At 44.1% G+C, this 121,896-nt stretch overlaps 1 protein-coding gene across 10 annotated transcripts; it reads right to left on the bottom strand.

The window, feature by feature from the left end:
* Positions 1–15,771: 15,771 nt before the first annotated feature.
* Positions 15,772–119,703, bottom strand: ypel1 (yippee-like 1). Of its 10 annotated transcripts, none has more exons than XR_010977293.1 (7): positions 116,403–117,149; positions 100,885–101,170; positions 95,325–95,368; positions 88,194–88,302; positions 76,969–77,057; positions 73,073–73,260; positions 15,772–17,129 (listed from the first exon to the last, which is right to left on the bottom strand). XR_010977293.1 is itself a non-coding variant. In XM_068055351.1 (5 exons), the coding sequence occupies exons 2-5, from the start codon at positions 97,364–97,366 to the stop codon at positions 80,432–80,434; spliced, it is 321 nt and encodes a 106-aa protein (XP_067911452.1). In that variant the 5' UTR covers positions 97,367–97,433; positions 100,885–100,969; the 3' UTR covers positions 77,869–80,431. The 10 variants fall into 10 exon arrangements, 8 of the variants coding, with proteins under 8 accessions (XP_067911452.1, XP_067911454.1, XP_067911453.1 ...); XR_010977294.1 differs by lacking the exon at positions 15,772–17,129 and adding an exon at positions 43,386–44,151; XM_068055351.1 differs by lacking the exons at positions 15,772–17,129; positions 73,073–73,260; positions 76,969–77,057; positions 116,403–117,149 and adding exons at positions 77,869–80,521; positions 97,289–97,433 and having other exon boundaries at positions 100,885–100,969.
* Positions 119,704–121,896: the final 2,193 nt, after the last annotated feature.

A 121,896-nucleotide genomic window follows, 5' to 3' on the forward strand; every position in this document is an offset into this window, starting at 1 on the left:
CTCTCCTAAGAGAATCAATTCTCGAAGGCTCTCATATGTGGTTTCTATCTTTAATGCCCGTATCCAATGGTCAAAATTAATTTGCTTCATCCTCTCCAATTCTAAATATGTCTGTCCAGCCAATCTCCATAAGTTCCTAAACTTCTGATGGTAAGCTTCAGGGACTAACTCATACTCAGTGAGAATAACCTTTTTTGCCATCTCATAATCAGCAGAAGCCACTTCAGAAAGCATGGCATAAGCTTCATGAGTTCTGCCTACCAGCCGACCCTGCATGAGCAATGTCCAGCTTTCTTTTGGCCATTTCATCTGTTTGGCTATTTTTTCAAAAGATATGAAAAATGCCTCGGCATCCCTTTCCTCGAACTTAGGAAGAGCCTGTATAAATTTAAACAACTTCTTGCTGGGTCCTGATCTAAATTCAGATTCATCCTGACCTTTTTGTCTTAGTTCCATCTCTTTTAACTTAAATTTCCTCTCTTTCACTTTCATTCCAAAATGCTCTCTCTTTCTCCCTTTCCTCCAATTCAAGTTCTCTTAATTCTTTTTCCACCTCAAGTTTTTCCTTTTCTAACTGAATCCTAGCCAATACCACTGCATCACTCTCGGGTCGACTACCTTCTTGTGTCTCTTATTCCCTTTCTTGTTCCTCATATTCCCCTTCAGCTTCATCATCATTATCATCTTCTACTAATTCCAGATATTCGGCTATTATGTCAATTATCTCTGCTTTTTTGGCACCTGATTTAAATTCCAACCCCAATTTCGCCACCAATTCTTTTAATTTGTTCTTAGTTTAAGTTATCAAGTCACCCAGGGAAACATTCTGCTTTCCCAAAAATTCTGCTACAACCACTAATGCCATTACAATGGTATATACTGCACCTTTTTATACAAGAAACCTGGTTCTTTTAATTTCTTTGTAATTGGTGTCAGATTTATATCCCAACAATCGAGTTTCCAATTGCTATGATGCAAGAGCTATTAAATATGATGTCAAACACAAGACCCCAATTTAAATATGTTATCCCAGAGACAGATAATTAATATGATTCCAAATGCGAGCCATCCAAATCAGTCTGATTCTGATCACAGATGTGAGCCACTGAATTAAATGATTCAACTGCAAGTGAGCCCCCAAATAAGATATGATTCAAATCCCGGGCGAGAAACCCAATTACTATATTACGACCGACCGCTCCAGTCAAAGCCCTCCAATCAAAATATACCATACTGATTGTGGTGGGAGTGGCGCAGTGGTTAGCACCGCAGCCTCACAGCTCCAGTGACCCGGGTTCAATTCCGGGTACTGCCTGTGTGGAGTTTGCAAGTTCTCCCTGTGTCTGCGTGGGTTTCCTCCGGGTGCTCCGGTTTCCTCCCACATGCCAAAGACTTGCAGGTTGATAGGTACATTGGCCATTATAAATTGTCCCTCGTATAGGTAGGTGATAGGGAAATATAGGGACAGGTGGGGATGTGGTAGAAATATGGAATTAGTGTAAGGATTAGTATAAACGGGTGGTTGATGGTCGGCACAGACTCGGTGGGCCGAAGGGCCTGTTTCAGTGCTGTATCTCTAAACTAAACTAAACTAAAAACTAAACTAAACGCACTGTTAATTCAATCCTGTCCCTCCACAGATCACCTAACATATCATTTTAAACTTTCCAAATTAAAGAAAGACCCAGCCAAATTGTGCCATCTATTAACCCCCGAATGAGGCTAACCAAACCAGGTGTCTTTAAATCAACAAATTAACTGTTTAATTAGAAAAAACTAAATTCTTAAACACTACTAAGATATAAACAATATTTAAAATAGAAAAAATTAGAGCCCGTGCAGATTTATGCTTCTGCCGGATGTGGAATAGTCCAAGGTTGCTTGAAGTCCTCACAGCCATCCGATGGGGGGAGAAAAGGTTCTTTAACAGTGTAACAGTCCGTAGTCTAATTCAGAAGTTGAAATTGTTGCTCTTCTCCAGCGATGAATTTCAACAATTAACAACTTGCAAACACTTTTTAATGAATCAATTTGGCTTTAGAATTTTTTGAGGGATAAAAGATTGTCACAGTCTAACCTCCCTTCAGTTTAAATTATCAGAGATCTCTGTTTTGGCTTGACATTTTAGAATTTTGAGAGAGAATAATAAATAAACAGACTAAATTCTCTTCCTTCAGTTTAAATGGTCTGAGAGCACTCCTTTCAGGTGTCTGTCTGTTTTTCTGAGTTAGAACAGTCTGTTTCCACTATAAGCCAGTTCAAAATTAAATTGTAACAATGTATCTCTGGTCCTGAATGGCTGTATCCCGGGCAGCGAGAATGCACTCTTTGAATCACAGTCTCCGAATGGCTGTATCCAGGGCAATGAGAATGCATTCTTTGACTCAGCTTCTGAAACCTGCTGCCTTAAAGCAGCATGGCTCCTTTTCCCAGCCTCAAAGGTACACTGCATTCTTCCTGGGAAAAAAACGAGAGGATCATAATAATATATATTAATGACCTAGACTTGGGCATACAGAGCACAATTTCAAAATTTGTCAATGACACAAAATGTGGAAGAATTGTGAACTGTGAGGTGGCAAGTGATAGATTTCAAAAGGATTTAGACAGGCTGGTGGAATGGGCGGACACGTGACAGATGAAATTTAATGCAAAGAAGTCTGAAGTGGAACATTTTGGTAGGATGAAGGAGGAGAGGCAATATAAAATAAATGGCACAATTCCAAAGTGTGCGCATGAACAGAGTGATGTAGAGGATTATGTGCACAAATCATTGAAGGTGGCAGGGCAGGTTGAGAAAGTGCTTAAAAAGATCCTGGACCTTATAGAGGCATAGAGTACAAAAACAAGGAAATTATGATGAACATTTTTAAAACTCTGGATTGGCCTCAATTGGAGTATGTGTCTGCACTTTAGGAAGGATGTGAAGACTATACAGAGGGTGAAGAAAAGATTTATGAGAATAGTTTCAGGGATGAGGGACCTCAGTTAAATGGATAGCTTGGAGAAGCTGGGGTGACGCACCTTAGAGAAGCAAAGGTTGAGAGTAGATTTGATAGAGCTGTTCAAAATTATGAGAGGTCCAGACAGAGTCAATAGAGAGAAACTGTTCCCATTGGCAGAAGGGTCAAAAACCAGAGGACATGATGTAAGGTGATTGGCAAAAGAACCAACAGCGGCATGAGGAAGAACTTTTGATGCAGTGAGGGGTTAGGATCCGGAATGCACTGTTTAAGAGTGTGGTGGAAGCTGATTCAATCGTGGCTTTCAAAAGGAAGTTGGATGAGCATCTAAAGAGAAAAAAAATTGCAGGGCTACAGGGAAAAGGCGGGATAGTGGGACTCGGTGAGTTGCTCTTGCAGAGAGCTGGTATGGACATGACGGGCCGAATGGCCTCCTCCTGTGCTGTAACCATTCTATGATTCTATGAGAGCAGACGTGCAGAAAATGGGATGGACACAGTAGAAGGCCCTTTCAACCACTGTGGGGGGGGGGGGGGGGGAGGGGGGGAACCTCAGTTAAGGAGAAAGGAAGACAGATCGGAAGCACTAGTGTGGAAGGAGGCATTGTCAGGACAGATGGAAAAGTAGGGAGAATAGAATATAGTCCTTACAGGAAGCAGAATAGGAGGAAGTGTAATCAAGTAAGCTGTGGAAATCTGTGGGTTAGACTCATTTTTGGTTGACAGCCTATCCCCAGTAATGGAGAAAGAGAAGTTGAGGAAAGGAAGTAAGAGTCACAGATAGATCATGTGAAGGTGACGGAAGGGTGGAAATTGAAAGCAAAGTTGATGAAATTTTCCAGTTCGGGCGAGAGCAGCAAGTGCCTCCGGAGAATCCTTGGCATCAGGTAGCAGGACCGTATCTCCAACACAGAACTCCTCGAGGCGGCCATCATCTCCAGCATATACACCCTACTGAGCCAGCAGCACTTGAGATGGCTTGGCCATGTGAGCCGTAAGGAAGATGGCAGGATCCCCAAGGACACATTGTACAGCGAGCTCGTCACTGGTATCAGACCCACCGGCCGTCCATGTCTCCGCTTTAAAAACGTCTGCAAACGCGAGTCTTATGTTGGGCACTGCAGCCAGTATTTTGTTTTAATTCATTATTTTCCTTCCTGTACTGGTAGTTGACATGCAAGTTGTTTTAGCCAGTCAGCCATGAATTGAAACAGCAACAATTTATATTTACATAGCGCCTTTAATGTAATAAAACATCCCAAGGTGCTTCACAGTTGCATTATAAAGCACAATATGACACTGAGCCACACAAGGAGAGATTCGATTGGACCAAATGGGTGTCCTGAGCCCACACTTGTCAGCAGCGAGAGTGGCTCAGCAATTGTCCAGGAGACAGCCTTCTAATTGGCCACTTCTACACTCACTGGTAGGTACACAGGGATGGAGGGGAAGCCCCTCAGCTAGATCGACCACTGGCTTCAATGGACCCCCAGCCTGCTGTAGGGAGGCCGCCTCCATTCAACTGGCGGCCACACCACCATTGGCAAAATGTCATTGAGGTTGCAAAATCACCCCTATTTGGGGTCTTAATTATGTTAACTGGCTGCCCACCCCCATGGAGCGGGCAGCCAATCCGCTTCCCGGGCTACCCATGGGAATGTTCCCCCGCGGTGGAAATGCATCATGGAGCCATCATGATGCAGCTTCCCATTATTTTCCCAGCACCCACCCACCAAGCTACCAAGGGCCGGAAAAATTCAGGCCATGAGGTTAGATGACCAAAAGCTTGGTCAAAGAGTTAGGTTTTAAGGAGTGTCTTAAATGAGGAAAGTGAGACAGAAAGGGTTAGGGAGGGAATTTCAGCGCTTAGGGCCAGGGCAACTGAAGGCACAGCCACCAGTGGTAAGAATTGTGGATGTTCAAGAGGCCAGAATTAGAGGAGCACAGATTTTTCGGAGGGTTGTGGGGCTGGAGGAGATTAGAGACAGGGAAGCATGAGGCCATGGAGAGATTTGAAAACAAGAGAATTGAGAATTTGACCGGGAGTCATTGTAGGTCAGCGAGCACAGGGCTGATAGGGGAACAGGACTTGATGTGTGTTAGGACATGGACAGCAGAGGTTTGGATGACCACAAGTTTATAGAGAGTAGAATGTGGGAGACCAGCCAGCAGTGCATTGGAGTAGTCAAGTCTGGAGGTAACAAAGGCATGAATGAGGGTTTCAGCAGCAGAAGAGTTGAGGCAGGGGTGAAATTGGGCGATGTTACAGAGGTGGAAATAGGCGGTCTTAATGATGACGCGAGTATGTGGGCGGAAGCTCATCTGGGGGTCAAATATGACACCAAGGTTGCAAACAGACTGGTTTAGTCTCAGACTGTTGCTCGGGAGAGGAATGGGGTCAGTAAGTTGGGGCCAGAGTTTGGAGTGAGGTTCGAAAACAATGGCTTCTGTCTTCCCTATATTTAATTAGAGGAAATTTCTGTCATCCAGTACTGGATGTCAGATAAGCAATCTGACAATTTAGCAACAGTGGAGGAACCAGGAGAGAGATGGTCATGAGGTAGAGCTGGGTGTCATCAGCATATGTGTGAAAACAAAAGCTGTGATTTTGGATGATGTTGCTGAGGTGCAGCATGTAGCTGAGAAATTGGAGGGGGCCAAGGATAGATCTTTGTGGACATCAGAGGTAGCAGTGTGGGAGCAGGAAGAGAAGCCATTGTAACTGATACTCTATGATTAGATAGGTAAGAATGGAACCAGGAGAGTGCAGACCCACCCAGCCAGATGACAGTGGAGAGACGTTGGAGCAGGATGGTGTGACCAACAGTATTAAAGGTTGCAGAGAGGTCAAGAAGGATGAGGAGGGAAAGTTTACCTTTGTCACAGTCACATAGGATGTCATTTGTGACTTTGATAAGAGCTTTTTTTGTACTGTGGCAGAGGCGGAAACCGGATGGGAGGGATTCAAACATCGAGTTCTCGGAAAGATGGGAATGGACTTGGAAGGCGACAACATGTTCAAGGACTTTGGTGAGGAAAGGGAGGTTGGAGTTGGGGCTGCAGTTTGTAAGGACGGTGGGGTCAAGGGTTTTATTTTTGAGGAGAGTGGTGATGACAGCAGATTTAAAGGAGAGAAGGACAGTGCCTGAAGAGAGAGAACCATTTACAATATTGGCTAATCTGGGGACTCGGAGGAGAAGTTGGATGGTCAATAGTTCAGTAGGAATAGGAGGTAGGTATTATAGACAGGATGAGCTCAGAGAGGACATGAGGGGAGATAGGAGAGAAACTAGAGAAAGATGCGGGTTCTGGGCTAGTTTTAGGGAAAGTATTATCCAGTGGGCTAGTGGAAAGGAGTGATGCAGCAGAGGCAGCTGATCAGATGATCTCGACCTTAGCGACAAGGAAGTCCATGAACTCCTCGCACTTATTGTTGGAGGTGAAGGTGGAGGAGACGGGGGCAGGGGTTTACGAAGACGGTTTGTAGCAGAGAAAAATGCTGGGGGTTATCTTTACATTCCAGGATGATCCTGGAATAGTGAGCAGTTTTAGCAGACCAGAGCCGGACGCGACAGGGCTTAATGTGGTCCAGCCAGATCTGGTGGTGGATGGCTAAACCAATTGTCCACCACATCCTTTCAAGTCTACTTCCCCTGGACATCGGGAGTGGAGTTGAGGGCCATATCGGGGGCAACAGCCAGGATGAGAGAGAGTGATGGTTTTATTAGGGACTAGGGCATCAAAGGTGGAGGAGAGGGTGCAGTTGAGCAAATCAGTAGCTGCAAAAATGTTGTGGTGAACGGGGGGGCCAAAGACTAGAGAGTTGGGTTTTTGAAAGTGCAATTGTAAATGAATTGGGGGATAGTTTTTTCCAGGGATGGATACAGTGGAGGTAGGGTTGGGGCGTGGAGAGTGATATAAAGGAAGTGATCAGAGATGGCCTTATCTGGAATTGATATGATGGGACTAGGAAGACCACATGAGATGGGAAGGTCCAGGGGGAGGCCGTGAATCTGGTTTGGGCAGTTTACATTTAGGGAGAGATTTAGGAAGGATAAGAGAACAGTGAACTCAGAGGAGAGAGAGCATGAGTTGAGATGGAGGGTAAAATCGCTGAGGATGAGAAGTTGGTCAGTGCAGAGGCTGAGGGAGAAAAACAGTGAGAAAGTTTTTATCGTACTTGGGAGGGTGGTAGTGAATGAGGATTTTGAAATACAGGTCAGAAGGGTGGAACAAGATGGGATGATCAAAGGAAGAGAAGCCGGGGTGGGGGGGGGGGGGGGGATGGTAGGGGGAGTCAGACCAAGGTGTGATCTGGTGATAAGGGCCACACTTCCACCACGACATTCTTGACGGGGCAAGTGGTGGAAGATATAGCCAAATGGAGAGGGTGCATGAAGTGGAAAGGTGTCATCACCCCTCAGCCAGGTTTCTGTCAAGGCCATACTGCCATGAAATAATGAAAAAAACCCACATAGGACAGATTGGATGGAGCCATATTTTAATTCAGATTTATCCTGTCTAATATCAGAGACATTATAAAGACAGAAGGCTTTACATTCATCACAAGACCATCCTCCTCTAGAACTCTAGTGATGCCATTTGCACTAAGACTAGCCATTGGGAGATGCACCATGATGGTCCAGGTTGATTGGTTGGTGTGGCATGCTGCTCCTGTCAGTGTTGGAATGCAGACAGTTGTGCAATGCATGTCTGTGGGGAACCTGGTGCTAAATCATTTATAGACAACATGATTTGGTCTGTTTTATCCTACTCATGATGTGTTGTTGTAATAGTAATGCTGCTCAGGACCAGACAAGCCACAGATTCAGAAATTTTGGTGTAGAGGTTTGGCTAAGGGGCCAATAGCACAAAGTTACCTTTGGTGGGATTCTGGCTTAATGCCACTTCCCTAGGAGAAATCGACTGCCTCTGCTGTGGTTGGCTGACATCTATGCTGGGCTAGTATTGTGTAAAGCCCAGCCACTTTATCACAGGGTGTGAGCAAGGGAAAGTAAAGAAGCAAAGCACCAGGAACAATGCCAAGGTTTGGAAACAGCAATGCCAGCAGCCTTCCAGGGGAAAATAAAGAAGCAAAACACAGCCGAAGGATTGGGTCAAGCAGAAGATCGATTTCACCAGTTGCATAGAAGAAACATCAATTGATTTCATAAGGTTATTTGAACTCTCAGTCACAAGTCCTGCCTAAAGAATAAGAATATTGTGTTTCTAGTACACGGAGCTCCAGGCTAAAATGCTTAGATAACTTCAGAAAACAAATCACCATGCCCCTTCCATGTGTCTCAATAGTAGTAGATCATTACAACATAAGCTGTATTGTCATTACAGAGCTCTGTTGTATAAATACATGGCATCTTGAGCATGATGGAATGTCTGAGATCTGTGTTGTCCGCAAATCAAAGCTCATCCAGTTGTTTGTTTTTCTCCTTGATGTCAGTGCAGAGTTGTGTAAAATGATAATCAGACTCCCATATTCTTTAACTGTGAGCTGATGAGATAAATATTCAGTGATCGCCCTGGCCTGGCCCAATGACAGACTATCTTGGGCCAACCTGACTCTGACAGAATACAAGGGCAAAATACTGCAGATGCTGGAAATCTGAAATATAATCAGGAAATGTTTCACAAGGTGTTTGATACAGTGCCACACAACAGACTTGTGAGCAAACTTGTAGCTCATGGAATAAAAGGGACGGTAGGAACATGGAAACAAAATTGGCTGAGCGACAGGAAATAAAAAGTAGTGGTTAATGGATGTTTTTCAGGCTGGAGGAAGGTTTGTAGTGGAGTTCCCCAGGGATCAGTGCTGGGACCCTTGCTTTTCCTGATATACATTAATGACCTAGACCTTGGGCACAATTTCAAAGTTTGCAGATGATACGAAACTTGGAAGCATTGTGAACTGTGAGGAGAATAGTGTAGAACTTCAAAAGGACACAGACAAGTTGGTGGAATGGGCAGACAGGTGGCAGATGAAGTTCAATGCAGAAAAATGTGAAGTGATTCATTTTGGTAGGAAGAACATGGAGAGACAATATAGAATAAAGGGTACAATTCTAAAGGGGGTGCAGGAGCAAAGGGACCTAGGTGTATATGCGCATAAGTCATTTGAAGGTGACGGGACAGGTTGAGAGATCTATACAGTATCCTGGGCTTTATTAATAGGGGCATAGAGTACAAGAGCAAGGAAGTTATGTTGAACTTGTATAGACATCAGTTTGGCCTCAGCTGGAGTATTGTGTCGCACTTGAAGAAAGTAGTGAGGCATTGGAAAGAGTACAGAGAAGATTCACGAGAATGGTTCCAGGGATGAGGAATTTCAGTCATGTAGATTGGAGAAGTTGGGACTGTTTTCCTTGGAGAAGAAAAGGCTGAGAGATGGTTTGATAGAGGTATTCAAAATCATGAGGGGTCCGGACAGAGTTGATAGACAGAAACTGTTCCCACTTGTGAAAGGATCGGGAATGGGAGGGCACAGATTTAATGTATTTGGTAAAGAGAAGCAAAAGTAACATAAGGAAAATTTTTTCACGCAGCGAGTGGTTAATATCTGGAATGCACTGCCTGAGAATGTGGTGGAGGCAGGTTCAATTGAAGTATTCAAAAGGGAATTAGACAGTTATATGAAAAGGAAGAATGTGCAGGGTTACGGGGAGAAGCAGGGGAGTGGAACTGAGGGAGTTGCTCTTTCAGAGAGTTGGTGCGGACACGATGAGCCGAATGGCCTCCTTCTGCACTATAATGATTCTGTCATTCTGTGATGTCGTAAATACTCAGCAGGTCAGGCAGCATCTGTGGAGACAGAAACAGAGCTAACGTTTCAGGTCTGTGACCGTTCATCAAAACTGGAAAAACTTAGAGATGTAACAGATTTTAAGTAAGTACAGAGACAAGGGAAGAGGGATACCAACAAAAGATAAGGTCTGCGATAGGGTGGAAGGCAGGAGTAATTACAATCCAAAAGGGATGATGGTGCAAGGCAAAAGGGATGGTATCACTCGTGCCTTCCACCCTATCACAGACCTGCCTTTTGTTCTTTCCTCCCATTCCCCCTTTCTTTATTTTTATTTCAGAGCAACTGTATAAAAGGCCTTACTGAAAACCAAGTACACAGGGTCCACTGCTTCACCCCTATGAAGCTACTTTGGCACACCCTCAGAGAAAATCAGTAAAGTAGATTGGCAATACCTCCCCTTCATGAACTCCTACTGACTATCTTTTATGATTTTATTTCCCTCCATGGATCACCACCCTGACGTATTGGAGAGACTTGTGTGTTCACACAATCCCTTCAGCGATGCCGTCGGGAGCTCCTTGCTCCTGGTGGAGCCAGCCATGGCAGCAAGATCGGGGGAAGGTGCCAGAAAAGTGCCGTTCAAAAAGTCATCGACGTCAGACCAGGCGAAGGAAGACTGTGCATCTCACCGGCTGCGAAGGCGGAAGAATGCGGCAGCGGCAAGGTGGTCCTGGTCATCATGGTTCGGCACATCACCAAAATCTGACCAGCAACCCGTCAAGATCATGTGGACTGCGACAGCGCCCCTAGGTCCCCATGTTAAACAAAGTCACGCGCAGGCTTCTCCCAGGGTCCGTTTGCCAAATCCTGTGGCGATGGAGAATTGGTGACAGGGACAGGGCTGTGAACCTCGGCATCCCTAATGAAGAATCTGCACACAGGCGACAGATGCATGAAGGTCATTGGACACCTATGTTGAGATAGAGATGAGCTGCACTTGGAATTCCTCTCTTTGGTCGGGCTGCTTTAGTGCTGAGACATTAATTTTCTTCCTCTTGAACTTTTGGGTCTTGCAATGTCTTGGTGCTAGGTAAATATTCATCACTGATTGAACACATCGATGATCTGTCCAGCAGGCATCAGTTCCCCATGTGGATCGAGTGATACAGACATCACTTAGATCTTTGACTCAAACAATGACATAATCCAGGAGGTGCCAGTGCTTTGATCTAGGATGCCTCCATGTGGCTTTGTATTTGTTCTTCTGGCAGAAGAGGGTGTTTGTTATAATGAGGCCATGCTGAGCACACTTTGTCCGCAGTAGGGCACCATTTGCATTGGCTTTTCCCACCCTGTTTTTCCCAATGGTTCCTCTCCAGACATCGGCGTCATGGCCAGTCCTGGCACTAGAGTCCCCCAGAAGGATGATCTTCTCTTCTTTTGGGATGGTAGTGAGGACTTCATCGTCAGAATAGAATTTTTCCTTAACATCTTCATCGGAGTCAAGGGTCAGGGCATAAGCGCTGATGATGGTGGTATATTGATTACAGCTGAGCTATAAGTGAAATGTCATGAGCCTTTCATTTATACAATTGGAGAGTTCTGGCAGTACATTCAAGATCCTATTCTGGATGGCAAAACCAACTCCATGAACACGAGGGTCACCTTGGGTTGTTCTGCCAGGCAACGAAGGCTGTTCGTTTTTATTCCAGGAGGTCACATATTTCAGCATCATTTTCGATGAACCAGTCCTGGTGATGACGATGCTCGAAATCAATGGTCTGGACACAGGAGCCTAGTACAGCTGACCTTATTAGTTCCCACTGATCTGAAATTGAATCGGGTATGAGGATTTTCCAGATTGGTTGTCAAGAAGGCAGCATTCTAACAACTCAAGGCTGACACCCAAAGACAAATCTGGAAGATAAAGGACAAGTGGTGGGAAGAGAAAGCCTGAGAGATCCAACAATATGCCAACCATCATGACATGCAAAGCTTTTTTGAAGCCACCAGGGCCATATATAGACCAAGGTTAAATGGACAAAATCCCCTTCGCTCACAGGATGGTGTCTCTCTTCTTAAGGATGACAATGCCACCCGTCAACGCTGGAAAGAAGATTTTCTACAACTCCTCAACCATGAATCCACAGTGGCAGCTGATACTGTTCAGGTCATCCCCCAGTATCCTGTGGTAGAATCCATGGATGAACCACCATCGATGGAAGAGCTGCAACAAGCAATCAAGTGGATGAAAAACAACAAAGCCTGCAGCCCCGATGGTATTCCAGCTGAGGGCTTCATAGCTGGTGGGCATTTGCTCACATCAGGATTACATGCACTCATCCTTTGGATTTAGGAGGAAAAATAACTCCCCCTGCACCCCTCCCCCTCTCCACCCCACCAAAATCAGGAATGTGACAATTGTAACTATCTTCCAGAGGGGAGATAACTCATGCTGTGGAAACTATCGAGGTATTTTCCTCTTATCCATAGCAGGGAAAATCCTGACATGCATTCTTCTGAATCACCTACTTCCTGCGGCTGGGGAAATCCTCCCAAAGACAGAATGTGGCTTTAGACCTTCCAGAGGAACCTCCGACATGGTCTTTGTTGCCAGACAAATCCAAGAAAAATGTTGAGTACAACACCAGGAACTTTTCATTGTATTCAGTGACCTGACCAAAGCATTTGACTCAGTAAATTGCGAGGCTCTGTGGATTGTTCTCCAAAGATTTGGATGTCCAAGAAACTTCTTCACAATCTTCAATTGCTCCATGATGATGTGACTGCAACTGCTGAGTGGGAGATCTGAAACAGATGCCTTCAAAATACAGACCAGGGTCAAGCAAGGCTGTGTGATAGCCCCCATACTATTTACAAAATACCTGACAGAGGCGATTCACCTCATCAGCTGCCCTCTGGTGTGAGTATTAAATACCACCAAGATGGAAAACACTTTAACCTCAGTTGCCTCTGTGCCAAAATGAAACTGACCATCATAGACATACAGGATCTACAGTTTGCAGATGACTGCAGTGGTCGTTGCCCACTCTGCACCAGATTTGCAAGCCACTCTCAATCTCTTCAATTCTGCATACAAGAGAATGTCGCCAAAACAAAACTCATATATTAGCCCTTACCTGGTCAGCCAAATATTCCACCTCCCATATATGTTGAAGGAGAGACTTTGGAATATGTTGAGCACTTCCCACACATTGGAAGCCATCTCTCTCAAAAGGCCACCACTGACGAGGAGATCCGACACCAGATCAGCTGCGCCAGCTCAGCCTTCTACAAATTACAGCAATAGGTGTTTGTCCTAGTGTACAGAGCAGTTGTTGTCACCACACTCCTGTTACTGCAGTGAGACCCGGACTGTGTATCAGCGACACATAAAAGAGTGCGAGAGAAATTCCATGAGCAATGCCTCTGCCGTATCCTACGGATTCAATGGGAGGACCTTCGAACAAACACTAGTGTCCTTCTTGAAGCCAGCTCTACAGCTGTTACAACCAAGGTGGGAGGAGTGCACTGTTTATTCTAGTCCCACTTCTCCACAGGACACAACATATATTTTAAATGTTTCCACTTACTGATACAATTAATCATATACTGTATTTTTCCCAAAATAGAACACCCTAAGTTTCTTTAATGAACAATAAAATTATCAGTTTGTTATAGACCAAGTCTTAACTAGTAATGAAGTAAAGCATAAACACACAGATTAAAATTTTAATGTTCCCTTTTTACCTTAGCCCCCTCAGACTCACACACACACAAACACATACACCGGTTAACCGGAAAAATAAAGGGATTTTTTAAAATTCAGGGGTCTGCTACAGACAAAAAAAAACACTTGGACTGCTTACTAGCTCATCTTTGAAGAAAACAGCAGATGAGATGTATTGGTCTTAAATTGGCATACAGTCTAGCCTCCGAGACACACCACTCGGATCTTTTAGAACAATTCTTTTCAGGCAGCATCGAGTATTATTTTTAGCAGGCTTTCTTCAAAGACAGGAGACAAGATGAATTGACACAGTGGACTTCTCAGGGTCTTTTAGAGATGCTGGAAAGTGAACTCGGTTGTGGTCTTCTCTTTCCTTGACACTTCTTCGGCAGCTGACTAACTTCATCAGCTTCTCACTCCAGAAGGTAAAACACACTGAGACAACAACCAAAAGCTTGTGAGTTTTCTGCCCTCTTGGGTGTGTGTTGCTGCTGCTGGGCTTGTCCAATCAAGGGGCGCTACTGACTTCTCTCCCTACATTTTTCCCTGTTACCAGGGTTTGTGTTCTATTTTTAACTTGAGTCATGTGACAACCAGTATACGTTGTTGCCAAACTAGTGCTTTCAGTTCCCTCTTGATTAAATACTGGTCCAACATTTATTCAGTTTGATTATCAATTCCTCAGAAAATATTTTCACAAAAAAAAGAATCACTTTCGTAACAAAGTTTTCAGGCAAAACTCCTGAAAAACCAACTTCGATGGACTGGACACTATGTTGGATGGCCAGGTCCTGTTTTCTCAACTGTCAAATGGCCAGCATTCCAGAGAGGAACAAGAAAATGCTTCAAAGACACTCTGAAGCTCTATTTGAAGTGTGGCAGCATTTACATTGATGATTGGGAGGAGCTTGCTACCAGTCATTCAAAATGCCGACAACTTGTCCATCAATCTGCATCATGATTTGAGTCCAAAAGCCTTAATGATGAGGCGGAGCGGCAGCAGAGAAGGAAAGAAAAGGAAGCAAATCCTGCATTCCGGATCCCATTACTTCGTGGGGTGTCCTGCCCCATGTGGCCAAAGATCTGCAGGTCAAGAATCGGCCTCTTCAGTCACATGAAGACCCATGACAGAAACTCGCGACCTTGAGTAGATGTCATCCATGAATCGAGGGACACTGAAGATTTTATTTCTATCCAGATGCTCCATGATATTACCTTTAATAAAGCTATCCTTAACTTTACCCAGAATGCACATCAAACTCGCTGCTCTGTATTTCTTGGACTACTTTTGCTACCTTCATTTTAAAAAATAGGAGTAACATCTGCCTTTCTCCAGTCCCCAGACACCTCTCCAGCACTCAATGATATCTGGAAGATAAAACATAGAAGCAGTTGTAGGCCATTTGGCCCCTTGAGCCTGGTCCTTCATTCAATAAGATCATGGCTGATCTTCTATCTCAATTCCACCTTCCCACACTATCCCTGTATCACTTGATTTCCCTTAGTGTCCAAAAATCTAGTGATATCAGTTTTGAATATACTCAATGACTGAGCATCCACAGCCTTCTGAGGTAGAAAATTCTAAACACTCACAACCCCCGAGTGAAGAAATTTCTCCTCATCTAAGTCCTATATGGCTGGCCTCTTATCCTGGGACTCTGACCCTTACTTCTAGACTCTCTAGCGAGGGGGAACAGCCTCCCAGTATCTCACATTTGTCAGCGTCTCATTTGTCCATGGGGGCTGACTTTTCTGTGGGCTCAGCACCTATGCTGTTGGCAGCTGGAGCGCACACAAAGCCCCCCCCCCCACCCCTCCAATAGCCTGAAACCACCTGTATCTACACTGCCTCGTGCCTGGCAATGATGAGGGTAGTTCAGTGCGGCTGCAGGCCTGAAAGAGTGACTGTAAGAGCAGCAAGGCTAATGAGCTGGGAGGCACTGTGCTTTAGATCTTCCAGTCCCTTTTCAAATATTTTTGGTGCTTCCATGTGTGCTGCCTACCCCTCACAAAGCATTTCCCTCCTCTTCTGGGTACCTCTCAAAATAGCACCCTGCTGGTGAACAAAGAAAGAGGAAATCGAGGTCAGAGGGCGGGAAACGGCCCCTGTCATCTCATTAACATAACTGCCTTTAGATAATAACTGTAGAACAATGCTGTCCAGTACTTATAGCTGACTAGACGCAGGTTTGGCTACAGCAACACCGTTATCGCTACGTGCACTAATTAGAATTGAAAATGCTTTAATACACTCACACAATACAGGTAAATGTACATCATGTGTATTTTTACTTAACAAACAGCCAGCATAATTCAGTAAGCAAGCAAGTAAAGCCATCACAATGATCAGAAAAAATTTGCTTTCTGCTTCACATCTTTCCATTTTACCAACACACAAGGTTAAAGTACACATGCTTACGCTATGCAAATTTTTTTTTATTCGTTCAAAGGAGGTGAGTGTTGCTGGCAAGATCAGCTTTTGTTGCTCATCCCTGTTTGCCTTGAGAAGGTGGTGGTGAGCTGCCTTCTTGAAGCACTGCAGTCCATCTGGTGTTGGTACACCCACAGTGCTGTTAGGAAGGGAGTTCCAAGATTTTGACCCAGCGGCAATGAAGGATGGAATTTGACTTGGAGAGGGAGTTGCAGGTGGTGGTATTCCCATCCATCTGCTGCTCGTGCCCTTCTAAGTGGAAGAGGTTGTGGGTTGGGAAGGTGCTGTCGAAGGAGCCTTAGCAAGTTGCCGCAGTGCATCTTGTAGATGGTACACCCTGCTGCCACTATGTGCCAGTGGTGGAGAGAGTGAATGTTTAAGGTTTGCCAATCAAGCAAACTGCTTTGTCCTGGATGGTGTCGAGCTTCTTGAGTGTTGTTGGAGCTGCACCCATCCAGGCAAGTGGAGAGTATTCCATCGCACTCCTGACTTGTGTCTTGTAGGTGGTGGACAGGCTCTGGGGAGTCAGGAGATGAGTTACTCACAACAGAATTCCCAGCCTCTGACCTGCTCTTGTAATCACAGTACTTATATGGCTGGTCCAATTAAGTCTCTGGTCAATGGTAACCCTCAGGATGTTCACGGTGGGAGATTCAATGATGGTAATGCCATTGAATGTCAAAGGAAGATGACTAAATTCCCTCTTGTTGGAAGTACAGGTATTGAAATCACAAGCCCAACGACTCAGTTTATTACACATTTATTATATATCAATCAAGATGCAATTAGTCACATCTGAATTCACTATTAGCCACTTGTAGCTTGTGGCTAATGCTAACACAGCTACAGGAGGTGTAGAATTACACCACCCACTGGGGGTAACCCCAGGAAACCTAGGGCAAGGTAAAGGGGATGGAGAGACAGTGTCAAAGATCTCTGCCCACTTTCCTGCACTTTGTGCTGGCGAATTAGCAAGGCGCATGAAAAGCAATCCTCTTCAAGCTGTCAAACTGGAAGGTATAACCAACAGCAGAAAATGCCATTGGAAACTTGTATTTAGCACTAAACAGATGACGAACTGATGTGATGCTTCTGTACCCCGATTGCCAGTCATTTTTGTCCAATTCACACCAATTCTTTGATCACAACAGATATGAAGTTCTAGACTAAAGTGTCTCTAATCTCTGATTCTCAGCTATTTTCGGCACAGCATCCTTCGGTATGTCCCAGATATTCTGCGTTATCTTTCCTTCAGGATGGGAAGGAAGAAAAGGAGAAAAGTAGGTGAGTGTCCAAATGCGTCAACTATTTGCAGTCAGAAATTTCCATAATTAACATCATCCTCCTAAGTCCACGATCTTCTCGACTGAAGACTGAGCGGCGACTGTAAAACTGTATTTTGTTTTATGATTTCTTTTAATTGTTTCTCCCCTGGCTGATCCTTCACAGCCTTCATTCAGCTCCTAGCTGGGACAGTGACTTAGTTTAGGCCTGCATCTGTAGCATTGGAAACATCAGAAAATTTGGGTGGCCCTGGAGCGTGTAGCATTTGTTCAATCAGCACAATGCAGTACGTGGAGTACAGTGCACAGTCTAGTCCCCAAATTACAAAAATGATATAAAGGCACCGGAGAAAGTGGGAAAAATATTTAAAAGGCTGGTACCGGAACTGAGAGGTTATAACTATCAGAAAAGACTGAACATGCTGGGACTATTTTCTCCAGAAAAATGAAGGCTGAGGGGCGCTCCAATAGTGCCGTTTAAAATTATGGAAGGGTTTGATAGGGTAGACATAGAGAAAATGTTTCCATTTGTGGGAGAGTCCAAAACTAGGGGCCATTAATGTAAGATAGTCACTAATACATCAAATAACTAATTCAGGAGAATGTGGAACTTGCTACCATATGGAATAATTGACCCAAATAGTATAAATGGATTTAAGGGGAATCTAGATAAGTATATGAGGGAGAAAGGAATAGAAAGATCGGCTGACAGAATGAAATGAAGTAGAATGGGAGGAGGTTCATGTGAGCATAAATACCAGCATAGAGTGAATGGCCTGTTGCCATACTACGTAATTCTATGTAATTTTATGTAGTGTTCAGCTGGTGAAGCGGCCTTTACTGAGTGTTGCCAGGGTCAAAGTTCAGAGGCACTGTGGCCAAATGATCCTGCACTATAATGTAAGGTCAGGTCAGTTGGTTATTTTTTGGCCAAAGGGCAGGAGTGGGGTTGGCAGGGGGAGGTGTGAGGGCAGAATATCGGGTCTCAGTAGCCGGTTTACTGAGGCACAAAGTTCCTGTTGAAGAACATAATAACATAAGAAATAGGAGCAGGAGTAGGCCATTCGGTCCCTCAAACCTACTCCACCATTCCATAAGAGCTTGGCTGATCTGTTCTTGACCTCAAGTACACTATCCTGCCTATTCCCCATAACCCATGACTCCCGTATAGTTCAAAACTCTGTCTATCTCAGCCTTGAATATATTCAATTACTCAGCCTCCAAAGTTAGAGAATTCTAAAGATTCATGACCCTCTGAGATAAGAAAATCCTCCTCAGCACTACGTTAAATGGGAGACCTTTAATTCTGAAACTATTCCTGCTAGTTCTAGATTCCCCCACGAGGGGAAACATCCTCTCAGCATCTACCCTGTGAAGCCCCCTCAGAACCTTATGTTTCAGTAAGAATCACCTCATTCTTCTAAATTCCAATAAATATAGGCCCAACCTGCTCAACCTTTCCTAATAAGATAACCCCTTCATCCCAGAAATGAAATGGTGAACCTTCTCTGAACTGCCTCCGATGCAAGCATATCCCTCCTTAAATGAGACCAAAACTGTACACAGTACTCTAGGTGTGGTCTCACCTACTCCCCATACAGTTGCAGCAAGACTTCCCCACTTTTATACTATATAATAAAGGCCAACATTCCATATTTCTTCCTAATTACTTGCTGTACCTGCATGCTCACATTTTGTGTTTCATGTACGAGGACACCCAGATCCCTCTGTACCGCAGCATTCTGTAGTCACTCTCCATTTAAATAATATTCTGCTTTTCTATTCTTCCTACCAAAGTGGATAACCTCACATTTTCCCACACTATACTCCATCTGCCAAATTGTTGCCCACTCACTTCTCTAACTGTACCTCTTTGCAGACTCCTTGGGGGAATTTTATGCAGTCCGCCTTGGCAGATTTGGTGGTGTGGGGAGAGATATAATTAGGCAGGAGGTGTTTTTTCGGATTTCCGACAGCGGGCTGTTATAGAGGAATGAACTCATTTGCGGTGTTCCAGGGCTCCCCCAGCGCAGTGGCAGATTGCAGCTTTGCATTCATTTTCATGCCATGATTACTCATTACCACACACATAGTTAGGATTTAGTCCTACCTGCCAGATTTACTGAACGGCAAGCGATATTCCCATACCACCTGGTTCACAAATGTTTCAACGTGGCATGCAACAGTCGTACTTGTGCAGTTGAGTCTCAGGACTGTGCTCTTCTCTGTTTAACTCAGCTGCTTAACTAACGGCAGCATTGGAATGGATGTTTGCCTCCAGGCTTGGCACCAGCAAGGGTGAATCATCTCAGGGGATGGCAGCAACAGCATGGGCGAGGACGACATGGAGGAGCAGGAGAGGGTAATCGGGGAGGACAGGGTGGGGTGCATGGAGGAACAGGGGAGGGAGGAAGGAAGAGTCCAGGATGTGTAATGGCTGATTTTGACGATGAGGCTAGCTGTGTGTGGTTGCAGGGGGTGGTGGGTTGATATGTTCCTGCCAGAAAACTGATGGGCATGAGAGGCCTAAAAGGAGGGAGGATTGCTGTCAACATCAGTGTCCTGTGTATCCACATCAAGGTCTGGCTGGCGAAGTCGTGGGGGGCAATTGTATATGGTAGGGGGGAGGTCGAGGCTTAGGGTTGGGTATTCAAGGTCATCATAGGGAGGGGATTGGGAATCTGTAACTATATCAACGTGGATTCTTGGAGATTCAAGGGTAAGAGTTGGCAATTGGACGGTGACGTGAGTAGGGACAGGTGGGAAGGAACGGGATTTATAAACTGATGATGAGCAGGTCCACACTAACGTTCTGTGGTAATAGGGGGTAGGGTGATGGTTAAGTTGGGTGGGTCAACGGTGATGGGTGCAGGCTAGATGGTGGCTGGAGGAGGTTGGAAGGTGGGCAAACGTGCCTGGTATCGCAAATGCAACATTTTCTGGAAGAAGAATGCAAACCATGTGTCCAGTCAAGGAATGTAAGTCGATTGAGAGGAGACAAATGATGATGGGTGGGGCCTCCTGCTGCATGCAAATGTAGGGCACATAACAGCGATCAGCTCTTGACTTTCATGATTCTGCTGAATGGCAGAAGGATGGTTGTACAACACTCTTCTCATCTCAACAATGGAAAAGATGCACAGACATGAGTCTTGTACACACAATTTGTCCTCTAACACATTAACAATTGCAGCAGGAGAGACTGAGGAGGGATCTTGGCGATAACGGATGATAACGGAGCAGTGGCAGCACAAGAGGGTGAGGCTGCTCAGAATGAGCCATCCAGGAAAGGCATTATTGAAGACGGGCGTTGGTGTGTTAACACATCCCCTGGACAAGGACACATGACCTTCAGATGTCAGAGAGGCAATGCCAGAAAAGCATGAGGATGTGATTTGCAATGGCGACAGAAATGTGTACGATCCTTCAGCATCACCTACAGCCACTTGTTTTCGTTGGGAACCCCATGCCACTTATTCTCAAGATTACTATTGTACTCAATTTCTTTGCCACCAGGGATCAACGGGCGACATATGTGACATCTCGCAGTCTGCGACCACAGGTGCGTCAAAGAGGCGACCAATGCCCTTTTTCAACGTGCCAGTGATTCTATCTCAATACCTGTAGGCAGGGATAGCCAGGCAGCAAGGTCTGTGGTCTTTGGCGCCATTGCTGGGTTCCCTAGAGTGCAAGGGGTGATTGACTGCACTCATGTGGCCATTAGAGCTCCTGGGACCAGCCACTCTTTAAACATACAGTTGGTTTGTGACCACAGGAGAAGAATCGTGCATGTTTGCACACGTTTCCCAGGGAGCTGTCATGACTCCTACATTTTGTGGAACTCCCAGCTGCCAGTTGTTTTCAAGGAGCCAGCTGAAGTGGACAGCTGGATTTTGGGTGACAAGGGTTATTCCCTTTTTACATGGTTGATGACACCAGAACATCATCCCCAAAGTGCTGCTGAAGAGAGGTACAAGGTTGCTCACGCATCCACCAGAGCCATCATTGAATATACCATCGGCATGCTGAAAATGAGATTTCATTGCCTTGACCGGTCTGGAGGGGCTCTTCAGTACACACCGCAGAGGGTGTCACAGATAATCGTCTGCTGTGCCTTGCACAACCTTGCAATTAGATGTGGCAACACACTGCAGGTGGAGGAACAGGAGGAACACCAGTCCTCCTCAGATGAGGATGACTATGAAGAAGATGAGGAGGAGGATAACAATGTTAACATTGCTGTCATCGATATGAGAGCCATGGAGAGACAGGGAAGAGACATCAGAGAGAACATCATTAATGCATGTTTCAGCCAACAATAAGCCCCATCATCAAGAAACGTTGGGAGGAGAAACATAACAATTCCCCACAGAAATTCCCTTGTGCATGAGATCGTATTCAAATCTGCAATCTTAACGAAGTGTGGTTGCACTCTCATGTGATTGGCGTTTTAAATCATCCATGGGCTACGATGAATGCAACTGCACACCACTGCAAGCAGTGTTAAGTTATGACTACAGAAAGCAAAAGTAGACAGTATTGGAAAAAGTTATTAATCATCAATAGGAAAGCAGCCACTATTGAAGAGTAAAAGCTAAAGTTCCAATGAGATATGGACACAGGACATTTCCTGAGATGCTTTGCAACATCATTACATTCCTGCTAATAGCTTCCAAAAAAACTTCTTTGTATCCATCTGTAACCAAGCAAAACATTACTGAGAGTGGATCAAATTTTGCAAGAAATAAAAATCTTTTAATACATCTTTGCATTTGTTAGCATTCCAACATCATCCGTGCCACCTTCGTGCTCAAAACAGTTTCAGTTTTCTTTCCTGCCACTACGTCAAGGTGCTACCCCGACATCAGCAGCTGAGGTGGAGGCAGTCTGTTCAGTGCGCTGCCCCATTACTGTGGATGACTGTGGCGGGTGTCCTCTGGAGGAACGGGTCCTTGATGGCGCCATCCTACTGGGGGTCTGCAGCCATGATACTTGAGTATCCCCCGTGTGATCGCCCGCTGGAGATAAGGGGGTCAATGTCGGGGGTGGGGGTGAGGGAATAGGATGAGACGCCGCTTACCCTAGGGGTGTCCTGAGAGGAAGGCCCTGGGGCAGCTGACATGTGCTCATCCTCCATCTGCGTGCACGATGGCACCTGCCTGTCTCCCTGGGGGAAAGATGCACCTGGAAGGAGGTCCGGGTTCCTCATCCCCCTCTCACTTAGTCTCTGCTGCATGGAGCCCACAGCAACAGCAATGGATTGCAGGTCAGATCGCATATAGCTTGAGTGCTCAACCACTCACCACGGAGCTCTCCAGACTCTCTACTGAGGAAGCCATACGCTCAAATGCCTGGGACATGGCAGACATCATGGCTTAGAGTTATAGAGTCATAGAGTTATACAGCACAGAAACAGGCCCTTCGGCCCATCGTGTCCGTGCCGGCCATCACGCACCTATCTATTCGAATCCCATTTTCCAGCACTTGGCCCGTAGCCTTGTGTGCTATGGCATTTCAAGTGCCCATCTAAATACTTCTTAAATATTGTGAGGACATGGATTCCTCCATGGCATGCGTTAAGCCACAAATATAGATCAAATAGGATATAGATCAACTGGGAAAGTGGGCAAGGGATTGGCAAATGGAATTTAACGCAGACAAGTGCGAAGTGATGCATTTTGGGAAGTTAAACCAGGGCATGATATATACAGTGAATGGCAGGGCCCTGGGGAGTGTTGTTGAGCAGAGAGACCTTGGGGTGCAAGTACATAGTTCCCTGAAAGTGGCAACACAGGTAGACAGGGTGGTGAAGAAGGCATATGGCATGCTTGCCTTCATCGGCCGAGGCATTGAGTACAAGAGTTGGGACGTCATGTTACAGTTGTACATAATGTTGGTTAGGCCGCACTTGAAGTACTGTGTGCAGTTCTGGTCGCCGCACTACAGGAAAGATGTGATTAAGCTAGAGAGGGTGCAGAAAAGATTCACAAGGATGTTGCCTGGTTTGGAGGGCTTGAGTTATAAAGAGAGATTGGATAGGCTGGGTCTGTTTTCCGTGGAGCGAAGGAGGCTGAGAGGGGACATGATAGAGGTATATAAAATTATGAGAGGTATAGATAGGGTAGATAGCCAGAGTCTGTTTCCCACGGTAGGGGTGACTAAAACTGGAAGGCATAGATTTAAGGTGAGAGGGAGGAGGTTTAAAGGGGATCAAAGGGGTAAATCTTTCACACAAAGAATAGTGGGTATCTGGAATGAGCTGCCAGAGGAGGTGGTAGAGGCAGGAACAGTAGCAACATTTAAGAGGCATCTGGACAGGTACTTGAATGAGCAAGGCATAGAGGGATATGGAATTCATGCAGGCAGGTGGGATTAGTATAGATAGGCATTATGGTCGGCATGGATGCGGTGGGCCGAAGGGCCTGTTTCTATGCTGTACGACTCTATGACTCTAAATGACCTCAGGCATCTCCGATATATTTTCCACATGACTTTACTGCACATCTAGCAGACTTCTCATAGCAACATCATCTTGAGCATAAGGCTGAGCAGGGGCCTGGTCCCCAGCAGTCCTCCAATTGTCAGGGGACCTGGCTGGCACAAGCTCCCTCAGTTGCTGGGACCTGTCTGTCTTGCGCACACCAGCTTGTGACCCAGATTCTAATCTTAAACCCCCCCGCAGACTGTGTGGATGTATCTGCACTGGCGGAGGTGGAAGAAGAGGCAGGGTGATGGTGCACCCTCTGGGGCATTGGCTTCTTCTTTCTCCCCAGAGGAGGATTCTTGGGCCACACGGTGTTATAATACTCGAGGGCAGGCACCTACAGTGGAGACACAAACAGAGGCACTTTAAGCATGTGCTTCACATGAATTCACACAATTTCTTTTAGTTTCCACATATGGCTGTAAGAGCAGAGATGACACTTCATCCTTATGCCTCACTATCTCCACTCGCCATGCCTCCCTCCCCTCTCGTGATAGCAGAGGCTGCCTCCACAGCTGTGGTCAGCAGCCTGATGTCAGGAACCCCTCCTCCTGTTCTCGCATGCTCACGCTGGTTGTAGCTGTGTTTATCCGGCAGCAGACAGTGAAGATTCAATGACTTGGCAAATGATGCATCACAACCATTGCGTATATGCATCAACATCACTCATTCTGCATTGGCTTCTAAGAGTTACCCCACGGTTCGAGACCTCCTCAGCTACTTCCATCCAGGCAGCCTTGGTGAGGTGGGAGGGTCTTCTGACTCCATCTGCAGGGAAGAGGTCCTCCTGCCTTTCCCTGACGGCCTGGAAGAGAACCTGCAGGGAGGCATCATTGAACCGTGGGGCGGAACGCTGCCTGCTGGCTGCCATGTCATTCACTTTGACTGTAGGGAAAATAAATGATAGGAAGTTGGTGGTGAGTTTCACACAATAAAGGAGACAAAAAAACATTTTGATTTAAGTGAAGCTTCAACTAAGTTATTCTGAAGATACTTACATGAAAGGAAGGCTGCTGCTTCATCCGGCTGCAAGCACCAGGTGAGGAATGGGTCTAGGACTCCCCTCTCGGTCTTTTCCTGGTTTGGCCGTAACAGGATATAATTTTTAAAACACAGTGTTTTTTTTAGCTTCCCTCAGTGAGTCCTTTCTCACTGCTCTTTAATTGTAATTGCAAAGGAATCAACCAGACAAGTTTTCTCAGGTTTAAGCAAGAAAGGTGTAAGTTTATTTACCTCAAAGTCTAACTCAGTTCTTCTTTGGCCTCCTTGTCTCGAGAGACAGTGGGTAAGCGCCTGGGGGTGGTCAGTGGTTTGTGGAGCAGCGCCTGGAGTGGCTATAAAGGTCGATTCTAGAGTGACAGACTCTTCCACAGGCGCTGCAGATAAAATTGGTTGTCAGGGCTGTTACACAGTTGGCTCTCCCCTTGCGCTTCTGTCTTTTTTCCTGCCAACTGCTAAGTCTCTTCGACCCGCCACTCTTTAGCCCCACCTTTATGGCTGCCCGCCGTAACTGGCAACTGACTCTCAAGACTTGTGGTCAATGTCACAGGACTTCATGTCGCGTTTGCAGACGGCCCGGTGGGTCTGATACCAGTGACGAGCTCGCTGTACAATGCGTCCTTGGGGATCCTGCCATCTTCCATGCGGCTCACATGGCCAAGCCATCTCAAGTGCCGTTGGCTCAGTAGGGTGTATATGCTGGGGATGTTGGCTGCCTCGAGGACTTCTGCGTTGGAGATACAGTCCTGCCACCTGATGCCAAGGATTCTCCGAAGGCAGCGAAGATGGAATGAATTGAGATGTCGCTCTTGGCTGACGTACATTGTCCAGGCCTCGCTGCTGCATTAACCTCATTAAAGGTGTAAGTTTATTAACCTCAAACTCTAACTCAGTTAAAACTACTAAAGATACGTGATGCAGCCACGCTAGCATGCACACCCGATAAACACACACACAAATAGATACCAAGGAGAAGAAAGATTTAAAGGGGGACGGTTTGAAGTAGTAGATAGAATTTAGTTACTGGTTTTGAGTTGGATGTAAAGTCTTTGATTGAAGTTATGTCTTTCAGTTCTCATTGGGGCCCAGTGCATACTTTCAAACTTGTTTTGCTGGTACGAGAAGGCTGCAGGGTCTTCTGTCTTGAGGCTTAAATTACTTCCAAAGTCCCTGGAGCTTTGCGTGAGAGAGAGACAGAGACAGAGAGAGAGAGGCCTTGCTTCTCTTTGGTATTCAAAAAGCAGTCTGCCTCAAAACTTTACTGTGAGCACAATTCAATCATTCCCCAGGTTGGCCAGCAGGTTAGTCATGTGACTAGCTCCTTGTTAGAAACAGCCACGCCTGTGAGGTTTGTGGATTCCTCAAAGTTTACTAGACACTCTCAGCTGGGGTGGGGTGGTGGAGTGCTGGCCCTTACACAGCTAATGACTGTCAATGTCTTTTGATCATCAATATTGACAAAACCCATCTGGCTAATTGAATCAGGCAGTACTCCCATTGTCTCTCAAAGTTATTTCAATGTCCAGTGAACATTCAAATAATGTTCCATATGATGAAATTAATATGTTTCCATTTAGCAGTTGTGGTTTCCGTCACAACAGAATATTTTATATCTGTGGCGATCATGGTGCTTGGGGCAGTGACGGCAAGTTCCATCAATGAAAGGCCCTCCCTGCCGCATAATCCCACGTGTTCCCATGCCTGTCAGCGCATGGCTAATTTAAATACAAAATTGTGTGGGAAATGGATTTGCAGCGGGAGTGGAAGTTACGACAAATTCCGGTCCCATTGTTGGGAACACCGTGGTACTCAGAAGATTCCACCCTTTTTGGCCTCCTCACAGCTTGCTTTCCCACCTATCTTTGTATTGTCAGAAAATTTGGCTACAATACACTCGATCCCTTATTCATATAGTTTGTAAATAGTTCAGGCTAAAGGCCTGCTCAAGTCACAAAAGAAAAACCCAACCCGAACGAACCGCATCGGACCCAAGCCTGACCCGACCCAAGTCCCTCCATTTTCCCCCCGCGCCCGACCCGACCACCACAATGTTCCCTTTACTTACCTTCCGACTCCCAATCTTCAGGAAGCTGCAGCATGACCGTGATGACGCCATAGAGACGCTCACTCACTCACCGCGCAGACTCAGAGTTTCCTTCTTTGACATCCCGGACTCCCAGCTCAGGTAAGTTTTTAACTTTTAACACTTACATACAATTCTTGCTGTGTGTGTCCAGCCCGACCTGGACCCAGCCTGACCAGGACCTGACCTGACCCGACCCGACCCGAGCCCAAAGGCCGGACCTGGAAGAGCGGCCCGATCCAACCCGAACCCGACACATGTTGTCGGGTCCTGTTGGGTTCGGGTCGGGTAGCAGGCCTTTAGTTCAGGCCCAGCATGGATCCCTGTGACACCCCACTAGTTACAGTTTGCCAACCTGAAAATGAACCAATTATCCAGACTATCTGTTTTCTGTTAGTTAGCCAATCCTCTATCCACGCATATATTACCCCCAACATCATGGGCTCTTATCTTGTACAATAACCTTTTATGTGGCACCATATCGAATGCCTTTTGGAAATCCAAATACACTGCATCTACATGTTCCCCTTTAGCCACCCTGCTTGTTACATTCTCAAAGGAGACTAATAATTTTGTTAAACACCATTTCCCTTCCATAAAACCATATTGACTCTTCTTGATTGTATTATGATTTTCTTAATGTGCTTTTACTACTTCCAACAGTTTCCCAATGACAGATATTAGGCTAAATGGTCTATAGTTTCCTGCTTTCTTTCTCCCTCCTTTCTTGAATAGAGGTGTTACATATGCATCTTTCCAATCCACTGGTACCTTTCTAGAATCTACAGAATGTTGGAAGATCACAACCCTTAAGACCCTAGGATACAGGCCATCAGCTCCAGGGGATTTGTCAACCTTTAGTTCCATTAGTTTGCCTAGTATTTTTTCTGTAGTGATAGTGATTGTTTTAAGTTCCTCACTCCCTTTTGCCCCCCGATTTTCTATTATTATTGGAATGCTTTTAGTGTCTTCTGTCACAGAACTATTTATTTTCTCCTCTGTTTAAAACAATGTGCCTTTAAGACTCTGTCAAAAAACAGTGTACCTTTAAGACAGAGTGAGAAGCTTTAAGACTGAACAGTGTGTACAGCAGCTGCACCTGCTACCTAGGCAACAGCAGCAGAGTAAGGAGGTCACATGGTGTACTGTAACTTTGAACTGTGTGTAAAAACCAGCTAAAAGCAGCTTTGAGTCCAGCGAAACATGCTGCAGGAAGAAGCTGTCTATTTCTCTTAGTAGAAAACTACATTGAGTTACAGGCTGTGTTTGCCTAAGTAGAGAGAAAAACCCTGCAAAAAGATCATTTACGTTATTGAAGGTAGTAAAATCCTTTTCACTTCAAAACTCTAAGAATTCTCTGCTTCAAGTGTGACTCTCTGTCGTCTGTTTGTGTTTGCTGGAGTTTTCAGTAAAATTTCTACTGAGAGACTGCCAGTTTTAAAATCTGAGTTGCTATACTCCTTGTTTAAGGAACTGTGTGACGCCTACTGCAACTGAAGTGCGTTGAACGTCTATCAAGTAAAGACTGTTCACCAAATCTGCCCGGAGACTTCAAGTGGCATCTGATTATTTTTTACACTAGGACACCTAACACATCAGGAACATAACCCACAAAGACTTACAACCCAGTTATTTATTTATTCTTAAGAAACAGCTAATTTTGAAAACATCATTTTAAAAAACCAGTTAACCATTAGTTTTTGAATGTATGTGTATGAACATGGAGGTTAGGTTAAAATAAGAAGTTATAAGGCCTTGAGACATAAATTTATCTTAATAGTATTAAGATTTAGTTTAGTAATAAATAGTTAATTTGTTGTTGTCTAAAGAAACTTGGTTTGGTGTATTTTATTTATTCTGGGGGTTAATAAAGTGTTTAATTTGGCTGTTTTCCAGTTGGGTGGGAAAACTTTATTCATATGCTGCAACCTGTGAAGTGATGGGACTCAATTGACAGTGCATTGCTCCTGCCTCGGTCATAACCGTTGCTTATGGGATCGCTTGGATCTATCCACTGCATGCTTCTTACGCAGTTTGGCACGCAAGTATTCCTGGGTTGTAGCTTCACCAGGTTGACACCTCATTTTGAGGTATGCCTGGTGCTGCTCCTGGCATGCCCTCCTGCACTCTTCATTGAACCAGGGTTGGTCTCCTGGCTTGATGGTAATGGTAGAGTGGGGGATATGCCGTGCCATGAGGTTACAGATTGTGGTTGAGTACAATTCTGCTGCTGCTGATGACTCACAGTGCCTCATGGATGCCCAGTTTTGGCATTGTTAGATCTTTTCAAAATCTATCCCATTTAGTACGGTGGTAGTGCCACACAACACAATGGAGAGTCTCCTCAATGTGAAGGCGGGACTTCGGCTCCACAAGGACTTTGCGGTGGTCACTCCTACCATTACAGTCATGGACAGATGCATCTGCAACAGGCAGATGGGTGAGGACAAGGTCAAGTATGTTTTTCCCTCTTGTTGGTTCCCTCACCACCTGCCACAGACCCAGTCTAGCAGGTATGTCCTTTAGGACTCGGCCAGCTCGGTCAGTAGTGGTGCTACTGACCCACTCTTGGTGATGGACATTGAAGTCCCCCACCCAGAGTACATTCTATGCCCTTGCCACCCTCAGTGCTTCCTCCAAGTGGTGTTCAACATGGAGGAGTGCTGATTCATCAGCTGAGGGTGGGCGGTAGGTGGTAATCAGCAGGAGGTTTCCTTCCCCATGTTTGACCCGATACTATGACACTTCATGGGATCTGGATTCAATGTTGAGGACTCCCAGGGCAATTCACTCCTGACTGTATACCACTGTGCCGCCACCTCTGCTGGGTCTGTCCTGTCGGTGGGACCTGGGGATGGTGATGGGGGTGTCTGGGACATTATCTGTAAGATATGATTCCGTGAGTATGACTATGTCAGGCTGTTGCTTGACTAGTCTGTGAGACAGCTCTCCCAGCTTTGACACAAGCCCCTAGATGTTAGTAAGGAGGACTTTGCAGGGTCGACAGGGCTGGGACTGCCATTGTCTTTTCCGGTGCCTATGTCGATGCCGGGTGGTTCGTCCGGTTTCATCCTTTATTGACTTCATAGGGGTTAGATACAACTGAGTAACTTGCTAGGCCATTTCAGAGGGCATTTAAGAGTCAACCACATTGCTGTAGGTCTGGAGTTACATGTAGGCCAGACCAGGTAAGGACGGCAGATTTCCTTCCCTAAAGGACATTAGTGAATCTGATGGGTTTTTACAACAATCAACAGTGGTTTCATGGCCATCATTAGACTAGCTTAGAAAAGAAACTCAATGTGAAAGGATGAATCCCCAAGCAAATGACAAATCAGCCTGTGGGATGGCTGCTGAACTGGAGAGCATGCTGCTTGAAACAGTGACAAGAAGATTCAATCTCTGTGGTACTCCATGATGCCACCCCATATGTCCACTGTCATGTTTTGAGATTTTAACACAATTTTTCTACAGAGTTCTTACATTCTTTCCTACAAATAATATTTGAAAATGAGTCACTGTTGTTCCAATGAAATCTACAATGAAATTTTACAGGAAATGAAGCATGGCCTAGCAAGGGAAAACTCAATCATCTTAAGCTCTGTGCCAGTTTGGACTAGGAGGCTGACCAGGATACATTATGTTAGTCCACCAATGTGGGATAATATGACATGGTATATTGTTATATTTCTTATTGATGATGAAAGGTTTAAAGTTAAGTGAAGTGAGTGAATTTTGATTATAATTTTGCTCTCTATGTTTACTTGCTCTTTGTAAACTAAAAAAGCTTAATGCTTCACATCTAGTCTTGTCTCACTAAAGTCAGTCCAGCTCCTGAAACATCAGAGAAGAGCACGAGGCACGTCACAGATATGTTAGGATCACAAAGGGGTTTGATTGTTATGTCTCCAAGTTATGCTATTGTATAATTAGATATCAAGCGATGTGGGGCACACTCCTGAATGTAAGATATGGAGGCCGCTTACAAGAGTGGCCACCATAGCGATACCCAACAGAATATCTAAGGAAGAGCCAAAATGTGTACTATTCATATTGAAGCATGGCTGGAGGAGGTAGAAGCAGGTTTGAGTTGCAGCTGGTATTTGCTCTGCCAGTTCTAATGTCCTTTAGGGAAATAAATCTGCCATCCTTACCTGGTCTGGCCTACATGTGACTCCAGAACCACAGCAATGTGGTTGATGCTTAAAAATGCCCTTTGAAAGCCACTCAGCTCAGGGACAATTAGGGATGGGCAATAAATGCTGGCCTAGCCAGCGACATCTACATCCCACAAAAACAAATAAAAATAAAGTTCTATGTTCCATGGTAGCTACAGATGCCCCAGCTGCAGATGAGACAGCTCTGCATCTGGCTCTCTGCTACCCCAAACTCAGCAAAGACAGGTCCCTGCCGTTTTTGCCAGGTAGATACGTCAATGCAAATATGGTTGGTGGAACCTTAATGGGTCTGACCAATCTTGCTTTGCTGGCTGATTATCACTCTGGGAATGGTTCTTTCCTATAGTACCACTGATAGAAGAACTACCCAACATCACGGTTAGTTAAATATTTACATACTTCTGTGGTTCCATTGGCTTTGTGATAACAGCCTTTCTTCTTTTGGGCCTCCTTATCTCGAGAGACAATGGATACGCGCCTGGAGGTGGTCAGTGGTTTGTGGAGCAGCGCCTGGAGTAGCCTATGCATGTGCTATTTGGGGAAATGGAAATTGCAATCAGCGAGATGTAAAACCAGCTGCTGATTTGCTAACACCCATTTTCCACTGTTGCAAAAAGTCAAATCTACCCCCAACTATGTAATTCTATGTAACTCTCAATACAATTGACTGGCTTAGATATATTTTTGTCATGTCTGGATATTATTGCACTTTCCCAGGATAATTTTCCAATCCAATGCACTGGGAGAGCAGGAGCACAGGCGGAGCAGAGGGAATGGGCAAGTGAGAGCACACAACCAACATTTTATCCCAAGACAGCAATTCCTTGTTTTTCGATCATTCGTCAGCTGATGTCCATTTCATCAATAAGTCTCGTTAAGGCCCCCAAGATTCCTTGCAAAAATATTTAAATGAACAACACTCACAATTCTCAGGGATCTGTACCCTCTTTTTCTCCTTTGCATGCAGGTCTGGTGGTGTTATGGTCATGTTCTTTCTTTTCTTCTTTCTTTTGGGCCTCCTTATCTCGAGAGACAATGGATACGCGCCTGGAGGTGGTCAGTGGTTTGTGAAGCAGCGCCTGGAGTGGCTATAAAGGCCAATTCTGGAGTGACAGGCTCTTCCACAGGTGCTGCAGAGAAATTTGTTTGTTGGGGCTGTTGCACAGTTGGCTCTCCCCTTGCGCCTCTGTCTTTTTTCCTGCCAACTACTAAGTCTCTTCGACTGGACCAATAATCCCGAGGCCTGGACTAATATTGCAGTAGAATTGCAGTAGGGCGGCACAGTGATGCGGTGGTTAGCACCGCAGCCTCACAGCTCCAGGGGCCCGGGTTCGATTCTGGGTACTGCCTGTGCGGAGTTCTCCGTGTGACCACGTGGGTTTTCGCCGGGTGCTCTGGTTTCCTCCCACAGCCGAAGACTTGCAGGTGATAGGTAAATTGGCTGTTGTAAATTGCCCCTAGTGTAGGTAGGTGGTAGGGAATATGGGATTACTGTAGGGTTAGTATAAATGGGTGGTTGTTGGTCGGCACAGACTCAGTGGGCCAAAGGGCCTGTTTCAGTGCTATATCTCTAAATAAATAAATGAGAGTTTAAATCCCACCATAGCAACTTGAGAATTTGAATTCACTTTAAAGAACCTGAAAATAAAAGGTGGTATCAGTAAAAGTGACCATGAAACTGTTGGATTGTCACAAAAGCCAATCTGTTCATGAATATTCCTTAGGGAAATAAACCTGCCATCCTTACCCAGTCTAGCCTGTGACTCCATCCCACATGAAAATGGTTGCCTGTTAATTGCTTTGTAATTGACTCAGCAAGGGACTTAGTTGTATCAAACTCAGGATGGGCAATAAATGCTGGCCTGGATACCCAGGTCCTGAGAATGATTTTTAAAATTTGGAATGAGATAAAGAGAAACTTAATATTGTAATCTTTATAGCACTTTTTAGTGAAATATGCCTTTTTATATAACCATATAATCATGTCCACTTACTCATTTAGGTAAGGTTGAATTGAAAGCATCTCAGTTTAATGGTAGAGATGTCACAAGATGAAACTAGTCGTACCGGTGGAATCAACAGGCCCCAAACCATTACGCAGCCTTTGGCACACATACTGGCCAACTGCCCAGCACAACTGCTTCATCTTGCTCCAGGGCAGCACAACAGGATTTTGTCATCTGCAGGGAGGGCACCACGGAAAGCTTGCAATATAAAGGACAGCACCAAAAGTGGTTGACGCAATCTTCATCGCTCTCAACTACTATGTCGATGGCTCTCTACGTGGTTAATGGATATTCCAGCCACAAACGCACCAACAAATTTACTTGGAACAGATTGACAGGGTGCACTTTGTGGCTGGTTCATGGTACTGTTGGTTAGTTTTACATTTAAGCTCCCTTAAAGCATGCCACCTTCTCCTGTATCTGTTTCCAGATACTGTCGATAGTATCCAGTGTGGTTGTCAGTTCCTGCCAAGCATGGTGCAGTGCTGTGCTCTGGGAACCCTGGAGTGCCAATAAAGGGCAATTCTCCTTGCCCCATGTCATGCAGTAGAATGTCCACTTTGCCATCCTTCAAACAAGGGGACCACAGATATCCTTTGGGGCTCCACGTCATACTGATGGTCCATTCGCTGGCCAATTATTCTCCAGCTATTTGCAAAGGCTGAAATCTGCAGATTCTGTTTATGAGCATTGGTCAAGGCTCCCACTATCTTTTCCCCATTCTCTGCACACATTTGCTTTTAAATGACATATGGCCTTAAATTTTAGCAGCAACTATTTAAGGGCTGTGTGCTTTTAGTTGATCTGGGCCCTCTCAACACGATGTGTGAGGGTCATAGGGAGCGTGTGCAGAATATTTAAATGATGCAACTCCATAGAATCCAACAGCCACTCCAGAAATGTGAGTTACTCCAAAGTGTGGAGACTGAGTTGGATAATCAGCGACAATCTCTCCCAGGATTAGAACAATTGTTGCAGTACCAACAGGAATATTGAAAGTCTGTTCAATTTTTGAATGTCATGCAACCAAATGTATTGCAACAATAATCCATTTAACCCCTATATGTAGGAGTCTCTTTCGAACAGGAGAATCTAACAAATCTTTTTTGAAAGTGACATGTATTCTAACAAAGTACATTGCATTAGATCTAGCATCACAAGAAAATGAAGAAACCTTTTTTTGCACTGAGTAATGGCAAGGGAATGAGAGTGGGTTCATGGAGACGAATCCAACTCCATGTCACAGGGATGAAGTTGTGACTGCTCGATGCCCTGACCACAGTGCTGTCAGGTCACTATGTCTCGCTGCTTAAGGAGATCTCTCGCTTGTGTTTGTCTTGGTGTTTTCAAAGGTTCCACAGACATTATCCCCAAACTTCACTAAATGGTTCAGGATGTGTACAATAATAGAGCATTCAGTTACACATTAACTGTCTTCATTGACTATATAATTTCCTTTCGGATATGCAGCTGGGAAAGAGCAAATAACCCTTTAACATTGCAAAGAAGCTGCACAGGCTTCTTGGGGAGGGTCAGATTCTAAGCTGACTGTTAACTCAAGAGGGAAGGATAATATGCCAGAAGGAGCATCAATTGAGGCTATATGGGTTGACCTGAGGAACAAAAAAGGGGAAATCACTCCACTGGGAGTGTACTTATAAACCTCCAAACAGTCAGAGGGGGATAGAAGAACAAACATATAGGCAAATTGATAAAAAGTGCAGAAACTAAAGGGCAGTTATAGTAGGGGATTTCAACTACCCTAATATTAACTGGGATAAATTCATTGTGAAAGGTACAGAAGGCACAGAATTCTTAAAATGTATTCTGGAGAACTTTATTTTAGCCAGTATGGAGGAAGCCCAACAAGTGAAGGGGCAGTTCTTGACTTAGTCTTCGTGAAAGAAGCTGGGCAGGTGGAAGCGGTATCAGTGGAAGAGCACTTAAGTGGTAGTGATCATAATTCAGTTAGATTTAGAGTAGTTACGGAGAAGGATAAAGATAGACCAAGAGTAAAGGTTTTAAATTGGGGAAAGGCCAATTTTACTAAGCCGAGATGTAATTTGGCAAAAGTGGATTGAAAACAGTTACTTGAAGGTAAATTAGTGTCACAGCAGTGGGAGGCATTCAAGGAGGAGATAGGGTTCAAAACAAATATGTTCCAACAAAGAAAAAGGGTGGGACTCAAATCTAGACACCGTCCCAATCCAGATGTCAAAGAGCATAGAGGGTCGGATAAGGTAAATGTCAGATGTCAAGAGCTCAATACTGCGGAACTGCAGCAGTTCAAAAGGGAAGCTCACCACCACCTTCTCAAGGGCAATTAGGGATGGGCAATAAATGCTGGCATAGCCAGTGATGCCCACATCCCATGAATGAATAAAACAAAAAGCCTGGAGGAATATGGAAAGTGCAGGGGTGAAATTAAAAAGGAAATTAGGATAGCAAAGAGAGGACATGAAAAAATATTTGCAAGTAAAATCAAGGAAAGCCCAAAGATGTTTTAAAAATCCATAAAGAGCAAGAGGATAACGAAGCCAACAGTAGGTCCAACTGGAGACCGAAAAGGAAACTTGTGTATGGAGGTGCATACGTAGGCATGGTTCTTAATGGATACGTTGCAGCTAATTTCACAGAAGAAAGTGACGAAGCAGACACTATAGTAAAGAAGGAGGAATGTGAAATATTGGATAGGATAAACATAGTGAGAGAGGAAATATTAAGGTATTTAGCATGTTTCAATGTGAATAGTGCACCAGCCCAAGAAGAAATGTGTATCAGCATCCCAGGTTGCTAAGGGAGACAAAGGATGAAACAGCAGAGGCTCTGACCATCATTTTCCAGTCCTCTCTGGCTACAAGTGTGGTGCCGGAGGACAGGAAGACTGCCAACATTGTACCATTGTTTAAAAAGGGAGGAAGGGTATCCTGAGTAATTATAGGCCAGTCAGCCTAACCTTGATGGTGAGAAAATTGTTGGAAAAAATTCTGAGGCAGGATATATCTTCATTTAGAGAGACACGGATTAATCAAGGACAGTGTGGGATGCGAGAGTCCCCTGTGGAGTCTCACTTAGGTTCGGAGCTGTACTCTGGACGTAACAGGAATGAGTGACTCAATACCAAATAATGTGTTAAAACAGCATTTTTTATTAAGCAATTATTACATAATTATTGATAAAAATAGAAAAGATAGATAACTTTATTAAAAACAGAAGGAAAAGAGTATAGAAAGACAGCAATCTTATAGCACAACTGCTATAATCCCATTCAGTCTGTTCAAGACAGCTCCCTAAAATGGTACAGTTCCCTTTGGTACATAGATCACAAAGTCTCCGGAGAAATTTGTAGAGAAAGGTTGTAGAGATAAGCCAGGGAACAACAGACCAGTGAGTCTCACGTCAGTGGTAGGGAAACTATTGGAGAAAATTCTGAAGGAGAGAATCTATCTCCACTTGGAGAGGCAAAATTTGATTAGTAATAGTCAGAATTTTTTTTTTTAGAATTAGAATATTACAGCGCAGTACAGGCCCTTCGGCCCTCGATGTTGCGCCGACCTGTGAAACCATCTGACCTACACTATTCCATTTTCATCCATATGTCTATCCAATGACCACTTAAATGCCCTTAAAGTTGGCAAGTCTACTACTGTTGCAGGCAGGGCATTCCACGCCCCTACTACTCTCTGAGTAAAGAAACTACCTCTGACATCTGTCCTATATCTATCACCCCTCAACTTAAAGCTATGTCCCCTCGTGTTTGCCATCACCATCCGAGGAAAATGACTCTCACTATCCACCCTATCTAACCCTCTGATTATCTTATATGTCTCTATTAAGTCACCTCTCCTCCTCCTTCTCTCCAACGAAAACAACCTCAAGTCCCTCAGCCTTTCCTCGTAAGACCTTCCCTCCATACCAGGCAACATCCTAGTAAATCTCCTCTGCACCCTTTCCATAGCTTCCACATCCTTCCTATAATGCGGTGACCAGAACTGCACGCAATACTCCAGGTGCGGTCTCACCAGAGTTTTGTACAGCTGCAGCATGACCTCGTGGCTCCGAAACTCGATCCCCCTACTAATAAAAGCTAACACACCATATGCCTTCTTAACAGCCCTATTAACCTGGGTAGCAACCTTCAGGGATTTATGCACCTGGACACCAAGATCTCTCTGTTCATCTACACTACCAAGAATCTTCCCATTAGCCCAGTACTCTGCATTCCTGTTACTCCTTCCAAAGTGAATCACCTCGCACTTTTCCGCATTAAACTCCATTTGCCATCTCTCAGCCCAGCTCTGCAGCCTATCGATGTCCCTCTGTACCCTACAACATCCTTCGGCAATATCCACAACTCCACCAACCTTCGTGTCATCCGCAAATTTACTAACCCACCCTTCTACACCCTCTTCCAGGTCATTTCTAAAAATGACAAACAGCAGTGGCCCCAAAACAGATCCTTGCGGTACACCACTAGTAACTAAACTCCAGGATGAACATTTGCCATCAATCACCACCCTCTGTCTTCTTTCAGCTATCCAATTTCTGATCCAAAGCTCTAAATCACCTTCAACCCCATACTTCCATATTTTCTGCAATAGCCTACCATGGGGAACCTTATCAAACGCCTTACTGAAATCCATATACACCACATCCACTGCTTTACCCTCATCCACCTGTTTGGTCACCTTCTCGAAAAACTCAATAGGTTTGTGAGGCACGACCTACCCGTCACAAAACCGTGCTGACTATCGCTAATGAACCTATTCTTTTCAAGATGATTATAAATCCTGTCTCTTATAACCTTTTCCAACATTTTACCCACAACCGAAGTAAGGCTCACAGGTCTATAATTACCAGGGCTGTCTCTACTCCCCTTCTTGAACAAGGGGACAACATTTGCTATCCTCCAGTCTTCCGGCACTATTCCTGTCGACAATGACGACATAAAGATCAAGGACAGAGGCTCTGCAATCTCCTCCCTTGCTTCCCAGAGAATCCTAGGATAAATCCCATCTGGCCCAGGGGACTTATCTATTTTCACACTTTCCAAAATTGCTAACACCTCCTCCTTGTGAACCTCAATCCCATCTAGCCTAGTAGCCTGAATCTCAGTATCCTCCTCGACAACATTTTCTTTCTCTACTGTAAATACTGATGCAAAATATTCATTTAACACTTCCCCTACCTCCTCTGATTCCACACACAACTTCCCATTACTATCCTTGATTGGCCCTAATCTAACTCAAGTCATTCTTTTATTCCTGATATACCTATAGAAAGCCTTAGGGTTTTCCCTGATCCTATCCGCCAATGACTTCTCGTGTCCTCTCCTTGCTCTTCTTAGCTCTCCCTTTAGATCCTTCCTGGCTAGCTTGTAACTCTCAAGCGCCCTAACTGAGCCTTCACCTCTCATCCTAACATAAGCCTTCTTCTTCCTCTTGACAAGCGCTTCAACTTCTTTAGTAAACCACGGCTCCCTCGCTCGACAACTTCCTCCCTGCCTGACAGGTACATACTTATCAAAGACACGCAGTAGCTGCTCCTTGAATAAGCTCCACATTTCGATTGTTCCCATCCCCTGCAGTTTCCTTCCCCATCCTACGCATCCTAAATCTTGCCTAATCGCATCATAATTTCCTTTCCCCCAGCTATAATTCCTGCCCATCGCTAAGGTAAACCTAACCGAATTGTGATCACTATCACCAAAGTGCTCACCTACATCTAAATCTAACACCTGGCCGGGTTCATTACCCAGTACCAAATCCAATGTGGCATCGCCCCTGGTTGGCCTGTCTACATACTGTGTCAGAAAACCCTCCTGCACACACTGGACAAAAACTGACCCATCTAAAGTACTCGAACTATAGTATTTCCAGTCAATATTTGGAAAGTTAAAGTCCCCCATAACAACTACCCTGTTACTCTCGCCCCTGTCGAGAATCATCTTCGCTATCCTTTCCTCTACATCTCTGGAACTATTCGGAGGTCTATAAAAGACTCCCAACAGGGTGACCTCTCCTCTCCTGTTTCTAACCTCGGTCCATACTACGTCAGTAGACGAGTCCTCAAATGTCCTTTCTGTCGCTGTAATACTCTCCTTGATTAACAATGCCACACCCCCCCCTCTTTTACCATCTTCTCTGTTCTTACTGAACCATCTAAATCCCAGAACCTGCAACATCCATTCCTGCCCCTGCTCTACCCATGTCTCCGAAACGGCCACTACATCGAGATCCCAGGTACCAACCCATGCTGCAAGCTCACCCACCTTATTCCGGATGCTCCTGGCGTTGAAGTAGACACACTTTAAACCAGGTTCTTGCTTGCCAGTGCCCTCTTGTGTCCTTGTAACCTTATCCCTGACCTCACTACTCTCAACATCCTGTACACTGGCACTACAATTTAGGTTCCCATTCCCCTGCTGAATGGCTTTGTCAGAGGGAGGTCATGCCGAACAAATTTGATTGAATTTTTTGAGCATGTGACCAGGTGTGTAGATGAGGGTAGTGCAGTTGATGTAGTTTACATGGATTTCAGCAAAGCCTACATGGGAGACTTATCAAGAAAGCAAATGCACATGGGATACAGGGTAACTTGATAAGGTGGATTCAAAATTGGTAGGAGACAGAGAGTGATGACAGACGGCTGTTTTAGTTACTGGAAGCCAGTGTCCAGTGGATTACCACAGGGATCTGTGCTGGATCCCCTATTGTTTGTTATTTATATAAAACGACATAGATGACTATGTGGGGGGTAGGATCAGTAAGTTCGCGGATGACACAAAGATTGGCCGAGTGGTTAACAGTGAGGTCGAGTGTCTTGGGTTACAGGAAGATATAGACGGGATGGTCAAATAGGCAGAAAAGTGGCAGATGGAATTTAACCCTGAAAAGTGTGAGGTGATACACTTTGGAAGGAGTAATGTGACACGGAAGTATTCAATGAATGGCCTGACACTGGGAAGTCCCTAGATCTCTGAAGGCAGAAGGGCAGGTTAATAGAGTGGTTAAAAAGGCATATGGGACACTTGCCTTTATCAATCGAGGCATAGATTACAAAAGCAGGGAGGTCATGTTGGAGTTGTACAGAACTTTGGTAAGGCCACAGCTGGAGTACTGTGTTCAATTCTGGTTGCCACATTATCGGAAGGATGTGATTGCATTGGAGGGGGTGCAGAGGCGATTCACCAGGATGTTGCCTGGGATGGAACATTTAAGCTATGAAGAGAGGTTGGATAGGCTTGGGTTGTTTTCACTGGAGCAGAGAAGACTGAGGGGTGACCTGATCGAGGTGTACAAGATTATGAGGGGCATGGACAGGGTGGGTAGGGAGCAGCTGTTCCCCTTAGTTGAAGGGTCAGTTATGAGGGGACACAAGTTTAAGGTGAGGGGCAGGAGGTTTAAGGGGGAATCTGAGGAAGGACCTTTTTACCCAGAGGGTGGTGACGGTCTGGAATGCACTGCCTGGGAGAGTGGTAGAAGGGAGTTGCCTCACATCCTTTAAAAAAGTACCTGGATGAGCACTTGACACGTCATAACATTCAAGGCGATGGGCCAAGTGCTGGCAAATGGGATTAGGTAAGGTCAAGTGTCTTTAATGCATCAGTGCAGACTCGATGGGCTGAAAGGCCTCTTCTGCACTATTATTCTGTGATTCTGTGGGAGAGGGCTCTCCGGTCAGTCACTTCATCGACGTCCCTTCATCTTGTAGTCTTCAGTGGTTGACTAGTCCACTCCGGTTGCAGCCCTGAATGTTGGATGCTGTGCCCCTTTAAGTCCAATTTCTGGCTCCATTCCAGCTTTCCGAGGTCTCCATCAAACTTTCTCAAAACAAGAGTCTGACAACCATGAGTCCTTATCAATTTCTTCTCACAGGCACTACACAGCTGCCAGGCTGTTTACACATTCTTTGATGGTGTCTCTCAGCTGCTGTCAATTAGGTTGATCAATTCAATTCCATCATCTGACTCTACACCATAGTGGACCACCCCATGTGCAAGGCTATCCATTGTCCTGGCTTGTAGTTCAAGGGTCACTAAAGACCATAAGAACTGACTGCTGTTTAAACTATAGAAAACAACTGTTATTTTTAAGAAGAAAAAAAAAGTACTTTAGACAAAACAACAGCTGCGAACATGGCCTGCTTTGACCAGCATGAAAACAAAAATGAAGGAGTTCTTAGGAAAACAAGTTCAGTCAATAATATGCCTACTAATTACCATTGATTACATCATTGATTAATAACCTGACTTAGTCAGAGCACAATCACACTTAGTTTTAAATCAATGTCTAAAAAGTAACCTTGAAAAATTCAATACAGGTTTAAAAAAAAATCAAGAGCAAAGCCAAAGTACAATGCAAGAATATAAAAGGTGCAAAAAGTAGTGGCTGCAGGCCTACAACAGTCAGCATGGATTTGTTAAGAGAAGGTTGTGTCTGACTAACTGGATATAATTTTTTGAGGAGGCAACAACAAGGTTCGATGAAGGGAGAGTGTTTAATGTAGTCAACATGGATTTTAGCAAGACTTTGGACAAGGTCCCACATAACAGACTGATCAGTAAATTAAAAGCTTAGGGGATCCAAAGGAAAGTGACAAGTTGGATCCAAAATTAGCTCAGTGACAGGAAGCAAAGAGTTATGGTGGATGGGTGTTTTTGTGACTGGAAGGCTGTTTCCAGTGAGGTTCCGCAGGGCTCAGCACTATGTCCCTTGTTGTTCGTGGTATATATTAATGATTTAGACTTAAATGTAGGGGACATGATTAAGAAGTTTGCAGATGGTATGAAAATTGGCCATGTGTGGGTAGCTGGGAAGAAGGCTGTAGAATACAGGAAGATATCAATGGACAGGTCAGGTGGGCAGAAAAGTGGAAAATGGAATTTAACCCAGGGAAGTGTGAAGTAATGCATTTGGGGAGAACAAACAAGGCATGGAAATACACAATATATGATAGAATTCTGGAAAGTGTAGAAGAACAGAGAGACCATGGAATGCACGTCCACAGATCCCTGAAGGTAGCAGGACAGGTAGATAAGGTAGTTAAGAAGGCATTTGGAACACTTTGAGGCCTAGCATATAAGAGTAGGGAGGTTATGCTGGAACTGTCGAAAACACTGGTTAGATCGCAGCTAGATGTCTGCGCACAGTTCTGGTCACCACATTACTGGAAGGATGTGATCACACTAGACAGGGTACAAAAAAGATTCACAAGGATGTTGCTAGGAATGGAGAATTTTGCTATGAGGAAAGATTGGATTTGTTTTCTTTGGAGCATTGGGGGCGGCCCTCAATCGGGGAAAGGGTGCCTGATCAGGAGCTCACCAACCCCCCCACCCTCCCCCCACAGGCAGTCAGAAAGCTCCCTCCTTTTCACAGGCGGCTTTTCTTGGGCCTGGGCCGTCCGCTTACCAATGGTAAAATCCCAGTGGTGGCGGGCTTTTATTAAGGGCCTTGTTTGGCCTGGGGTGTGCGGGCCGTTTTTTGACGCTGCCCCATGTAAAGTGGCAGCGGAGGCTGGAGCAGGTCGGGAAGGGCTCCCCGAGCCTCCCACTTCATTTTACGCACAACCATACGCAGCAAGAATAGCTTTCTTTGCCATCTCATAATATGCAGGAGCCTCCTCAAAAACCATGGCATAAACTTCAGGACCGCTGCCCAGCAACCTGCTTTGTATAAGCAGTGTCCAGCTTTCCTTTGGCCACTTCATCTGCCTGGCTATCTTTTCAAAAGAAATGAAAAATGCCTCTACATCCCTTTCCGCAAACCTCGGGAGGGCTTGTACAATTTTAAACAGCTCTCCACTGGGTCCTGGGCTGGAGTCAGATCTTTTCTCACCAGAACTTTCACTGGAGTCAAGGCCACCCCTTTGTCTTAATTCCATTCTTTTTAATTCAAATTCCGTTCTTTCTCTTGGTCTTCCTTTTTGACATTGTAGTTCAAGTTTGTTCATCTCTTTTTCCTGTTCAAGCTCAAGCTGCTTCATCTGTAACTGAATTTGAGCTAATTCAACTGCACTACCATCAGGTTCACCTTTTTCTTCTTCCTATTTCAAATGGTATGCCATTACTGCAATTATGTCTGCTTTCTTAGTTCCTTGTTTTAACTCGAACACCAACAATTCTGCCAAATCCTTTAGTATAGCATTCGTTAAGTTTCTCAAATCACTCAGGGATACATCCTCCTGTACCAGAAAGGTCATAGCAACTGAGACATTCCAGTCGTGTAAATTTTACTCTGATGCACGAGAAACCTGTTTTTTAAAAAACAAAACTTTTCCTCTTTTCAATTATCATCCCACTTAGAATTGCACATTGGTGTTGGGTTATCCCACCCAAAGATGTTATGACCAAGGAGGGAGGAGTACACTGTCTTTTCTAGTTCCACTTCTTCACAGATCACAACATATTTTTATTTCATTGACTACATCAGTAACTGGGTAATCATATACTCTACCCTTTATCCCAGAATAAAATACACCATCTAGGTTTCTATAATAAAAAAATTATCAGTTTATTATGAAACAAGACTTAACCAGCAATGAAGCAAAGCATTAACACAGATTGAAATATGAAAGTTCCCCTTTTTGAATTCCCCACACACAAACTAACACACACTGAAAAAATACAGAAATTCTCTCTGCAGTATTCTGTTACAAAAAAAAAGACAAAAAAGATTTTCTTTCTTCTTTTGGGCCTCCTTATCTCGAGAGACAATGGATACGCGCCTGGAGGTGGTCAGTGGTGTGTGAAGCAGCGCCTGAAAAAAGATACTTTGGCCAAATACTTGCTCATTCTTGAAGAAAAAAAAGAGACAATATGGAAAGAAGTCAGTTCTCCCTTTTTGGTCTGGCATCCCAAATACGCGTAGATGGCTGTCGCTGTGATCTTTGTCGAGCAGTTCTTTTCAGATGACATTGAGGATCAGTTTGGTAGCCATTCTAGGAGAAATGCAGCATCAGTTTCTCTATTTCTTACACTTGATTCTCAGGAAGCTCGCAAAGAGATGGAAGAGGGTGAGCTGATGGTGGCTGCTCTCTTGGCTGGTTTTCTCCAACTGTCTTCACACCCGAACACACCATCCAAAGTGAAACCACAAAAACTCAAAAGTCAAGTTATAAATCTTGACCTGTCACTTCTCTGTAAACATCTTTCCCAGGTCACAAAGGTTTCAGTTGTTTATCGCTTAAAGCACTTCGAGCAAGGATGTTTGTAAACAACATCTTCCTTTCAATGAACTGTCAACAACAAAGCAAAGTCAAGCTTGTATGAAATCTTCAGCCTTCCAATGAATCCATCTTCACAAATTAAATATAAATCCTCAAAAACATATACTTAACAAAAAGATATAGAAGCACTTTTGTAACATATTGATAATCAATCTCTCACCATGTGCCGATAATCAATCCATTACAATGCATCAGTAATCTCTAACATACAGAAAATCAATCCCTCACAATGTATTTGATAATCAATCCTTTACAATGTACCCATAATAAATCCCTCAGAATGCATGGATAGTAATCCCTCACAATGTAGCAATAATCAAGCCCTCAAAGTGTATTGAAAGTCACTCAATGTACCAATAATCAATTCCTCACAATGTGTTGATAATCAATCGCTCACAATGTGTTGATAATCAATCGCTCAGAATGTATTGATAATCAATCCCTCACAATGTACTGTCAATCAAACACTCAAAATGTCATAAAGTCAGAGTTATACTGCACAGAAACAGGCACTTCGACCCATCGTGTCTATGCCAGCTATCAAGCACCTATCTATTCTAATCCCATTTTCCAGCACTTGGCCCATAGCCTTGTATGCTATGGTGTTTCAAATGCTCATCTAAATACTTCTTAAATATTGTGAGGGTTCTTGCGGCTACCACCCCTTCAGGCAGTGTGTTCCAGATTCCAACCACCCTCTGGGTGAAAAAAATCTTTCCTCAAATCCCCTCTAAACCTCCTGAACCTTACCTTAAATCTATGCCCCCTGGTTATTGACACCTCTGCTGAGGGAAAAAGTTTCTTCCGATCTATGCCCTTTATATTTTGTATACCTCGTTCAGGTCCCCCCTCAGCCTTCTCTGCTCTGAAGAAAACAACCCGAGCCTATCCAGTCTCTCTTCATAGCTGAAATGCTCCAGCACAGGCAACAGCCTGGTGAATTTCCTCTGCACCCTCTCCAGTGCAATCACATCCTTCCTATAGTGTGATGACCAGTACTGTACACAGTACTCCGGCTGTGGCCTAACTAGCATTTTATACAGCTCCATCATAACCTCCCTGCTCTGACATTCTATGCCTCGGCTGATAAAGGCAAGTATCCCATATGCCTCCCTAACCACCTTATCTACCTGTGCTGCTGTCTTCAGTGATCTATGGACAAGTACACCAAGGTCCCTCTGACCCTCTGTACTTACTAGGGTCCTACCATCCATTGTATTTTCCCTTGCCTCGTTAGTCCTCCCAAAATGCACTTCTCAGGATGAAGTTCCATTTGCCACTGCTCTGCCCATCTTACCAGCCATTCTATATCATCCAGTAATCGAAGGCTTTCCCCCTCACTATTTACAACACCACCAATTTTCGTGTCATCTGCAAACTTACCTATAATACCTCCTATATTCACGTCTAAATCATTAATGTACACTACAAATAGCAAGTGTCCCAGCATCGAACCTTGCAGACCACCACTGGTCACAGGATTCCAATCGCAAAACAACCCTGGCACATCACCCTCTGCCTCCTGCCACTAAGCCAATTTTGGATCCAATTTTCCAAATTACCCTGGATCCCATGGACTCATACTTTTTAACCAATCTCCCATGCGGGACCTTAGCAAAAGCCTTACTGAAGTCCATGTAGACTACATAAACTGCTTTACCCTCATCTACACATCTAGTCATCTCCTCGAAATATTCAATCAAGTTTGTTAGACATGATCTCACGCTGACAAAGCTATGCTGACTATCCTTGATTAATGGACTGATAATCAATCCCTCACCCGGTGCAGATAATCAATCCCTCACCCGGTGCAGATAATCAATCCCTCACCCGGTGCAGATAATCAATCCCTCACCGTGTGCAGATCCAGCCAGCCACCTTAATCAACAGGGAGATCTTTAGTTCAATCAACATTCAATTGGTCTGCGGCCACCCTCACAGTTCCAGGGACCTGGATTCAATACTGGGTATTACCTGTGTGGAGTTTGCAAGTTCTCACTGTGATAGCGTGGGTTTTCGACTGGTGCTCCGGTTTCCTCCCACCGCAGGTGATAGGTAAATTGGCCATTGTAAATTGCCCCTAGTGTAGGTTGGTGGAAATTAATATGGGATTACTGTAGCGTTACTATAAAATGGGTGGTTGTTGCTCGGCACAGACTCGGTGGGCCGAAGGGCCTGTTTCAGTGCTGTATCTCTAAATAAAAATAAATAAATCCCTCACCCGGCGCAGATAATCAATCCCTCTAGCATGCTAGAATTTCAAATTCAGTTTTAGGGTGAGAAGCTGGAGTCCCACAGTAGCGTTCTGGAGTTAAACAAAGGTAATTACATAGGCATGAGGACAGATTTGGCCCTAGTGTACTGGGCAGGAAGACTAAATGTTGAGGAGCAGTGGCAGATGTTTAAGGAGATATTCAATTTCTCCCAACTAAAATATATTCCAGAGAGGAAGAAAGATTGTAAGAGGGGGAAAAAAACATCCATGGCTAAGCAAGGAAGTTAAGGATAACGTAAAGACAACAACTAAGGCATACCATATTGCAAAAGCCAGTGGCAGGCTGGAAGATTGGGAAACTTTTAAAGATCAACCAAAGGTTACTAAAACAGTAATAAAAAGAGCAAAGGTAAATTATGAAAGAAAACGAGAGCAAAATTTAAAAACAGATAGCAAAAGCTTCTATAAGTATATAAAAGTGAAGAGAGTAGCTAAAGTGAATGTTGGTCCCTTGGAGGATGTTAATAGTGGGGAACACAGAAATGCCAGAGACACTAAATCAGTATTTTGCCTCAGTTTTCACAGTGGAGGACACTCGTACCATCCCAATAGTAACAGTTAATGCAGAGGTTATAGAAAGGGAGGAACTTAGAACAATCATCATCACTAGGGAAAAAGTACTGAGAAAACTATTGGTATTGAAGGCAGACAAGTCCCCAGGGCCTGATGGCCTGCATCCTAGGATCTTAAAGGAAGTGGCAGCAGAGACAGTGGATCCATAGGTTATAATATTCCAAAATCCCTGGATGTGGGAAAGGTTCCAGTGGATTGGAAAAATGCTAATATAACGCCCTTATTCAAAAAGGGAGGGAGGCAGAGAGTAGGAAACTATAGACCAGTTAGTTTAACATCTGTCATTGGGAAATTGTTAGAATCCATTATTAAGGAAGTAATAACAGGATATTTAGAAAGTCAAAACACAATCCATCAGAGTCAGCATGGTTTTATGAAGGGTAAATCGTGTTTGACTAATTTGCTAGAGTTCTTTGAAGATGTAACAAGCAAAGTGGATAATGGGGATCCTGTAGATGTAGTATATCTGGACTTCCAGAAGGCATTTGATAAGGTGCCACACAAAAGGTTAATACACAAGGTATGATCAGATGGAGTTAGGGGCAATTTATTAGTTTGGATAGAGGATTGGCGAACCAACAGAAAATCGGGATAAATGGGTGCTTTTCTGGTTGGCAAGCTGGAACGAGTGGGGTGCCATAGGGTTTGGCCCTCGGGCCACAACTATTTACAATCTATATCAATGACTTGAATGCAGGGATAGAAGGTACTACAGACAAATTTGCGGATGACATTAAAATAGGTGGGATAGTGAGTTGCAATAAATAAATTTACAAATGGATATGGATAGGTTAGGTGAGTGGGCCAAAATTTGGAGATGGAGTTTAACATGGATAAGTGTGAGGTTATCCATTTTGATTGGAAGAATAGAAAGGCAAATTATCTAAATGGAAAGAAACTTCAGAGTGCTTCGGTGCAGAGGGATCTGGGTGTCCTCGTGCATGAATCGCAGAAAATTAGTATGCAGATGCAGCAGGTAAATAAGGAAGGCAAATGGAATTTTGGCACTAATTGTGAAAGGAAGAGAGTATAAAAGTAGGGAAGTGTTGCTGCAACTGTACAAGGCATTAGTGAGACCGCACCTAGAGTATTGCGTACAGTTTTGGACCACTTACTTGAGGAGGGGTGTAGTTGCATTGGAGACAGTTCAGAGAAGGTTCACTAGATTGATGGGGTTTGTCTTATGAAGAGAGATTAAGCAGTTTAGGCCTTTACTCTCTAAACTTTAGAATAATGAGAGGTATACAAGATGATTAAGGTGATTGACAAAGTAGACATAGAGTGGATGTTTCCTCTTGTGGGGCAATCTAGAATGAGAGGTCATAGTTTTAGGATAAGGGGTAGTAGATTTAAAACAGAGATGAGGAGAAATTATTTCTCTCAAAAGGGTCGTGAGTCTGTGGAATTCACTACCCCAGAGTGCGGTGGATGCCTGGATATTGAGTAACTTTGAGGAGACTAGACAGATTTTTAATTAGTAATGGGTTGAAGGGTTATGGAGAACGGGCAGAAAAGTGGAGTTGAGGCTGAGATGAGATCAACCATGATCGTATTGAATGGCGGAGCAGGCTCGAGGGGCTTAATTGCCTACTCCTGCTCTTAGTTCTTATGCTTAATGTACGGATAATCAACCCCTCACAATGTATTGATAATGAATCCCTCACAATGTATTTATTTTTATTTATTTAGAGATACAGCACTGAAACAGGCCCTTCGGCCCACCGAGTCTATGCCGACCATTAACCACCCATTTATACTAATCCTATACTAATCCCATGTTCCTACCACATCCTCACCTGTCCCTATATTCCCCTACCACCTACCTATACTAGGGGCAATTTATATTGGCCAATTTACCTATCAACCTGCAAGTCTTTGGCTGTGGGAGGAAACTGGAGCACCCGGAGGAAACCCACGCAGACACAGGGAGAACTTGCAAACTCCACACAGGCAGTACCCAGAATTGAACCCGGGTCGCTGGAGCGGTGAGGCTGCGGTGCTAACCACTGCGCCGCCCGTGTACTGATAAATGAACCCCTCACCGTGTACTGATAAATGAATCCCTCACCGTGTACTGATATCACACTTAATGTATTGATAATCAATCCCTCTGAACATATTGAAAATGAAACCATCACAATGCATCAAACTTCAGAACAAATTGATAATCAATCCATCAAAACATGTTGATAATCAATCCCTCAGAATGCATTGATAGTCAATCCATCAAAACATATGGATAATTAATCCCTCAATGTATTGATAATTCCTCACAATGTATTGCTAATTAATCCCTCACAATGTACCGACAATTAATCTCTTATAAAGTATTGATAATCACTCACAATGTGGCCAATCAATCTCTCACAATGTATTGATAATCAATCCTACACAATGTGCTGATAATCAATCCCTCACAATCTGTTGATTATCAATCCGTCACATTGTATTGTCTTGAAAACGCTACATGCCAAATGGGAAATATTAATTTAATCAGTTGGAAGTTTGCATTAGACTTTTTATTTTGCTTTAAAAGTAAACTGCCAGCCAAGATGGCCACTGCAATTTATATTTGAAGCACCAAAGGCCAGTCTGCAGACGATCTATCTGACTCAATCTAGCCAGGACAATGGGGTGCTCTCAATGATTAAATTACCTGGAATGGCCGCATCAGTATGGTAGTCAGGGGCCATCTACACCTATTGACTTTGAAAGAGCTAACCTCCTCCAAGCATGACGGGACAGTTTGAGGTGTAGCACCCTGAATCTCAGAGAAGATTCCAGAAAGACCTCATTAATGCAACAAAAGGGCTTGATAATGTCGTGTTAGCTTGCATAGCTCCAGAGTGACTAAGCTTTGTCACACAGAAAGCAGACAGGAGTAACTGAAAAGCCATCAACGAAGCAGGTCTCTCTCTCTCGCCCTAGTAAAGATCAAGACCCGGCTGCAACTGGAAACCACCCCGCCCCCCGTCAAGCCTACAGACCGCCACAGCCAGCAACTAGGGGACAAGGATCAAACCCCTCTTCTGTCTTCAGGAGCCCCGAGAAAAGCAAGCCCACCACCCTGCACGTGCACGGCCCAGAGGGGACTTCAGGAATACAAATTCAGCTGAGGATTTGAGACTCAAAACTATATTTAAATTCCATTTATTCCAGACTTTACTCCAATCACCAAATCTGTTTTCCCTCTGTAATCTACTTGTGTGTGTATATGACTCTCGTGTGAATGCGTGCATGAATGCGTAGCGTATTTTAGTAACTGGTTTTGAGTGTTAAGAGTAATAAACTTACATCTTCCTTGTTTAAACTCAAGAAAACCTGTCTGATTGGTTCTTTTGCAATTACATTAGAGGAACATAAGCAAGCGCTCACTGAGGTGGTAAATTCATCCAATGTGTTAGAAAAGGGATAAACCCTGTTGCGGTCAAACCAGAGAAGGGCGAAAGAGGAGCCTGAGACCCCTTCCTTACCTGGGTGTAGCAGTATTGATAATCAATCCCTCACAATGTATTGGTCATCAAAGCTTCACAATATATTTGTAATCAATCGATCACAGTGTGCAGATAATCTGTCTCTCTCAATATATTGATCAATCCCTCACAATATATTGAAATCAATCCCTCATTACGTATCCCTCTTAATGCCAAAGGGATCAAGGGATATGGGGAGAAAGCAGGAACAGGGTACTGAATTAGAGAATCAGCCATGATCTTTTTTGAAGGACCTACTCCTGCTCCTATTTTCTATGTTTCTATTGATAATCAATCCCACAGAATGTAAACCAACAAAGGAAAATGTGTCATGACTTTTCCCTACTCTTTTCAACTTTAATGATGCTATGATCCATCACCTGGGTAGTCTAATAACGAAAAGAAAGTATAAAATGCACTGTTGAGATGCGAGAGCAGAGGGGCCAGAGACTCCAACATATGGAGATCCACAGTTCTTGTCATTGCCTTTCTTTGGTTAAAGTGGTAGAAGACATGCTTGAGACAATTTGAGGATAATTTTCAATGTCACCATCTGACGGAGTGGATCACCCACCCCACCCCCATCCCTTTTATAGAACTGGCCCAACTTTCATTCCACTGATGATTTTCATTCCATTCTAATGCAACAAAAAAAAAATTAGGTAAGTTCTATAAAAGATGAGAAATCCCTTACTCCAAGATACTGCCCAGTCGGTGAAGTTCAAAAGTACCCTCCTTGTCTCCATCGCTTCCACAAGAGGCTGCAAGACTATTGGGCAACCTCACTCTCTGGGGATTTCAGTCAGGATGTTGGGATTGCACTTTGAATTGGTCAGTTGGGAATGAAGCTTCTTGTAATGAGCTACCCTGCTCCTCAGGCCAGGCCAATACTTTAAAAAAAAACTTGAATTCATGTCAGCAATGCCTTCCTCAGATGACGTAACCTGGCTTTGTGTGATAAGTGTCACTCTAAACACAGGAGTAAGACATCCAATTCCTCAAGCCTGCTCCACCATTCAATTAGACCATGGTTGATCTGAAGCTCAACTCTACCCAGTTTAGCTCCATATCCCTTACTCAACAACTATAATTTTATCAGTTGGTGCAGTGTGTTAGTCTTACTGGGAACAAGGGAGAGAGATTCAACTCAAGTTACCTGTGGGTCACATGAACAGCATTAACATTGGATATTAACATTGCATCTCCAGTAGTTTGTTATCAGTTGGTGTTATTGAGGGAAGAATGTTGGCTAGGACTCCAGGAGAGCTCCCTGTTGTTCTTTGAATAATGCTGTACGATCTTGAACATCCATCTCTGACCACTCAGATATGGCCTCAGTTTACTGTCCAGTCTGATGGATGGCTGGCAGTCAGGAAATAAAGCACACTGGCAGAGCAGCCAAAAAAAAGAGGAAGACCTTTTTTCAATATAAACAGTGTTAATGCTGATTTGATAGACCAACTGCAAGGCACGACCAAGCTGAAAATACTTGAATTGGCTGTAAACTCAACCATAAGGGTTCAATCTCTGATCATCTCACCTGAAGCAGCAATTGGGTTGCAACAACAACTGGCTTCAGATTCCGTGGGCTGGTAAGGGAAGGAGATTGACTAGAGTTCCGCTGTTGCTCACTTGCAGGGACTCCTGCAGGACTTTTACGCGTGGACATCAGATGAGGGCAGGGTGAGGCTTGACTGTGATGCTTCACACATTCAAATAGTCTCCAATGCCCCATCAAGACTCACACGTGATTAAAGGCTGTTTGGCCGATATACTGAGGAAGGGCTTGTGCTTGTGGAACTCAACCCAGAGAGAAGTCGCCACATTCAGGAATAGGAAAGGGCAACATTGGAGAGAAAAAAAACTTGTTAAAAATAAGTTATTTTGCTTTGTAGCCAACAAGGTAGTAATTCCCATGCCAACATGTTGGTACAGAAGTGAACTTTTCACAGCAGGTTCCTCTTGAATGCTCACGAGGAACTGAAGCTGCTGGAATACGCTGAGAATATCATCTTTCAGATGGGACGTTAAACTGAAGCTCCATTTGCCCTCTAAGGTGAAGGTAAAAGATCCCATTGCACTATTCAAAGAACAGCAGGTTCCTGTTGTCTTGGCCAATATTCATCCCTCAATCATGAAAACAGGTTATCTGGTCATTATCATATTGCTGATCGAGATCTTGCTGTGCGCAAATTATCTGCCGTGTTTCCTGCAATACAAGAGTGAAAGCACTTCAATAATTGTAAAAGGCCCTATAAATGCAAAGCTTTTTGTCTTTCTTTTCTCTTTATTTGAGAATAATTGCCTAGATTTCCATTGTTAACGTTGATCCCAAAATAGGTGAGGTTTGGATCAGTGGCTGTGTGATGCCACACAAGTTCCTGATCTCTGTGCTGAATGGAAACCAAACACCTGGGAGGGAGAATCATCAAGCAAATCAACAGCGAATTGGCAGTAGCCTGTGGGGGGAGCTACTAGGGAACAGCAATGTAATGGTTATGTTTCTGATACTAGTAATCTAGCAATGCAGAGGCCTGGATTGAATAATACAAAAAATGAAAGTTCAAACCCCACAATGGCATAAAAGCTGGTATCATTAACTGTGACCCATGAAGCTGTCGGAGTGTTGCTTAAAAAAAAAAAGGTTCACTCATATCCTTTAGGGAAGGAAACCTGCCGTCCTACCAAAGGTCTGGGCTATGTGTGACTCCAGTCCCGCATCAATGCGGTTGACTCATAACTATCCTCTAAAGTGGCCTAGCAAGCCACTCAGTTATATCAAAGCATTATCAGTTCTTCCGATAAAAGACCTACCAGCACCTAGGGATAGGCAATAAATGCTGGCTTTGCCAGCTATGCCCACATCCAAAAATGAATTTAGAAAGCTACTGGAGCGGTCTCAGCTGGTGAATAGTGCCTGACTTGAGGACAGGAGAAACAAATAAAGGGAGCTCACTAATCAAAAAATCATACATTGTTTAATTTTAAAAATAAGAGGAAGAACCATTCTATGCTATTGCAGATTTCTCTGAATCCACTTTGTGCATTCTGATCACAAGCATCCACCATAATCAAGGGATGAAAATAGAACAAGTCTGGGAAGGAGACTGAGTCACCACTCTCTGGGGCTTGCTTGTTCCAAACACTTTTTTCTCGCAATTTTAACTCCTGCCCCTACAGCCTGATTTATTGAAATGCGATCCAATGCTCCTCAGGCAGCAGGTTGCAGTGCAGTGTGGCAGCAGCTGCAGTCATTGCAAGAGCACCAGATCTTTACATGAACACCACTTTTAACTCAATAACAGTCTCCCAAATGTTAAAAGGCTGCTATTCATTGTGTTAGCTGTCTCTGCATCATTCCATTGTGCTTTGGAAACTGTGCAATAGAAAGTCAGAAGCTTACACCCAACTGCAAGCTCAGGTCTTAGCACTAAGACTAGTCATGACATTGTGGGACTATAAATATAACTTCGATGGGAGTTGTGCACAGCTGGGTGAATGTCCAAACACTCAGCTGCATATTCCTCCTGCAAATTTTGCAATGCTATTCTGCAAGGTTTCAGGGGAGGAAGGGATAGGAGGTTATGCAGTTATACAGTGCCCAAATTTCCACAGGAGTTCTGCCAAAGCTACAGCAGAATCCCAGGAGACAAGGGCTCAAAATTTCCTAAAAACTTGCATCGAAACAGCGTTACTGTGACATAATACAGATTTTCTGCTCCAAAGATCAAGGAAACTTGGGCGTAAGCATTTTACACGTTTTTACGCTAAGCCCAAATTTCCTTGAACTTGTATGCCGACTTCATAAAGCATCCATCGAAAACTTCTACTGCTCATTAAATCTCCCATCATGGGAAAAAGCAGCTCACATGAATTTCCTGAATATACTCCAGGAACAGGCTGCAAATTGATGGCTAAAATTTTAGGTGCAAGGTGGTCCAAAGTCATATTTCAGGGGATGGAATTTCCTGTGTATTTTTGTAAAGCAAATACTCAGCAGGAAAGATCAAGGAAACTTGGGTTCACACAATCCTGCTATGCCTGAATTTCCTTGCTCTTTTACATCTGTCTGTCTTTCCCTGCCTCATTATAGTGATCCTCCAGGCCAAACACACAAATATCCTGCAATTATACTGGTTTAAAACAGGTGCAAAGTTAAGTCCAGAATTTTAAGTGCAGCAAGAAACAAAGTCACTCTTTTGATGTTTGGCAATTTTTGAGCAACCTTTTCATTTATCCTGACTGAGATAAAAGCACTGTATCTTTTGTTGCTGTGAATGCATTTTTATGGTATCAGTATAATTCACATTAAAAACTGAAAAGCTTTCTTGATTGCATGTTTTTAAACATGTTGTGCATGAATGATAGATGGCTGGAAACTTCAATCTTCTTACTTGAAGGAGGACTATATAGTGTGGGCTCAGCCCTTTCCTACAGTCTCGATTGTTTACGCTGATTTCTGCCCATTTTACGTTCTGGTGTGTGCTAATGAGACTGGCTGGAAATTTGGGTGCAAATAGATAACAAAATGGGTGCGCAAATGGATGTAACTTTCACTAACTTATCAATTATGCCCCCACAGGAAACTGCACCCCCAGTGCTTTATGATATTTTAAATTTCTCATCCGAGGCCTAACTTTATCTGTTGACGTCAGAATGATTTACATTAAAAGTTTTCTCAAACATGCTGTCCTTAATTTGCATCAACGCTGGCTTGATGTCTTCAAACTTAAATTTTCAACAAGGAATTTGGTGCATTAGCCTTTATCTCAAGGAGGCTGAAATGTGAAATGGAAGTGGGTGATCAGTCAGTTGCGAAAAGCCTTAGTCAGACCCCGTCTGGAGTACTGCTTTCAGTTTTGGACACTGCACCTCAGGCAGAAGAAATTAGCCTTGGAATTCACCAGGACGCCAGGGCTTAAAGGGTTAAATTATGAGCATCAAGATGCATAAACACAGCTTGTTTAGAATTAAACAGCACTCAAAGAGGCCATTTGGCCTATTGTGCCAGTGCTAGCTCTTGGAAAGAACTATCCAAATTAGTTCCAAACCCCACCCCGCCCAACCCTCACCTCACTTTTTCCTCATGGTCATGAAAAGTTTTCCCCTTTTCCCCAATTCCCTTTTGAAAGTTGATATTGACTATGCTTCCACTGCCCCTTTTAGGAAGGCTGAGAAGTCATCGAATTGAGTATTTACAGTAATTAAAGAATTCAATAGAATAGCTAAACTATTTCCTATGACGGGGAATTCCTGGACAAGGGGGCACAATCTATAATCGGGAGAAAAATCAGGAGGCATTTGTTTTTCCACACAAATGCTAGTGGAAATCTATAGGATACAATTGACAGATTTTTTTTTTTTTTTTAAACATACATTATAGGTATCAAGGGACATAGGTCAAAAGCTGATAAATGGAGTTAAGGTACAGATCAGTCATGCTCTTAACAGAAAAGCAAAGCAAGCTCTAGAGGTTGAATGGATTATGCCCGTTCCAATGTCAACGGGAGATGAGGTATACAGCAGAATCTTGGGAAAATACAGGCTCACATGGTGTCTGTAATCCTTCAGAAGGTGTAGCACAGTTCATAAAACCTACCTCCGGGACTGACAAGAACGTATCCAAGAAAACAAAGACATTAGGATACGTGAATTCAAATCTATTAGGCACTTTCATGAAGAGGCAGCTAATGGATTTAGTCACCCATTAATAGATTTTGAATTGTGAGGCAGAGGTTTATTCACTAAACCGGCTAGTGAAAGGAAACTTCATCTACCGCCACCATAGATCAGAAAACAGAATCTAGTGTACCCACGCTTTTCCGATGTGTGGGAGAATGCATAGGTGGAAAATAACTCCCTTTACTTATACAGGGTAGAGCATTTTAAAGTGTAAGAAAGGAAGGAGAGAGGTGTAATGGAAAGTTGGTTCTTCTTTAAATGTTGTTTTTTCTTGAAAAAATAAAATAGAAAGGATGGAGTACTTAAGCTAAAGTTAACAGGTTGTTGGGACGTCACTAACATCTCATCTGAAGTTAGGCACCATTACCAATGCAGCACTCCCTCCCCATTGCATTGAAGCATCAGCTTAGATTGTGTGCTCAAGTTCTGGACCAGTGCTTGCACCGACAATGTTTTGATGAGACGGCCACTTGCTGGCACCTGAATAGAACGCATGTATTTCACTTTTGATAGGGACTGCAATGAATGGATTGTTAATATTGTATATTTGGCAGAGTGACAATAAAGATGCATGATGGACGTCATTATCTCTTCACTCAGCCATAAAACTGCCAGTACTCGTCAGATTTCTCCAGAAACTCATCAGTTTAGAAGAGAAGGTCGCTGTGTGTACTGGAGCATTGCTTTTAGCTTGGACGCAGTCCAATATCTTACTGGGTCTCAACCACAATATTTGGTTTGCAATTTTTTTTGGAGGCCTTTGTGCTCTTTGCATATCCCAAATGCCACAAGAAGAATGTCCTCTCCCGCTCAACATTTTAAGAGGCTTCCATTTCATCCATATTTAGGCTTATTCAGCCAGAACCCTCAGCACCTGCAGCTGCTCTGGAGTTGTTCCTCAGAAAGCTGAAGATCGGTCCATCATCAATGTTCTTTCCTCTTCCCACCCTATCTCGCCCACTTCTTTAGCTCTGCATTTGCTAAAAACTGTTAAATTTCCAACCTCTTCCAGTTCTAACGAAAGGTCATCGACCTGAAACATTAAATCTGTTTCTCTCACCAAAGATACTGCCAGACCTGCTGAGAATTTCCAGTATTTTCTATTTTTACCCCAAATAATGGTTGAATCAGCTAAATATGTTCTTATGAAGTCAGGAGCAAAAATGGGAATCAGGCAGAGCTTTTTACAGAAAAAGGACTAGTGGACATATTATCTCCTGAAGGCCTTATTAACTGAGTAGATAATGAGCCCCTGAAAATCCACTGCAGGGTGAGAATGCAGGATGTTCTCCTGCTGTACCTCCAGTGGAACCCCAGACAAATGGCCATTTACACCATTTGTCTAAGGGTCGTGTTGGTCTTCTAGAGTGATCGAGCAAGACCTCTACAGAATCTCCAGGCTGTATTTTTTTTTTTAAAACAAACACCAGTTGTATTCCTGCTGAGAAGGGATTAAATGCGATGAAGTAGACAGAGTTATTCTGTGCAAAAGGCATTGCGCAGGGGCTGTGGGTGATCCTGCATTTGAAGCAATGCCATGGGGCTAATTCAGGAATGATTGCCAGCAGACATTTAGAGCTCCCTATCCTGCATTTCTCATGGTAAATTTTCACTAATACATAGGTAATCCATAAAAGTTCAAGAATCAGGCCATATACAATAAGTTGAGGGGAGAGGGGAAAATACTGGCAAAGAAAACATAATAGAATGGCAATCAATATAAGAGGGAACCCAAAAAAAATCATCTGGCATGTAAATACTAAGCGAGTACATAGAACAGTACAGGCCCTTTAGCCCACGATGTTGTGCCGAACCATTAACCTACTCTAAGATCAAACTAACTACCTTCCCTTCATTCTACTATCATCCATGTACCTATCCAAGAGTAGTAAGAGGTAGAGCGGGAGTGTTGCCAGACAAATCCAGGAAAAATGTCAAATAGCACCAGGAACTCTTCATCGCCTTCAGTGACCTGACCAAACCATTTGACTCAGTAAACCACGAGGCTCTGTGGCAAATGCTCCAAACATTTGGATGCCCAAAAAAAAATTCATCACAATCCTGCAATTGCTCCACGATGATGTGACTGCAAGTGCTGAGTGGGAAATCTGAAACAGACACCTTCAAAATGCAGACTAGAGTCAAGCAAGGCTGGGTGATAGCCCCCATACTATTTACAATGCATCTGACAGTGGCAATTCATCTTGTGAAAGAAAAAGCAGCTGCCCTCTGGTGATTATTAAATACCACCTAAATGGAAAACTCTTCAACCTCAGTCACCTCCGTGCCAAAACTAAACTGACCACCATAGACATACATGATTTACAGTTTGCAGACGACTACAGTGCTGTTGCCCACTCTGCACCAGATTTGCAAGCCGCCGTCGATCTCTTCAATTCTGCATACAAGAGACTTGGCCTGGCCTTGAATGTTGCCAAAACAAAACTCATACCAACCCACAACTGGTCAGCTAAATATTCCACCTCCCATATATATTGGAGACTTTGGAGTATGTTGAGCACTTTCCATACTTTTGCAGCCACCTCTCTCAAAACGTCCTACAAACTACAGCAACAAGTGTTTGACAACAAAGACCTCCGCTAGTCAACAAATATCCTAGTGTACAGAGCAGTTGTTGTCACCACACTCCTGTACTGCAGCGAGACCTGGACTGTGCATCAGCGACACAAGAGCACTAGAGAAATTCCATGAGCAATGCCTCTGCCGCATTCTCCAGATTCAATGGGAGGAACGAACAAATGCTAGGGTCCTTCTTGAAGCCAGATGCACAAGCATTCAGGCAAAACTCCTGTAAAACCAACTTCGATGGACTGGACACTGTGTCTGGATGGCCAAAGACAGACAGTCACCCCTGCTAGGTCCTGTTTTCTCAACTCTCAAGTGACCAGCGTTCCAGGGGAGGAAAAAGAAACCGCTTCAAAGACACTGAAATTCTCTGAAGTATGGCAGCATTGACATTGATGACTGGAAGCTTGCTACCAATCGTCAAAATGGCGACAACTTGTCCATCAAGCTTCGAGTCCAAACACATTAATGATGAGGCAGAGAAGGAAAAAAAAAAAGGTCCTGCACTCTGAATCCCACAACCTCATGGCAGAGCATGGCTACCCGACCCGAACTAGACAGGACCCAACGACATGTGTTGGGGCCAGGTCAGGTTGGATGGGACACGCTCTACCACCACCTCAGGTACGTGGCTCCAGTATTAAAGGTACTTTTTGGACTTGAAAGGTTGTTTAGGTACAGTTTTTTTAAGCTTGTGCAGATAAGCAACAAAGTATGAAACAGAAGCTAGTTAACTGATGGTCAAGTCGGGCGGGAAAAAAAAATGAAAAGGACTCATGCCGGGTCGGATGTGGTTCTGTCAGGCTCGGGTTTGGTTTCGTTTGCATACCCCAGCCCGCCTTTACCTCATGGGACCTCCCGCCCCATGTGCCCAAAGATCAGCTGGTTGAGAATGGGCCTGTTCAGTTACATGAAGACCCATGGCCGAAACTAGCAACCTTGAGTAGATGTCATCCTCGAATCGAGGGACAGCCAATGGCAATGAGGTCTATTAGGAACAAAAAAAAGAGGTGCAGGGCATGGTAAAGGCCTGCTACCCAACCTGAACCAGACATGTGTCGAGTCAGGTCGGATCAGACACGCTCTACCACTACTTCAGATAAGTGACTAATGTTAATTTACTTTTTGGACATTAAAAGGTGGTTTTGTTAGTTATTTTAAGCTTGTGCTGGTAAGGAACAAAGGGAAAAACTGAAGGCAAGTTAACTGATGGTCGGGTCTGGTCAGGCACGGGAAAAACTGGAAGGACTCGGGTCGGGGTCGGATCTCATTTGCAGAGCCGAGCAGGCCTTTAGGGCAAGGCTAAAATACTTAACGAGAACTTTGTATCAATGTTTACTACAACTGGTAGACAGAGAGCGCGAGTAAAGGCAATGGATAGGGTAAAAATTAAGGGTGGTGGGTCAGGAGGAAAAAGGGAAGGTACTGAAAAGTCTGGCTATGCTTAAGGTAGATAAATCACCTGGTCTTCCCAGGTTACTAAAAGAAAGGGGGTCGGGGGTGTAATGGAGATGATTATGGTAAGCCCTTCCTCTTCCAATTTTCCCTGGATACAGGGGAGGTGCCAGAGGATTGGTGAATGGAAAATGTGACGCCCTTATTCAATTATTATTAGTCTTAGCAACTAGAAGCCAGTTAGTTTAAAAATCAGTGATGGGTAAGGTTTTAGCAATAATTAGGGGGGGGGAAATCCAAGACACTTGGGAGGGGTTTGAGCTAGTAAAAGGACAGCCAGCATGGATTTGTGAAAGGGAGATCATATTTGACTAACCTAATTGAAACTTTCTGATGAAGGGGACATGGTGGATGTTATCTATTGTCTCACACAAGAAGAAACTGCTATATAATGAAACAAGCCCAAACAGACTTTAGGTGTGCTAAAGTAGCTGGGATTCAAATTCTCCAATCAGGAGAAAGGAGCTGGGATTCAAACTCTCCAATCAGGAGAAAGGCTTGTGACCAGTGAAGTGGTAGTGCATTCTGGAACGATCAGAGTTGAATCAGTGAGTTTTAATTAGTTCAAAAGTGAGAATTCCATCTATTCCAATGAAGAGGAAGGACCCTGCCCAAGACCACCATCTTTAAACTGCATGTAGGCAGAGACTGGAGTTTGGCCTTGAACTCCCTACCTGAGAAATCGTACCAGGACTTTGGTTGGAATGTAACAAGAGCAGGCTGCAACAGTGCATCCGTCTTCCTGAACCTTCCAAGTCTTTCTTCAGTGAAGGAAAAATATTGCAGGTCTGTACCATTTCAAGTCCTCACGCCAGGGAAAAGCAAGTTTAACAGAGAACTCTATAATAGCTATCTTTTCTTGGTGTGGGGCGTATGTGTATGTTTTTTGGGTGTTGCATAACAAACATTTACCTTTTAAACTTACTTTAGGGGCCAAGAAAAAAAAAACTTTAAAAATGCTGTCTTTGGTTAGTTGAGAGGTGGAAAAGGGGGAACCATCCTGATCATTTGCCACCTGTCCATAACACTATAATGGATTTTTAGAAAGTGTTTGATAAAGTACCACAAAAAAGGCTGGTTAACAAAATTGAGGTTCATGGAATAGGAGGGTCAGTGCCCAATTGGATTCAAAAAAAAAAAAAAATTGGCTTAAATACAGAAAACAGTGAGTCATGGTAAACGGTTGTTTGTCCAGACTGGAGGATGATAGACAGTGGCGTTCCCCAATGGTCAATGCTCAGACCACTGCTTTTTCTGCTATATATAAAATGACTTGGATCTTGGAACACAGTAGAATCTCAAAACTTGCCAATGACACCAGTGAAGATATGAACTCCCTACAACAGGACATAGATAGGTTAGCAGAATGGGCAGACAAGTGGCAGATGGAATTTAATACTGACAGGTATGGGGTGCTTTATTTTGGCAGAAGGAACAAACGGAGAGGTAATACAGACTTAATGGCACAGTTCTAAAACATGTGTGCAGGAACAGAGATCTGGGGGTGCATGTGCATTGATCTTTGAAGGACATATTGAGAGACAGAGACAGATTAAAAAACATATGGGATCTTGGGCTTCATAAATAGGAGGTATTGCGTACAAAAGCAGCAAAGTTCTGCTGAACCTTTATAAAGCTCTGGTTAGGCCCCAATTAGAATATTGCATCCAGTTCTGGTCACCACACTTTTTTTAAAAAAAAGGACAGGAGGGTCCTTGAGGGTGCACAGGAGATTTACCAGAATGAATCCAGGGATGGGGGATTTTTAGCTACAAGGTTAGGTAGGAAAAGCTGGGATTGTTCTCCTTAGAGCAGAGGAGTTTGAAGGGAGATTTAATAGTGGTATACAAGATAACAAGCATTGATTAGTTAATGGGAACCGTTAAGGTCTAATTTATGGTGCAAGGACTAGGGGACACAGATTGAAGGTTTTGGGCAAGAGATGCAGTGGGAATGTGAGAGAATTTAAAAACAACAGCAGGTGGTAATGACCTGGAAAACATTGGCAAAGAGGGTGGTGGAAGTAGAGACAATCAAAATGATTTCAAAAAGGAAACTGGTCAGCACTGACAAATTTTCAAATCCTCTCTGGCCACAGGAGGGGTACCAGAGGACTGGAGGACAGCAAATGTGGTACCATTATTCAAGAAGGGTAGTAGGGATAAACCAGGTAATTACAGGCCAGTGAGTCCAACATTACTCACTATAAATGTAGAAAATGGAACAGCCAATTTGCACACAGCAAGGTCCCACAACCAGTAATGTGATGACCAAATCTGTTTTAGGGATGTTGGTTGAAGGATTAAATATTAGGCAAGATACTCTTTGAAATAGTGCTGATATTTACACCCACCTAAAAAGGAGCAGACCGAGCTTCAGTTTAACATCTCATCCAAAGGAGCATGTGCAGCTATCCTTCAGTAGTCTAGATTAGATTAGAGATACAGCACTGACACAGGCCCTTCGGCCCACCGAGTTTGTGCCGATCAACCACCCATTTATACTAATCCTACACTAATCCCATATTCATTTATCATTTAGATTAGATTAGAGATACAGCACTGAAACAGGCCCTTCGGCCCACCGAGTCTGTGCCGACCATCAACCACCCATTTATACTAATCCTACACTAATCCCATATTCCTACCAAACATCCCCACCTGTCCCTATATTTCCCTAACACCTACCTATACTAGTGACAATTTATAATAGCCAATTTACCTATCAACCTGCAAGTCTTTTGGCTTGTGGGAGGAAACCGGAGCACCCGGAGAAAACCCACGCAGACACAGGGAGAACTTGCAAACTCCACACAGGCAGTACCCGGAATCGTCTACTGGTGTGTTGGCCTAAATTTTATATTCCGTTCTCTGGAGTCAGACTTTAAACCCGTGACCTTCTGCTTTGTGAACCACAATGGCCCTTAATCTGGTGCAATCAGGTAACTGACCTGAGATATACAAAATCTTACATTTCTCACCTTGTAGGCAGAGTGCAGGTCAGGAAATCAGGTGTGCAGGCTAATACTCATCACACTGCATTTCACGGTGAACAAAACTGCCATGTTATTCCAGGTTGCACCAAAACTCCCCAAAACTATTTAAATTAATCCTACACACCAGTCATTTTTTCCTCTCTTTTCTGGGTAGCACTGCTCGCCCATGTGAAAAGCAGCATTGACCTAGTTTTCACCTCCCTGCTGGACCTACTGCTCTCCTCTCGAAGGTACCTTGGGAGTGCCAATTACAGCAACCTTGTTCATAATCATCAGTCAGCAGCACCTCAAACTTTTCCAACCATACAGAAGGAATTTGGGGCTTGTGCTGCACAGCAGAGGCAAAAGTACTAAGTGCAGGTCCCCGTCACACTGTCAATGTAAAAGTGCTTCGAGATGGGAAGCTTGTGAGTCGGAACACAGGAACTGGGCAATTCAGCCCCTCGGGTCTATTCTGCTGAACTCACCTGGTGCCCACCACCAGCCTTGGAGGTCTATTTGGAGATCTTCATGCTGCTCTCAATGCTCCATGCAAGCTTCTCTTCTAGGAGAGACAGGCAGCCCACTCTGTTCTATGTGGCAACTGCACTCCACTCTAGCCTCCTGGCTCACACCAAGCCCACCACCAGCTACCATTCATTCACATACTGCTCAACAATTTCACACAGCCCCTAGAAAGTCTCTACAGACCCCAGTTTGAGAAACACTATTAGGCCGCACACTCAGCCTTCTCTATTATAGATTTTCTATTACTTCATATTGAACTGGATGTCACCTATCTGCCCAGCCTGCTCGCGTATCTGTATCCCCATGCAGTCTTTTGCAATCTTCATCCCAATTTGCCATAACCACCCTCAAAAAATATTGCTCTTGCTGACAATTCCCAATTCTGCATTGTTTACACACATGGTAAATCCCCAGGGAGCACGAGTCTCCACAGCTTTCCAATTTGAGACACTTCCTTGACCCTCATTTTTCTGCCTCTGATATAGTCACCTACTCTGTGAGCTGCCAGATGAGGGATGATAGATCCTGAAGACGCACTGCAGGCAGAGGGCTTAGTACTGGGCTCATCTCCCATTCTCTGGCCCCAATCACTGCCCTGGCTCAGTCTGAAGCCTGTAATAAACTTTACCTGCAAATTTTTAAACACACCTTTGCCCCCTTCAATTTAGGCTGCTCCACTTCTGGGTTTCCCACTGCAGCACTGTTGATGCAGCCTTGCAGTATCAGGCTTCAGCACAGGGAAGGAGATCCTGTCAGGAGCCTGTCTACATTATCAGCTCCAACCCAGGAAAAAAAAAGTCAAGCTCACATTGGGCAAGGTGCTTCGCCATTTGCATGTGTTAGTGCTTCAATGGGTTCTACCCCACACAATGGACTCCATCACCTTACAGTGTCCACACCTAGATAAGACTCCTTCCCGAGAGAACCTTTTAAATTAGTTTCTAAAAAATTATGTAGCTTACACAGAGCTTTTTAATCTAGTGATTAAACACCCTTCCTCCAAAGCAAACATCTTCACCCTTGAGGCAGGGGAGGTCAGGAAGCAGCAGGGGTGACACTGTCCCAGTTGCAGTGCTCAAGTTTCACCTTTTATTGACCATTTTGGCCCCAGTGTACTTTTGACATGATTACCAAGCCAAGCAGTTGAATGTTTGTAATTGGGAGACAGAGAGCCTGATCCCCTGATAAGAGGAGGGGCAAACAAGTTGTTTGTTGAGATTGTTAATGACTTGGGACTTGCCTTCAGTCTAGGTTCCAAGCACTAGAATTCCCTCCCTAAACCTCTTGACTTTTCTCACCTCCTTTAAGCCAGTCCTTAAAACCAGACTCCTTCAACGAAACTTTGATCACCTGTCCCAATTCTCCTTATATGGAGAAGTGACAAGTTTTGCCTGAAAAGGTTCTGTGAAGCACCCTGGGACATTTTACTAATGATAAAGATATATAAATGAAAGTTGCTGTTTTTTTGTCTAACTGCCTATGGCAATTTAATCATAGTTATCTTCCAGATGGTGAGTTAACTAGTCCCTGGAGGGTGGTGTCTTCAACATAAACAGCAGCAGCATTACATTGATAGTATCCACCAGAGAGTTCCAGATTTCCACTGGCCTTTGTGAAGAAATATTTCCTGACATCACTAGTGAATGCCCAGCACTAAGTTAATGCCTCCTTGTTCTGGACTTCCTCTCTATAGGATATAGTTTCTCTCTGTCCTATTAAATCCTTTAAATCTTAATAACTCAATTAGATCATCCTTTAATCTTCTATATTCAAGGAAATAGAAGTCCAGTCTGTGCACCCTGCCCTCAATTTAACCAGTGCGCCCCTTCAGAGAGTAATAATGTCCTTCCTCTGGTGCGATGCCCAGAACTGAATGGTTAAATTCCATCTGGAATACTGCAAAGCGCTGTACAACATAACTTTCACCCAGTTGTATTCAGCTCCTAGAAATAAAAAGCCAACATTCCATTAGGACTTCATTTTTTTTGTCTATTTTCCCCACTAGCTGTTAGTAATTTCTGTACTTGCACCACCAAATCCTGCACATCTCCACTGTTCCTAGCTTTTTACCATTCTGATCTAGCTTTCTTGGGTCTAATGTAGATGACCTGCATTTCCCACATTGAACTCCATCTGCAGCAGTTTTGCCCATTCACTTCCCTCTATCAACATTCCTTTGCCATTTTCTGCTCCCACTTCCACTGTTTACTGTGCCACTCATCTAAAATTGCTGACATTAAGCTATGTCTCTCTATTCCTTCATTCAAGTGATTTATAAATATATAGTGAATGACTGAGGCCTTAGTACAAACCCCTGGGGGATACTAGTCACATCCTGCTAATTTGAGTATATCCAATTATCCCTACTCTGTAACCTGCCTTCTAGCCAATTCCCCACCCAAGCCAATAGGTTGCCTTCAATATCATGCACTCATTTTTGTTAATCTCTTATGTGGAACCTTGTCAAATATATTTTGGAATTTCATAACATCCACGTTAGCTACCTCCTCAGAAAATTCAACTAGATTTGTTAGACAGGACTTGCCCTTTGCCAATCCATGCTGGCTCTCTGATCAGCTGATACTTGTCCAAATGCTCAGGCACTTGCTTTCTATTCAGATCAGAGTGCCAATTGACAGGGACAAGGGACACTTTCCAAACCCGCAACCTTTAGTTTAGAGATACAGCACTGAAACAGGCCCTTCGGCCCACCGAGTCTGTGCCGACCATCAACCACCCATTTATACTAATCCTACACTAATTCCATATTCCTACCACATCCCCACCTTTCCCTACCACCTACCTATACTAGGGGCAATTGCTAATGGCCAATTTACCTATCAACCTGCAAGTCTTTGGCTTGTGGGAAGAAACCGGAGTACCGGGAGGAAACCCACGCAGACAGAGAACTAGCAAACTCCACACAGGCAGCACCCAGAATTGAACCCGGGTCGCTGGAGCTGTGAGGCTGCGGTGCTAACCACTGCGCCACCCTGGACACTGGGCAGAATTCCCCTCTTCACAATACTGCCATGGGATCATTTCGATCCACCTGAGGGGATAGACGGGGCTTCAGTTTAACATTACACTTGAAAGACAGCACCTGAACACGCACCATTCCCTCAGTACTACAGACGAGCGTCTGTCTGTATGATCCACTCAAGTCCTGTGAGTGGGACTTGAACCCACAACCTTCTGACTCAGGAGGACAGTGCTACCAACTGAGCCATAGTTGATACAGCAAACTAATGGAATTTACATTTTTGAACGAGTGGCGCAGTGGTTAGCACCGCAGCCTCACAGCTCCAGCGACCTGGGTTCAATGCTGGGTACTGCCTGTGTGGAGTTTGCAAGTTCTCCCTGTGTCTGCGTGGGTTTCCTCCGGGTACTCCGGTTTCCTCCCACAAGCCAAAGACTTACAGGTTGATAGGTAAATTGGCCATTAGCAATTGCCCCTAGTATAGGTAGGTGGTGGGGAAATATAGGGAAAGGTGGGGATGTGGTAGGAATATGGGATTAGTGTAGGATTAGTATAAATGGGTGGTTGATGGTCGGCACAGACTCGGTGGGCCAAAGGGCCTGTTTCAGTGCTGTATCTCTCTAAACATTCAGACCATGTAACGTGCCCTGTGGTAATGCCAGGCTGTGCAAATCTCACAAAGGGATACTTCTGAGCGTCAAATTCCAGGAATAGATTCAAATAGCAACTCAAAATCTAGGTCAGTATCCCATGAAGACACGACGAGACATCCATCTGCAACATGAACATTCTGACTGAATGAGTGAGCATCAGGACTGGCTGGCGCACTCTCTTGTCCAACAGGGCAGCAGATTGACAGAACAAAGTGTCTGTGGGCTGACGCTGAGAATCCATCATTTAACTGGACGACAGTGCAATTCTACATGGGCCCACATCAACAAAGCTGCCTGCCTGTCCTGGCCAATCAGCCCCGAGTAGGTTGTGTCAAATGACTGAACAGTAGCCGTGGGCCTCAGGTGGCGAGATGTGACTGCTAATTCTGCAGCAAAATCTCTCCTGGAAAAGGGTCAGTGTCCTTTAAAATTTCAATATATATTCTTCTTAGGCAGTCCCTCAGAATGAAGGAGGACACTTTCACTCCAGTTTAGTGCATTCTAACATGGCTAACAAGTATAATGCATAAACCATACACTACCTGCCCCACTCCATGTGGAAGTCTTTGAAGAGTTGGATAGCGAGTTACTTTGGGGGCTGTGCACTCCTTCTGCTGCCTAGGCCTGGCCTCTGCGTGTTCCCATCGAAATCGCACGAGGTGCTCGGTACCTTGGAGTACACCTCCTCAACTTTGAGCAGTTGAAGGACAGGAACTCCCAAGAGTCAGTGGATAAGAGATTTCTCTTCAGAGATGCTTTGAGAATATCCCAAAAGCAATTCCTCTATCCTCCTGGGAGTCTTTTACAGCAGCAAAGCAGTTGCTTCGGGAGCCTGGTGTCAGACATGCAAGTGATGTGGCCCACCCAGTAAAGCTGGTTTTGGGCGATTAGCATCTCAATGCTGGGAACGTTGGCAGGATAGGTGGTCTAATGTCAGCATCCTCTCCCAAGCCAACAAATGAGAAGGATTTTGCCGAGTCAGCATTGGGGGCATTTCTCCAGTGCCTTCAGGTCCCTGCTGTAGATTGAAGTCTCTGAAGTATATAGGAGTACATGGATCACTGCTGCCCAGTACACCATGAACTTAGTCCTGGGTTTGAGGTCCTGGTCGTCAAATACTCTTCCTCAGTCGGCTGAATGCAGAGCTGGCACAATGAAGGCAATGATAAAACCTATCATCTATATATGCCTTTGTTGACAGGAGATTCCCGAGATACTGAAACTGGTCTACAGTTTCCAGCGTCTCGCCACAGATCCTGTTATTATGCTTGGGAATGGTTTGGAAGAGGACCTTAGTTTTCAAGATGTTTAAAGTAAGGCCCATCCTCTCGTATGCTTCAGTGAAGGAGTCAATGACAATTTGGAGCTCAGTCTGAGTGAGCACATACACAAGGATTGTCTGCATACAGAAGCTCAATAACAGAGGTTGGAGTGACCATTGTTTTGGAGTGGAGGTGACTGAGGTTGAATGACTTACCATCTGTCCTATAGGTTATCACCACTCCATGGGGAGCTTGCTGGAGTTGAAGTGCAAAATTGCACCAGGAAGATGGAGACAAGGGTTGGTGCGATGATAGCCTTATTTGACAAGTCTTCACGGAGATGGGGGTCTGTGGTTGTCCCATTGGTAAGGATTACAGCATGCATGTAATCTTGTAGTAGGGAACAGAATGGTCACAAATTTCTGGGGGTAGCCAAACTTGGAGGACTCTCCATAAACCCTCATGATTGACTCAAAGGGGAAGAGATTAAATAACATTTAGAGTAGGGGCAGCCACAAGGGGCCCAGTCCCAGTGGCAATCTTTGCAACCTCAGCAGTGAGTGTGCAGTCCTGGCAGTGAAAGTGCAGCCTCCCTCATGAGAGAGGGTTTGGAAGAGGGAAGGAGGTTGTTAGAGCGAGAGCAAAGCAGGTACAGTTAAACAGGAGAGGGGTAATGTTGTAGAAGGAGCCTGAGGGAGAGGAGGTCAGGGAGGTTGGGGTGGAGAAGAGCAGTGGAGTGTGTCAGTTGTGTTAGCATTATACAGCAGAGCAGAGCCTGGTCTCCAATCATCTTGGACCTCCTTACCATTGGACCAAGATTTTGCTCTGGTTGCTGGTGTGCAATGGCCACCTGTCAAGATTTTCATGCACAGGCATCTGCCACTCTTTAAAATGAAGTTCAGGACCTGGAACATCAGGACCCTCATGGACAATACCAAATAGTGTATGATGTTCAGGTCTGTCACTAGCATAGCTCAGGAACTTGGGCGCTATGACATCAAAATCGCTGCCGAGCAAGACATGGCAGGCAGGAGGCCAACTCAAGGAACAACATGGTAGGTACATTTTTCTGGAAGGGCTAACCAGAAGAGGAACAAATCCTTCATAGGGCAAGCTTCGCCATCAAGAATGAACTTGTCTGGTGTCTGACTCCTCCTGTCAGATGAGTGAGCGCCTCATGACCCTCTGGCTCTCCCTAATGAGGAATCTGTATGCCACCTATCAGCACTTACGCTCCCACCCTAGATGCGAGGTCAAAGAGGGATTCTACTCCAATCTTGAGCATTCCCTTGCCTGAGTCCCAGTGGGGACAAGCCAATTCTCCTTGGTGACTTCAATTCTCCTCAGGAAGGACTCAAGGAAGGAGTAGGGGAAAGCCAACTCCAATGCAGTCCTTCTCTTGACAATGCTTAGAACGTGACCTTGTCACAACAAAGACCCAGTTGTCAAAAAAACAAGTTCAAAACCTCATGGCAACACCCACGATCCAAGCAGTGGCAGTTACTCGACTACATCATCGCCTGCATGAGAGATCGCAGAGATGCTTAACTTGCACAATGACAGGTGCTGGACTGATCATTGTCTTATCCGGTCTATTATGCCCATCAATCTGGCAACTAAACAGCAGCAGCTACAGAAACAGTGCTGCAAGAAAATTAACATTGAAGGTCTCCAGGATCCTGCAAAGGCAGCTCTCCTCAGCCAGCGCCTCACAAGCAACCTCTCAACCTCCAGCCAGTGTGTCCACAATGCCTGGTCCACTCTAAAGTCCACCATAATCAGCACCTGCAAAGAGGTTCTTGGTTTCTCTATCAGGAAACATAGGGACTGGCTCACCAGTAATGACCAAGAGATTCACAAAAGCATTCTTAGCCTGGAAGCACAATCCCATTTCAAGAGAAAAGCAACTGGCCTATTAGGGATCTGAAGGCAGTAGTACAACAAAAAACCTATGACAAAGAACAAATGATGGGTGGAAAGAGCACGAGACATTCAAAAGCCTGTGGACAACCACGTCATGCGCAGATTCTTTAACATGTTAAGACTGTCTATGGCCCAAACATGCAAGGGCTCACCCCGCTGAGAGCCAAGAATGGAGGAGAGATCATCAGGGACAGAGAGACATTCAGCATTTTGAAGTCTCAGTTTGGGGAGCTGTGTCTTTGACCTAAGCGTTCTTGACTCCATCCCTCAGTACACTACCAGGTTCAGCCTTGGTGCTACCCCGACCTTGAATGAAGTTGGAAAAGCCATCCACCAGCTGAAAACCAACAAGGCATCTGGAGTGAAAGGAATTCCTGCCAAAATCCTGAAACAAGGCAGTGATCTACTCCTGGTACGATTGCACAACATCATATCCCTTATCTGGAAAGAGAAGCACATGTCAGGGGATCTCAGGGACACAGATTCTGACTATATTTTCAGGAAAGGAGGAGACAAAATCAAATTGCGGTAATTACAGGGGAGTTTCCCTGTCCACCACAGGGAAGATCGTCACAAGGATTCTCCGCAATCACCTCCTCCTCCCAGTGACTGAAAAACTGCTCCAAGTTGCAATGTGGATTTTGTCCATTGAGAGGCACTACAGATGATATGATTTTCACTGTGCAGCAAATCCAAGAAAAATGTAGGTAACAGCTCCAAACGCTGTACATGGCCTTTTTAGATACTTAGGGACAGGATTAGGCCATTCAACCTGTTTCACCATTCATTTACATCAAGTCCAATCTGGATCTCAACTTCCTCCGCCCCTCTTGATTCCATAACCTTCAACATCCTTGCCCAACAAAAATCTACCAATCTTCGTTCTGAAATTTTCAATTGGCTTCTATGCTCAAAAACCTTTTCGGAAACAGAAAAAAGTTCCAGCCTTCCACTACCCTTTGTGTGAAGTATGCAAGTCCCTGACTGGAAAGACAATTGCATAGTAACTAGCAGTGTTGGAACAAAAGGGACCGAGTCGTTGCTTCCCCAATACACAGAAGTGGTCAGATCTGTTTGAGTGACTGACTAGCTGGTTGTTGGAATTTGGAAGTTCAAATCTCAACAAAGGATCTGGACAGAAAACACAGTCTGCTCCTGGAATTGAAGCAAGAGTTACAGCCTCTCCTGTCTGCTTGCTCCCATCTCCTTCCCACAGAACTGAATCTTGTGAAAACACATGAAACTCAAAAATCTGCTACGTGAACAAGGTTTGAGAACAATGGGCCCCGCCAAAAGCAAGACTACTTACAAAAGGACTAAACCGTGAGCTCAAAGCACTGTAACAAGATATTGCCTCAAAATGTTCCAGTTTCTTTTCTTCCCCTATCTGCATGTGTATATTGCGTGGACAGGTCGTATATCCATCGGCGTGATTTGTATTAGAATTTAAGTTTCATAAATTTCACTTTTTCTTTAAACCAAAGAAAGCCTGTTTGTGCTCATTCCTTTGCCTCATAATTCGAAAGCGGTGAACAAGAATTCACGAAGGGGGAGCTCAAAACACGTTGTTTAAAATTAAACCCTGTTACAAGATGACCAGGTAAAGACAGCAAAAGACCCCTAGCCACATTTCTCACCAGGTCTAAACATCTTAAACACCTCAATGAGATTCCCCCTTAATCCATTAAACTCAAGGGAATACAAGCCTAGTCTATATACAACCTGGCCTCAATTTAATGCTTTTAAGCCCTGGTATCATTCTGATGAATTGGCACTTCATCCCTTCCCGAGGCATGATGCCCAGAAGTAAACTCAGTACTCCAGAGTATTAAAACCAACACTTTATAAAAAAAAAGACATACTTTTATATTAGTATCTTACCATTTCACATGTAACAAATTGTGTTCACTACTGGAGTGCACATATACCTCAGTACAATAAACTGATTATATGAACATAACCACATACAAATATAGCCTCCTTTGTTCCAGATTTATACAGAGGCAACAATATCCCATAGTCACTGGAATGAGGCTGAGAGCATGAATATGTAATTTATTACCAATAAATATAAATCCTTTTTGGTGCATTAGAATAGATACAGACCAATGTAGACATACAACTACTAAAAAGTTTTGATGTGCCAAATTGGAAGTACACACATTTAAATGTATGCAGCTTCCACACTTGGAATAAAAATCAGAAACACTCCAGCAGCAGCGATTTACCACTGTAAACCATGGCGATTTGCATGGCATAATCTTGCTCTCCTTATTAAAAAAAAAGGAGTGTGTGCTGCAGAAGTACCATTCACCACACAGGTGCCCAACACCACCTTCAAGGGCAACTAGAGATGGGCAATAAATATTGGCCTTGCTGACAGTGGCCTCATCTTGAAATTTTTTTTAAATTTAAAAACCTAGCTAAAATCAGATTCCTAGAAGACAATTTGTGCACAGAGATTAAATACTAATGCTGAATCAGGAAGTCCTCATCTACAGGATCTTTGATATTACAGTAGTGTTATCAACTTCCAACAGGCAGACACTGACTAATGTAAACCTACCAGCAAGTCAGCCAGTTTTCCTGATGATCTTGCATCATAAGAGATGTGCAGTATGATGCGAGGGGTGCTGACAAACTGTACTTGGTCAGAATCAAATTGTTTCAACTTCAAAGCCATAAACACCATTTGCACATGCACAGTCCTCAAAGCCGATAATGCCTCAAAAGCAAAATACTGATACTGGAAGTCTGAAATTAAAAAGAAACAAACAGAAAATGCTGTAGGTACTCAGATCAGACAGCATCTATGGAGAAACCAGTCAATGTTTCAGGTCATTAGTGACCGTCTAGGGCACCTGCCCACGAAAAAAAACTTTGCTGCTGTCTCGAAGTGAGCATGCCCAAGATAGAGAAGCCCATGCAATCATCCTCACCCCACCCCTGCAAACAGGTGAAAAGCAGACCCTTCAAAAGAATCCCTTTAAGACGCTCTTACTCACATTGATTGCAATAGCAAGATGAGTCTACTCATTCTTCTTTGCAATGCTGCACTTACTTCTTAGAGGACTGGACAGTCTACCTTTGCATAAAGTCATCAGGAACAGGAACTGGCTCTGTGCTCACTTATCGAAACACCCTATGTTCTCAGGTCCCTCCACTAACCCCCCATCACAAACTCAACAACTCAGGAGGCCTCAAGAAATTGCGATGAAGCCAACAATAAGGCTGGTGTATGGCACAATCTTCACATTAATTTGAGGGGCTTGACAGGGAGATACATCAGTTTATGCAGAGAAGCAGGTTACAATCTTAAGCACCAGAAGGGAAGACTGGTTGGATTTATAAATGCCGTTCATAAACTAAGCTGAAGGCATAATATTTGCTCCAACCCTAATGGTTTGGGCTTTTGGATTTGTCTCATTAGTAGACAAGCAGCTCCCATAAACAGACCAAGTCTCCTATGAATTGGAAGCAGATAAATGTGGTCCAGGTCAGGGGGTGGACACTCCTGCCATGGCCAATTCATCTCCAGGCCTCCATTTTGAAGTTGAGCAAATTAGGTCAGCTGATGTCTCAACTGTTTCACCTTTATGTATTGGTGATTTGCTTGACCCTGAGACACAACAGGAACTGTTTTCACCTCTAGTTAATAAAAGCCAATTCTCAATTTTAAAATTACAATTAGCCTGTGCTTCAAGCCATAACAAACAAACAAACACATTCCACCGAAGAGCACAACTGACAAGTTATCAACCAAATTTGGGCACGTTGTGAAGTTTGTAAAATTCTCCAGGATCTTGGAATTGAGATACCTGGACATTTTCCCTCATCAGGAGGATCTGAAAGTTTTTTTTTTGTTTTACCAAAGACTTTGAAACAAACTGGAGGAGATTGAATTCTCAAAGCTATACTTCAGGCAAGTTTCACATTTAAAATTTACTGATTCTTTTCTACTAGGAGTTATTCAGTTTTTACATAGCAGTTAGATGACATCGGTGCTAACAACTGTGATTTATTTAATTCAGAAAACAAAATTGAGAGATTTTTTTAACAGTTATGAGAAAAAAAAACCCACGATCAATCTCAGTGGTAGCACTCTCACCCCATGTCAGAAGGCTGTGGGTTCAGACCTCCAATCAAGATTTGATGACAAAACCCTGCACAGGACTGAGGGAATACTGAACAGCCAGAGGTGCAATCCTTCAGATGAAACTTTAAACATGCCCCCTCAGATGGGAGTAAAAGATCCCATGTCACTATATATATTTTTTTAATATATAAAAAGAGTAGGGAAGTTCCCTCCAGTGTCCTGTTCAATATTTATCCCTCAACCAACATCACAAGCAGATTATCTGGTCATTATCACATTGCCATTTGCAAAACCTTGCTGCGTGCATATTGGCTGCCATGCTTTCTACAGTATGACAGTGACTACATTTGAGAAAGAACTTCATTGGTTGTGAAGAGCTTTGGGACATCCTGAGGTCAAAGGCCTACATATGGGCAAGTCTTTCTGATAGAAAGCCAATGTCCAGTTCTGTAATCACTGATGTAGTGTTAGGGCTGAATTTCAATTAGCCAGCTGAAGGAGGCTACTGAGGAGGTCAGTAATTCAGACATTGGAATATTGCAGAGACAAACACACAAGACGCAAGCTCACTTAATGGTAACAGGAATTGAAACGGATTTCAGTCTGATGCAGTTGAAGTTCATCACAATAGGCTTGAAGCAAATCTTGTAATTTCCACATTTTGATCATTTTCTCATATCACCATTATGCAACATAAACCACAGCCATTCAAAATGAAATTTGGTAACTTGATGCAGTTCCTCCCAGTGCTATTCTGACTTTTCCCCCTTGCCTAGTTCCCTGGGGTTCAGCTGGTCTTTAGAGGTTCCGCCTCAGGTTCACAGCAAGTGCCAGGCAGGACCACATATCTGCCTACAATTGTTTGGATCGGCATTCTTATAACACCAGTGTTAACCCATTTTAGAATGGTTTGAAGTCAGCATTGGAAAAATCTAGACAATAAAATTGAAGTCCAAACACCTATTGACTTGTATGTGTAGCAATTGCCGATACCAGCCTTTATGTTAGAATTAAAAATTCTGTGGGTAATTAGACAGTTATGTCAAAATAAAATAAAATCACCTCCAGGCCCACAATACTCAAAACAGGACAAACCACAAGCAAGAAATAAAGACTTGCATTTATACAGCACCTTTTATATCAGGATGTCTGAGCTTTGCAGCTAGTGCACTGCTGTGACATAGGAAGATGCTGCACCCAATTTGTGCACAGCAAGGTTCCACAGACAGCAGTGTGATAATGGCCAGATGCTGCTTTCAGTTATGTTGTGTTGCCTCAGGGATAAATTTTAGCCAGGACACCTGGGAGAATTCAAATGCTCTTCAAAACAGTGGCAAAGAATCTTTTACAGCCACACTGAGAGGGACCTCCGTTTACCCTTTCATCTTAAAAGGTAGACAAGCATGAAATAGAGGGGGGAAAAAAGCATTGCCTGGGAGTCTTGGGCCAAATTCCATGGTTCATAGGCTGCAGTTGACCCCCTATTATAAAAAACTATACTTAAATTAGAGCATTGCACCAAGGTTCTGCTTTTTTTTTTGCATATTGAACAAAAGAACAACAATCTGCACTCAGTCACAATCCCCGGCACCGGTCTGGATTTGACAAACGATGGAACTTCTAGTGCCAAGATGAGCTGGCCACATACGCTGGTTTTTGAAAACCTTTGCAGACCCTTTTCCCAGCAGCAAAGTGCTTCCTGCTGAGTAGCACACTCCGAATCTATAGGTCAACCACAAACAGCAGAATCCAGGACTAGGGAACACAAGACTAAAAGTTAGAGCCAGTCCTTTTAGAAGTGAACTTCTGCATGCAAAGGGATGATGATGATGATTGGAACTCTCTTCTGCAAATAGCCATTGATGCCAGGTTAATTGTTAAATCAATCCTTGATTTTTAAAATTAATAAAAATTCTAAGGTGTTATGAGGGAAAAAAGCAGGTAAATGGAGATAAGTCATAGATCAACCATGATCTCATTGAATAGCAGAACACGCTTAAAAGGGCTAAGTGGCCTACACCTGTTCCCATGAACCATATGCAGACAAATGTACATCAAGCAGAGTTTGCTCCATTGATACTACTGGATAGCAGTAAGGCTACCTGCATAGATAAAATTCATGATTTTGTCTGTGTATTAGATACATGTTGAGGACCATATGAAAACATCTGGTGATTACTTCAGTCTTTGGATCGCCTCAGCCTAGTGATCAGTGACTCATTGCACAAAATACAAATGCTATGATTGGTACTTACATTTTAGCACCAGACACCACATTATAATTTACTAGTGTTACTTGCATTTCATGCCCATGCATTATTTCCCTCCCTAAACTTTTCCACCTCTCTCCACTCCTTTAAACCTACCTCTTCAATCGAGCTTTTGGTCACCTGTCCCAATGTTGTCATCTTTGCTTCTTGAGAAGTACTTGGGATGTTTTGCTATGCTGAAGATGCTAAAGAAATGCAAGTTGTTAGTGAATAACTCTGCACTTGCACTGGGATTTTGACTGAGGTAGAGGCAGTCTGCAGAAGTAATCAGGACACAAAATCGACAGATATGAACAGGAACGTAAAACTAAAAAAAAAAAAGTGTGGGAATCTGGGTTACCCACAGCCAGTACTAATTGAGCCAAGCCAAGAGTGCATGCAACAGAAGGAAAATGTTGGAAATACAGAGGATGTGAGAGGAGAAAGGATAGGTTAATGTTTTAGGTATAACCATTTCATCTGTGAATGGCTGGCCTTTTGTTTTAAATAAAAATGGGTTGGCAGCAATTTTGCTGCAGAGACCGAAAAGTCTCAAGACTAACATGTCAGTACAGCAGCAAGTGCCATACTGTCAGCAGTCCCCCATTCAGATGAGATGCTTAAACAGGGAACCTTTCTGCCTGCACTAGTAGCTCCAGCAGACATCGAGCGCGCCCAGGGCATTATTTGAAGGGCACAGACTCCTTCACGCATCCTGGTCAAGTTAGTCATTATTTCAGTTTTTGACGAGGCATTGGAGCATACACAAAATGGTCAGCACATTCACCCACATAGCAGCAACTTCATTTCAAACCAATTAATTATGCGTGAAGCATTTGGGAAGTTTTAGATGTGATGAAGCTCCATCTCAAAAGTGAGGTCTTTCATTTTACTCAGCAGTTTTCTCAGGCCTTTATAATCTACACATCCCGCTCAGCATTCCCACTCGAGTACATTCTAGACTCCCTTGGGAGAAAAAAAAAAGAGGTAAATTTGGGAGCAGGGAAATTCACCAGGCAATGTTACAGGCTTCACCTAATTTCAGTGTGGTATATACTGGGGGCATGGGGATGGGGTAAAAAGAAAGCCAACAGCAAATAAAATCTTTGGGAGTGTTTTAGCTACACATCCATCTGTTACAGCACAGTAGGACAGAGTTGGCATAGCAACAATGCTCCAGGCCCCATCTGTATACTTCACACCCTCACTAATGCTTCAACTTCACACTCGAGTAGCTGCTCAACCATCACTGACAGACAGGTTGTGTCCTGGTGAAAGTCTTTTATTTGAACTCCAGTACAATACAGTGAGTTGCTGCACAAAGTTGATGTAGTTTCAAGACAGATCAGCAAAGCAATGTATAGTCCCAATAGCTATAGGGGAGGGGAGGAGAAAGCATTCAAAAGTTTATTTTTCAATTAACAAAAGAATTCAGGCACCAAAAAAAATACATTACTTTTCTATGTAGAACAAGCTTTAGAACTTGCAATATTATCAACCGTTCTTGTAGAAAAGCACATGACTTGGACTCTCGCTTTGCCCTTACACCAATCGGCCGCTGCTCTTTAGAGCAATACTCACTTATACTGGATGTATATTTACAACTCTAAAGCCTCAATAAAATCAAAAGTTCAAAATAAAAAGGAAAAAAAAAAAATCAGAAAGTCTATCTTTTTGATTGAGAGGAAAGAAAGCTTTTTTAAAAAAAAAAGTGTTAACCATTCTCCGAAGGTTAAACCAAACACCTGTGATTGGCCAACTCATAGGTTTGCTCGATTGGTCCAAGAAGAGCTGCCTCGACACCCACCACCACATTCCAACCCCACAATCACATTTAAAAAAAAAGTTAAAATGAAAAATTCCCAAAAAGTAAAAGAAAAAAAACTTTTAAAATCAGCTTACAAATGAGACAGTAAATGTTATAGCAACAAAAGACAAAAGTTCCAGAGAATAAAAGTGCTCAGGTAGGGGAAGCAAATCAACTTACCCAGTAAAAATATGTATAAAACCTTAAATATGTTTTTTTTCTTCTAAATGTACAAAAAAAGTTCTTTTTTTTTTTAATATATAGGGAAACTGGTTTAACAAGATTTTCGATCTGTAGTCTACTTCAAGTATATAATTTCTGTAGTGTGACCCTGCTGAAATCGGCTCAGTAACCAGACTGGCCCCTTTCTCTTTCCCCCCCCCACCCCCCCCACCCACTCCTTCAGTGGCACTCATGTGACCAGGACCCATCCCCAAAAGAATTCCAAATCATTGCACACCAGGGAATGAGAATTCTGACAGCAAGAGCGCAGGCAAAACAAAAAAGTTACGTATAAGCAGTGATAGGAGCACAGAATAAAAGGAAATGAGAGTGATCACAATTGTAGCATCACACTTTTTTTTTAAAAAGGGGAAAAACAGCATGGAAAAGTGGAATCTCTACTGGACCTTCCTGTTAACACTGCATGAGAGACTTTTAGCAGCAGAGTGCACCATTGCATGTAGTGAGCGCACCCACACGACAAAAAGAAAAATGATTTAACCAGCAAACCATTGCACCCGAAAACTGTCCATACTCGAACAGGGAATGGCCGTCCGCAAAAAAAAAAGGCGCCTAGGTGGCAGGAAGCAGAGCCCAGAACAGGAGAATGCTAAGATAAAAATATATAATTCTTTTAAAGGAACAAAAACAAAGTTCTGGGTGCATGTCTGTTTCGAATCCCCGTTTCCCAGGCATGCACAAAAGGAACTTCCTGCGTTCCGTTAAATCTTAACGGTCCACAGACCGGGAGCCCAGCTCAACAAGTAGAAAATGGATATCACATCCAGAAGACCTCTCTTTTTACGCCCGGTTTTGTCCAGTGCATTAGTGTATTGCTACATGGAACCAGCCACATGTCTTTTTTTTCCCCCACCTTCAGTGGCTCCTCTTTCTCCCCTAACCATTCCCATCAATGTTGCAGTTGCTGGATGCCAGATTGATGCCTACTGGACATCTAGCCACAGTTTGGAAGTAACAGAAGAGTCAATCGCAACCAATGGGATTCAACTGTATCTCAAATGTCATATTATCCCCGGTCCCAAAATAACTCAAAATAAAAATGCTACATTTAGATGTAAATGTATAATATATACATATGTATATACATATACATATATAAACTCCCTTCTCAACCCTCTCTATGCTGCCAGTGTCTAATGTAAAAGCATGCACAGCAACAGGAGAGAGATACATGGTGGAGTTTAAAGGAGGGGAGAACAGCTAAGTTCAGAACAGTCATTTGTAAAGCCACACTCCCCAAAAATAAAACTATCAATCTTTTCCCTCCTCACTCAAACTGTAAAGGGCTTAGGAAAAAAAAACAATTCATCTATAGATGTTTACAGTGTTTCACACGAGAGAACACCAAACCTAGAGTGAAAAAAAAAAAGCAAAGGGCTGACAAGAAGGCGACATCAATGGTTCAGCTGTAAGGTTTTTTTTAAAAAAGTCAGCAAGTGTTCTTAGAGCCGTCCCATAGCAGAGCATTTTCTGTCCATTAGATCAGCCTCAGTCTTAAAACAGCAGCAGGGTCTGTCTGTAGCACGTTGGTCACTCCCACCCATTGTCTTTAATCATGTGTGCCAGTTCAATAATGAACTTTCCTTCTTTGTACTTCTGACTGCTCTCAAAGGCATGTTCCTGCAAAGAAAAAAAGAGAAAGGGGGGGGGGGGGGGGGGGGGGGGAAAACGGTCAGTGGGGAGATGGTAAAAAAAAGGGTGCAAAGCAATTTAACACCCAAACACCAGCAATGACCAAAAGAGACATAACTATAAAATGCCAACAGGTTAGGCAATCTATGTTCCCAAAGGGAACTGACCATTATGGTGAGACGGATGTCTCAGCACAACAATGTCGTTGACGGGAAGATTAATGAATCAAACCTTAGAGGGATCCAGTCCATGCAACACACAGTCACTGCATGCATGTTGTGTCATTTTCTCAGTCTTCCTCATTCTATGAGCACAGATTCCCTGCCCCCACATGCAAATGAGCAGGGTATCAGCCAAAGAACAAGCTGCTGCTCACTGGGACAGTCTGGTATCATTCTAGACCCATGATTTGTCAAATGGTCCTCTCCCAGCCCCCTTTACTGAGTCTGTGCCTCTCACATGGTCCCTAACACAGGAGGAGGCCATCTGGCACATCGAGTCCATGCTGGCTCCCCACAGAGCAATCCAGTCAGTCCTGCTCGATCCCCCATAACCCTGCAAGTAAGTTTATTTCCTTCAAGTGGCCATCCAATTTCCTTTTGAATCATTGATAGTCTCTGCTTCCACCACCCTTGTGGGCAACAAATACCATGTCATTACAACTCAATGTAAAAAAAAAGTTCTTCCTCACATTCCCCCTACATCTCTTGCCCAAAACTTTCAATCTGCGTCCTAATTCTTGTATCATTAGGTAGTAGGAACAGTTCTTTCTTGTTTAACTTATCTAAGCCTGTCAATATTGTACTTCTATTAAATCCCCCCCCTCAATCTCCTTTGCTTCAATACCAACCCCAGCAGGTGAAACAAAGGCAAGCATCAAGTAGGTTTAGAATGCAGAATAACATCAAGGCAACAAAGTTAAGGGCACTCTCCCTGAATGCACACAGTATTTGCAACAAGGTGATTTAAAAAGGCACAAATAGAAGTAAATGGGTATGATTTAATTGCCATTAAAGGAAACCTAGCTACAGGGTGACCAAGACTGGGAACTGAATACTCAACGATATCAGACATTTAGGAAGGACAGGAAAAAAAAAGGAAAAAGGGGGTGGAGTTGTGCTGATAAAAGGATAGGATCAGTACATTAGTAAGGGAGGATCTCAGATCATGAGAGCAAAATGTGGAATCTATTTGGGTGGAGCTAAGAAATAGCATGGGGCAGCAAACATTGGTAGTTGTTTATAGGCCAAACAGTAGTGGTAGTGTGGGGCATGTTATTAATCAGGAGATTAGACAAGCAGGTAGCATGGGTAATACAGTAATTATGAGAGTGTAAGCGAGAGTGAGAAAAAAAAACAGGGAATTAGACTGGTTAGCCTTACATTAGTAGTAGGGAAAATGTTAGAATCTATTCTAAAAGGATGTGATAAATGGACACAGATAACAATGATCTGATTGGACATAGTCGCCATGGATTGATGAATGGAAAAATCATGTTTGATGAACCGGCTGGATTTATTTATTTATTTTTTGAGGATTTTACTGACAGAATTGATGAAGGGGAGTCGGTGGACGTGGTATACTTGGATTTTCAGAAGGCTTTTGATAAAGTCCCCCACAGGAGGTTGGCTAGCAAAATTAAAGCACATGGGATAGGATGTAATATACTGGAAGGAATTAAGGATTGGTCAACAGGCAGAAAACAGTAGAAATTAAAAATGAGCCATTCTCATGTTGGCAGGCTGTGACCAGTGGGGTACTGCAAGGATCAGTACTTGGGCCCCAGCTGTTCACAATATATAATCAATGATTTAGATGTGGGGGCCAAATGTGATATTTCCAAGATTGTAGATGACAAAATAGGTGGGAAGATGCAAAGTGGCTTCAAGGGGATTTGGACAGACTTAGTAAGTAGGCAAGAATGTGGCAGATGGAATACAATGTGGAAAAATGTAAGGTTATCCACTTTGATAGGAGGAACAGATGTGCAGAGCATTTCTTAAATGGTAGATTAGAAAGTATAGATGTACAAAGTGACCTGGGTGCCCTCGTCAATAAGTCACTGAAGGCTAACATGCAGGTACAGCAAGCAATTAGGAAGACTAATGGTATGTTAGCCTTTAATCGCAAGAGGATTTGAGTACAAGAGTAGAGAAGGCTTGCTTCAATTGTATAGAACCTTGGTTAGACTGCACCGGAAGTACGGTGTGCAGTTTTGGTCCCCTTACCTTAGGAAGGATATTATTGCCAAAAGGGAATGCAAAGGTAAACTGGGCCTGTATTCTCGAGTTTCGAAGAATGAGAGGTGATCTCATTGAAATGTACAAAATACTTGAAGGGATAGACAGGGTAGATGCAGCCAAGAGGTTTATCCTGGTTGGGGAGTTTAGAACCAGGGGGCAGAATTTCATAATAAGGGGGAAGCCACTTTGGAGAAATTTCTTTACTCAGAGGGTTGAGAATCTTTGGAATTCTCAACCCCAGAGGGCTGTGGAAGCTCAGTCATCGAGTATGTCTAAAGCAGAATTTGACAGATTTCTAAATACCAATGACATAGGGATATGGGGATAGTGTGGGGAAGGCGGCATTGAACTGGATAATCAACCATGATCGTATTGAATGGTGGAGCAGGCTCGATGAGCTGAATGGCCTACTCCTGCTCATATGTTCTTATGTTTTCCAACCTAACCTTTTAATTAAAATCTGTCATCCCTGGAACCATTCTGGTAAATCTCATCTGCACCCTCTCAAAAGGCCCTCACATCCTTCCTAAAGTGTGAGGACGCGTCAAAAATCAATTCTTACAAAGCTGAAGACTTGAGGGCAAAAAACAAATGTATTTTTTTTTGACACCTGCCTCAGACTGGAGTGTCTATTCGGTAATCTATAAACATGTGGTTTTAGGACTCTAATTTCAAAATCAATCACATGAATGTTTCCTCTTGTGGGAGAATCTAGAACTAGGGGATTACTGCCAAAAAATAAAAGGGGTTGCCCATTTAAGACAGATGAGAAATTTTCTGAGGGTCATGAGGTTTTTTTCAATTCATTCATGGGATGTGGGCATCGCTGGTTAGGACAGTATTTATTGCCCATCCCTTAATTACTCGCGAAGGTGGTGGTGGGTTGCCTTCTGGAAATGCTGCAGTCCATGTGGGGGGGTAGGGACACCCAGTGTTGTTAGGAAGGGAGTTCCAGGATTTTGACCCAGTGACAGTGAAGGAACAGAGATATAGTTCCAAGTCAGGATGGTGTGTGGCTTGGAGGAGAACTTGCAGGTGGTGTTCCCATGCATCTGCTGCCCTTGTCCTTCTAGGTGGTAGAGTGTTTGGAAGGTGTTGTCTAATGAGCCTTGGTGCGTTGCTGCAGTGCATCTTGTAGATGGTACACACTGCTGCCACTGTGTGTCAGTGGTGGAGGCAGTGAATGTTTGTGGATGGGGTGCCAGTCAAGCGGACTGCTTTGTCCTGGATAGTAGAGCTTTTTGAATGTTGGAGCTGCACCCAGCCAGGCAGGTGGGGAGTATTCCATCACATTCCTGACTTGTGCCTTGTAGATGGTGGACAGGCATTGGGGAGTCAGGTGGTGAATTACTTGCCACAGGATTAGTCACTTTTGACCTCTTGTAGCCATGGTATTTATAATGGTTACTCCAGTTCAGTTTCTGGTCAATGGTAACACCCACTATGTTGATAATGGGGGACTCAGCGATTGTAATGCCATCGAATGTCATGGGGAGATGGTTAGATTCTCTCCTGTTTGAGATAGTCATTGCCTGGCACAAATGTTTTGCCACTTATCTGCCCAAGTCTGAATATTGCCCAGGTCTTGCTACAGTTCTACACAGACTGCTTCAGTACCTGAGGAGTTACGAATGGTGCTGAACATTGTGAATTCAGCAGCAACATCCCCACTTCTGACCTTCTGACTGAAGGAAGGTCATTGATGAAGCAGTTGAAGATGGTTGGGCCGAGGACACTACCCTGAGGAATTCCTGCAGTGATGACCCAGAGCAGAGATGATGGACCTCCAACAACCATAACCATCTTCCTTTGCACGAGGTTATGACTCCAACCAGTGGGAGAGTTTCCCCCCCCCCCCCCGATTCCCATTGACCAGTTTTGCTAGGGCTCTTTGATGCCATACTCAGTCAAATGCTGCCTTGATGTCAAGGGCAGTCACTGAGTTGCCAGGTAGGTGCCAGTGTTGTAGCTATACTGGAACAGCTTGGCTAGGGGCGCAAATAGTTCTGGACACGGGTAGTTCTGGAGCACAAGTCCTCAGTACTATTGCCGCAATGTTGTCAGGGCCCATAGCCTTTGCAGTATCCAGTGCCTTCAGTCGTTTCTTGATATCACCTGGAGTGAATTAGATTGGCTGAAGTCTGGCATGTGAGATCCTGAGGACTTCAGGAGGAGGCCAAGATGGATGAACAACTTGGCAATTCTAGCTGAAGATTTTTGCAAATGCTTCAGCCTCATCTTTTGCACTGATGTGCTGGGCTTCCCCCATCATTGAGGATGGGGATATTTGTGGAGCCACCTCCGCCAGTTAATTGGTTAATGGTCCACCACCATTCACAACTGGATGTGGCAGGACTGCAGAGCTTAGATCTGATCAGTTGGTTATGGGATCACTTAGCTCTGTCTATCGCATGCTGCTTATGCAGTTTGGCATGCATGCAGTCCTGTGTTGTAGCTTCACCAGGTTGACACCTCATTGAGGTGTGCCTGGTGCTGCTCCTGGCCTGCCCTCCTCCTGCACTATTCATTGAATCAGGGTTGGTCTCCTGGCTGGATGGTAATGATGGAGGATAGAGGGGATATGCCAGGCCATAAGGTTACAGATAGTGGTTGAATACAATTCTGCTGCTGCTGATGGCCCACAGCACCTCACGGATGCCCAATTTTGCATTGGGAGATCTGTTCGAAATCTATCCCATTTAGCACAGTGGTAGTGCCACACAACACGATGCAGGGTATCCTCAATGTCAAGATGGGACTTTGTCTCCACAAGAACTGTGTGGTGGTCACTCCTACCAATATGGTCATGGACAGATGCATCTGCAACAGGCAGATTGGTGAGGACGAGGTAAAGTATGTTTTTCCCCTCACCACCTGCTGCAGATCCAGTCTAGCAGCTATGACCTTTAGGACTCGGCCAGCACGGTCAGTAGTGGTGCTATTGAGCCACTCTTGGTGATGGATCTTGACATCCCCACCCGGAGTACATTCTGCGCCCTTGTCACCCTCAGTGCTTCTGCAAGTGGTGTTCAATATGGAGGAGTACTGATTCATCAGAAAAGTGGGGGTGGTAGGTGATAATCAGCAGGAGGTTTCCTTGTCCACGTTTGACCTGATGCCATGAGGCTTCATGGGGTCCGGAGTCAAGGTTGAGGACTCTCAGGGTCAACTCCCACCTGACTGCACAGCACTGTGCCGCCATCTCTGGTGGGTCTTTCCTGGCAGTGGGACAGGATATACCCAGCGATGGTGATGTTTGGGACATTGCCTGGAAGGTATGATTCTGTGAGTATGACTATCTCAGGCTGCTGCTTGACTAGTCTGTGGTATAGCTCTCCCAACTTTGGCACAAGACCCCAGATGTTAGCAAGGAGGATTTTGCAAGGTCGACAGGGCTGGGTTTGCCCTTGTCATTTCTGGTGCCTCGGTTGATGCCGGGGACTTTGTAGCAGTTAGATACAAGTGAGTGGCTTGCTAGGCCATTTCAGTTTAAGAGTCAAATCACATTTTGCTGTGGGTCTGCAGTCACATGTAGGCCAGACCAGGTAAGGAGGGCAGATTTCCTTCCCTAAAAAAAGACATTAGTGAACCTGTTGGGTTTTTAACGACAATGGTTTCATGGCCATCATTAGACTAGCTTTCAATTCCAGATTTATTAATTGAATTTAAATTCCACCTTCTGCCATGGTGGGATTTGAACCCATGTCGCCAGAGCGATACCAGAGTCTGAGTTACTAGATTAGATTAGATTAGATTAGAGATACAGCACTGAAACAGGCCCTTCGGCCCACCGAGTCTGTGCCGAACATCAACCACCCATTTATACTAATCCTACACTAATCCCATATTCCTGCCAAACATCCCCACCTGTCCCTATATTTCCCTACCACCTACCTATACTAGTGACAATTTATAATGGCCAATTTACCTATCAACCTGCAAGTCTTTTGGCTTGTGGGAGGAAACCGGAGCACCCGGAGAAAACCCACGCAGACACAGGGAGAACTTGCAAACTCCACACAGGCAGTACCCAGAATTGAACCCGGGTCCCTGGAGCTGTGAGGCTGCGTTGCTAACCACTGCGCCAGCCGATGGGGGTGGGGGACAGAAAAGGGACACCTGATGGCAAATCCCTGTCACTCAACTCCATTACAAAATAATCTTCAGGTGATTTGATAGAATCACTTCCCTGGGTTAAGGCACTAAAAAAGGTGTAAAGAAATCTTATTCACAGATAGTCCACAATACCTCCTCCATTCCTGATTTGAAGCGTTCATAATATGAAGGCCTCACAACAGCTATCAAGACTACTACCTCATTGACGCAGTAAAGGTGGACCCCAGCTGATCCATTATTGCTGTTTTGAGGATTCAAAAATTCTCTCCTCCTCTCGAAGGCAACAGCTCAGCCTGGGCACAGTTACAACAGCTGCAAGATGCATTATGGAATGTTGCCCAATTGGTCACTTTTCAGAGAATCCTAGACAGACAGTGACAATAAAATGCTGGAAATACTCAGCAGGTCTGGCAACATCTGTGGAGAGAGAAAGAGAGTTAATGTTAATTAATATCCTGATGAAATAATAACTATTTCTCTCTATAGATCTTGCCAGACCTGCTGAGTATTTCCAGCACTTGTTAATTTCAGATTTCCAGCATCCACAATATTTTGCTTTTGTCTAGACAGGGAATGTCAGCAGTCAGCGTAGTTTTCACTGGTGAACCAGAGTTTTGGGGGTGGGGGGGACTGGATCCTGATGTTGCCTTTACTCAGCAGTCACTGGAAGGTCAGCTGGATTCAGGACAGGTGGAGCCCCCCACCCCCAAAACAGGTCTGGAGAGGGTGGTGGATGGGAGAACCCAATTCAAATCCTTTTTACAGATAAAATTGTTTCATTTGTTTTGCCCCTGCAGCCAAGTTACAGGCTCCATTTTATTTAGGTTCCATCTGGTCTCCCTCAAAACCTACGCCATTCTACGACCAAGGGGTGGGGCCAGACACCATTTGTTCCTACAGTCCAGCCGAGACCACTTCTGAAGGAGTCACTGGGAATTCTGACGGTCAGTACTCCCCCATGGTGGCACTGCAGTTAGGGAGACTGCTCGGCACATTTAGATGCCTAGTGACAAAGTTTTTTTTTAAAACCCAGTGGCATTCTACTCAGCTTTATCTCAACACAAGAGTTTCACTGCATTGTGCAACTCCTATGTCAGCATCCTTTCAGGAATAGCAATCTGTGCATTTATTGCTGTGCTGTCAATCAGGACATGGACAAAGAGAAAACAAAAAAAGTTTGTATAGAAAAAAAGAGCAGACCCCCTCCTTTTCACTCCTGCCCCCTTCCCTACATTCACCACAAGCACTAGAAATGAGCAACACTTTGAAAAATGTAATAAGAGCAACAAGGAGACACATACGTATTTCCATCCCAGAGTGGTTTTGCAGTTTTCACAGTAGATGTCTGCGACAGCGTGCAATCCAGTCAGCAGCACCCTCTCCTCAGCAGGGCCGCAGCCCACATTCACCCTACACAGGGAAAGATCAGAGTCTTCAGTCTGCTGCTCATCGCACTACATACGTACTGCAGAGCCCACAACACATATACAAACCAGTGACTTCAAAGCCTACAGAGCCACAACACACACACAGACTTCACAGCCTGTGTCACATTATACTGCAGAGTCCAGTATGAACCCTACATGCCTACTCCATATGACACTGTGTAGAATGCAGTGTGTGTAATGGATAGGGTGCAGGGTTTATATCCCATGTATGTAGATGTGCTGGTGAAATACAAACAGTTACATTTACAGACATGTCAAAGTACTTCATGGACAATGGGCACAGAGCTGCAGGAGAGAGATGAGAAAGGTTGTGTTATGCCGAGAGGGCGGTAATGGTTAGAACAATTAAGACAAGACTCATTAGTATGGATTTCAAATCAGAGATTGAAGAAAAAGATAATGGGGTGACTTGGAGAACGAGGAGTAATAATCATAAAACCTAAATAAAAGATGGGGGAAACCGGTGAAGTTTGGTGCGGACCAGTGTGGTACAAATTCACCCGGATAAATTTAACTGGTGGACCGTAGATGACAGAGCATTGGAGGAATTAAAAAAAAACTTGTAGTTTAAGCATTAATGGAGGAAGAAATGGGACAAAGAGAAACGATACTTGTGTCCCCTAACAATCCAACAGAAGAAATGGATTCTGCAACCTTACTTCATATTACATGGAATACACACACACACCCCTCAAAACACAGTGGAGCAACATTTGGGGGAGGGACAATAGCAAATCACATGACACATTTGCACCAAATATACATCAAGGGAGATCTACCTCAATTCAGTTGCCCTGTAAATTTTCAGTTCACACCCATCTTGGTCAACTTAAGTCATTATACACAGTCAAATCAGAGAGGCACCCTGCATTTCCAGTCACCCCCATACTACGTGGTTCTCCTAGAATCTAAATGTCCAGTTAATTATGCATCCCAATGCACTAAAGTTACCATGGAAAATCCCACAACTTTCTCCCAACCTTTTAAAGAAAATGCACAAATCTTCAGTAGTTTAATTGCAAAGCAGCATGCAACTGTCCTGTGAATCCTGACCAGTGTTCTTTGCAATGAATTCTGGGTAGTGTGCAAAATGGTTTTTTTTCACCTCTGCTACTGCTCCCCCTCAAACAAATATATACTGTCCTTGAAACCTGCTGCCCATTTCCAATCTCCCTTTCCTCTCAAGTTGAACATGTCACCTCACAAATCAATGCCCATCTTTCCTGCAACTCCATGTTTAAAATGTCTAATCAGGTTTCTGCCCCTCAGAGCACTGAAACGGCCCCAATCAAAAGTCACAGATGACATCCTAGGGATGGGCTGGCCAGCGATGCTCACATCCCATGAAACAACTAATAAAAAAATCCTGTTACCAACTATGGCGACTGCTATAGAAGGATGAGGGGAGAACAAACTACTCATACATCAGCAACTTTATACAGATTACAGACAATTTGTTTCAACTGATGTACAATTATGACATGCTAGAAAACAACTTGCAATTATCTAGCATCCAGTAAAAATGTCCCATGGTGAGAGTCAGAGGAGCATTATCAAACATTTGACACCAAGCCACACAAATAGATATTAGAATGGAGAAAAGAGGCAAGTTTAATAGTGCAACTTAAAAGGAGAGAGAGAGAGAATCAGGATATGCATTAAACTCAAGACAATGAAAACTGCTGTCAAAGGTGGTAAAAGGATACACTATCCTGTTCTCCAGGAAGAGCAATGTATTTCTACTTATATTAGGAATCAGGTCATTAGGGCTCTTCTACAGGGCAGAACATGGCAGAAGTTTTAATTGGCTATTGTGTATCAGTCTTTACTACTGATAATGCTGGGTTATCAATGACAGCATAGGGTCAATGATAAAATAGAACATGTTAAAGTGTACACAGATATAGTTGTTGCTAGAATAAATGCCCTTAGAACAGATCAGACTACTGACCCTGTTAGCAGAGTGCACTCAAACACTGGAATTTAACCACTCTCCTTCCAGCGGGTAGGGTGGCAAACAGCTCACCCACCCCAGGCCAATTGAGGCCCTTAAGTGGCCAGTTAAGTGCCACTCCCTGCCATCACTGGTATTTTACCAGTAGCGGATATGCACTCTAGCACCTAAATAATATAAGGCAACCTCCTTGCGGGCTTGGGCACACTGTGCCCAGAGGGCCCCCCAGGAGCATGGGCTGTCCCACTAAAATAACACACCCCAGCCCTGCTCTCTGACCCGCCCCCATCTCGCTGGGGAGGCCTGACCCCTACTTACCTTTTTGGGGGCCAACATCCATCATCCTCCTCTTGCTGGGTGCAGTCCTAACAGTGGCTACTGCTCCCAGCTCGGACTGGTCAGCAGCCCTTGGAGGCAGGACCTCCTGCCTCACTGGGACAGATGCCCCAGCCCAAGCCAATTAAGGATCTGGGCCATGTAGAATAGCAGCATGGCTTCCAGGCTCAGCAGAGGCGGGCTTTCACCCAACATTTCAGCCAGTGGGCAGGGCCACCGTCTCAACCTTAAATTCTGGTTGAAGAAACAGGGAACTGTGGTCGGAGAGCCAGTTCCTCATTTATTTAACAGCGCACTGGGTCTGGGATAGCTCCCATGGACTGGAAAGAGGGTCACATGGCACCAATATTGAAAAAAGGACAGGAAGTCAGGACTGGAAAACTGTAGGTCCATTAGTCTGACTTCAGTTATAGGTAAATTTCTAGAAGGGATCACTGGAGAAACATTTATAACCACCTTGAAAGCGAAGGATTTTTTTTTTTAAGGGAATCTCAGCATGACTTCTGGAAAAGATCCCACCTCACCAATGTAGTTGAATATTTTGGAGTTACTTGGTGGATGTTGGAAGTCCAGTCTACAGGGTCAAATATTTTGGGAAGTCTTGATCCACACATGGTTACTTTTTTTTTTAAAATTTGCATTCATGGGATGTGGGCGACGCTGGCCAGGCCAGCATTTGTCGTCCATCCCCAATTGCCCTTGGGAAGGTGGTGGTGAGCTGCCTTCTTGAACCGCTGCAGTCTATGTGAGGTAGGTACACCCACAGTGCTGTTAGGAAGGGAGTTGCAGGATTTTTGACACAGCGACAGTGAAGGAACAGCGATATAGTTCCAAGTCAGGATGGTGTGACTTGGAGGGGAGCTTGCTGCCCTTGTCCTTCTAGTTGGTAGAGGTCACAGGTTTGGAAGGTGCTGTCCAAGGAGCCATGGTGCGTTGCTGCAGTGCGTCTTGTAGATGGTACACACTGCTGCCACTGTGCGTCAGTGGTGGAGGGAATGAATGTTTGTGGATGGGGTGCCAATCATGCAGACTGCTTTGTCCTGGATGGTGTTGAGCTTCTTGTGTGGTTGGAGCTGCACCCATCCAGGCAAGTGGAGAGTATTCCATCACACTCCCGACTTGTGCCTTGCAGATGGTGGATAGGCTTTGGGGAGTCAGGAGGCGAGTTACTCGCCGCAGGATTCCTAGCCTCTGACCTGCTCTTGTAGCCATGGTATTTATATGGCTATTCCAGTTCAGTTTCTGGTCAATGGTAGCCCCTAGGATGTTGATAGTAGGGGGATTCAGCAATAGTAATGCCATTGAATGTCAAGGGGAGATGGTTAGATTCTCTCTTGTTGGAGATGGTCATTGCCTGGCACTTGTGTGGCACAAATGTATGTTTGTATCTTTTAATAGATAATTTAGTGTGATGCACTTGGGTAGAAGCAATTCCATGTATGTGCACAACATGCAGGGTAGTATGCTCAAGGCTGCAGAGAAGGATCTGGGAGTTATAGTGCAGGAGTCATTGAAGGTCCATGACCACTGCCCTGAGGCTACTGTGAAAGCAAATAGGACACCAGGACTATCAAATATGAAAGAAACTAGCTTTTCTGTATAGAGCCTTGATCGGGCCACAACAGTGTCCAGTTTTGGTCCCTTCACAAAGTCGGACATTTAGAGGCCTTCAAAAAGGAGGGTCCCTAAATTTAAAAAAAAGGGTCCTTAGTGACTAAGGCAGGTCAGATTTTTCAATCCATCTAAGTGGATAGGATATTTGATATAGATATGCTAGGGACAGTCAGGGGACACAAGCTTAAGTTGCAAAAGCCACAAGGTACTTTTCAGACTCATTGAGCCCTGGAATAAGTTGCCAGCATGTGCAAGTGAGAAATTGCTGCAAGTATTCAAAAGTGAACTAATGCACTCGAGCATGGCTGACATCTGCACATAGATGAGTGGGTCATTGGGGGGTTGTCATGCAGTCACAGCAGTTGCCATGAGCTTGTTTGATCGCCGTTGGGAAATTCCTATCAGAGACCTGGAGCTCTCTCCTAAACTAGCCCAAGGTTATCCAATTTTGTTTTTGCCTGTCTAGGAGATTACCTAACTGTGCGTGGGGCTGGGGAGGAAAGAAAAAAAAAAAAAAGAGGATGATGAAATTTACATCCAGGAAAACCAGGACAGGTTCAACATATCTTTCCCTCTCTTTTTTTGTATGCCTGTATCTGCTAAAGTGCATTATAGCTGAGCTCAAAATCTCACTAGGTCTCCATACACATCACAGTTTGATCACTAGACAGCAGAGGGAAATCCTGGCCCATCTCCTGACCCTCCTCCCCTCAGATCCCCAGCCCACAGGCACAGGGCCAGTTGCAGAGCACTCCCTTCCACCCAGTGAAAAATCAGCCAGCTCAGTACTTGAAACCTCCCTGGTCTAAGAGTACTACACTCAGTTATGCATCAGTCTTCTGAACCAAAGCCAGAGTGTATTGTAGAGCCTCAAAACCATTCACCACTGCACAAGTGGATGAGCAAACTAATGCAAGCTAGCACCAAACACAGATCGTTGTTATTCCATTCAAAGAGGCAGGACAGGAAAGTCATACCTCCATTTAAGTTCCTTTTTTCAATTTTCCAAGAGGAAGTAACTGCTCCATGCTTAGTCTTCAATTTTATTATACATAACTACAATAATCAAGTGTTGGACATTTAAATGACAGGCTTGAGATGGAAACACCTGGTGTAGAAGAGTTACAAGAGCAAAAAAGGGGCAGGGTTTGATGAGTTAGCCAATTACAGCATGGGCTAACTGCCCTAAAGCCTGCAGCTAAGGACAGGGACACGGTGAGCCAGGATTCCAGCTCCTAATTACTACCCAGTGACTCCTGTCAGAAAGTGTTTGCATATGGGGGCAGAATTGAGCTAACGGTGATACCTTCCACAGTCAAACAGCTTGCTGACACAAGCCAAACTCTGAACAAAGCACATTCCACTGAGATAGTGGAGGGGAGCCAATACCGTGGACCTTCAAAACGAGGAGAAAGACTGGAGATTTTGTGGGGGGGGGGGGGGGGGGGGGTGTCACACCCATATATTAAAAAAAGGTATTTAAAAAATAGTTGATAGACTGGCAAAATGGAAGCTGCCTTATGGAGTCACAGGGAGCACTTATTGCAGTCCCAAAGAAAGATCAGCACCAACTCTGTTTGCAATTACATTTTTTTTTATTGATTCTAAATTAAAGAGGAGAAAAGGTTATTAAACCCAGCAAGCCTGCTCAGAAGTCATGGAAGATTATTCTACCATACATGCTTCTTTCTTCCCCTCCCAACTGTTAATCCTCTGTTAACACCAATTTCCTTCTTTGCTCTCCTTGCAAAAAATATCAAGCAATGCTATTAATAGCTCCACAGTTCCTTTATGGGGATCAACATAGCTGTTTTCCACATACTGTGTAACTTCTACTTTAACCATAGACATTAACAGCTGGCGTACACAATGTTAAGACTTCAACACTTTGGCTGTTCACATGATATAAAACCGCTCACATACTGTACAGAAAAAAAACATTTCTTTGCTGGCAGCTGTTTTAAACCAGAGCCCCAATATCTGACTCCAACAGACTGCTTCCCAACAATATAGTATTCAAGCCAATGGAATGTGTTCTCCTCTTGGAATACCTATTCCTTTCTCCAAGTCTCAGTATTTGGAACTGGAAAAAACTGCTTTAAATCGGATACCTTGAAGACTTTGCAAATTGCAAGAGAGCAGGCCCAGGGAAGAAATACCAAAGTTACCTTGCCAACACCCACAATTAAATACTTTTCCAGAGACCCACAATCACCTATATCCCTAACCCAAAGACTAGCTTGCTATCATACAACTCCAAAAATTTCTCCACTCAGTGACATAGCCACTGTTTGATGTTTGAAGCAAAAAAAGAAAAAAAAAAAAAATCACAGGAGGATTTTCAAAGTACTAAGCCAAGGAAATCTCAAACAGCCATAACATAGCACTGGAGGGACACCATTCCATACCCATAGACCATTACTTTAGCACAAGAGGAACTCCAACACCCAAACTCAACAGGAGCAAACCCCAAACATTACATAGCAGCAACTTCTTGATCCTGAAGAAACCCTGCTCCCACTTGATACCCAAGTCCATAACCTAGAAGGAGACTATCCTATACTATCAATCTGCTTAATCCCATCGGGTCTCACCCCCACCCCAACTTCTTGTCTCAACCCCAAATCCAGTGAAACCCCTACCCATTGGATATGCAACACCAAATTTAAAGAATCAAAAGCAATGAATTGATCTCTAGCACAAAGATTTAAATATTTCTAGTGGGACCACCATGAAGCAATTTATCCAATGGATATATGAAACGCTGCACATTTTCAAACCATTTACACTTAGCCAGGTGTCATTTTATGTTCTGGGTCATTGATATGAGTAAAAGCAACATCCTCTGCTTAAAATCTGGTTCAATTAGCCAACCAAGACCACAATTGCAAAACATTTCAAAGATGGTATTCGAGCCAGCACAGTACCCCATTACTCACCATTCTGACTTAAAATCCAACCCCAAAAAGCCATAATAGCAGGTTTGTGAGCACAAAGATACCTAGAGGAAAAATAAACCCATGGGTGCTAGGGCACACAGGCACCTCAAAATAGCAAACAGCAAAGAGCCACATACTTACACAGAGTTGAACAGGTATGCACGTCCCTGGCTGCCCTGGAACGACTAAGAGAAAGAGAAAGAGAGGTAAAGATTAACATGTTTGGGATGAAAGGAACCAGAGACTTCAGTCCAAAAGTTCACCCTGTATAAAAATAACTGAGCTATGTTTTCATACAAACAAGGGTGTGGATTCCACGACAAACACACAACTGGGTAGCAAGGGAGAAAAACCACTTGTTTGTTACAAAAATATACTCTAATGGCACTTAGTTTCTTAGTTTTATATTTTTAAAAATCCTCTCCATATTTAAACAATGTCCTGGTCAGCTTTGCACTACATATTTAAGACACCATTGGGACAAATGGAAGGGCAACTTATGCAGAGTCCTACAATTAAGTTACCTGAAACCAGTCAATCCTAGAAATACACAGCATCTTAAAGAGAAGGCAGATTACACCAGACATGTTAACACATCTCTTCCACATGCTAGCGAACACAAGTATCCTTTGCAATCTGTAGAATGGGGTGCCCAAACACACTCCCTGCACCAGTCCCAGATTGGCAGGGCTGTTTGACAGAGGCCAAGTGAAAGCTCAGTAAAATGTTATCCACAATGTGGAGAGCTATTGCCAACCTCAACTAAAAATCAGATTCAAATAAATTGCAGAAATCTAGATCAGAACATCTCATTGTTTGCAAAGAATTTGCAGTTGTTGATAGCAAGAGTTCTTACCCTGGGTGACCAACTAATCCACAGGGAACAGTTTCAATTAAAAAGATGCATCTCAATTCAAATCAACAGGCTTGCTTCCAAATCAAACACATGGTGTGATGAAGATTCCAGAGTCAGACATTAAAGGGCCTACACGGAAATCCACAGGCACAAAATAATTGATTACCAAGAGAAGTAGTAAGGTGTAATTACAGTTTAGGGGAAGGGTAGAGTTTTTTTTTTTATAAATGGTTCCCACTGACTACTTGGCCACCAGATTATGTGCAGATCTTCCAAAGCGAGGCCAGTAAGATCTTGCAATATTAAACAATTCTAATAAATACCAAGCAGTCTGAAGTATAGTGCTTGTACCAAGTGAGCATTTCCAGTTATTGGACATTCAACTCTGTTTATGGGCTGCACACTGCCAATTTTATAACTACATCTTCCATTAACAGGCTGGCACAAGTTGTCTTTTTGTTGCTGAAAATCTGCCAAAGCTGATTAGAGTGAGGCAGGCTTCAGCCAGAAACAAATCAGCTCACACATATGCAGCAAGCTATTCTGATTGGTCCCAGATTACATCATATTTCCATTACCAACAGGAAACTCACACCTCTCCTGGCAGTGCAAGGTTACAGTTGGGAGCGTATAGAACTTCTCCAGTGTACCATCTCAGTCAGCAAATCTGCTGGGAGGGGGAAGCTGGTCATCAAATCAATGCCAGGTTTTGATACTCCATTTCCAATATCCAGAACAGAGGCTGATGGAGCAATGTGAAGGCAGAGAACTATTTCATTGCATGCTAATTATTTGAGAAGCAACAGAAAATTAAAATCAGCCCCATTTTCAAAGTTATGGTGACTACTATTCTTGGGGCCCACAGTTACACAGGTCAGCCCAAGACCCAATTACTAAAACCACCTGCCATCCATGCCCACAAGTTACACTGCAGAATATCCGAGAGCAGTCCCAATTTCTGCAGGTCATTCAGGTACCCAGTCTTTTTCCTCCATAATCTGTAGGGTAGGATAGGGTTAGTTGTGCCAGGGAAGATGATCAATGGTGGGAGAAGTGAAGGTGCAGAGTAGCATATAACCCGTTGAAATTCATTTTTGTTATAGCCCAACAAAAACTAGATTGGAATCACCCATCGCTTAAGCTTATGTCAATTGTTGGTGTCCGCGGAATTTAAATTTCCATTCTACTTGTCTAGTCGCAGTGTATCCAGGCACTATACAGATGCGAAGGTGCAGCCTCGGCCTCATACCCATTTTAGTGGCAAGCACGTAGACCATATCGCAGGTACTGGGCAATGTAAATAGATGTTGGAAAGGTACAGGTGCATGGGTTGAATCTGTTCCCCTGAAGCATGGCAGTCTGAATATACCCAATATGGGTGCAGTAACTTTCGCCTGAGAAAAAAAAAAGTGCCCAGGCTAGTGCAATCAGCTCAATAATCAGATTTGAGCAGCCCAACAGCTCACTGTCTGAGTCACTCCAAAGAAACATCACAGCAACTGATGACATAGGCTCCCAGAAACTCAACCCACCCAAATACAGAAAAGACTGTAAACATTTCACCTGGTCACCACACATTCAGGGGAAAAGTGTTGTGTGGTGTATATCCTGAGGTGCTCCAGTTACCATTTCCACAATTCTTTCATTTACCCCATGTCATTAACTCCCTTATACATTGAGTAGATAAACAAATTCTGAAGATAAAGTGCTTGGTGCCACATCCTTCATGCAACAGCATGCTAGAGTGCTTTTCAAAAAGAGTAGGTGGTCATGGAACAGGAGACACGGGGAAAAACATTTAATATAGGGAGAACCAAAAGCATGGCTGAGGAAATTGGCTTTTTTTTTTAAAAAAAGAAGTTTTTGAAGGAAGAGGCAGAGATCGGCGAGAGAAAAAGGTGAGGCAGCAAGTTCTAAAAACAGTAAGGGAGGAGTGACTGAAGGATTGGCTTCCAATGGTGGAGCAGAGGCAAGTGGTGACACAAAATTGGAGAAGTGGGGGTGCTGCATAAACACAGCCAGAGTGGCATACAGAAACAAGTTAAAAGGTAACACTTAACATGTATCCAAAGCACAGCTCACATTCACAAGGTGGGTGGGGAGAAACAATATCAGGTGGTGTGGGAAACAAAACAGCCCAGTAGGTCTGCTACATGAATTGCCAGTATTGACTCCTGCTCCCCATGCCAAGCAATGCCCACTCGGATCCCCACCATCCCCACACCAAAACAGGGGTTGAGACAAACCTTCAAAATTCCCAGTCGTGTTTCACTCATACTGGTCATGGTGAGTTCTGCCCCATGTCTGAAGTCCGATTTCATTAATGAACAGTCCACAGCAACATTTCACGCCAACATCCTGTTAAACTGCAACAATGCTCACTCCTTCAGTGTATATATCTACACAAGTGACAGAAAAAACACCAGCTGCTGCAAACTGTGAAAGTCAGGCAACAAACACCCAGTTGGAACATATAGTCCCTTAGTTGGTTCATCTATAGCAAAGGAAATAGTGACCAGTAAGCACAGATACAGCAACAAGTTGCCATGCTCCTGTAGTACAGTAAAAATGAGCCAAAAAGCTCATGGACAGTTGTACTGGCTAATGCATTTTGCTACTCTGAAGGCCCAGGTGACTCCACTCAGGGCAAATGGGTTCATTAACACTCCCCATGGCAACATGATAGAGGGATACTAAATACATCTTTTTAGAGAAAAAAAAAGTTTAAAAAATTTGAGTTCGCTGCCAATGCCATCGCACTCTACAACATTGAGAGGTCTCAGAGCCACAGCTGAAAAACCTGGCTTTCCAAGGAGCAACAGGCATCCACATCACTAACAGTTCTATAGGATCAATACCAAAGGAAAAGAGAAAGAGGATAAATCAGACAAAGAAAGACACGCACCCCCACACAGAGGCACACAGGAATGTTAGAGTAGATGTCCATGGCAACTTGAACCCCAATAAACTTTTGAAATGAGGAAATAAAAAAAAAAGACAAAACAGACAAAAAAAATTGCGGAAAATGGCCCATTGTAACATTCCCAACTACTACACATGCCATGGAGAAAGAATGGGAATAGAAGCAGGGGTCAAGAACAGGAGCACAGATTCAGTGTCAGTCTGCAGTTTAGAGAATTTTGCCAACTACACCGAATCAGAGTTGACCAGACACCAAGGAACAGCATAGGTCTAGATCACCCATGTAAAAAGGCAAGGAACAGCTCACACTAAAGCACCAATTAGCTCCTAATCACCTTTCTCTCCCCTCCCCAATGTGAGGGGAGAAGGAAGAGTCGTACCCAGACAAAAATTTCAATTTGTAACTGAAGGCAGCACACAGCCCATCACTGTCAAGCACTGGGATAAAAATAGAAGCATTTCTGGGCAGTGAGGCTATTTGTATTGGCCACAAAATCAGAGGGAGCGGCATAGCAGGAAAGGCTGCAGCTGAATGGAAAGAGCCTTCCCTTCCTGGTACCACCTAAGCCCAACTCCCTGTTGCAACACTAAAATAAAAAAAGTAAAATACTGTAGATGCTGGAAACCTGAAATAAAAAAAGTGCTGGAAATACTCAACAGGTCTGGCAGAATCTGTGACCTTTCATCAGAACCCTGCTTCTCTCTCCACAGATGCTGCCTGACCGGAGTATTTCCAGCACTTTATCTTTATACCCCCTCTCCAGGACATCACACCCTCCTCCCCAGGAAGCCATAACAGTTGCAAAGTTCCCTCATTGCTCCATATGTAGTTTACACCATCTAAATGCTACCCAGAGACAGGTCCCTAGACACTCGCTCAGTCTCCTGTGGGGCTGCACTGAGCTCCAGCTATCCTGAGTGCTCGTCTTTCAAATTTTGAAATGATCGGCCATGGTTTTCACAGAACAGGAGACTGGAGTGCACTGGTAATCAGGAGACTCACATTCAGGCACAGAGCGAATGAAAAACCCAGCAGTATACAAATGGAGAAACACCCACCATCAGGCAGTAATGTCACAAATGTTAGGAACAAAAAAAAAAGTAAAGCTCTTGCTTTTATGATTCTCTTTCCCCAGTCCGCCCTCAACAACTGCCACAAGATGCTGACTCTTGCTGAGGTGCATTCGTGCAGCTTGTCTGACCTTTGATGCAACATCCAAGTTCATGTTTTGAGCATTAGCAGGCTGTTCAACTACAGGAGACACAGCAGCTGAGTCAGATTGAATCATACAGCACAGGAGGCAGCCATTGGGCCCCTTCGTTCCTGTACTGGCTCTTTGAAAGAATGATCCCATTAGTCCCATTTCCCCACAAAGGCCCACAGTTTTTAAAAAAACTTTTCAATTCTCCTTTTAAAAAGTTTTTATTGACCTGCTTCCACCACCCTTTTGAACAGGGAATTCCAGATCACAAAAAAAAAAAAATTCGCATCTCACTTCAGGTGTCAATTATCTTAAATCAATCAGTGTCCTCTGGTTACTGAACCCACCCACCCCCTTCTGCTAGTCGCAACAGTATCTCCCTATCTATCCCATCAAAATTTTAAAAAGGTCCGACAATTTCAGTTCTCACCCAACATTTTAACACCTGCCACTCACTGAACAGTGATCAGGAACCCCCAGCAACTAGTTCTCCTACTCCAAATCCTGCCCAGGAATGTTACAGTGCCACTGTTGCTAGCTCGAGCTAAGGCAGCTAACTCAACACAAACTGAGGCTACTTACCAACTGGGACAGCAGAGATTGAATACGGTCTCTGCTCGTTAACAGTGCAACACCCAAATTGCTGGCCTTCAACAAACTATTTTGAACTAAGAGTAATACAAGTACCCCAACCCCTCCCCCCCCACCAGTGTGGTCTTACCTTGGAAATTAGCTCGTCGTGATTCGCTAGGTGAGCTCGACAATGGATGCAGCTGTATGTCCGGTGGCAGTTTGGCAGGTAAGCCTGAAACGTTTTTGACTTTGTCATCTTCACCATTTCCAACGGGTGTTCTTCGCTGCTGAGCTCAGGGCTGGCAGTCGAAGAGTTACAGGCCTGGTGCACTCTCTGACAGAAGAAACACTGGAAAACGCAAGCAAAAGCCGTCGTTGTACTGGAGTGTGTGTGGCCTTCTCCACACAGACACCACAAGGGAAACTGTCAGAACCTGCAATAGGAAATAAAGCATTGCATTAGCACAGGTGAAAAGACACCCAACTTGCACCCAAGGATAACTATGTACCCAGTTTTCAGTTTATCAGTGCAGGGAGAGATATTTTTGTTAGGTAATGCTGTTAAGGATTACAGAACCAAGGCAAATAGATGGAGCTGAGATACAAACAAGCCATGATCTAACTAAATGGCAGAACAAACCTGAGTGATTAAGTGGACTACACTTGTTACTATGCTTGGTGGACTCTGCTTTTTCTCCAGATGGTTCCAACTTTAAACTCTTGTTTAAAAAAAAGCCCTAAAGTTAGCATTGCCACACTATCCTCCTCAGTTGTGATTTCCCTAACATTACACACGTTCACCCAGGAATTACTTACATTTGGTTTGTTGTGCGGCAGCCCCATTGCAACATGTGAGCACTCTCACCACTCCCTCCCCTAACAAGAGTAGGGTTTTTACAGATTAAGTGTTAAAAACAGGAGCAAAAATGCTTCTTTGAATCTAGGCAGTCGACTGTAGACTGTGTTGCCTCAGCTATCGTTTCTCAAAGTTACTCAAAAAAAGTTATAGGTTCTTTGAAAGGTCAAGCAGAATTCAACCGTCACTACATTTCAAACCAACCAGGTTCAAACACCTGTCGCTAGGTATCAAAAACAGACTATTTGAAATAAAAAATGCACACGGAGACCAGAGCAGATGGGTTTAAAAAAAGTAAGCGCCAATATGAAGACAGTAGCATCCAAAAAAAAAAGGTAGGTAACCTGTTCTACTCCCAGTTTGCTAAACTTCAAAAACAAATTTCTACGACATTAATCGTGTTGCTAATGTCTTCAGTTGCTTTTAGAACATTCCTTTAATTCAGATTCCAAGAGCCCAGCAGCGAGTCAACTCCAGCTCCACTTATTCATTTACTGTTTGCAGAGCCTTGCTGTGCTCAAATTGGCTGTAGTGTTTACCTACACAACAGTCGATACACTTCAAAAATTAATTCATTGGCTGAAGTGCTGTCAGATGCCCCGAGGGTGCCACAAATCACTATATAATTGCAAGTTCTACCCCCCCCCCCCCCCAACCACCTTCCATTTCAAGATTTTCAGCTGTTCAGCTTCCTTTCAACACCTACTGCTTTTAGGGGCTGCCATTCAGCCCATCATGTCTGTGCTAGCTCTTTCCCCAGAGCAATCCAATACCAAATTTGACTGTCATGTTCTCTCCTCGTAGGCCTGTACCCTCCTCCGCTTAAAAATATTTATTTGATTTACTCTTAATATGCAACAAGTCTCTGCTTCAACCTGCCCCCAAATACACGGGGGTGAAATTGGTCTGGCCAGTTGTATAAACAGGTGATATCCAACCGGCTGCCAGGTTACACCCTGCCCAAAATTTTCTTTTCCATTAACTTCAAGTCCAATTTCACTTGCACTCCCCACCCCCATATTCTAAGAAACCCCTGTGGGAAGAAATTTCCAACTCTTCAGAATCTTAAACTGTTAACACCTTGTCGATAACTCCTCAACCAGAGGAGAGTCTTTTCCTATTTACCTGATCAAAATTCTTCATATAGTTCTAAAAACCTCAAATTTCTCAGCCTTCTCGGCTGTGTTTAATCCCAGTATCTCCAGTCTCTCCTCATTACTATAGTTGCCTACCGCTGGCCTTATTCTAGCGAGTCCATGCTGTACAGTCTGTGGCATTACTGTCCTTTCCACAAAGCAGCACCAAAATTGTAGTCTGTGGCCCAGCCAGTGACTCGAATAAACTACTTCAAAAGCTGCAATTAAACCAAAATGCTGATGGTTTTAATAATTTCCTACAGGCACAGGTAGAAAATGAACTTAAATTCTAGATCTCCTGGTGTATTCATGCCCTTTACCAGCATGGTCCCATTTTCCTTCCAAAATGCATTTGCTCGCACATCTCCACATTAGAGCAAATATACATCTGTCCATTCCACAAGGTCCTCCCTGATGATAGAGTGTCATTTAGAGTATAGGAGGCAGCCATTTGGCCCAGAGTCCATACTGCCTCTTTGCACAGCAATCCAGTCAGTCCCACGTTCCCGCTCAATCCCCACGGCCCTGCAAGTGCCCATCCAATTTCCTTTTGAAATCATTGTCTCTGCTTTCCACCACCCTCATGGGCAGAAAGTTCCAGGTCAACAATATTCAGTGGGCCAAACACTGACCTTCTGGGGCACATCACTTCCAACCCTTCTCCAATCTGAGAAGCACTCAACCATTACTGGTTTGCTATCTGGCCAGCTTTCTATCCTCTTCTACGATAAATGTGCTTTTTCTGAATAAAAAGATTCCTGTAAAGATACCTTCTCAAAATCTACAGACACCACATCTATTCCCTTTAAAGAAGTCTATTAAAATTTGTCAAACGTGACTTGCCTTTAACAAATCCCCAACGGCTGTTTTTAATTATCCTGTGCTTCACTAGACACTTATAAATTTTAATTCATATGATGGACAATGGCCATTAGACGAATTCATTTGTAGTTACAGGTTTATCCTCCTCTGCCTTCTTGAAGGTAGGTGCCATGTTAGCCACGATCCAGTCCCCAGCATGGTCACAGCCTCCACCTCCCCCTTCAACAGATGAGGACACTTGCTGTCACAGCTCCACAACATCCATCTCTAGTTCCGATCAGTTTTTCATAACTAATTCCTTTGCTACAGTTCTTGATTCCCCTGTTGGACATTTGTATTTTTACTTCCATTGCTTAGTAAAAGATAACGAATGATGATATTTATCATGGTGCTATGCCAAGGCTGTAATGCTCTAGATCTTTACTGCAGAAATAGCCTCTCTAAGCATAGCTACAACACTGGCATCCAACCTGTAATGTAGAAGGTTACCCAGGTAAGCCCTTGCCCACAAGGTCAAATCCATCCCAGCCAATTACTATCCTATCGGCCTATTCTCAATCATCTGCAAAGTGATGGAACGGAAGTCAACGATATTCCTCAGTAACCAGTTCACCAATGTGCAGTTTAGGTTCAATCAAGACCACTCAAGTCCAGACTTCATTACAGTCTTGGTCCAAACAAACATGGTCAAGAGTTGACTTTGAGGAGAAACGGGTGCCCTTGACCCAGCATTTGACTCTTTAAATAATATAATTTTAAATCTTTTTAACTGCAGAACCCCCATCATTGGAGGCATGCCCTATTTGCTGTAGGTTTCTTTTACTCTGTGTTGTCATATGAACTGTTATAAGCTAGCTGTAGTATTTTGCAGTCAAGATTCTTCTCAATTACATATAGCAGCAGAAACCAAATTTCTGCCCTTTGAGGGTACAGAAATGTTTTGTGCAGCCTCAGCCAGTGCTTAAATTCTGTGCTGTAACAATTCTGACACTATGATAGATCTTTAGTTGCTGATGCTAATCAATATTTCCATCCTGACCTCAGAATCTACTCACCAAGAAGGCAACAGGGCAAAGAACAGCTTTTTCTAAACCTCCAGGCCTACAAATTTCAAACCAGGACATACCACTAAGAAACACAAGCTGACCGAGTTGCCCAAGCTATTTGTAACCCATGCTACAACTTGGACTGTCCTGATTTGAAGGAACTCAATGGCATCAAATGAAGCAAGAAATCACATCACAAGAGACTAGAGAAACACAACGTGTCAAATAAAAGGTTAAAAGCTAGAAAGAACAGGCTGAAACACAACTGAAGGGAGAAAATTGCTATAGAAACTAACTTTACAAATCTAAATGGTCATTAAAACTCTTGCATTACAGCCCAAAGTACACTTCCCAATCAGAAAGCTCAAGCCAGAATAAATCACAAGTCGAAATAAAACCAAAAAAGTCAATAAGGTGCTTTGCAAATGCACACGTTGGACCCAGGCCATATAACATCACTAAGCATTTGGATCAATTCCATTGGGCCATTATGCTACTGAATCTGCCACACAAAAAAAGGGTTTATACTGCAGTTTGAGAAAAAAAAACTGTTGATCAGGTGGATTTTGCTTATATGGCACAGAGTTCAACTCTCATTCACGGCATTTTCTGCACACGTCCACCTAGTGCCTAGCCTCCAAGATTACACTGAGGAGTTCATTAAAGCATTCAGTAGAATAGCAAACCTCAAAAAAAAAAAGGTGGAACAGGAAAAAGGGAGTTTGAGAAGTCAGAACCTGCAACTCACCATTGAGGGAGAGGCCTTGATTTCTGACTAGACTTTATCCAATTAGTTTATTAAAATCTGAAGCAAAGCACAACTTGCCCAAAGTAATTAACTCAGAAGGACCAAAAGAATCAGTATCCATTCCATTACCCTCTTGAGCTAGTTACCCTGAAATGGAGTGTTCAATGTAGGCCAGAATTTCATTTAAAAAACCCTCTCTAGCTACCTGAAACATGATTGTAAATTAACTGAGGAACTCAGAACATGCTTACATTTAGGTTTGGATTGTTTTGCATGTTATGTAGAAGTACTAAAGTGTTCACAACGCCTGGATGCAGGGTCTTTTCCCTACTTCAGACCCATTCGCAAATTATTAATGGCGGTTGGGAGCAAGCAAGCATCAATATAGTCTGAGAGAGACTTTACAGGCCCCTCCATTATCAGCCATGTAGGTGCAACATTCACTGCCGTCTAGGACCCAAACTCGAATTCCCACACTGCACCTCTCTTCTGCTTCAAGATGCTGCTTATTGTACTGTGCTCAGGATGCTCTTCACCATCCGAATCACATTGTTTTTGGGACTTTGCCATGCACAAATTCATCATCAAGTTTCCTACATTACAACAGTGACTAACTACACAGGCTATAAAACACTTTGGGACATACCAAGGTCACGAAATTGCAAGTCTTTCAAACCTCTCTTTGGCCCTAGCTTTTTTGGTCACCTGTCCCAATATCCCCTTTGGCTGTCAATTTTTGTTTGATCACATTTGTGTACGAGTGTTTTACTACATTAAAAGGAGTCGTGTAAATACCATTGTTGTTTGGTGGAGGACATAAAGGAAGTGGGGGGTGGGGAAGAGAATGTTTACAAGAGTAGAATAGGCTTTAAGCGATTAGTTTGATCCATTGAAAAAGCAGTTTAATGCCACATGTCCAAAAACAATGGTTCTATGGTGCCTCTTTGGCCTTCTTATCTCGAGAGACAATGGGTAAGCGCCTGGAGGTGGTCAGTGGTCGGGATTGTTCACAGTTGGCTCTCCCCTTGCGCTTTTGTCTTTTTTCCTGCCAACTGCTAAGTCTCTTCGACTCGCCACACTTTAGCCCCGCCTTTATGGCTGCTCACCAGCTCTGGCGATCGCTGGCAACTGACTTCTATGGTGTACATCTGCATAAAGTGGATACAAACTGGAATTGGAGAATAGAAATGTGGAACAAGCTATAGATTACAAACTGGTGGGGGCGAAAAAATGGCAGATTCAGATTAGCTGAAATTCGTTGTGAAATAACAGACACTGTTCTGCAGAGTTCCTGTGGTGAAGGAGAAACAGAATGGAACATAAAAGAGACAAGAAAATGAGAGTGTACAAGCAAGAGTTAAATACAATAGAGTGGAGCCTTACAATCGTGCTAGAATTTGCCCCTCTGCCCAGTGAGCCATAATAAAAAAGCACAACTCATTCATTACAGTTTGTGAATACATCCCATGTCTCAATCTGGATGGCCTGCACAGAAAGACAACGTGGACTGAAATAATGAGGACACCACCTTCAAAAATGCAACAAACACATCATGAGGCACTTCAGGAGACACAAGGAAAACTTGTGCCGAGCCAAAGGAGGGGTATCCAACAACATGGTCTTAAAAAAAGGAAGGACGGACAGGCAGTGGGCTTTAAAATACAAATTTCAGAGAAATGGATGTAGAGAAGCTGAAGGCACAGCCACCAACAGTGGAAGCAGAGGGAGGAAGGGATGCATAAGAGAGACAATCAGAGCAGCTAAGAGGAGTTCAAGGAGGTGAAGCACTCTGACACCAAGAGATTAACCATAAAGTGCCAAAACCAACACAGCCTCACCACTGTCTGGTGGCTTCCAGCATAAAGTGAATGTAAAGACATGATTCTGTTTTTCTCCCTCAGAATATGTAAACAGGAAACAGGGTTGGGGGCACAGGAGAAACAGGTTAGTTCCCAAAAACACGAGATTCCACAAAATAGCTAACCATGCATATGAATGGCGACCATGAAATGCAACATTCCTATAACCCAGGGTCCAGAAGGCCTCAGCATGTAATTAAATTCTGGATGGTAGTTCCTCCTTTAATGCAGCAATGGCACCAGTTTAAACAACTTGTTTTCACAATACTATACCATGCCTATACAAACCATCTCCATGATGAGGTAAATCAATTACAGCACTAGCATGAGCCAGACATAACAAGCCAGCACTACATGACCCACGATAGATATACACAGACTGCACTATTTGCCAAGTTCTGTCACAGCACAAAGCCACATTATGACAGGACATTGCATCATAATTCATGCCATGCCCGTAGTTAGAGGCACAATTGCATAACAGTAGGGGAATGACTTGCTAAAAGTGCCGACTAGATTTTTTAAAATCTGCAAGATCTTAAAATGTGGAACTCGCTACCACAGAGCAGTTGAAAAGAGAGATCCATTTAAGGGCAGGCTGGACAGGTACAAGTGGGAAGTACGGAATAGAAGGAAATGCTGATGGGGGGGTGTGGGGAAGATAAAGTAGGATGAAAGGAGGGAGACTCAGACTCATATGGAGCATAAATATCAGCATAGATCAGATCAGTTGGGCCAGACAGAATTTACAGCATAGGTGACAGACTATGAAAATCCCCAGCTGGCACCAAAGGGGAGGAAGAATGACCATGAAAGCTGCTGGACTGTCAGAAGAACCAAAAGTTTCACTAATGCACTTGAGGAAAGGGACCTGTCCAGTCTGGCCTGCAATCTCACATTAAGTGGTTAAGAGCATGCAAACATGACAGGTAAAGAAAGATCAGCTGGTGAAATTAAGTCTGCTCCACATAGGCCATTTAGCCCTCTGTTTGTTCCACCATTCATGGGAGATCATGGCTGATTTGTGACCCAACTCAACATACCAACCTTTGCCCCATATCCCTGAATACCTTTTGCTAACAAAACAAAAACACGATCAGATTTAAAATTAACAACTGATCTAGCATCAATTGCCATTTACAGAAGAGTTCTAAATGTCTACCACCCTTAGATTACTGAAGCATCACAACTAGACAATTCCCTCCCCACGCTGCCACACCTTGCCCCTCCCTTTTTACCCCCCACCAAAAAAAAAAGGAAGCCCCACACATCTATGTTATTTCCCTGGGGGAAACTGGAAAATTCCTTGCTGACACCTTCAGACAAAATCAACTCAATGTGGTCTGAAATGGCCTTGTAAAAGCATTCAGTTGTCAAACAAAGAATGCCCACTATCTTCAAGATAGATGGACAATAAATGCTACCTTACCAGCAACACCCAGATCCCCAGAACAAAAACAAGTCATCACTCATTATTTGCGCCACTTAGCACTCAATTGTTTTCAAAAAACAAGCTTTTCTATACTGTTTATTTTGTAACCACAACTTGCATTTATATAGTACTTTTAACACAATAAAAACAGTCCCAAGGCATTAAACAAAATTTGACACTAGGCCATGTAAGCACCTTTTAGGATTGGTGACCAAAACTTTGAACAAAGGCATAGGTTTTAAAGGTGCACCTTAAAAAACAGACAAAACATGGAGTGTTAGGGATGGAATTACAGAATTATGAGTTTAGGGCCTAGGCAGCCAAAAACCATCAAAAAGTTTAAACTAACCCATGTGAACAAATCAGGATAGTAGTGGCACATCATTCATTGCTTTTATTTTCATGCCCAGTAAAGACACATCATATTCCCACTTTTAAGATACATAAATTATTCAAAATTGACTTTTCCTTTAAAAAGTGGACAATGTGTGGAAAAATGGCTACCGGTCAGCTGACTTGGCTTGTATATTCAAACTGTCTCAGTCCATTATGGACAAGATACATTCCAGGCTATAGTGTCAATTACATCCATCCTGAAACCATCAAAAGACATTCCTGAATTGAAATCAGTTCTTCTGAGACAAAGGCACAGTGGCCTCACAGCTCCAGTGACCCGGGTTCAATTCTGGGTACTGCCTGTGTGGAGTTTGCAAGTTCTCCCTGTGTCTGTGTGGGTTTTTGCCGGGTACTCCGGTTTCCTCCCACAAGCCAAGAGACTTGCAGGTTGATAGGTAAATTGGCCATTATAAATTGCCCCTAGTGTAGGTAGGTGGTAGGGGAATATAGGGACAGGTGGGGATGTGGTAGGAATATGGGATTAGTGTCGGATTAGTATAAATGGGTGGTTGATGGTCGGCACAGACTCGGTGGGCTGAAGGGCCTGTTTCAGTGCTGTATCTCTAAACTAAAACGGTGGTGGGAAGTAGCCACATCCTGGTCCATTGTGTGGTTGCAACAGAAGAGACAGCCTTGTGTCTAACAGAAGCCAAATGAGATTTTTTACCTCAAAAAAAGGTAGCTCTCGAGACAGACGAGCATGTGAAAGAGCAAAATGAGAAAAAAAAGAGAAAGGTCACAGACCAGAAATGTTAACTGTTTCTCTCTCCACAGATACAGCCAGACCTGAGTATTTTCAGCACTTTGCTTTTAATTGTAGGATTGTGCTTGGTTGCAATTGAAGGGCTTGGTGAGTCTGCAAATGACCATGAATAAACTATTTTAGGTAAAAGGCGCAGGGCAGGAGAGGTTGCCAGTTTGTTGAAAAAAAGTCAATGCCTTTGATAGGAGGAAAAAGGTATAACATGTACCAGTAACAAGACCACACACAGTGTCCAACCAACTGTACAGCCCACATCCTGCACAGAGAATACATCACTGACCAAGAGCCCGTTCTTCCAGCCAACATATTACAGCTTGTATTAACTGTGCAGTATTCAATTTGGTTGCACTAATTTTCAGAGTACTGGTGTAACCTGGAATATGCTGAAAACTAGTTTTTTAAAAAATGTAAAACATTTGATTTTTATCATTGTAACCTAGTGGCCCTAGGCATCATTCATTGCCTTCAAGAAAAAAAACCCAAGATTCCTAGAAAATTAACTATAAACAAGTGAACCTTGATCATTAGAACCTCAAGCACCAAACTCCTAATGTATCAAAGTAGAATGGATATCAATCCTCCCCGTTTGTAAAATTTTGCATTACCTACTTAAGTTGATAAAGATTGGGAACTTTCCATGGAGTACTACACATCAGTTAGAACTTTAGAAACATTCTGCTGTCCCAACAGTAGGCACTCAGGACTTGGGCTTCAAGAAACTGGTAGTAGTACTGTGCGCAGTGGTTAGCACCGCAGCCTCACAGCTCCAGGGACCCAGGTTCGATTCCGGGTACTGCCTGTGTGGAGTTTGCAAGTTCTCCCTGTGTCTGCGTGGGTTTCCTCCAGGTGCTCCGGTTTCCTCCCACAAGCCAAAAGACTTGCAGGTTGATAGGTAAATTGGCCATTATAAATTGCCCCTAGTGTAGGTAGGTGGTAGGGGAATATAGGGACAGGTGGGGATGTGGTAGGAATATGGGATTAGTATAAATGGGTGGTTGATGGTCGGCACAGACTCAGTGGGCCGAAGGGCCTGTTTCAGTGCTGTATCTCTAAACTAAAAAAAAAACTAAACAGTGATGCACAAATATGCAAGAATCATCTACTCTCAAATTGCTAGTTAGGCCACAGCTGGAGTACTGTGTACAGTTCTGGTCGCCACACGATAGGAAGGATGTGATTGCACTGGAGAAGGTGCAGAGGAGATTCACCAGGATGTTGCCTGGGCTGGAGCATTTCAGCTATGAAGAGAGGCTGAAAAGGCTGGGGTTATTTTCTTTACAGCAGAGAAGGCTGAGGGGGACATGATTGAGGTATACAAAATTATGAGGGGCATTGATAGGGTAGATAGGAAGAAACTTTTTCCCTTCAGGGAGGAGTCAATAACCAGGCAGCATAGATTTAGGGTAAGGGGCAGGAGGTTTAGAGGGGATGAGGGGAAAATGTTTTTCACCCAGCGGGTGGTTGGAATCTGGAATGCACTGCCTCAAGGAGGTGGTAGAGGCAGGAACCCCTCACAGTTAAGTATTTAGATGAGCACTTGAAACGCCATAGCATACAAGGCTCTGGGCCAAGTGCTGGAAAATGGGATTAGAATAGATAGATGTTTAATGGCCAGCACAGGCATGATGGGCCGAAGGGCCTGTTTCTGTGCTGTATGACTATGACAAACCCACTCGAGCACTGCCATCTCATGCCCCCCCTCCCCCAATCACTAAACTGGTACCTTCAGAGGCAGAATAAATTACACATTGGAGAATGGGATCAAGAGACACTATAGGGTGAAAACACCTTTATAGCTGTAGCAGCTGGGTTTGTTTCACACTTGGTTGGAAGTGGCAAAAGCCTCCATCTCCAAGGCCCACACAAGTGCACAGCATAAAGCTGCCCCACAATAGAGCACAAACTGCTAGTCTCCCCAGGAGACTGATGTGAGAAAAGAAAATGGAACCACATGAAACTGAACTGAATACTTGTTGCCATCAGGTAACTGGATAATTCCACTCCCTGGCAAGGTGCGCTTCTCATTGATTGGAATAAAAGGGCAGGAATGACAAGTGGCTCAGTCTTCATCCAGTACCGGGACTGCACAGATGTTTTAGTTCCTCCGACGAAGCGCCAAAAGGAATGTCAAGCGCAAAAAAATTATTCTTGCCATTGCAGGACTTCATAGCGCACAGCTTGTCAACTGGTTAAAGTATATCCCATCTCTAAAATACTATAAACACATTACAAGGACATTAACTGTTGCTGCTCTGTTGATCTAGTGACAGGGTCAGCAACTGGCTTAAATTTAAGAGGCGAGCTTCTCCATTTTTGATTTTTCTCCCCCTGACTAAATTATTTTAAAACTCCCAGGTTTTCATTTTAAAAATCAAAGTTACTAACTAGATGCATATGAAATTTGGTTCAGAGTTAGAGCATAAAAAAAAAGACAGCTTCAATATCTGGGTCACTCCCCTGTCTAACAAACCATAAAAAAAACCAAGTCAGTTTTTTTTTTTAATTTACAATTCTGCTGCTCAGTTAGATTTCTTAACCCATCCTCTGTCTCTAAACCACTTTCCCTTCCCATCCTTTGCATTCTCATGCAAAAGAAATCCAGAGCAGTTGACATCTGAAAGGAAATTTTGGGCAACTTTCCAGCATTTTAGATTTCCAGTAGTTATTTTTAATCATTTTACATTTACATTCTTAGCTGCATAGCTTCACTGAACCAGCCTCCAATACCAACTCAACATTAAATTCAAATCAGCTGTTCCTCACTACCTGGATTTTTCACACTCAGCTACCAGTTCCAGAATTGTTTTCTTAAAAAAAGAACAAGTGTACAAATATTTGTATTAAGTATAACAGTGAATTCCCTTGTCTGATTATTTTCATCCAACAGTCTTGATACTGTTCTTGGAAAATGGTCCAAGGAAAAAAAAAAAATCACAAAGCAACTGACTACTCAGAATTTGGATTAGTCTATGTGGCAGAGGAACTAAAGTGGGCCATTCAGCCCCTTGAACCTATCCGCCATTCAATTAGATAATGACTGATCTGTACCTTAACTCAATTTATATGCCCTTGTTTCATATTCTTCAATACCCTTACCCAACACAAACCTATTAAATCTCAGTTTTGATCATTTCAATTCATCTAGCATCACAGCTTTTTAGGGACACAAATGCCACATTTCACTACCCTGGAGAAAAACTGCTGCCCAATTTCATTCATTGTCTAGTATCTAGTTCAAATTTTAAGATTCTGCATTTCCTCCATCATATCAGACCACTATAATTTTAAACAGGAGTACTTAACCAGGGGTCCTCAGCACCCTAGGGTGTCCAAGGTGTGGTGTCAAGGGGCCTACCAAAAATAAACCAGAGAAGGTGCAGAATGCTGGCCTTGTGCAATCTGCCTACAGCTCTCATTTTTAAACCCACACTCAGCACCACAACCAGAAAGTGAGTTTCACCACTCTCGCAGGCACAAGAGGCTTGCAGCTACAACACATCACTATAACCCTCACCTAAGCCTCAACCCAGTACCATTCCCTTCATCCAAGCCTTGCAAAAGCAACAATTTTCATATAGTGGGGAAAAAAAACATTTAAATTGGGTAACTATTTTTCCTATAAAAAAAATACTGGCGTTGGGAGGGTTCATGGAATGTAGTACACGGGTGGGGGAGGGGCAGGGTAGAAGTAAAAAAAAAAATAGGGAACCCCTAATTAGACCACTCTTCAATTTGCTAAACACAAAAAAAAATTACAAGCCAGGTTTATGCAGCTCGTCTATATAGTTTAAAAACTTTTTAGACCAGATATTCTGGTCTGATCTGTGCCCACTCCAAGATGTGCCCATCTTTCCTGAGATTCAGTGTCCAAACTGACCACACCTCTGTACAATTGAACTAATCACTTCATTTTTCAATTTCCTTGTGGTTAAAAGGCCAGCATTCCATTAACATTTTGTTCCTTTATGTATCTGTGGATTAGCTTTTAGTGATGTATACATGGAGACCCAAATCCTTTTACTCCCCCACAGCTCCTAGTCTATTACCATTAATATTTTTATTCATCATTCTCAGATCCAAAAGCAAATGACCTCACACTTCCCCTACACTGAACTCCAGCCATCAGATAGTTTTCCACCCCCCACTTAGTTTATGTCCCTTTGTCCCAGTGCAGTATGAAGGGAGTGCTGCACTCTCAGGAGGTGCCATCTTTCAGATAAGACATTAAATTGGGACCCCGTCTGCCCCCTCAGGTGGAGGTAAAAGCTTCCATGGCACGATTTCAAAAACAGCAGGGGAGAGTTATCCCAGTGTCCTAGCCACTGTTTAATCCTCAAATCAGCATCAGTAAACAGGTTCTGGTCATCAACATATTGCTGTTTGTGGGAACATGCTGCTGCATTTCCTATAAACACAGTAAATACACTTCAAAAGTACTTAATTCGCTGTAAAGTGCTTTGTGACGTCCAGTGGTCATGTAAAGCATTATATAAATGCAAACTTTCCTTTAAGCATCTCTGCCCATCCACACAACTTACTGCACCTAACAATGTCATCTGTAAATGCCATTCAAGTCATTAACATGGGGTAGAATGCTGAGGCCCTTGTATAGATCCTTGGGGAACACACCAGTCACATTCCACCTAATTAGGGAGTTAAACTTTTCATCCTTGCTCTTCTACTTCACAATCATTTACCAATTCATGTCAGGAGGTTACCTCCAATTCCTTTCACTTTAATTGGTTTCCCCAAATGAGATCAAGCATTTTAATCAAATGTGTCTGGATGCTCAGACTTTATAGATAATGCCTTATCCAACATGCTAGTGACCTCAAATTCAACTAGATTAGACATGACATTACCCTTTGCTGATCATGTCATATGGTTCAAATACTCAGTCTAGTAACTTCCAAATAATTGTCACAAATGTCATCCTATGTGACTGTGACAAAGGTAAACTATCCCTCCCTCATCCTTCCCAACTTGTCTGCAGCCTTTTACAGGGTTCACCACACCACCCTCCAACACCTCACTGCTCTCATCCAGCTGGGTGGAAATGCACTTGCCTGGTTCCATTCTTATTTATCCAGCCAGAGTGGCTTCTCTTCCCGCTTCTGCAGCTTATCTCTGGTGTCTTGGCAAGGATCTATCCTTGGTCCCCTATTTCTAATCTGCATGCCCTACATAGCTCCCAAACATTAAGGCTACTTATCCATTCAGTACTAGATGAACTGATATTTCCTCCAATATTGGGAAGACCAAAACCATTGTCTTAGGACACCACCATAAATGCTGTTCCCTAGGCACCAAATCATCCCTCTCCCTGGCAACTGTCGAGGCTGAATCAGACTGTTTGCAACCTTATCGTATCTGCTCCGGAGAGAAGCTTCCAAACACAACCACAGTAAGACCACCCAACTCCATAAAATTGCTTAACTCCGCCTTTGACTTAATTCATCCGCTGCTGAAACTCTCAACGCCTTGTTAACTCCAGACTTGACTATCCCAATACACTCTTGGTCAGCCTCCCATTTTCTACCCTCTGCAAACTTCAGGCCATCCAGAAACTCTACTCCCCATGTCCTAACTTGCATTAAGTCCCACTCACCCATCATCCCTGTGCTTGCTGACTTAAATTGGCTCCTGGTTAAGCAATGCCTCGATTTTAAAAATCCTAGTTTTCAAACCCCTCCATGGTTGCCTTCCCCCACCCCCCACAAACAACCATCTCTAAATCGTCGAGAACTACACCCTCATTTGTGCTCACCCAATTCTGGCCTCTTGAGCAGCCCCAATTGCAGATGTGCCTTCGGCTGCAAAGGCCCCAAGCACCAGAATTTACTCCCTAAACCTGTATCTTTTTCTTGTAAGCACTTTGGCACATTTTACTACATGAAAGATGCTATGTAAAAAAAAAAATTGTTTTTGATGTTAAACTGACAGGTCTATCGTTACCTCGTTGCTCTCCCTCAAACAATAGTGATATTTTCTATTTTCCAAACTAAAGGCACACTTTCTGAATCTGAATTTGGAAAATGACTAATGCACCTGCAATTTATTTTAATACCCTGGGGTGGAAACCATCAGGCCCTGCCTGACGATACGTCAATCTGAAATCCTATGGGGGAAGTTTTTTTTGGTGTCAAAACAAAAAAAAAAATCTATTAACTACCTGAAGCTCCAGGACAAAAAAAAAATGCTGCTGGGTACTTCTATCTTTTATAGTCCTCTTCAGCTAGAATACATGTGCTATATAATTTTTTTTAAAAAATATATGCATATTTAAAGGTAGGGCAAATTGACTTATCCACAATGATTCTTCCAAATATTATTCCTACTAGATGTTACACGAATTATATAAATGCTGTGGCCCATCTGTTTGGCAGTAATGTAGGCCTTTACAATGCCAAACAAACCCTGCTGGGGGTAATGAATAGGAAACAGCTTACATGACTACAGTCCTTGTCAAATAAACAAGGCAATGTTTTAAAAAGGTTTTTTTTAATAACTTCATGTAAATTTGTGCAATGTTAAATTTCACATACTGGAATCTGAAACGTGTTCCCAAAAGCACTAGTTAAAAAGATTGAATAAATCAAATCAGTCACCATAAAATTCATTCCCCATCTTTCTCAGTGAAAACGAAAAAATTTTTTTGCCAATAAAAGCATAAAAACACTGAACTTCCACTTGTACCCAGGTTTATATGTCACCAATCAGCAAGATCCGACTTGGCATCTGCAGAGTAATTCAATGTTACAGAATCAAACAAATCAGACCGAGCAAGGCAAGTCGAGGGAAAAGTCTTCCGAGGAGCCCTTGTCCTCCTAATGCAAAGGCAGCATGGATACAACGTAGATTGCAAACAAAGGGATCTTCGATAAGCTTGAAATTCCACCGACACTCTCCGCAGTGGAATAAACGATCACTTGAGTAGATATAATTGCAGCAACGTTCACTGTGCAAAATAAGACGCAGATGGCACAGATAACGACTGTCACAAGCTGTGTTTGGGTTCCTTGGTACATTCCCAATCAAGATGCAGTTTCCCAACGTTGAACAAGTAAATTCACGTCTTCCTCCCACCGCAAATCCAAGATAAAATAGTTTACATAAAAATGCTAAAATACACACACATCAACGGTATGCAAACTGAAGTGCCCAGCTGGCTGGTACGGACTTTCACGCAGCCTCCTCTAAATTTGGATTGTCCAACCAGGAAGCCAATGACATCAGGCTGCAGAGTGATGGACAGGCGGGAAGCCCGGACACTCGAGCTCTGGGAAGCAGCATTAAAGCGGCGGCTCAGCGCTCCGCAGCACTGGGGCTACGCACCTCCCTTCGCAAAGACGCGCAAGCCCTATGAACTGCCCGCTCCAGCCGCGAGCAGCCTCTTTAACAACGCGCCTCGGGGAGGCGACCGCCAGCAGCCAATCACCGCACAGCGACACCCAACTTCCCACGTCAATTAAAGCAGAGCGGCCAATCAGCGCACGGAGCGCGCCGTCAATCACTACAGCTGTTGTCCCAGGGCCGAACATCACTTCCGTGTAAACAGCGCGGGGGGAGCGGCGAAACCATTGCACACCTCAATATGCAACCAACAGAATATCCCAGTTGGTACCCATTCTGCACAGGTATATACCCACTTCGCGTTGCGTTATATTAGGCCTCCTGCAGACATAGGTCAACCATACCCATGTACTGACGTGCCCCGATATATATATACTACATTACACCTCCTGCAACTGTAGACGATCCATTTCATTCCTTCATGGTACTTACTAGCGACGCGATATGCAAACCAATGCACCCTTTGCCCCAATGTGCACCTTGTTGTACATACCAAATGTGCAATTATATCGCCCTGCGACATTTTGCCCGCATAAATGCCATGCGCAACCCACCCCATCATACGCACCCTGGCTATACCAACCACTCGACATTTATTTCTTTAATAGGAAGCACATGCGAAATTAATGCATTGTATATACGCCTCCAGATATACCCCCAACATGCCGACTTAGCCACAATAGAAACGTCTTGCATTAAACTCTAGCCAGTTACATAACACATTTCATCCCACATATACTCGCGTACAGTTGTAGCAGCAAGTCTGGCCAATGCAGTCTGCACATGGGCTGCATTTTAAAAGATCAGCCTCAATAGTCCTTAAATAAAAACGCACGTAGTTATATCGACCCGGGGCTTCAACATTAACCAAACTGCCCCCAACAGGTAGCCAGGGCACTCCAGAAAGCGACCTCAACACATTGGGGAGATCTCCAGCCTCCTGCTTCGAGGCAGAAAACAAAGCGATTGATTCGTTGAAAAGTTTAATCAACCTGCCCGTTTACAAACGCCAGGGTTTTATCCTGACGTGGGCATGTGTACGTGCAGCAGCGAAACGTTACATTAGTATCCCCGCACCGCGGTGGCAAAACACTGGCAACAAAACATTGCTACAATGTACCGGGGGAAGAGTCGCTCCAGCAAGACGAGGGGATACCGGGGATTGTTCCCCAAGGACCATCACTCACTTTCGGAGTCGGACATATCTTAGTAAAATAAAAACGATGTTATTGGTGCTGGGTTACCCGCAGTCTTAACCGGGAGGGATAACTTCATCCTTACCGTGGGGCTCGGTTCCTGCCGGGGGCTCTGGTCAGCCCACTTCCCGGTACAGTGCCTCGGCGTCGCTCGCTGCTCGGGGCCGCTCTCGGTGTCCCCCGGCCCCCCAGGTTCAGCCCGCCTCTGCCCGGCTTTGCCGGCTGTCTGGGCGGCGAGGAAGGGCCGCTGGAGCCAGCTTCCCTCCCGTGGTTTCGGCGCTGGGCTCCCGCGGCGCTGGTCTGGTTGATCACCCAGTGCGTCGGGTGAATCTCCCGCTGCTCCCCACTCACTTCAGCTTCCTCCCCGGATCCCGGCTTGGCGAAGCCCAGTGCGGTCCTGTCCCTCACCCGGTGCTGCCCGGTCCGGGTTCAGTCCTGTCCCTCTCCCGGCGCTGCCCGGTCCGGGTTCAGTCCTGTTCCTCTCCCGGCGCTGCCCGGTCCGGGTTCAGTCCTGTTCCTCTCCCGGCGCTGCCCGGTCCGGGTTCAGTCCTGTTCCTCTCCCGGCGCTGCCCGGTCCGGGTTCAGTCCTGTTCCTCTCCCGGCGCTGCCCGGTCCGGGTTCAGTTCAGTCCTGTCCCTCTCCCGGCGCTGCCCGGTCCGGGTTCAGTCCTGTTCCTCTCCCGGCGCTGCCCGGTCCGGGTTCAGTCCTGTTCCTCTCCCGGCGCTGCCCGGTCCGGGTTCAGTCCTGTTCCTCTCCCGGCGCTGCCCGGTCCGGGTTCAGTCCTGTTCCTCTCCCGGCGCTGCCCGGTCCGGGTTCAGTCCTGTTCCTCTCCCGGCGCTGCCCGGTCCGGGTTCAGTCCTGTTCCTCTCCCGGCGCTGCCCGGTCCGGGTTCAGTCCTGTTCCTCTCCCGGCGCTGCCCGGTCCGGGTTCAGTCCTGTTCCTCTCCCGGCGCTGCCCGGTCCGGGTTCAGTCCTGTTCCTCTCCCGGCGCTGCCCGGTCCGGGTTCAGTCCTGTTCCTCTCCCGGCGCTGCCCGGTCCGGGTTCAGTCCTGTTCCTCTCCCGGCGCTGCCCGGTCCGGGTTCAGTCCTGTTCCTCTCCCGGCGCTGCCCGGTCCGGGTTCAGTCCTGTTCCTCTCCCGGCGCTGCCCGGTCCGGGTTCAGTCCTGTTCCTCTCCCGGTGCTGCCCGGTCCGGGTTCAGTTCAGTCCTGTTCCTCTCCCGGCGCTGCCCGGTCCGGGTTCAGTCCTGTTCCTCTCCCGGTCTGGCTCGGCTCTCGGTGTCTGTTATGATTTCGCCTCTCGAGCCCGGTTTTTACTCCCCTCGCGGCCAATGAAGAACCAGCTGCGCCGAATGTTTGTGTTTGAAGCGGGAGCGAGAACACGTGGGGAGGGGGCGCGCGCCACGCGGGCACGCGCAGCCGTTAGCAGGGAGCGAGCGGCTTTAATTCATAAAGAGGAGCCGGGGTCGCGCGGGCATCCCACAGAATGGAGACGAGCAACCACCCGCGCGCGCGCCTGCTGGGAGTGAGCGCCGTCTGCGCACGCGCCCATCTATTTGGATACAAACAATAACAAGACCGCGCGCACACACACGTGGCACCAGCAGGACATCACGTGATGTGTGCGGGGCAAGAGACGTCAATCGTCAAGCTCAGCCTCTGGAGCAATGAACCACTGGGTAGGACATCTGCATTTAGGGGAATGGGCTTATTCTTATTGCTTATTTTGACTGAAAATATCCCAAAACCTTACCATCTTCCATTTGCTTCCAGCTAGACATGTAATGGGGAATTCTATGTAGAAAAAAGTCTTTCATTTATAGTTTTAGTTTTTTAGTTTTAGAGATACAGCACTGAAACAGGCCCTTCGGCCCACCGAGTCTGTGCTGACCATCAACCACCCATTTATACTAATCCTACACTAATCCCATATTCCTACCACATCCGCACCTGTCCCTACATTTCCCTACCACCTACCTATACTAGTGGCAATTTATAATGGCCAATTTACCTACCAACCTGCAAGTCTTTTGGCTTGTGGGAGGAAACCGGAGCACCCGGCAAAAACCCACGCAGACACAGGGAGAACTTGCAAACTCCACACAGGCAGTACCCAGAATCGAACCAGGGTCCCTGGAGCTGTGAGGCTGCGGTGCTAACCACTGCACCGCCCATATGTAATGTAGGAAGTACAGCAACAAATTTGCACAAGCAGCAATGTGATAAATGACCTGAGTTGTTGTTGGAGGGATAAATATTGGCCAGGACACCATGGAGAGCTCTAATTCGTAATAGTGCCATGGGATCTTTTACACCCACCTGAGAGTGCAATTAGGCCTCAGTTTTATGTCTCATTCATAAGACAGTAGCACTCTTTCAGTACTGCTTTGAATGTCAGCTAAGGTGCACTTCAGTCCCTGGATTGGGGCTTCAATGAGACTGCTTTCACTGAACAATAGCTGGCACATTTTTATTTATGATGAAGGAACCCAGGTGAACCTTAGTGCAGCACATCATCACGGTTGGTAAAGAGAGGTGAAGCACGTTAAATGAAAGGTATTAGCTAGGTGAGGTCAAGCTTGCATTTCAAAAGCCTCTAGATCCCAGGAGGGAGTTTTGAGATGGGAATGAGAACAGGAGGAGTGCGATCAATCTTGTTTTCAACGCTGGTTAAAGAGAAGAGGTTTTGGGCAAGAGATGAAAAGAAAAAGGAAATAAAGACTCCTATTTATACACCACTTTTCACGACCACCAGACGTCTCAAAGTGCTTTACAGCTAATGAAATACTTTTGAAGTGTAGTCACTGTCATAATGTAAGAAATGGGGAATGTGAGGAAGAAATTTTACACAGTCTGTGGCAGTGACCTGGAACTCGCTGCCTGTGAGGGTGGTGGAAGTGGAGATAATCAATGATTTCTAAAGGGAATTGATGGGCACTTAGGGGAAATAAACGTGCAGGGCTGCGGGGATAGAGCATGGAAATGGGACTATGGGACTAACTGAATTGCTCTACAGAGAGCCGACATAGCATCGATGGGCCAAATGGTGTCCTTCTGTGCCATTAGGACTCCATGACTTGGTCGGATGAAAGAAACAAAAATCAAAGCTCCTTGGAATCTCTCAAGAAAGAAGCAACTTGCAGATACATAACACTTTTCATGTCCTCAGAATATGTGAAAGTGCTTTACAGCTGATGATTTACTTTAGAAATACTGTCACATGGACAAAAGCAGTGGTCAATTTGTGCACAGCAAGGTGTCACAAACAACAATGGGATAACGACCAGTTAATCTGTTTTGGTGCTAGTTCAGTGATAAATGTTGGCCAGGAGAACTCCCATGCTTTTCTTCAAATAGTGTCATGGGATCTTTTCCAGCAACAACAACAACTTGCATTTATATAGCACTTTTAACATAGTAAAACAATCACATAGTGCTTCACAGGGGTATTATCAACAAAATTTGACACTGAATCACTTGGTCAAAGAGATAGGCTTTGAGGAGTATCTTCGAGAAGGAGAGGTATAGTGGCGGAGGGGTTTAAGAAGGGCATTCCA

Source organism: Heterodontus francisci, chromosome 23 (assembly GCF_036365525.1).
Source record: "Heterodontus francisci isolate sHetFra1 chromosome 23, sHetFra1.hap1, whole genome shotgun sequence".
In the NCBI taxonomy this organism is placed as follows: Eukaryota; Metazoa; Chordata; class Chondrichthyes; order Heterodontiformes; family Heterodontidae; genus Heterodontus; species Heterodontus francisci.

What these genes read in the sequence shown, in the direction of transcription:
- ypel1 (XM_068055348.1), bottom strand. Translation starts at nt 101,001, where the DNA reads ATGGTGAAGATGACAAAGTCAAAAACGTTTCAGGCTTACCTGCCAAAC. An exon ending in ACGACGAGCTAATTTCCAAG is followed by an intron (nt 95,369 to 100,884) that starts GTAAGACCACAC and finishes TCTTTCTCTTAG; the next exon opens with TCGTTCCAGGGCAGCCAGGG. An exon ending in GCATACCTGTTCAACTCTGT is followed by an intron (nt 88,303 to 95,324) that starts GTAAGTATGTGG and finishes TTCCCTGTGTAG; the next exon opens with GGTGAATGTGGGCTGCGGCC.